Here is a 144,179-nt window from a genome sequence, read left to right on the forward strand (position 1 = left end):
AACTATGGTCATGAAAAAGGAGGGAACACATTAGGAACTCAAGTTAATTCATTTATTGAGTAAAGTTTAAAATATTGTAAGAGAATGTACAACATTAGACCATAAATTTTTAAGCCTACAAAAAAAGTATATACTTTTGAGAAAATGTGAATTTTCAAGTGTGTTCAAGAGGAAGTAGAACAACTGAATTAAACCTTTAACCCCCAAATAAACTGAAGTTGTATCAGTCCCAGGTTTTTCCTTAGATAATGAGTTCTGGTAAGACTTTACAAAGTAAACAACATCTCAACTTTCTGCAAAGTTTCCTAAAACAAAGAAAATAAGGTGAAGCTTCCTAAGTCGTTTTATTAACCTAATACACCAAACAGTTCCCCAACTGGGCAATGAAAGCAAACCCACACATGTCCCACAGTATGCCAATTATACTTCCAAAATAGACACAGAAAACATAAAAAGTATTAACCAGTAAAATTAGGCAGTGTATTTAAAAAAAATCATGACCAATAATGTTTCTCTAGGATAAAATACATTCCCACATTAGAATAGCTACTAATGTAACACTGTAAAATGCTGTTGCTCATTTCAATGGGCAATGATAAACATTAAATAGAAGCAAATATTCACTCATGATAAAAATATTTAACAAAACAAATCTAGACTAGAACCTCCTTAACTTAGTGAAGTTAAGTGATCATCATATCATAATGCTGAAACTTCAGAAATATTTCAAATTAGAATTGATGCCAAGATGAAGATTCTCTTTATTGTTGTTATTCTTCAACATCATATCAAAGGTACTAGCTAAGGGAATAGTGAAAATGAAAGTATATACATTGGAAAGGGAGAAACAACTCTATCAGTTATATATAATTCTAAATTCCAAGACAGTTCATTATTATTTTTACATGATTCTGAATTTCAAATCAATCAACAGACAAACATTTATAGCAGCTAAGAAATTAAACCAAGTTGAATGGTTGTATATATCATCAGTTTGCAAAAATCAATAGCTTTCTCACAAGCTAATAGTAAGCAATTAGAAAATATAATGCATATAGTTAATGCAATCCATAAAACAAAAAACTACAGTATTCCAAATACCAAACCTAAAAACAAATATGTATAAAATATATGCATGACCTAAACATAAAAATTAGGCAACTTAGGTTGCTGCTGCTGCTGCTGCTAAGTTGCTTTAGTCGTGGCCAACTCTGTGCAACCCCATAGACAGCAGCCCACCAGGCTCCCCCGTCCCTGGGATTCTCCAGGCAAGAACAGTGGAGCGGGTTGCCATTTCCTTCTCCAATGCAGGAAAGTGAAAAGTCAAAGTGAAGTTGCTCAGTTGTGTCCGACTCTTAGCGACCCCATGGACTGCAGCCCACCAGGCTCCTCCGTCCAAGGGATTTTCCAGGCAAGAGTACTGGAGTGGGGTGCCACTGCCTTCAGTGCAACTAAGGTTAATGAGATATAAAAAAAGATACACTATGTACGTTCAAGAATAACACTTAATATTGCAAAGGTATCTAAAAATACACTTGCTTCTCGGAAGAAAAGCTTTAACAAATCTAGATAGGATATTAAAAAGCAGTGACACTGATTTGCTGACAAAGGTCCATCTAGTCAAAGCCATGGTTTTTCCAGTAGTAATGTATGGATGTGAGAGTTGGCTATAAAGAAAGCTGAGCACCAAAGAATTGGTGCTTTTGAACTGTGGTGCTAGAGAAGACTCTTGAGAGTTCCTTGGACTGCAAGGAGGTCAAACCAGTCAATCCTAAAGGAGATCAGTCCTGAATAATTCATTGGAAGGACTGATGCTGAAGCTGAAGCTCCAATACTTTAGCCACCTGATGCGAAGAAATGACTCATTAAAAAAGATCCTGATGTTGGGAAAGATTGAAGGCAGAAGGAGAAGGAGACAACAGAGGATGAGATGGTTGGATGGCATCACTGACTTGATGGACATGAGCTTGAGCAAATTCCAGGAATCAGTGCTAGACAGGAAGGCCCGGCATGCTGCAGGCCCCAGAGTCACAGAGTGGGACATGACTGAGGGACTTAACTGACTGAATCCCTTAAACGGGTAAGATTATTCAGATATTTATTTGCTGAGATTTGAATACGCAATTGAGAAAAGATTCAAATAAATAATTCGCCATTTTAATTTAAATCTTACAGTATTTATTTACACAATATACTTATTAATTTAGAACCAGAACACATTTTAGCATAAAACCACATATTTTTAAAATATTAAAGTAACATAATGCAGATCATGAGTTATATAAATGAAAACACTTTTCGTACAGAATGATTCATAACTAGCAAACTTTCAGAAGAATTTGAAAATTTAGTATGTTAAGAGGATAAAATCATTTGTAACTGGAATGTGTTTCCTTTACTCCAACAGTTTTATCATAGTATGGTGGCCATTTTAATTGACTCTCAACACACTTATCCAAAGGCATTGTTTTTGTTTGTTTTTATTTTATTTCTTACTACGATATCTGACAAGATAAACACTTCTGGGTATTGGTATAATATAAGTATATATGATACTATGGTATAATACAGAAAAAGGATTTTACTATTTTAAAGCTGCTGCTGCTAAGTCACTTCAGTTGTGTCCGACTCTGTGCGACCCCATAGATGGCAGCCCACCAGGCTCCCCCATCCCTGGGATTTTCAAGGCAAGAACAGTGGAGGGGGTTGCCATTTCCTTCTCCCCTGCATGAAAGTGAAAAGTGAAAGTGAAGCCGCTCAGCGACCCCAAGGACTTCAGCCTTCCAGGCTCCTCCGGCCATGGGATTTTCCAGGCAAGAGTACTGGAGTGGGGTGCCATTGCCTTCTCCCACTTTAAAGCTGCACACATGCAAATCTAGTTAAGACTATTAAGATAATTCCATTTAACGCTACAGCTATTTCTGGAAGGGGAACTGGAGACCAACAAAGGATTTAGAAGGACAGAAAATAAAATTACGTTTTAGACTCAATTCCTGACCCTGATATCTTGGGACATCTCACAGAATTTTCTAGTCTGTTTATACTTGTCTCTTTCGTAAGCTATTTGTTTCTCAAGGTTTTCATACACTTGTTTGTTTTGAAAGATTTGATGAACTGGCCTAGAGGAAAGTGACTTATACTTTAATGAGACACAAATTAAAATGGAAGTCACGTAATGTTTTTAAAAAAGAAATTTAAACTCATTTTACCACAGCATAAAAATAATGACTGCAGGCACTTTGACAATTGAATGAATGTCACTCTCCGACTCGGTTTCCTTGTCCATAGATTGTGGATAAAACTTGCATTGGGTGTTGCGAGGGTTATATCAGGTATAAATCATTCAATCGTCAGACGCTGTGCAAAAGACAGCTAGTAACAATATTTCATTCCCATTTCGTATGTGTGAAAGGTGTGAAAACTGGGAATCTGGATATAACGCCAAACCTTAAATATTAGGTTTCAAGAATCACCTTTCCTAAACTAATCAGGCTGTTAAAAGCTTGCACCTGCAAACAACATTGCTTTCCTAGACAGTTCATCCTTCCCTCCAGGGTTGTCCCCCAAAGAGTTTGGATGGGGATGTGGTGAGAAAAGTTCAATAATCAAAAGAACGTATTTCTGTGTTTTATATTTAAAAACAAGTGGCCGTCCTTATTTTCAATTTCTAGAGTCAGTTTGCTAGGCGGGAGTGAAGGCTTGAGTATCCCATTAAACGTTGAGGAAAGGCCACATCGCCCGCGCATTTCCGTCGGGGGGCTCTAAGAGAGGATAGACAGAGAGCCTGGCCAATCGGAGCGCAGGTTAGAGCTGCTCCCGCCCCCTTCCGTCGAGCCCGCCTCTTCCCCGTGCCGCCCTCTGGGAGTCCGGCAGGCTCGCCCCGCCCCCTCCCCTGAGTGACAGGACCGTGGACAGCAACATTTCCAGCCGGACACGTAGTTGGTCGGCCCTTGCGCTGGCTGAACTGAGGTGTGTGTGGTGTGTGTGTGTGTCAGGCAGGGGCGGCGAGGGGATTGGGGAGGCCCTGCCCGTGAAGCTCGGGGTCTGGGGGCGAAAGCGGTTCCTCACTGGGCCCTCAGTGCATTTAGGGGACGCTCGGTCCACCCCTGCGAGCCGCACTTGGGCGTAATGGGCGGAGGTGGGCGGGCAGGGGTCTTTGGCAGTGGAGGACCCCAGAGCCCAGGAAACCCCGTAGGAACGGTCGTGGCGTGAGGAGCCTTCCGGGCGCGTGGGGCGCTCGCGGTGGGGGTGGGGCGGCGGGCGCGGGGCTCGCGGGTGGGCGTGGCTGCCGCGGTTGCTAAGGAACGGCGGGCCCCGCCCTGCCAGCGTGTCTGGCTCTGGCCGCCCGGCCCTGCGAAGCGGGGCTCGGCCCGCCTCCCCGCGGCCTTCCCCTTGGCTTGGAGCTGGCCCCCGTTGTGCCTTCAGTGAACTAGCGTCCCCTGATTTTGCTGTCCTGCTTTCCGGTGTAGTGGGTACAGAGCTCCCACTCAGGCCTCCCTCTCCCATGTTACTCCTCTGCACACTTCAGCTCCTCGCCTTCCAAAATGAACAGGGATCTGCAGACCAGAACACGTTCAGAGAAGGGTTTCAGGCAGCTTGAGGTGGCTTTATTTGCCGGGATGGTGGGACGGGAATGAGCCTTTTCCTGGGGTTTGGTGAATGCTTGAAGCCACAAGGTAATGGTGTCCCTGTGGATAAGTAGACAGGGGAGATAAGAGATGTGATTTCTTCCACCTGGAAGTCTTTTTGATTGCTGCTGCTGTTTGAGTTCAAGGAGCTTCTCAGGAAGTTGAGGCAAGTCATTATTGGACAGGTCCTAATAATGTATGATCTCCCTTTCAGACCCTCTTATGGAGAAGGGTGGTTGGTACTAAGTAACTGAAGCCCTCCTTGGCTTCAATGCCCCATTTAATGATTAACTGTGAGATAGAAACCATAGATAACCATTCAGATCTCTTTGCCCCCATCGTCTGACCCCAAATGATTCAGCAGAGCAAACAATCCACAGAGAAAACACAAAGAAACTAAAAGTCTGCTTTTACTTCCTTGTGCTAGGTTTACTGTATAAATCCCCAAGAAGGAAGCTTGTAGTGCCTGTTACCACTGGGAAGAAGATTGACCTAAAAATCAGGAATCTCGCTGTTAGGAAATATTTGCCATTGGGCAGTAACCTTCGTAACTTCTCTCATCTGGGAAGTGGAGATACCTATGTGCCCTTTGGTTATAAAACGTAAGGAGAGCTAATTGTAAACTGTTATTGATTACACTTTTAACCTTTTTTTTTTTTTTTTTGGTCTATATGATCTCTGTTGTTGATTCAGTATTAGCTCTTCTTACGTAGTACCTGAAATGTCCTGCATACATTTTTTCCCCATTGATATCACTAGATTTTTTCAAGTATATGCATAGCCTGAGAAAATTGGGACAGATTACTTTCTAATTCAATGATGAATGACCTTTTTGGTGGTATATACCATTTTGAGAAGCCAGGGGAAACTACTGACTCTCCTCTTAGAGAAAGACACAATTCGAAACATAAGTGGATGTTGGATAAGGAACATCTGTTTTCGATCAACTTCTTGAGTGTTAAGAAAATTACTCTCCTATCTTGCCTCATTTCAAAGAGTGACTTGAGTAATTTATATCCAAAAGTATTAGGAGGAGAGTTGGGTCTCTTCCATGTCTTCCAAAATGCATCTTACTGTAGTTTAGTTTATGGTCTTCAATGAATCCTTTTTCTTCTTCTTTAAAAAAAAATGTTTATTTTTTTAATATTTAACAAACATGAACTACCAATGATCAATAAATTATAGCTGACTCTTAAAACCATGTAAATTGAATTTTATTATAAATGCCATTTGACCATTCTTTCAAAGAATATTCTTATATTTAAGCAAATGAAAAGAGAAATTATTGTCAACTTGTTTGGGGAAATGTTAAATTGTATTTTTTAGACAAACATTAAATACACAAACTTTCTCTTCTATCAAAGTCCATTTTTGACAAATAAAAACATTACTTTTAGTATATGCTACTAGAATTCTTTAATTCAAATGAATGACCTTTATAATATAATTTCTCATGGCTAAAAAATACTGTATTTGACTCTGGTTTGGCTCTTTTGCTGATTTCTGTATTAAAATGGAAGGCAGTAAATAGAAATATTTTGTTTGCTAATATACCTTTAATCTAACTTTATTAATAAAAGTGGGCATCAGTAGTAGATACTATCATTAGATAGGGAAAATGATGAAAAAGGAAAATATGTGTGTTTTGTAATAAACATAAGAGTATTGTTCTTTATCACTTACAGTTTTATTCGCACTGTTTAGTATTTGACTATTTTGTTAACTCACGTCATTTATAGTAAAAAAACTAGTATGATGATAAATTGATTACAGAGACAGTTCTAATGGAATTAGAGTTTTATGGGCTTAGTAAATAATAGCTGTTGCATTTGTAAACAGACAGGTGGAGTTGGTAATATCCAGTTCATTACAACAGAGCTGACTGGATGCATTGCTTTCAATGGGAGACCAAAACTGAGTACTAGTACTTCCTTCCCCTTTCTAGCTCTACTCCCTGTCTCAAAACCTAGACTTTAGTCCAGTGAGAGAAAATTTCAGTTTAAAGAACAGATAGATACACTTAGAATTGCTGGTCTATATGATCTAGTGCAGAGAGGGGAGAAAAAGAAGATAAACCTCTAGTGTTTACAGGTTTGTAATAGGTTATCTCTACCCACTGACATAATATGGACCAATGGATTTCAGCTTTGAATCAAATAACTTCCCTGTTGAGAACCTGTGAATACAGAGTGGGATCTGAGGTCAGGGCGATTAATCTAGTCCTCTGGTTTTTCATCCTGGATAGTACCTCTGGGCCATTTGAAGTGTGTAGGAATGTTGTTAAATTGTTGTTCAGTCACTAAGTCGTGTCTAAAGCTTTGCAACCCTATGGATTGCATCAAGCCAGGCTCCCCTGTCCTTCATTATCTCCTGGAGTTTGTGCAAACTATTATCAGGATATCCTTAAAAGGTACTGACTTTTAGGACCTTGAAGTTTAAGGATGTTGAATATTGTATAATGTAGATGTCCACCAGCTCAGTAAAAAATTTCCTTCCTCTACTCCAATGCCAAAATCATCTCCAAACTATTCCAGTGGCGTTCCTCCATAAAGAAACATGAAACTAGAGCACATTTCCCCCTAGCCTTTGTTCCTGTGTACCATATTTTTTCTTTCTTTTTATTTGTTTTCTTTAAAATTTAAGTGTAATATTTTTATAGTATTGTATCAGTTTTAGAAGCTACTGGGCTTCCATGGTAGTTCAGCTGGTAAAGAATCTGCCCGCAATGCAGGAGACCCCGGCTCTATTCCTGGTTCAGGAAGATCCCCTGGAGAAGGGCTAGGCTACCCACTCTAGTATTCTTGGGCTTCTGTGACAGCTCAGGCAATAAAGAATCTACCTGCAATGCAGGAGACCTGGGTTTGATCCCTAGGTTGGGACAATTCCCTGGAGGAGGGCATGGCAACCCACTCCAGTATTCTTGCCTGGAGAATTCCATGGACAGAGGAGCCTGGTGGGCTACAGTCCATGGGGTCACAAAGAGTGACAACTAAGTGGCTAAGCACTCAGAGGAGCCTGGCAGGTCACAAGAGTGGGACATGGCTTAGCAACTAAATCACCATAGCTTACTTTTTAGTTTTGCAGTGTTAAAAAACAATGATAGAAAGATAAATCCTCTGTACTTAGTGGTTTAACAAGTGTTGTATGTGGCTAAGCACACATACAACATAGTGATTCAGAATTTTTGTAGATTATACCCCATTTAAATTTATTATAGAATATTAGGTATATTTCCTATGCTCTATGGTATATCCTTGTGGGATATTTATTTTATACATCGTAGTTTATGCCACTTAGTACCCTACCCCTGTCGTATCCCTGCTCTCTTCCAATCTCCCCACTGATAACCAGTAATTTGTTCGATGTGAGTCTGTTTCTGATTTGTTATTTTCATTCGTTTTATTTTTTAGATTCCACATATAAGTGATAATATACAGTATTTTATTTCACTGAGAATAATACCTTCTAGGCCCATTTGTATTATTGCAAATGGAAAGATTTTATTCTTTTTATGGCTAAATAGTATTCCGTTTTATATATATATATATGTGTGTATATATATATATATATATATATATATACTGGCACACCACATCTCTGCAGCCCCATGGGCTGTAGTCCCCCAGGCTGCTCTGTCCATGGAATTTCCCAGGCAAGGATACTGGAGCAGGTTGCCATTTCCTACTTCAGGGGATCTTTCGACCCAGGAGTCAGACCAAGACCTCTTGCATCTCCTGCATTGGCAGGCAGATTCTGTACCAAGTGCCACCTGGGAAGCTTTTATATTTACACACCACATCTTCTTTATCCATTCATCTGTTGAGTATGGACCATGTTTTTGATATCAATAGATTTGACTCTAAGTGTGAAGGTCTTAAAAATACTGCTTAGAATATGGTTATTTTTTGGTATTCTCTCAGAATGACTAAAATTATATTAGTGGAAAATAGTGATATATATTTAATTATATTTGATATTCTTAAGACTAAATATATCCTTATTGAACATAACAGAATCATAGACTCCTAAGAGCTAAGTTTTGGTCACACTTATTATGTACATTTAATCCTTTCTTATATGGTTCAAGTGTTAAGTATCTTTGCAACAATAGAGTGAGTAGGTATATATTTTCATGAAAAAGAAAAGATGATTTCTTAGCTTACTTTTTACTAATTCCCTTGTAGCTCAGTTGATAAAGAATCTGCCTGCATTGCAGGAGACCTGGGTTTGGTTCCTGGGTCGGGGAGATCCCCTGGAGAAGGAAATGGCAGCCCGCTCCAGTATTCTTGCCTGGAGAATCCCATGGACAAAGGAGCCTGGCAGGTCACAAGAGTGGGACATGACTTAGCAACTAAATCACCATAGCTTACTTTTTAGTTTTGCAGTGTTAAAAAACAAGATAGAAAGATAAATCCTCTGTACTTAGTGGTTTAACAAACTTTGTTGTGTTAAATCAGAAGGTGGAGACAGTTCCCTAAATGAGAGGATCTTATCAGTTTCATGGTTTTCAAGCCATTTAACATGGAGAATGAAGCAGGAATAAAGTAGCTTAGTTCTTCTGTAATGGTGTTATACAGAACAAAGTTGAAAAAGCAGCAGACCAGTTAGACTGAACACCTTAAAATTTTGGTGAAGACAAAGATAGTTTTAATCCCAAAGCATTTTTTACATACTTTGAATTTTAAAACATTCAAATATATATCTATATAAGAAATTATATGGATACCTGTGACAGATCCTAATTGTGGATTGCAGTTTATAACTTCTACCAGGTAGAAAGTGCACTGGATTGAAAGCTTCAGACCTGGCTTCTTGCAGTAGATATATCATTTGTTAGATTTTATAATGTTTTCAGGCATCAAGTTCCTTATTTGAGAATAGAAAGAGTTGAAGATTTTTATTGGTTTTCTACCATTTTTTTCTGAAGAATATGCTTGAGTATTATGAAAATTTTCATTATTCACAGTGATTCACTATAGCACTGAATCTTTCTGGGCAGGGATATATTAGATTTTTTTAAGGTATAATTTAAACAATAATCTCCCAGTTCCTGATTTCATTTTGTCTGTTCATAGAGGTTTATTCTCTTCTCCTTTCTTCAGTATTTCCCTCAACCTCCACACATGCACACATTTGGAAAACACTGGATTATGTAGAAATGATCTATATAGGCTCTTTCAATGCCAAATTTTTCTGGATAAATATAGCATTTGAAATGAATAAAGTGGAACAAAAAAAAAAATCCCACAAAGCCAAGAAAAAGGAAATTGGCAGAATACTCAGGCATACCTGTGAAAATCTGAGAAGAATTTTAAGGTAAGGAAGAACATTTGATAGAATTCTTTGATATCTAACACATAGAGAGGAGAACTCTATGTAAAAAGAGCCATGATTAAGTGATGGTGGAAAGAAGAAAAGGTAGAACAAAAAGAGGATGAAAAAACTGAAAAAAATGTGAGAATTGTATTAGTTTTATATTCCTGATGTAACAAACTACCACAAATTCAGGATGTTATAATTCTATACTTTAGAAGTCTGATATAGGTTTTATTGAACTACAATCTGTGTATGGGCAAGAATTTTTTCTTTTCAGGGGCCTCTGGGAGAGATGTTTCTTTGCCTTTTCCATCTTCTGGAGGCTGCACACATTCACTGATTTATGAAGATGGTTCCTCCATCTTCAGAGCCAGCAACATTGCATCTCTCTGACTAGTCTTCTGTAGTCAAATACACTTATGACCACAACTAAGATAACTTAAAACATTTAGAGACTCAGTTGGATAGTCCAGGAGGTTATTCATTGAATCACATCTGCAAAGTTCCTTTTGCAGTATAAGGTAACACATTCGCAAGTTCTAAAAATTAGAATTTGGGCATCTTTGAGGGGGAACATTACCCTGCCTACCACAGTAACATACTAAATAAGTCCATATTTGAGACAGTCAAGAGTAGAACTGATGTTACTGTAGAAAATTTAATGTGTGGAGAACAGACTTGAAAAGTTATCCTAGCTAAAATACTGAATGCATGAAAAGAAAACTGTGTTTGGAGAAAAAGGAATGAAGTCCATTATATGAACACTTGGAATGTCTGATAATTGTTTCTAAAGAAGAGGACAGAACAATTCAGAAAAATGTAATAAAGAGATTGTTGTTGTTGCTGTTTTTCAGTTGCTAAATCACGTCTGACTCTTTGCGACCCCTTGAACTGCAGCACGCCAGGTTTCCCTGTCCTCTGTCTCCTGGAGTTTGCGTAAACTCATGTCCACTTAGTCAGTAATGCCATCCAATCATCATCTGTTGCCCTCTTCTCCTCCTGCCTTCAATCTTTCCCAGCATCAGGGTCTTTTCCAATAAGTCAGCTCTTCGCATCAGGTGGCCAAAGTATTGGAACTTCAGCATCAGTCCTTCCGATGAAAATTCAGGGTTGATTTCCTTTTGGATTGACTAGTTTGATCTCCTTGCTGTCCAAGGGATTCACAAGAGGCGTCTCTAGCACCAAAGTTTGAAAACATTAATTCTTCAGTGCTCATCCTTGTTTATGGTCCAACTCTCACATCCATATGTGACTACTAGAAAAACCGTAGCTTTGACTATATGGACCTTTGTTAACAAAGTGATGTCTCTGCTTTTTAATAAATTCTCTAGGTTTGTCATAACTAGTCTTACAAGGAGCAAGTGTCTTTTAGTTTTGTGGCCGCAGTCACCATCCACATTGATTTTTGAGTCTAAGTAAATAAAACTTTTCACTATTTCTACTTTTTTCCCAATTATTTGCCATGAAGTGATAGGACTGGATGCTGTGATCTTTGTTTTTTGAATGTTGAGTTTTAAGCCAGCTTTTTCACTCTCCTCTTTGACTTTCATCTAGAAGCTCTTTAGTTTCTCTTTACTTTCTGCCACTGAAGTGGTGTTATCTGCATATCTGAGGTTGTTGATATTTCTCTCAGCAATCCTTAATTCCAGCTTGCGCTTCATTCGGTCCAGCATTTGCATGATGTACTCTGCATATAAGTTAAATAAGCAGGGTGACATTATGCAGCTTTGATGCACTCTTTCCCAGTTTGGAACCAGTTTTTCATTCCATGTCCAGTTCTAACTTTTGCTTGTCTTGCATACAGGTTTCTCTGGAGGCTGGTAAGGTGGTCTGGTATTCCCATCTCATTAAGAATATTCCACAGTTTGTTGTAATTCACACAGAAAGGTTTTAACATTGTCAATGAAACAGAAGTAGATGTTTTTCTGAAATTTCCTTGTTTTTTCTATGATCCGGCATATATTGGCAATTTGATCTCTGGTTCCTCTTCCTTTTCTAAATCCAGCTTGTACATCTGTAAGTTCTTGGTTCATGTATTGCTGAAGCCTAGCTTGAAGGATTTTGAGCATAATCTCAGTGGTGTGTGAAATGTGTGCAATTGTATAGTAATATGAACATTTTTGGCATTGCCTTTCTTGAGATTGGAATGAAAACTGACCTTTTCCAGTCCTGAGGCCCCTGCTGAGTTTTCCAAATTTACTGCCATAATGAGTGCAGCATGTTAACAGCATCATAAAGATTTGAAATAGCTCACCTGTAATTTCATCACCTCCATTAGCTTTGTTCATAGTAATACTTCTTAAGGTTCACTTGATTTCAGACTCCAAGATGTCTAGCTCTAGGTGAGTGACCACACCATCATGGTTATCTGGTCATTAGGAGCTTTTTCGTACAGTTCTGTGTATTCTTGCCACCTTTTGTTAATCTCTTCTATTTCTGTTAGGTCTTTGCCATTTTTGTCCCTTATTGTGCCCATCTTTGCATGAAATGTTCTCTTGGTATCTCCAATTTCCTTAAAGAGATCTCTAGTCTTTCCCATTCTATTGTTTTCCTCTGTTTCTCTGCATTGTTCACTTAAGAAGACTTTCTCATCTCTTTGCTGTTCTCTGGAACTCTCCATTCAGTTGGGTATATCTTTCCCTTTCTCTTTTGCCTTTTACTTCTCCTCTTAGCTACTTGTAAGTCCTCCTCAGAGAACCACTTTGCCTTCTTTCATTTCTTTTTCTTGGGGATGGTTTTAGTATCCCCTTCCTGTACAGTGTTACGAATCTCTGTCCATATTTCTTCAGGTACTCTGTCTACCAGATCTAGTCCCTTGAATCTATTCATAAGTGTTTTGGTATATTCATGAGTTTTGATTTAGGTCATACCTGAATGATCTACTTTCTTCATTTGGATCCTGAATTTTCAGTAAACAGAGTTAGCAGGAAATAAAATTTTCTGAGCTAAAAAAGATCAATAGACACAGAAAGGATATTTCTTACATAAGATATGATAATTCAGAGACACAATGTCAACAGTTTTTCAACTCATAATGATAAAGGAAAAAAATCCTTCCTATATATAGAAGGAGAGAGGAGAAGATAGGGCATTATTATCAGGAAACCAAACTTAATATGGTTGCAGACTTTTTTTTCTATAGTTTTAAATACTAGATGACAACAGAGAAATATTTTTAGAGTTAAAAACAAAATTCCATGCAATTTGTTTTGTTCACACACAGCAACAGAAAACCATTCTTAAGTATATAAAACCTCTAAACTACATACCTTTTACTTCTGGAGGAAAAAAGATAATAAGATGATACAATATAAATGCAAAAGCAATGGTATATTAAAAATCAAAACATATAGATTTCTGGGATATAGAGTGGCTTTAAATAATTAAGTCTAATTAAAAATTTAAATGAAAAAAACTGCATGAGAAGATATATAATGTAAAAATTTATTCAGCAACAGTAATCCAGATTTAAATAAAGCATGTGATCGTCTGATTTGTTTATGCCAGAGATGAAACCTGGTAATTCAAGAGTATGAATAAATTAAAAAATACATCTAGCAAATTGTGACCCAGGCCCACCCACATCTGGCTTGTTTTTATAGAACCCAGGAACCAAAAATATTTTTTGTGTTTTAAATGGTTGAGAAAAAATTGAGATAATATGTTTTATACGGTGAAAAGACTATGAATTTCTAATCTTATTGATTATAAATAAAGTTTTATTGAAACAGTTACACTCAGTTGTTTACATGTTGTCTATAGCTGCTTTTGCATTAAAACAGCAGTTTTGAGCAATTGCAACAGTGGTGTAAATGCAGTGCTCTCCTTGCTTTGCATTGCTCCTCAGAGCACTACAAATCACACTGACAAAACTGAGTTACAATTTGATTTTGCCTCTTCACCTGAAGAGCCTAAAGTATTTTTGGTCTGACCTTTTACAGAGGAACTCTGCAACTCCTAATCTAAACTATGTATATGAACTTTGGTGTATAAGACTGAGACTTTGATTTCAGTCCACAGTATCCAAATTTACTCAGCTATTGCCCTTCAATACACTACTTACTGTAGCATCTCTTTGGTCTTATATGGACTGAGGTTAAAACCAAGTATGTATTATTCTGTATATTTAATAATCTAGATTTTCTCTTTTTCATTCCATGCTTTAAATGAAACAAAATTCATGTAAAGATTTCAAATATCACTTCCAAAGACAAAAGTCAGTTAATACTGCTGTAAGAAGAAAAAATGAATGCTTTACTATGGTATGCCAAAATCGTACGTGCTTTTAGAGGTAAGCACATACCACATTTAATAAGTTGGTTGTGTGTCAGTCATTTAATCAGCCTATATTTGTGGCAAACATAGATGAATTATTTCAGAGGAAGTGGCATTGAAATGCAGTTTTGAAGGGTGCCTGCAAATTCAAGGTGAATGAGGTTGGCGCTAAGGTAACATGGAGAATAAGATGTATAAAGCCACTAGGCTGTCAGTAGGGTCGTGTGACTGACAGAAATTCTGTAGCTGGAACAGAATTTGGAGAAACAGTGGCTGGAGTTGAAACAATAAAGACCTGCTAGCGAGCCTGGTGGGCTGCCGTCTATGGGGTCGCACAGGGTCGGACACAACTGAAGCAACTTAGCAGCAGCAGCGCAGGCTAAGAAGCCTAGTATATGTCATGCAAAACAGTCTTCATCTTGTGGGCAACGAGGATCCATTTCAGATGTTTGAACTGTAGAGACACATGATCAGATTAGTATTAATAATATTTAGATATTGGTTCTTAAATTTTTCAAAGATAGCCCTCCCTAAAATTCTCCAATGTTATGACTTGTAATTTCATGTGGCATAAGTTGCCTTGAGATATAACCATTTATATTCTATTTATAACAGTTCTTCCTTGAGGGAGATATATAAACAATCCCCCAATGTCTTTTCTCCATTTTACAGATGTAAAATCTATATCTCAGATAAATGATCTGAACACAGCTCTTGCTTATAAAGGAAAGTGAGTGAGTTCTTTGATTAGATAGGTTTGAATTCAGTTTTCTATCTTTTCCCTGTTAACTGTGCATGCTTGAAAAACCCACTTAATAGTTAGAAAACCTAGTTTTCCCAGTTGGGTTTTATTGTATTTATCCCACAGGAATATAAGAATTTCTGATAATGTATGTGACATGCTTAACACAATAAATGGAAACTGCTGATATTTTTATTATTACTAATATTAATCATCATCATTATAAGGGTTCAACACCCATTATTCATATTTTCAAAATCCAAAGTTTTGAAAAATTATTTTTCCCAAGATTTTCACAAATTCATTTGATGGAAACCAGCCTTGAAGTGACAGGGGACGACTTATATAGTACTTATTTCTTTAGTCAGTGTCAATATTGATAAGATTTTGCTGTGAAGTATTGCTATGCTGCCCCCATACATGTTGTATAATTATAGCAGCTGTGAGACATAGTTACTTTCTGTAGTCTCCAAGACACATCTGGCCCAAGCATTTTAGATAAAGACTATAGATCTATATTATTATGACACCTTTAATAGCTTCATTGAGATATAATTCACAGTCATAAAATTTATGATTTTTAAGTGTACCATTCAGTGGTTTTAGCATATTCAGAGTGAGGTGTGTGATCATCACTATCTAATTTTAGAATATATTTATCACCTCAAAAAGTACCCTGTATTAGTCATTCCCTATTCTGCTCTCACCCTCAGCTATGAAAAATTAAGTCGCTCAGTCGTGTCCGACTCTTTGCGACCCTGTGGACTATAGCCCACCAGGCTCTTCCATCCATGGGATTCTCTAGGCAAGGATACTGGAGTGGGTTGCCATTTCCTTCTCCAGGGGATCTTCCTGACCCAGGGATCAAACCCAAATCTCCTGCGTTAGAGGCAGACGCTTTAACCTCTGAGTCACCAGGGAAGCCCTCAGCTATGAAAAGTGAAAGTGAAAGTCGCTCAGTCATGTTTGACTCTTTGTGACCCCATGGACTGTATAGTCTATGGAATTCTCCAGGCCAGACTACTGGAGTGGTTAGCTGTTCCCTTCTCCAGGGGATCTTCCCAACCCAGGGGTTGAACCCAGGTCTAACACATTGCAGGCAGATTCTTTACCAGCTGAGTCACCAGGGAAGCCCAAAAATACATGAGTGGGTAGCCTATCCCTTCTCCAGAGGATCTTCCCTATCCAGGAACTGAACTGGGGTCTTCTGCATTGCAGGCGGATTCTTTACCAGCTGAGCTGCCAGCCTAAGTAACCAATTATCAATCTATTTTCTGTCCCTATGCTGCTGCTGCTGCTGCTGCTAAGTCACTTCAGTCGTGTCCGACTCTGTGTGGCTCCATAGACGGCAGCCCACCAGGCTCCCCTGTCCCTGGGATTCTCCAGGCAAGAACAGTGGAGTGGGTTGCCATTTCCTTCTCCAATGCATGAAAGTGAACAGTGAAAGGGAAGTCGTTCAGTTGTGTCCGACCCCTTGTGACCCCATGGACTGCAGCCCACCAGGCTCCTCCATCCAAGGGATTTTCCAGGCAAGAGTCCTGGAGTGGGGTGCCATCACCTTCTCTGGTAGATTTTCTCATTCTGAATATTATATATAAAGAGAACAAACAGGAATGATGCATTAATTGGACTTTTTGTAAATGACTTCTTTCACTTAACAAAGTTTTCAAAGTTCATCCATGTTGTTCCATGTATCAATATTTCATTACTTCTTTTTATGTTGAATTAATATTGAATTGTATGGTTATACCACATTTTGTTTACCTATTCATCATGGATTGTTTTCACTTTCTGGCTATACGGATAATGCCTCTATTTACATTTGTGTACACATTTTTATGTGACCATATTTTCATTTCTGTCCCATGTATACCTGGAAATGGAGTTTCTAGGTCATTTGCCTCTCTGTTTAGACTATCAGGAGCTGCCAAACTGCTTTCCAAAATGGCTGCAGCATTCTGCTTTCCTACCAGCAATATGTGAAGGTTCTAGTTTGTCCACATCCACATCAATACTCCTTATTGTCTGTCTTTTGGTATAGCTATCCTTCTTGTTCAGTCTATAAGTTGTGTTTGACTCTTTGCAATTCTATGAACTGCAGCATGCCAGGCTTCCCTGTCCTTCACTCTCTCCCAGAGTTTGCTCAAATACAACTGTTGAGTCAGTGATGTCAATCCAACCATCTCATCCTCTGTCGCCCCCTTCTTCTCCTACCCTCAGTCTTTCACGGCATCAGAATCTTTTCCAATGAGTTAGTTCTTTGCATCAGGTGGCCAAAGTATTGGAGCTTGAGCTTCAGTGGCAGTCCTTCCAGTAAATAGTCTGGACTGATTTCCTTTAGGATTGACTGGTTTGATCTACTTGCTGTCCAAGGGACTCTCAAGAGTCTTCTCCAGCACAATACTGGAAAAACTATAGCCTTGACTACACATTACTTTGTCTAGGTTTGTCATTGCTTTTCTTCCAAGGAGCAAGTGTCTTTAAATTACATGGCTGCAGTTACTGTCCACAGTGAGTTTGGAGCCCAAGAAAATAAAATCTGTCACTATTTCTACTTTTTTCCCACCTATTTGCCATGAAGTCATGGGACCACATGCCATGATATTCATTTTTTGAATGTTGAGCTCTAAGCCAGCCTTTTCACTCTCCTCTTTCACCCTCATCAAGAGGCTTTTTTTCCTTCACTTTCTGCACTTAGAGTGGTATCATCTGCATATGTGAAGTTGTTGATATTTCTCCCAGCAATCTTAATTGCAACTTGTGAGTCATCCAGCATGACATTTTGCATGATGTACACTGCATATAAGTAAATAAGCAGGGTGACAATATATGGCCTTTACCTGCTCTTTCCCAATTTTAAACCAGTTCATTGTTCCATGTCTGGTTCTAACTGTTGCTTCCTGCCCTGCATATAGGTTTCTTAGCAGACAAGTAAGTTGGCTTAAAGCTCAACATTCAGAAAACGAAGATCATGGCATCCGGTCCCAGCACTTCATGGCAAATAGATGGGGAAACAGTGGAAACAGTGTCAGACTTTATTTTTTGGGCTCCAAAATCACTGCAGATGGTAATTGCAGCCATGAAATTAAAAGACGCTTGCTCCTTGGAAGAAAAGTTATGACCAACCTAGATAGCATATTCAAAAGCAGAGACATTACTTTGCCGACTAAGGTCCGTCTAGTCAAGGCTATGGTTTTTCCTGTGGTCATGTATGGATGTAAGAGTTGGACGGTAAAGAAGGCTGAGCGCCGAAGAATTGATGCTTTTGAACTGTGGTGTTGGAGAAGACTCTTGAGAGTCCCTTGGACTGCAAGGAGATCCAACCAGTCCATTCTGAAGAAGCTCAACCCTGGGATTTCTTTGGAAGGAATGATGCTAAAGCTGAAACTCCAATACTTTGGCCACCTAATGTGAAGAGTTGACTCATTGGAAAAGACTCTGATGCTGGGAGGGATTGGGGGTAGGAGGAGAAGAGGACGACAGATGATGAGATGGCTGGATGGTATCACCGACTCGTGGAGTTGGTGATGGACAGGGAGGACTGGCGTGCTGCGATTAATGGAGTCACAAAAAGTCAGACATGACTGAGCGACTGAACTGAACTGAATTGAAAGTGATCTGGAATTCCCATATCTTGGAGAATTTTCCATAGTTTGTTGTGATCCACATAGTCAAAGCCTTTAGCATAGTCAGTGAAGTAGAAGGAGATGTTCTTCTGGTATTCCTTTGCTTTTTCTGTGATGCAATGTCTTTTTGAATTAGTGTTTATTCTCTTCAGAAAAATACTAGGAAATAGAATTAATAGATTATATAGTAGTTCTATTTGTAATTTTTTTAGGAACCTCCATTCTGTTTTCTTAATGGCTATACCAACTTACATTCTCACCAACAGTTTCCTATGTTCCTTTTTCTCTACATTCTTGCCAACCCTTGTTAATTTTTGTCTTTTTGATCATAACCAGTCTGACAAGTGTGAAGTAATATCTCATTTCCCTGATGATTAGTGATTTTGAGCATCTTTTAATGTGGCTGTTGGCCATCTGTATGTCATTGGAAAAATGTCTATTCAAGTCTTCTGTGCATTTTGTATTTTTTTTTTCAAAGCTGAGGTTTATGCATCCTTATTATGTTTTGAATATTGACCCTATATCAGATCGGTCATTTGCAAATACCTCCTGTCATTCAGTGGGCAGCATTTTCATTTTGCCATGGTTTCTTCAGCTGTGCAGGAGCTGAAGAAATACATTCTTATTTAATGTAGTCCTATTTGTTTATTTTTGCTTCTATTTCCCATGCCGGGTAAGGCAGATCCAAAAAAATATTGCTGAGACTAACATTAAAGAGCATATTATGTGTTTTTCTAGGAGTTTTATGGTTTCATGGCTTACATTTAAGTCTTTAACCCATTAATTTTTTTTTTTTTGTATATTATGTGAAAAAGTAGTGCAATGTGAGTCGGTCACATGTAACTGTCCAGTTTACCCAACACCATTTATTGAAGAGGTTGTCTTTTCCCTATTTCACAGTCTTACTTCCTTTTTTGTAGATTAATTGATCAGGAAAGTGTATGTTTCTTTCTGGACTCAGTTCTAGTCCATTGATTTCTGTCTTTTTTTGTGTGCCAATATCCTACTGTTTTGATTACCATAGCTTTGTAGTGTAGTTTGAAGTAAGGGAGGGTGATGTCTCCATCTTTGCTCTTCTTTCTCAATATTGCTTTGACTCTTCAGGGTCTTTTTGTGTTTTCATACAAATTTTATAGCTATTTGTTCTGGTTTGGTAAATAATCCTTTGGGATTTGATAGGAATTGCAGAAGTCTGTTGATTTCCTTGAATAATAGGATCATTTTAACCATAATATTTCAGTCCATGAGCAAAGTATATTTTTCAGTTATTTGTATGGCTTCAGTTTCTTTCATCAGTGTCATAGTTTTCTGAATACAGGTCTTTTGCAACCTTCGTTAGATTTATTTCTAGTATTTTATTCTTTTTAATTATAGGTGGGATTATTTTCTTAATTTCTCTGATAGTTCATTGCTAGTGTACAGAAATAAAACAGTTTCTGTATATCAACATTTTGAATTCATTGAGGAGTCCTAACCGTGGAGTCCTAACAGTTTTGTGGTTATATCTTTAGAATTTTCTATATTTGTATATGTATATAAATTATATGGGTTTCCCTGGTAGCTCAGCTGATAAAGAATCCACCTGCAATGTAAGAGACTCCAGTTCAATTCCTGGTTCGGGAAGATCCTTTGGAGAAGGGATACCCAATCCGGTATTCTTTGGCTTTCTTGGTGGCTTGGATGTAAAGAATCCACGTGCAATGTGGGAGACCTGGGTTTGATCCCTTGGTTGGGAAGATCCACTGGAGAAGGACATGGCAATCCACTCCAGTATTCTTGCCTGGAGAATCCCCATTGTCAGAGGAGCCTAGAGGGCTACAGTCCATGGGGTTGCAAAGAGTTGGATATGACTGAGCAACTAAGCGCAGCACAGCATAAATTGTATAGGACATACATATTTTACATATATATGTGTATATATAGTATACACACACATATATATATTCATGTCATCTCTAAATAGTGAATTTTGTCTCTTCCTTTCCAATTTTGGATTTCTCATTTCTTTTTCTTGTTTGATTGCTGTGTCTATGACTTCTAATACTATGAAGCCATCTATGCCTAGACTTTGTTGAGAGTATTTTTTTAAAATATATTACTGATTAAATTTTATTACTGGTAATTTTTCCTCTTCATATTTTTTAATTCTTCCTGATTCAGTCTTGGGAAATTCTACATCTTTAGAAATTGATCCATTTCTTCTAGGTTTTCCATTTTGTTGGCACATAATGGCTTGTGGTGATCTCTTATGAGCCTTTTATTGGCACATAATAGCTTATAGTAATCTCTTATGGGCCAACTGTGGTATCAGGTGTAACGTCTGGGCTGACTGTGGTATCAGGTGTCGTGTCTCCTTTTTCATTTTGATTTAATGTTTTGAGCCCTCTCTGTCTTTCTTGATGATTCTGGCTAAAGAGTCATCCATTTTGTTTGTCTTTTCCAAAAAACCAACTCTTAGTTTTATTGAACTTTTCCCTCTCTCCCCCTCTCTCCTTTTTAGTCTCTGTTTATTTTTGTTCTGGTATTTTTTATTTCTTTCCTTCTATTAACTTTGGATTTTGTTAGTTCTTTATTTGCTAATCTTTTTGGTATAAGATCAGATTGTTTATTTCATATTTTTTTTTGTTTCCTGAAAAAAACAGGCTTTTATCACTGTAAATTTCCATCTTAGAACTAATTTTTCTGCATTTCAAAGATTTTGGGTTGTTGTGCTTTAATTTTCACTTGTCTTCAGGTATTTTTTTTTCCTTCATTTAATTTTTGTCTGTTTCTCATTGCTTGTTTAACTAGCATATTGTTTAGCTTCCACATGTTTGCATTTTCTGAAGTTCTTTTTTTTTTTTTTCCTTCTTGTATTTGATTTCTAGTCTCATAGCATTTTGGTAAGAAAAAACTGCTTGATATATTTTCAGTCTTCTTACATTTATTAAGGTGTATTTTGTGGCCTAGCATGTGATCTATCATTCAATGTCCCATGTGCACCTGAAAAAATTGTGTACTGTGATATTTTGAAATGGAATATCATGTGTATCTGCTAATTCCATCTGCTCTGATATGCCATTTAAGGCCAGTGTTTTTCTCATTAATTTTCTGTCTAGATGATTTGTCCATTGATGTAAGTATGGTGGTAAAATCCTTTACTACTATTGTATTACTGTAAGTTTCTCCTTTTATATTGGTTAATATTTGCTTTATTTAGGTACTCCCATACTGTATGCATTTATATTTACAATTATTATATCTTCTTGTTGGACTGATCCCATTATCATCATGTCATGACATTCTTTATCTCTTGTTACAGTTTTTGTTCTAAAAAAATTCATCTGTCAGTGCTGCTGCTGCTGCTACTAAGTCACTTCAGTGGTGTCCAACTCTGTGCAACCCCGTAGACGGCAGCCCACCAGGCTCCCCGGTCCCTGGGATTCTCCAGGCAAGAACACTGGAGGGGGTTGCAATTTCCTTCTCCAATGCATGAAAGTGAGAAGTGAAAGTGAAGTCGCTCAGTCATGTCCAACTCCTAGCGACCCCATGGACTGCAGCCTACCAGGCTCCTCCGTCCATGGGATTTGCCAGCCAAGAGTGCTGGAGTGGGGTGCCATTGCCTTCTCCAAGCAGCCTCTTCCATTTCTCACTGTTGTTGGCTTCCTCTCCATTTTGTGCCAGGCTTTTTTGTTTCAATTCACATGAATAGTTTTTTCATTTCCTCACTTTCAGTCTATATGTGTCTTTAGATATATAATGAATCTTTTGTAAAAAGGATATATATGGGTCTTAATTTCTTAATCCTTCAGTGAATGCCTTTTCATTGGAACATTAAGTCCATTTAAGCTTAAAGTAATTATTTGATAAGTATGTACTTATTGTCACTTGATTAATTGTTTTTGGGTTTTTTCTGTAGTTCTTTTTTCTTTCTTTGTTCTTTTTCTTCCATTTTGATTTGATGACTATTTTAATGTTGTTTAGATTCTCTTTTTTTGCAGTTTTGTGTGTATATCTATTTTAGGTTTTTGATTTGTGGTTACTGTGTGGTTCATAAAAAACAACCTATGTATACACATATGTGTATGTGTGTGTGTGATTATTTTATGATCTATTTAGTTTGAAGGCATTCTGACCATCTTATATTTTTATTCCCCCACTGCTACATTTGAGATTTGTATTTTTGCGTCTCTTAACTATTTAGACTTCCCTGGTGGCTCAGACCAGAAAGTGTCTGTCTACAATGCGGGAGACCAGGGTTCGATGCCTGGGTCAGGAAGATCTGCTGGAGAAGGAAATGACAATCCACTTCAGTACTGCTACATTTGACTTTTACATTTTTGTGTCTCTGAACTATTTATTGTGGATATAGGTGATTTTACTACTTTAGTCTTTTAGTAGTCCTCCTAGGTTTATAAGTAGGTGATTTATTACTTTTGCTGTATGTTTACCTTTACAGTGAGATTTTTTTCATTTCATAATTTTCATATTTCTAATATGGCCTTTTCTTCTTAGAGGAGTCCCTTTAATATATATTTTAGACTGAGTTTGATGGTGTTGAATTCAGCTTCTGCTTATCTGTAAAACTTCCAGTTTTGCTAAGAATTCTGAATAAAAGCCATGTCAGGTAAAGTATTTTTGGTTGTGGGGTTTTCCCTTTCATTGTTATATATATTATGCCACTACTTTCTCATCTGCAGAGTTTCTGCTAAAAATCAGCTGATATGGGAGTTTCCTCAAACTTAACTTGCTGCTTTTAATAGCCTTAGCAGAGTTCCGTTGTATAACTTGTTGCTTTTAATTTACTGTTTTTAATATCCTCTTGTTATCTTTAATTTTTGCCATTTTATTTATAAAGTGTGTTGGAATGAGCCTTTTTGTGTTCATCTTGTTTTGGAATCTCTGTGCTTCCTGGACTTGGATGTCTGCTTCCTTCCCCTGGTTAGGGACATTTTCAGCTATTATTTCTGCTCCTTCCTCTCTTTCTTCTGAGACTCCTATAATGTAGATGTTAGTTCCCTTGATATTGTCCAAGAGAACTGTTAAATTATCCTAATTTTTTTTTAATTCTTTTTTTTTTTTTCCAGTCAGCTCGGTTAATTTCCACTAGTCTATCTTCCAGATGGCTTATCTGTTCCTCTGTATCTAATCTACTATTGATTTCTGCTAGTAAATTTTTTATTGCAGTTATTATAATTTTTGCTCCATTTCGGTCTTCTTTATATTTTCTAGTACTTTGTTGAAATTCACACTGTGTTCATCCATTCTCCTGAATTTGGTGAGCATCTTTATGATTGTTACCTTGAACTCTTTATTGGATAGATTGCTTGTCTCACCTTTGTTTGGGTCTTTTTCTGAGATATGTTCCTTCATTTAAGACATATTTCTCTGTCACCCCATTTTGCCCAGTTCTCTGTGTTTGTCTTTGTTAGATAGATCCATTACATTTCTTATTCTTGAAGTGGCCTTATGTAATAGACATCCTGGGTGGCCCAACAGCATCCTCCACTCTGGTCACCAGAACTATATGTTCTGAGAGTGTTTCCTACGTGGACTGAATGTGCTGTCTGTTGTGGCGGGGCCAACTACCATGTTTGTGATGGTAGATGAGGCTGGCCCCAGCCTGGTTGACTGTGAAGTCATGTGTTGTATGTTAGCTGTAGGCCTGCTAGGGGTAGAATGAGCTTCCCATGCAGTTGGTTGTACAGCTTGGGGGAAACAGGACTTGCTTCTCACCTATTGTTGGGTGGGGCTGGGTCCTAACATGACTGTTTGCGTGGTCCGGGGGGATACTGGGCTGGTGCTTATTGCTAGAGAGAGGAGCCAAGTCTTTGGGTGGCTGTTTACACATTCCAGGGAGGTATGGGCCTTTTGCTGTCCCACTAATGGCTTGAGGCACGATTCCAAAATGAGAGTTGACAGTGCTGATTTTACTGCCATAGAATGAGCTCCCAGAAATCGTTGTTGCCAGATTCTCTATCCTCATGGGGAGCCCCAGTTGCTTCCTGCCTCTCTGGGAGGCTCTCTGAGTCAGCAAGTGGACTGTTGCCTCTGTGCTGGGAGGCAAAGCTTGTGAGGTTTGGGGCATGCCCTTTGAGAGCAGAGAGTCTATTCCTGTGGCTTTCTGGTTTTCCCAAACATAAGACTTACTGGTTTTCAAAGCCAAGTGTTCTGAGGGTTTGTCTTCCTGATGCAGGACCCCCAGGCTAGGGAGCTTAGTGTGGGGCTCAGACCCCTTAGTCCTTGGGGAGGAACTCTAAGATTTTGATATTACTTTCATTTGTGGTTGGACAACTTGAGGAAATGGGTTCTGACTATATAGCATCTCTCCCTCTCATATTCATCTCTGTGTTTTCCCTTCTTTATGTGTTTATTTGTAGAAGATTCTTTATGCTAGTCTTAATGTTGTTTTCATGGAGAATTGCTCTGTAAGTAGGTGTAATTTTAGTGTATCTGTTTGGGAAAAGGTGTGCTCATGGTCTTCCTACTCTATCATCTTGGCCACTTCTGCAAGATGTTTTTAATGATGTGATTATAATTAGTAAAAATTGTATTCTCAAATACTTAGAGTTACATTTTGAGTTGCTTAGTATTATCAGATAGCAGTTTGGAACCACTTAAATTTGATATTCTCATTTATGTGAAAGCAATTGGAACATAAAGCTAGAGATAAGTTCAGTTCCTGGATAATAAATATATATATATATTTTTTTAAATTTTAGTTTTTTATTTTTTAAATTTTAAAATCTTTAATTCTTACATGCATTCCCAAACATGAACCCCCCTCCCACCTCCCTCCCCATAACAACTTTCTGGGTCATCCCCATGCACCAGCCCCAAGCATGCTGCATCCTGCGTCAGACATAGACTGGCGATTCAATTCACATGATAGTATACATGTTAGAATGTCATTCTCCCAAATCATCCCACCCTCTCCCTCTCCCTCTGAGTCCAAAAGTCCGTTATACACATCTGTGTCTCTTTCCCTGTCTTGCATACAGGGTCGTCATTGCCATCTTCCTAAATTCCATATATATGTGTTAGTATACTGTATTGGTGTTTTTCTTTTTGGCTTACTTCACTCTGTATAATCGGCTCCAGTTTCATCCATCTCATCAGAACTGATTCAAATGAATTCTTTTTAACGGCTGAGTAATACTCCATTGTGTATATGTACCACAGCTTTCTTATCCATTCATCTGCTGATGGACATCTAGGTTGTTTCCATGTCCTGGCTATTATAAACAGTGCTGCGATGAACATTGGGGTACATGTGTCTCTTTCAATTCTGGTTTCCTCGGTGTGTATGCCCAGAAGTGGGATTGCTTTTAAACAAAATGAATAAACTGTATATTATTTTATTTTCTTATTACTTTTTAATGAAAATTTGGCTTAGAAAGTAACATGTACTTAACAAATTATGGTTGAATAAATATAATTATGTTTATAAATCAACTCTACAAATTGCACTAATGGAAAACAAATTCAAATCAGTCTCTATATTCATATTTAAGTCTAAAATGTAGAAGAAACACCTCTTACTGCTTTACAGATAATCACTATACAGTGAATCATTCTTAAAATATGATCTGCAGAAATAATGTTGCTGTTGATTATAGTGAAAGAAGGTCTTTACTTAAATAAGTTTGGGACACCTCGGTTCAAATAAATTTCAATAGGCTTTTCTATTACAGGATTTCTCAGAGCCTTTTAATGAAATTGTATCTTGTGTAAAGGGGGAATAGTATGCAATGTTTTTTCAAGTATATTTTGGCATAGAAACTTAATTTGAATGAACATATAATAGAGTTAGCAAACCATAAACCACAACTTGGAAAATGCTACTACAGTGATTTTATTTTGCATACACTAAAGAACTAGAGATCATCTATTTAATATTTCCATATACTCTATTTGAATTCCAGTAAGAAAAAGCAATCAGAGTATTATTATTGGTGGAATTGAATTTGCCAGGAATGCGAGCACAGCTTCCTCAGTAAAGATCTTGCCTTTGGAAACATCTTACCTCTTGGCAGCTCTCCAGAGTTCAGACTTGGCAGCCTCAAGGACAAAGCACAAGGTGTGTTTATTTGATTTAACATTTGGCAAAAGGTGTTTTGACTTGTTTGTTTTCTTTCACTTTGTTTTTCTTGTTTTTGTTTTTGGCAATGAACTTGAGTTTGGAATTTGTTCTTTCTTATGGGAGGCAGGATTACGATGGGGAAATGTTTTTACTTGAATTTATTTTGTGATTTTGGACAAATCCAAGAAAACAGAGTGAGATCCATAGAACCATAAACCTTTATCTGATTAATTTGTTAAATCATTTAGTATTATTGTCTATGAGAATTTGTTGCCAAAGTAAAATATTTGCTCTCTCTTGATATTTGGTACACTATGATATTTTGGTACATTACTGTATTTTGATAATTATACATTGGTTAAAATCGATGTACCTGCATATAAGCAATTAAGGTCATAGAACAAATTAAGATAATAAAATATCGATTATTCAACATTATTTTAAATCTTTCTTGATTAATTGATACATTGATGTCTAATAAGTTTCACGGAGAGAAGAAATCTGTCATAAAATGGAAGAAAATGGGCCCCTATTGTATATGTGACCTTATCCTCTACTCTCTTCTGGCACCCCTCATTCTAATCAGAACTCTTCAGTGGTTCCCCATATATTTATGGTGTGGACTCCAGGGCACAAAGGAAGTAGGACACTTTCTATACTTGAAGGAGATGGGACACGTCTTACACTGAGATCAAAGTACTGACACGATCAATGTTTGTGTCTGAGCACTCGTATGTGGATTTTTGTCTGTTTGGTGTATGTAAATGTGTGTTTTGGTGTGTGTGAGAGAGTGAGAGTGAACTTGCAAAGTCAGTTGACCTTACCTAAAGATCTATATTTTTATGATTTGGGAAACAAACTCATGTGCCCAGACTGAGATGTGTTTCAGGAGAAACACAACCTGGAGTTGCTACTGAATCAAACAGGAGATGAGATCAACTTGGGACTGAGAGGTTGCTGGACAGAGTTCTGTACTTGTACAAAATCAGGTTAAACATTTTACTGTAAAACTTGCTTTGGGAAGTTCAATTTTTTTTTCTTCAAATTGTTCAGAGTTCAGTAATAATTTGAAAATAAACATTTTAAGTGAATTTTGTGTATGCCATTTTCATTAAAAGGGCCCATGATATGTAATCTATTCCCTGCTTCCAAATTTTGGTTAAAATAATAAAGACCCAATAGTAGGGGAAATATTTCTAAAATTAGTGAGGTAGCTATCAAGTGCTTTTATAAAGTCATTTTTATGATGGACCTTGAAATAAATAGTATGTTATAGTGAAGTTAATTTTCAAAAATAAAATAGAGAAGTGATTTGAATATTATTATATTTTTCTTAGGGTTTTTTCCTGGAAAACATTGGAATGGACTGTAATATAAAGGATATCCTAAAATTATATTTCTTACTCAGCATTATATTTTAGAGTTAAGGTCATTTTTAACATTTGGAATGCTAAATTTGGTACTGCAAATTCAAGTTTTGAACATTAACGGAACCAGTTTTATCTAATGTCTGATTACCACTGCTCTAGTAAAAAGAACTATACTGACCTACCTAATGCAAGTGTGAATATATAAGAGAAATTGTGACATATAGACTTAGAAATAACATCAAGGATTTACAACTCCTGAACTCCTGAGGAAGAAATAACAGAGAAGTAGTGCAAGTGTTGAACAGAGAAGATTCTTTTCTTAGACTGGAGAATAATTTGAGATTTCTGACAAAGATTAAATTGTTATTTAAAAAAAATGGGGCCAGTGTTCAAGATTTTTGTTGTTGTTCAGAAGCCTTCCATTTTAGAAAGTATTTTAGAATGCTCCTTATGTACATAAACTTTAAGCATATAAGCGATAATCTATTCATCCAAAGTTTTCAACACGTTAAGAAGACCATATATGTAATTTGCTGTTTTAAGTTATCCAAAGATAGTTTTGCTGAAGCCACTTAGCTGATGCTAGAAGATGGTTAAGAGACCAAATGATAGCAGAAAGGGTACTATTTATATGTAATTAAGTTACACATAGATATGAGACCATCCTTTTCTTTTTTTCTTTATATATCTCAGTGACTTTTTACGTGAATGTGAGGTCTTCAAGTTCAGATTAGTTTTTTCCTCTTAAAAAGCTTATTTGAACTGTATGGTGACTCCACAGTGAGTAAGTGATTAAGTCAGTATGATGTAATGATGCTAACAACATTTATCCAGCACTTACTATGTGAGGAGCACCATGTTAAGTACTTTAAATGAGCTAGCGATTTAATTTAACACTTACAGCAGCCACATGAGATAGGAATTCTTACTGTACTGATTTGAAAAATGGTAAATGAGCTTAGCTTAGTAAACAACTAAAAAGGGATAGAACCAGAAAGGAAATAAGTTAAAGCAAGGAAGAGTTAACTCATAGTTTATCAGACTCATCTCCTTATAAAAGAGAACTTATAGTAATATTTTAAAATTCAAAGCTTTTAAAATCAAATTTATAATAATTAAGCATAAAATGTGGATGTTTTAAGTTAACATAATAGTTCTGGAAAATATCTGTTCAAAAAAGTACTGAGTATCCAGTGTTCTAATTTGTTTGAGATTTTTTAGTATACAAACAGTTGTACAAACCTTCTACTGAAGGGAAGCCAGAAAATAAAAAAGACTAAATTTAATATGAAAAGAGCTTTATAACCTTTTAAAAGTAACAATTGATAGGTCTAAGGTAAAATAACTTTCCTCTTGCAACACTTATCATCTAATTGTTTATATTTTGTCGTGCTTGTATCAAATCATGAAGAAATGAAATACTGATTGCTATAATATGGTTATTTATTTTAAATATTATTGACATGACTTTGAAGAAATCGCTTCTCTCCTCCCTTCTTATACACTGAAGATGCAGCATTCCAAGAAAGCAATTAAATGTCATTTGTAAAGGAACTTTTATTTTCTATAATTACAGACCTAGGTGGTCTGTGGCTTATACGGATTGACAGTGAGAAGTCTTGGACATATTTTTCCTATGAAGGACACATTTAAGTGCATTTTAGCATCAAAATAGCTACAAATGCTCATTATTAAAGATTCAATCTTCTTTTTGTTCGCAGTATATAGGGGTGTGTTTATGTGTATATAGAAAAAAAGAGGAAGGGAAAGAATAAACATGAAAATGAAAATGAATTATGCCAAGGCTCCCTAGGTGTTTTGTTTTAGTAGCTTTTCAGAATCCTACCACTGTAATTCAGGGGATTGACTAAACATTTACATTTATCATTAAAATACAAGATACCATTTTTTTCTGTTCTCTGTTTTCTCTGTTTTCTCTCAGGTGGTCTCATATTACTGTAGTGGATATTCTTTTATGTAGATATCTTTACTATACCACTCTGAATGTCTCTGCTTGGTAGATCATCTTACATCTATTCTTTCTTGTAAATGCTTTAAGGAGTTAAAAAACGGATATGGTTTATGAACTTCGTTATTAAAGATGTAATAATGTGGCACAGTGAAAAATTGAAGTGTTCAATCACAAGGTCATTAACAAAGAATGAAAAATCATTAAGGGCAAAAGATGAAAGGGGGTTTTAAGGTAAATTTGAAATTCAAGCATGAAAACACCACTGTGTTGAGAGAGGCATAGGAGAGATTTTTGCAGAGGATAGAACCTATATTGAAAGTCTGGTTCTGTAGTAACTAGACTTTTGTACTGAAAGAGATAACATGTAAGTCTTAGGAACAGGCTGTAAAAAAATTTTGGAAAAAGGTAGCAAAAGTGACAAATGTATTATAGTTAAAATTAAATAGTAAGGAAATATGATTCATCAAGGAGAAATTTGGACCAGAGATTGTGATTATGGTCAATAATGTAAAAAAGTTGAACAATTCTATTTTATTTTGGGCTTCCCTGGTAGCTCAGCTGGTAAAGAATCTGCCTGCAATATAGGAGATCCTGGTTCAATTCCTGGGTTGAACAGTTGAAAAATTATACTTTTTTCTTCATTAGTTGCTTCATACAGTTTATGAGTACACTCAGTTATTTACTTTCATAAAATCCCATTTTCTAAAATGAACAGAAAAGGGCAAGTTTAAAGACAGGGACCCAGAAGAGTTCACAGCCTTTTTATGACATTCATTTCTAAATGCCTTATTTGAAAGAGAATGTCCTGGTTTATGATTTTCTTTTCTTTTCTTTCTTTCTTTTTTTTTTTTTTTTTACTTTTAGAAAGAGGCAGATGGTATGAAAACTGGACTCCCTTATTTAAAGGGAATGTTGATATTTATAACCAAGCTTATCTCCAGCAAGATTTGTTTTTTGCAGCTGTTCCAGGTTGAAAAAAAAATATCTTAAAGTCCTGGCTTGTTTTTCTTTCCACATTTGGGGTGGGGGGAAGAATCTTCAGAATGTGAAAAAGTGATGTTTGATTTTAAACATGAATGCAATGTAAACTGTGATTTTTTTGCTTCTATATGTGAATTTTCTGTTTGTATGCTGTGATGATATTACTCTTTTTGTTTCACTGATCTATTTCCTAGATACATCACACTTGGGAAATAATTTACTCATCATTTTCGTATCATCAAAGTATTCTAGGAAATGTAGTATATGTTCACTGAGTTAGCCTTTATTATTAAACTATCTTCTGACTTAAAAAAATTTTTTTTTTAATTTTCTGACTTTTCATTTTGATATATTAGTCATTTTCTTTCTTCCCAGAGTGAGTATATTTTTCACTGGGAAATAAATGTTTTCTGTCCTTTTTTATAGTTATATTATTTTTTATAAGGTGTGATATTCTTTCTTATTCTATTCTTTGCTTCTATTTTCAGTTGTAAAAGCTGCTGTTTCTCTGAACATATATATCTTAGCAACTTCCTTTTATAATTTCATTGAACATTAATTGTATTTTATACTCTAAACTTAATACATGGAACTGTCTCTTTGGGAACACGACAACACTGGAATGAATATCTAAGTTCAGTTCAGTTCAGTTCAGTTCAGTCGCTCAGTCGTGTCTGACTCTTTGCGACCCCATGGACTGCAGCACGCCAGGCCTCCCTGTCCATCACCAACCCCCGGAGCTTACACAAACTCATGTCCATTGAGTTGGTGATGCCATCCAACCATCTCTTCCTCTGTCAGCCGCTTCTCCTCCTGCCTTCAGTCTTTCTCAGCATCAGGGTCTTTTCATGTGAGTCAGTTCTTTGTATCAGGCAGCCAAAGAACTGGAGTTTCAGCTTCAGCCTCAGGCCTTCCAGTGAACACCCAGGACTGATTTCCTTTAGGATGGACTGGTTGGATCCCCTTGCAGGCCAAGGAACTCTCAACACCACAGTTGAGAGTGGAGTCTTCTCCAACACCACAGTTCAAAAACATCAATTCTTTGGTGCTCAGCTTTCTTTATAGTCCAACTCTCACATCCATACGTGACTACTGAAAAACCATAGGTTTGACTAGATGGACCTTTGTTGGCAAAGTAATGTCTCTACTTTTTAATATGCTGTCTAGGTGAATATCTAAGCTTATACACAAACATAATATTTGTTCATATGTGTTATGATTATGTACCTACATATACAGTTTTCCATAATGAAGGATATTTTATCATGAGATATATAATTTATTGTGAATAAATGTGATTATTGATATAAGTGGAGATCAATTACATAGTTTGCTTGTCAAATTGGAGCAAGCCCCACTGTTTACATACAGATAACTTCCTGAGTATAAAACATTATGTAAATTATGATTATGTCAGGTAAATATTTTTCCTTTTCAATAATTAAAACTAAAATATTTATTTAAAAGTTTTTGTCTGTCGACACTTACAGTTAATCTATTTGATTGAGTATTGTGAAGACCAGCATATTGCTTAAATTTATAAAAGCCCAACCATTACTAGTGGGCTTCTCTGAAAGCTTAGTTGGTAAAGAATCCGCCTGTAATGCAGGAGACCCTGGTTCGGTTCTTGGGTCAGGATGATCCTTTGCAGGAGGAATAGGCCACCCATTCCAGTATTTTGGGGCTTCTCTCTTTTTTTTTTTTTTAAATTTATTTATTTTTTTAATTTTAAAATCTTTAATTCTTACATACGTTCCCAAACATGACCCCCCCTTCCACCTCCCTCCCCACAACATCTCTCTGGGTCATCCCCATGCACCCGCCCCAAGCATGCTGCATCCTGCGTCAGACATGGACTGGCGATTCAATTCTTACATGATAGTATACATGTTAGAATTCCCATTCTCCCAAATCATCCCACCCTCTCCCTCTCCCTCTGAGTCCAACAGTCCGTTATACACATCTGTGTCTTTTTTCCTGTCTTGCATACAGGGTCGTCATTGCCATCTTCCTAAATTCCATATATATGTGTTAGTATACTGTATTGGTGTTTTTCTTTCTGGCTTACTTCACTCTGTATAATTGGCTCCAGTTTCATCCATCTCATCAGAACTGATTCAAATGAATTCTTTTTAATGGCTGAGTAATACTCCATTGTGTATATGTACCACAGCTTTCTTATCCATTCATCTGCTGATGGACATCTAGGTTGTTTCCATGTCCTGGCTATTATAAACAGTGCTGCGATGAACATTGGGGTACATGTGTCTCTTTCAATTCTGGTTTCCTCAGTGTGTATGCCCAGCAGTGGGATTAATCAAAATATGCATAGAAACTAATGAAAATGAAAACACAACAACCCAAAACCTGTGGGACACTATAAAAGCAGTGCTAAGAGGAAAGTTCATAGCAATATGGGGCTTCTCTTGTGTCTTAGCTGGTAAGGAATCCGTCTGCAATGAGGGAGACCTGGGTTCAATTCCTGGGTTGGGAAGATACCCTGGAGAAGGGAAAGGCCACCCACTTCATATTCTGGCCTGGAGAATTCCATGGACTGTTTAGTCCATGGGGTCACAAAGATTTGGACACAACTGAGTGACTTTCACTTTCAACCATTACTGCTGCTGCTGCTGCTAAGTTGCTTTAGTCGTGTCCAACTCTGTGCGACCCCATAGACGAGAACCCACCAGGCTCCACCGTCCCTGGGATTCTCCAGGCAAGAACACTGAAGTGGGTTGCCATTTCCTTCTCCAATGCATGCATGAAAGTGAAAAGTGAAAGTGAAGTCGCTCAGTCGAGTCCGACTCTTTGCAACCCCTTGGACTGCAGCCTGCTAGGCTTCTCCATCCATGGGATTTTCCAGGCAAGAGTGATGGAGTGGGTTGCCACTGCCTTCTCCATCAACCACTACTAGTACCAAACTATTTATTTCCAGAGAGTCTCTGGCTGTTTTCTGAATAAACCCTTTAAATATCAATCTTTGATTCATAAAGTAATCACTCTCTCTCTTTAATCCCGTAGAACGTTTATCAGTTTAGGTTATTCCACACCTCCTTTTATTCTTTCTTTTTTACTTTGGATTGATTTTCTTTTCTTTTATTGGAGTATGGTTGCTTTATAATGTCTTAGTTTCTGCTGTACAAGGAAGTGAATCAGCTGTAGTATACATATATCCCCTCCCATGTGGACCTCCCTCCCACCCCAGCCCACATTTCACCCATCTAGGTTGTCATAGTCACTCAGCTGAGATTCTTGTGCTATGATAACCATAGTTAAATGTGCTAAGTGAAAAATACGTGAACTATTTGCGTATCACCTCTGCCTATCTTTTTGTAAGGATTCACTCTAGTTGTTCAGCCCCTCAGTCATGTCCGACTCTTTGTGACCCTGATGGGTTGCAGCATGCCAGGCTTCCCTGTCCTTTACTATTTCCCTGTGTGTGCTCAAACTCATGTCCATTGAGTCAGTGATGCCATCCAACCATGTCAGCTTCTGTTGCCCCCATCTCATTCTTCCCTTCGTCTTTCCCAGCATCAAGGTCTTTTCCAGTGAGTTGGCACTTTGCATCAGGTGGCCAAAGTAGTAGAGCTTCAGCATCAGTCCTTCCAATGAATATTCACGTGTTGGTTTCCTTAGAATTGACTGGTTTGATCTCCTTGCTGTCCAAGGGACTCTCAAGAGTCTTCTAGAGCACCACAGTTCAAAAGCATCAATTTTTTGGTGCTCAACCTTCTGTATGGTCCAACTCTCATATCCATACATGACTACTGGAAAAACTATAGCTTTGACTACATGGACCTTTGGAAAGTGATGTCTCTCCTTTTTTTTTTTTTTCTCCCTTTTTTTTGCCACTTTATTTTTTAATTCAAGGATAATTGCTTTATAGAATTTTATGGTTTTCTGTCGAACATCAACAAGAATTAGCCATAGGTACACACCCATGTTTGCTGCCTTCCATCTCCCTCCCCATCCCACCCTTCTAGATTGTCACAGAGCCCCTGTTTGAGTTCCCTGAGTCATACAGAGAATTCCGTTGGCTATCTATTTTACATATGGTATTGTAAGTTTAGTATGCTGCTCAGGTTTGTCATAGCTTTTCTTCCTCGTAGCGAGTGTCTTTCAATTCCATTGATGCAGTCATCATCCACAGTGATTTTAGAGCCCATAAAAATAAAAGTCTGTCACTATTTCCACCTTTTTCCATCTGTTTGCCATGAAGTGATGGGACTGGATGCCAGGATCTTAGTTTTTTGAGTGTTGAGTTTTAAGCAAGGTTTTTCACTCTCCTTTTTCACATTCATCAAGGGGCTTTGGTTCCTCTTTGCTTTCTGCCATTAAAATTGTATCATCCGCCTATCTGAGGTTGTTGATATTTCTCCTGGCAATCTTGGTTCCAACTTGTGATTCATCCAGCCCAGCTTTTTATATGATGTACTCTGCATAGAAGTTAAATAAGCAGAATGACAATATACAGACTTGATGTGTTCTTTCCCAATTTTGAATCCATCCATCGTTCCATTCACTCTAGTAAGTTAGTTCACTTTACAAATGCCATTCTTCCTTGCATGAGTGTTTGCTTAATGTGGGTTTAGTAAAAATTTAAATGGAATTCTCACAATAAACAAATTGACTTGAACCATTCAGTAAAACTTGCTAGTATTCTATTACTGTGTACTCTCACCATGTAATAAAGCAAGTGATTCTATAAGAAATGTGAAACTGTACAAACAAAAGTCTTGCACCTCACTGCTCCTGATTTTGTTGTTATTGCTCATGTTCCCAATGGATACCATGTGAGTGAGCACTTAAAGATCATTGACCAAGGTTGTCTGTATTCATCTCTGCTTCTTTAACCAGAAGATCCAAAGTGTATGTTTCTCAGATTCTCTGAAAACAATAAAAATAAGAAAGATGAAAGGATGTTTTTTCAATTAGTGCTATAGATATCTGAATAACATTTAGTTCAAATATCAATGGCTAAGGCAGAAATAAAGTACATTATTTTATTATATGTTATGGCTGAAGGAGATTTGTGCTTAGTTATATTAGAAGTAACAATGCATAAAGGAAAGTGATTTAAATATATATTTATAAACTATATTAAAATAATTGAATTTTTAATTCAGAAGCATTTATGTATTTCCCAGGCTTGCAGCATTTCATTTTGAACATCAGCAATCATAATTCTGTTAGTTCATGGGAAAAATAGCACACTGCCCATAATAATTACCCTCTTTTTTTATGAAATATTCTTCTAGAGGACCTGATTCTGAGATAAAATGTTAGCTTATATGAAGGAGGATTTAATTAACACTGTTGAAAATTGACCAGTGGGAAAGAGAGAAAACTTGCAAAGTAGTAATGCCAATTTATAAAGAATAAAAATTGATTATAAAATAGAAACCTTTAAAGGATATGTTAGTAGAGTATAATGGCAATTGAATTTCCCAATAAGAATGTAGCTTAGAGAGCATCTAAGAAACTTTACACATTTCTTTTTTTGTCTTTAAAAATAATTAGTGAGAATTCCCTGGTAATGGTTAGGAGTCAGTGCTTTCATTGTGGGAACCAGATCCAGTTCCTGGTTGGGGAATTAAGAACTTGCAAGCAGTGTGGTGCTGCCATCAAAACAAAAACAAAAACAAAATAAATAATTACTAATGATAACCAATGGCTATGTTTAACTGATTGAATAAACTAGATACTCAGTTCAGTTCAGTTCACTCAGTCGTGTCCCACTCTTTGCGACCCCATGAATCGCAGCACGCCAGGCCTCCCGGTCCATCACCAACTCCCAGAGTTCACTCAGACTCACGTCAATCGAGTCAGTGATGCCATCCAGCCATCTCATCCTCTGTTGTCCCCTTCTCCTGCTCCCAATCCCCCCTAGCATCAGAGTCTTTTCCAATGCGTCAACTCTTCGCATGAGGTGGCCAAAGTATTAGCTAATTCATTTCTAGATATGTATTAGTTTTCTATAAGTGCATAATTTGTTACCATAAACTTAGTGGCTTACAACAACAATCACTTATTAGCTCACAATTTTGTGGGTCAGGAGTCCAACGTGGTCTGAATAGGTTTTCTGCTTGGGATCTTGCAAACCTGAAATGCCAGCCAGACGGTTCAAAGCTTTGTGAAAAAATCTACTTCTAAGTTCTTATAGGTTGTGGGCATAATTTAATTTCCTGTGGTTGTAGGACTAAAGACCTCCTTTCCTTCTTGGTTGACTGATGTTCTCCATGTCAACCTTATTTCTTGCTACATGGACCCTTCCATCAATGGAGAATTTCTCATTCATAAAATTCCTTTGAATTTCTCTGACTTGTCTTACTTTGACCTCTAGACTGTGATTGTTAATGTAATATAATCTTAGGAGTTATATTTTGTCATATTTACAGATTCTACCCACACTCTAGATGAGGAAGAGATTCACAAAGAACAGCATATTGGAGGCAATCTTAGAATTCTATCAATCATATTTGATATAGTCATTGCTTATCAGTATAATGTATGGGTAATTTTTAATTTACTGGGTGCTCCAGGGTTGCCTCCAGAGAAGGCAGTGGCACCCCACTCCAGTACTCTTGCCTGGAAAATCCCATGGATGGAGGAGCCTGGAAGGCTGCTGAGGGTCAGACACGACTGAGTGACTTCACTTTCACTTTTCACTTTCATGCATTGGAGAAGGAAATGGCAACCCACTTCAGTGTTCTTGCCTGGAGAATCCCAGGGACGGTGGAGCCTGGTGGGCTGCCATCTATGGGGTGGCACAGAGTCGGACACGACTGAAGCGACTTAGCAGCAGCAGCAGCAGCCAGGGTTGCCTCATTATTTTTGTAGTTAATACCAGCTCTTTCTTTCTCTACTTACTTACCATTTTTGTATTTGTATCTAACATCCTACTTTCTACATGTCTGTTGCTATTATTATAACTTTCTTCTTATCTGTGTTTAGAACCAATGAGACTTAGGAACCAACACACTGAGATTCCTACTTTTAAAAAGCATCTGATGAATTCCTATGGAGAGTTATTCTTGGCCTCTCTTGGTCATTCAAAACTGTTTTGAGAAAACACAGTTAATTGTAAAAAGCTGTATTGTCTTTAGAAATTGATAGGGCAGAAGTCGAGTAATGAATTATATATTTTACCACAGGCTCCCCAGACAACAGATTCTGAGGCACAGCTTAAACTTGGATGCAGTACAAGGGAGACAAGAGTGAGTGAAAAATAGAAGGAAAAAAACTAGATAAGGAGGAAAAACAAATATAAGGTGGTTACTGAACTGGCCACAGTGTAAGAGAAAATATAGGCTTTTATTTAGTCATGTGGGACATCTCCAGGCTGGCTGTATAGAGCCAATTAGTTGGATTGAGGAAGAGAAGGAAATTTATCTGCTAACATCTTCCTGTCACTTATTTTTTATTGGTCAAAGCTCTATCCTTGTACTTTTCAGATTGTTTTGGGGCTATGGGGCTTGGGATTTGGAAGTGGTAGGGGAAGCCAAGCTTCCTATTGATCTAGGTGTAGGTATTGCTGTAGCTGTGGAGGTGGTGTTGGAAGTTATACCTTCACCCACCCCCCAGAGGAACCATGTCAGCTAGCACTAGTAGATTAGTTGTGGGTAATTGCTGGTGCTATTCATTGGGCAAGTGGCTGAGCATCCAGGAAACAGTGAATATGGGAAAATACATCAGTTCAATTCAGTCACTCAGTCATGTCTGACTCTGCGACCCATGAATCGCAGCACGCCAGGCCTTGCTGTCCATCAGCAACTCCGGGGTTCACTCAGACTCATGTCCATTGAGTCAGTGATGCCATCCAGCCATCTCATTCTCGGTCGTCCCCTTCTCCTCCTCCCCCCCAAGACTCCCAGCATCAGAGTCTTTTCCAATGAGTCAAGTCTTCTCATTAGGTGGCCAAAGTACTGGAGTTTCAGCTTTAGCATCATTCCTTCCAAAGAAATCCCAGGGTTGATCTCCTTCAGAATGGACTGGTTGGATCTCCTTGCAGTCCAAGGGACTCTCAAGAGTCTTCTCCAACACCACAGTTCAAAAGCATCAATTCTTCAGCACTCAGCCTTCTTCACAGTCCAACTCTCACATCCATACATGACCACTGGAAAAACCATAGCCTTGACTAGACAGACCTTAGTTGGCAAAGTAATGTCTCTACTTTTGAATATGCTATCTAGGTTGGTCATAACTTTTCTTCCAAGGAGTAAGTGTCTTTTAATTTCATGGCTGCAATCACCATGTGCAGTGATTTTGGAGCCCCCCAAAATAAAGTCTGACACTGTTTCCACTGTTTCCCCATCTAATTCCCATGAAGTGATGGGACTGGATGCCATGATCTTCCTTTTCTGAATGTTAAGCTTTAAGCCAACTTTTTCACTCTCCACTTTCACCTTCATCAAGAGGCTTTTTAGTTCCTCTTCACTTTCTGCCATAAGGGTGATGTCATCCACATATCTGAGCTTATTGATATTTCTCCTGGCAATCATGATTCCAGCTTGTGTTTCTTCCAGTCCAGTGTTTCTCATGATGTACTGTGCATAAAAGTTAAATAAGCAGGGTGACAATATACAGCCTTGACGCACTCCTTTTCCTATTTGGAACCAGTGTGTTGTTACCATGTCCAGTTCTAGCTGTTGCTTCCTGACCTGCATACAGATTTCTCAAGAGGCAGGTTAGGTGGTCTGGTATTCCCATCTCTTTCAGAATTTTCCGCAGTATATTGTGATCCACACAGTCAAAGGCTTTGGCATAGTCAATAAAGCAGAAATAGATGTTTTTCTCGAATTCTCTTGCTTTTTCCATGATCCAGGGGATGTTGGCAATTTGATCTCTGGTTCCTCTGCCTTTTCTAAAACCAGCTTGAACATCAGGAGGTTCACGATTCACGTATTGCTGAAGCCTGGCTTGGAGAATTTTGAGCATTACTTTACTAGCGTGTGAGATGAGTGTGATTGTGCAGTAGTTTGAGCATTCTTTGGCATTGCCTTTCTTTGGGATTGGAATGAAAACGGACCTTTTCCAGTCCTGTGGCCACTGCTGAGTTTTCCAAATGTGCTGGCATATTGAGTGTAGCACTTTCACAGCATCATCTTTCAGGATTTGAAATAGCTCAATTGGAATTCCATCACCTCCGCTAGCTTTGTTCATAGTGATGCTTTCTAGGGCCCACTTGACTTCACATTCCAGGATGTCTGGCTCTAAATGAGTGATCACATCATCATGATTATCTGGGTCGTGAAGATCAGGACTTCCCTGGTGGCTCAGACGGTTAAGCGTCTGTCTACAATGTGGGAGACCAGGGTTCAATCCCTGGGTTGGGAAGGTCCCTGGAGAAGGAAATGGCAATCCATTCCAGTACTATTGCCTGGAAAATCCCATGGACAGAGGAGCCTGGTAGGCTACAGTCCATGGGGTCGCAAAGTGTCGGACATGACTGAGTGATCTTTTTCAATGGCACCCTCCAAGAGGACTTATGCCAAGATGCATCTTTAAATATTTAAGTATCTTTAAATAATCTTTCAGGATTATTTGTAATATGTATGTATGCCTTTGCTAGGACGCAGGTCAAAGTTATAACTCCTTAAATGTTTAATTTGTATATAAAATATCCTCCTTTGTTCTCAGATGTGAAGTGCAATGAAAGTCATTCAGTCATGTCCAACTCTTTGCTACCCATGGACTATACAGTCCACAGAATTCTCCAGGCCAGAATACTGGAGTAGGTAGCAGTTCCCTTCTCCAGGGGAATCTTCCCAACCCAGGGATCAAACCCAGGTCTCCCTCATTGCATGTGGATTCTTTACCAGCTGAGATTCTCAGATAGTCCTTTCAAAATTTAGATAGCTTTTTTTTTAAAAGATGGGGAAATTAACCAAGCATAATTAATGTGATATATCATTCCTTTGGACATCCTTTGTTAGTTGAGTCCTAGAGTTTTACTGAAAGGCATCAATTTTGTGAATGTGTTGCTTTTCAAATATGAGCATTCCTAGGTCAATATTCTTTACCAGTGGAGACAAAAGCCAGTTGTCTATTTTCACATGATTACTGTAATAGCAGAATCTGAGATCAGTATTTACATGATCCTTCTTAGACAAAGATTTTGTTATTATTTATTTTTTGCTATTGTTAGTAGGATCAGTGTAGGGTTGAACTCAGGTTCTCCAGTAAGGCTTGTTGGACTTTCTAAGCTAAAAAGGTTAAGAACAAATGGATGTATTTAATCTCTGATGTTTCTTCTGATTCTGTGATTCTGTTCTACTAAATCAACTGATATGCTGGCTAGTTATTCTCAGCTCCTACCTTTAAAATATTTAAGGTAGGTTCCATGACTTCAACACTGACATTCTTATTCGCAAGTTTGGGTATATTCATATGTCTTTTCAATGGTGAGGCTGGGGATCCCTGAGCCTTTTGAGGTTCCTGGGTGGCGGATCAGCCCCAGGGCAGCCAGTGGCAGCAGAGAGGCCGGGAGCCCTCCACTCCTGGGCATCCTCAGCATTCGTCAGCTCCAGTCAAAAAATCCAGCAGATCCTTTTCTCAGGCCCTGGGGCGGCACATTGACCAATACCCAGTAGCCAGTAAAGGTTTGGTGGTTGTTGTTCAGTTGCTCATTCATGTCCGACGTTCTGCAGCCCTATAGACTGCAGCATACCAGGCTTCCCCAGTCTTTCACCAACTCCCTGACTCTGCTAAAAGTCATGTCCTTTGAGTCAGTGATGCCATCCAACCATCTCATCCTCTGTCGACCCCTTCTTCTCCTGCCTTCAATCTTTCCAAGCATCAGGGTCTTTTCAAATGAGTCAGCTCTTCACTTCAGGTGGCCAAAGTGTTGGAGCTTCAGCTTCAGCATCAGTCCTTCCAATGAATATTCAGGGTTGATTTCCTTTAGATTGACTGGTTTGATATCCTTGCAATGCAGGGGACTCTCAAGAGTTTTCTCCAATACCACAGTTCTAAAGCATCAATTCTTCGGCCCTCAGCCTTCTTTCTGGTCCAACTCTCACATCCATACATGACTACTAGAAAAACTGTAGCTTTGATTATATGGTATTTTGTTGGCAAAGGTCTCTGCTTTTTAATACACCACCTAGGTTTGTCATAGCGTTTCTTCCAAGGAGTAAGCATCTTTTAATTTCATGGCTGCAGGCACCACCCACATTTTAGAGCCCAAGAAAATAAGGTCTGTCACTGTTTCCATTGTTTCCCCGTCTGTTTGCCATGAAATGATGGGACCAGATGCCGTGATCTTCGTTTTTGGAATGTTGCATTTTAAGCCAGCTTGTTCTCTTTCCTCATTCACCTTCATCAAGAGGCTCTTTAGTTCTTCTTTGCTTTCTGCCATAAGGATGGTGTCATCTGCATATCTGAGGTTATTAATATTTCTCCCAGCAATCTTGATTCCAGCTTGTGCTTCATCCAGCCTGCAATTTCTCATGGTGTACTCTACATGCAAGTTAAATAAGCAGGTTGACAATATATAGACTTGATATACTCCTTTCCCTGTTTTGAACAAGTCCATTGTTCCATGTCCAATTCTGACTGTTCCTTCTTGACCTGCATACAGGTTTCTCAGGAGGCAGGTAAGATGGTCTGGTGTTCCCATCTCTTTGAGAATGTTCCATAGTTTGTTGTGATCCACACAGTCAACGAATTTAGTATAGTCAATGAGGCAAAAGTAGATGTTTTTCTGGAATTTTCTTGCTTCTATGATCCAACAGATGTTGGCAATTTAATCTCTGTTTCCTCTGCTGTTTCAAAATCTAGCTGGCACATTTGGAAGTTCTTGGTTCACATACTATTGAAATCTAGCTTGAAGGATTTTGAGTATTACCTTGTTAGCGTGTGAAATACCTGCAATAGTCTGGTAGTTTGAACATTTTTTGGCATTGTCCTTCTCTTGGATTGGAATGAAAACACATATTTTCCAGTCCTGTATTCACTGATTTTTTTCAAATTTGCTGCCATATTGAGTGTAGCACTTTAACAGCATCATCTTTTAGGATTTTGAATAGCTCAGCTGGAATTCCATCAACTCCACTGGCTTTGTTTGTAGTGATGATTCCTAAGACCCACTTAACTTCGTACTCCAGGATGTCTGGCTCTAGGTGACTGATCACACGATTGTGGTTAGCTGAATCATTAAGATGTTTTCTATATAGTTTGTCTGTGTATTCCTGCCACCTCTTCTTAACATCTTCTGCTTCTGTTAGGTCCATACCATTTCTGTCCTTTATCATGCCCATCTTTGCATGAAATGTTCCCTTGGTATCTCTAATTTCCTTGAAGAGATCTCTGGTCTTTCCGAAATTATTGTTTTCCTCTATTTCTTTGCAATGTTCACTTAGGAAGGCTTTCTTACCTCTTCTTGGTATTCTGCATTCAGATGGGTATCTCTTTTCTTTCCTAGATCAGTGAAAGTTTACACACTCAAGAGGATCAACAGTGGGGCAGCCGGTACCTGGGCATGTCCTATAGCTATGTGGAATAGCTGAAGGGCGTGTCCCTGCTTGTCTGGGCCTGAGAAAACATTGTCCACTGGAGAAGGGAATGGAAAGTCACTGTCTTGCCTTGAGAACCCTATGAAAAGTATGAAATATGACACCAAAAGATGAGCATTCCAGATTGGTAGGTTTCCAGTATGCTACTGGAGAAGAGCGGAGAAATAGCTCCAGAAAGAATGAGGAGGCTAAGCCAAAGAAGAAATGACACTCAGTTGTGCATGTCTGGTGATGAAAGTAAAGTCTGATGCTCTAAAGAACAATATTGCATAGGAACCTGGAATATTAGGTCCATGAATCAAGGTAAACTGGACGTAGTCAAATAGGAGATGGAAAGGGTGAGCATTGACATTTTAGGAAGCAGTCAACTAAAATGGAGGGGAATGGGGCAAATTTAATTCAGATGACCATTATATCTACTACTGTGGGCAAGAATTTCTTAGAAGAAATGGAGTAGCCCTCTCGTGGTCAAAAAAAGAGTCCAAAATGCAGTTCTTGGGTGCAGTCTCAAAAATCAACATAATGATCTCGGTTCAGTACCAAGGAAAACCATTCAATATCACAGTAATACAAGTCTATGCCCCAACCACTAATACCAAAGAAGCTGAAGTTGAACAACTCTCTGAAGTGCTCTAGGTGAGTGACCACACCATCATGGTTATCTGAGTCATTAAAACCATTTTTTAATAGTTCTTCTGTGTATTCTTATCACCTGTTATTTTCTTCTGCTTCTGTTAGGTCCTTACTGTTTCTGTCCTTTACTGTGCCCATCCTTGCATGAAATGTTCCCTTGATATCACCAGTTTTCTTGAGGAGATCTCTAGTCTTTCCCATTCTACTGTTTTCCTCTGTGTCTTTGCATTGATCCCTTAGGTCAGGGCCAGGGATATAGGTCCTTGAGATATATAAGTACATCTGTGAAGGAGTGGGGCACCCAAGGAGAGCACATGTGGACTGGTTGTGCTATGCTGTGCTTAGTCACTCAGTCACGTCCGACTCTGCAACCTCATGGACTGTAGCCCACCAGGCTCCTGTGTCCATGGGGGTTCTCAAGGCAAGAATACTGGAGTGGGTTGCCATCTCCTCCTCCAGGGGATCTTCCCAGCCTAGGGATAAAACCCAGGTCTCCTGCATTGCAGGCAGATTCTTTACCATCTGAGCCACCAGCGAAGCCCAGTTGTACTGTGGGTGGCACCAAAATTTAACAAGCAGACAGGAAAAAATGCTTATGATGGTTGTAAGCAAGAAATCAAGTTGATGGAGGTGGAAAATCAGGTGAGTACTGACTTGAAAACTAATGCCTAACAGTTTCAATACTAAGTACAGTTGGCCTTCCATATCCCTGGGTTCTGCATCCACTGATTCAACCAACAATGGATCAAAATGGTTCAAAACAAGAAAAAAATTCTAGAAATTTTCAAAAAGCAAAACTTGAACTTGCCACATACTGGCAACTAGTTTCATAGCATTTACATTGTATTAGGTATTATAAATAGTCTAGACATGATTTAAAGTATGTGGCTGGATGTATTAGGTTATATTGGAGAAGGAAATGGCAATGCACTCCAGTATTCTTGCCTGGAGAATTCCATGGACAGAGGAGCCTGGTGGGCTGCAGTTCATGGGGTCACAAAGAGTCGGACACGACTGAGTGACTAACACCACTGCTATATAGGTTATATGCAAATATTGTATTATCTTATATAAGGGGCTTGAACGTGAAAGATCCTGGCATCCTTGGGGACTCTAGAATTAATCTCTTTATGGATACTGAGGGACAGCTGTACTCAGTACTGCCACATATCACCAAGAGAGAGGTTTCATAAATAAGAACTGTTTGTCCTGTGGGACAGCCTGATCTTGTGGTATTCTCATATCTGCAGCATATATTGTCTAAAATAGTCATCTGTTTCCTGAAATGGAAATATTCCAGAAGAAGATTTGCCATTCTAACCTTCACCCTCCAACACCTTGTAAAAGACAAACCAGTTGAGCTACAGTGTGTTGTGAATTGCCTTTGTGTGCTTCATAGTGGGGGTTAGAGTAATACTGATGGGCCCTGGTTTATAGTTGTTCACCTGGTGTCACAGGGCCTCATTGACATGAGACCTCAAAAGTGCCCTGATTTGGGATGGTAAATTGTATAGTCCCCCTATTTTAGGTTCCTGTTGACAGAATATTTCTTTCACATCTGAAGCTGGGGAGCTGGTTGATGAGCATGTCTCTTAACCAGTTCTTGATAACTTTTATTCATTAACCAGATGCTTATTCCCTTCCGTTATAATCCTAAATCAGCTTTCTGATAATCCCTTTATTTCACCAAACTTTACATAAAACAGAAGTTTTATAGGGTGATAATATGCAAGATTTGAAAAGTTGGACAAGTAACATTGGAAACGTGGCATTTTCAAATTTTCTCTTAGAGACTGACAAGGCACAAGTGGAGGCTTGGTAAAGCTTTTCAGTAAAGCCAAACTAATAATAGTATATTGTCCTAAAACATTTTGGGAACTTGACTCATGTTTACTTCAATGTAAAATAAATGTAAATTAAGAAAAATATTTTTAACTTTGAAATAAGCCAAACTTGGTTATGAATAGTGATTTTGATAGATTTAGAGTGAATCAGAACATTTGATCTATACAGATATATTATTTAGAAATTCCCAGTCAAATGTGTAACATTGGGCTAAACATAACAAGTTGTACATTTTGCTCATAAAACCTGAGTCTCAGGTAACTTATTAAAAGCTCTGAGAAGAATTTGCTAATATTACTTCACAGCCAAGAAAAGGGAATTCATATTGAAGAATTATCATAAAACAAACATATATCTGTTTACTTAGGAATTTCAGAGACAAGAATAGATGCCATCTGAGATGTTTGCATCTAGAGCTTATTGTTTTCTCTCATCATTTAGCTACCAGTTTTTGGTACCATCTGGATAGAATACAGTTTTTTGTTGTTGGTATAATTGAAACAATGTTAGGTTTCATAAAATTCTCTTAAAATAATCAAATTTTAAAGGGATTATAAGTATTGAAAAATCAGTTTGTGACCTTTATAACTAGAATCCTATTTCTAATTACTCGTTTTCTCATCAGGAAAAACAATCTGAAAGTGTTTTGGTCAAAGATACGAAACTGCCTTTTCTCTACTTCGAGTCACTGAAGCCAAAGACAGCCTTGGTATCTCTTATTCTGAGCTACTGTTAGTAGCTTGTAGCATGCATTGTACACACTGCCTAACTTACTGATTTATATTAGAATTGTGGATGTCTTTGCTCTTTTTTTGCATGGTTGAGTACGTTTCTCTTCTTATATCAGCTTATATATAACTTTGTATTAGTAAAAGCAGGGTCTGCAGTATTATTTGGTACCATATTATGGTAACCTATAAACTTTTTACAAGTACAGTTTCTACTCAAAATAATCTTTATTTGAAGTGTTAGTTGCTCAGTCACGTCTGACTCTTTGCAACTCCTGGACGGTAGCCCAGGGTAGGCTCCTCTGTCCATGGGATTTCCAGGCAAGAATACTGGAGTGAGTTGCCATTTCCTTCTCCAGGTGATCTTTCCAACCAAGGGATCGAACCCTGGACTCCTGAATTGCAGGCAGATTCTTTATCATCTGAGCCACCTGGGAAGCCCCCTTTATTTGAAAGACAGTATAATTAATGTATGTCATTAATGATTGTTTTATTAACTATTAAAAGTTATATGATATACCAGTCTAGCTTAATTAACACCTTTTTTTGTAAATATAGTTTAGTACAGGAAATTAAAAAACATTTCCGATTTTGCTGATTTTAAACCTTGTAAATCATCATGATCGTTTCTCTGCTTAGGAACACGGTCCAGATAGAAATCCTTCCCAGATTTGAAGTGCCTATTTCTTTGATATTTATGCAATTCAGAATTTAAAAAAATAATGTAACTAATCTCCCTGCCCCTAAATGATGAACGTTGTTGATGGTGCATGCAAGGCAGCTTTTGTGTCTATTCTGGGCAGTATGACTTTAATGTGTTGTTTTCAAGTATGTCATGTGTCCAGATGCCACAACAATCTGTGCATCAGAAAGGCATGGAAATAAAAGTAACATAGTTGTTGATATTTTTTAATGAAGACCAGTGAATTTGTGGTGCATTATGTTTGGATTAACTAATTCTATTAGGTTTCAGGAAAAAAGGACATTGTTTCCTTATAGCCATTTGAAACATTTTATAATATGAATTTATAATAATATTCTGCCCTCACCGCCTACCCCATACCTACTTCTCCCACTACATTACCTATTTCTGTTGATGATGGTATCATATCTCTAACCCAGTATTTTGCCAAGTATGGTCCACATAACAAATTAGTTTGAAAACTCTGACATGGAGTTGGTGCTTATTTAAAATGCAGCTTCCTTGACCCCTCTCCAATATTACTGACCAGGTATCTCTGAAGAGTGTGACCTGGGACTTTGTTTTTTAATTATGACTCTACTTTTAAAGCACAGTTGGCTTCCCCATTTCCTCTGCCTCATGCACCCATCCAGGATGTCCCCATAGTCTAAAAGTCAAATACCAAACTGTCACCTCCTACCCACTTGCTGCATCCCTCCCCTTAGTGGGTTGCCTTTGAATATAATTTGGCTTTTTAAAAGCTTATTAACTATGTTCAAACCATCTAGTCTTTCTAATATCATTAAAAAGTATCTGATTTACTCACCATGTTGCACAATACCCTTTTATAACTTTCTGTTGAATTCAGAAAAAGCCTGAGGTTTCAGCTGGTCCTGAAAAGCTTCCACAAGGCAGACTGTCCACTCAGCCTCTACTGAAGAGGCCAAAAAGTTCTCATGGTCCCAGTGCAGGCTTCACATCTACTTCTAGCAGTGTTCCTCAAATGCTCCCACAGAGGAGAATTAGCCAACAGCTGGTTAAAAAGAAAACTAGTGTCTTTCAAATGTAATAGCCTAAACAAACAGAAAAACCCCTGGAGATTTCTGGACCTTAGCCCTTGGGATTCCTGGGGCCCAGGAATCTACATTTTTGCCGGTGATGGAACACATTTTGGGAAATACTGGCCTAGGGCCTCTAGTCGCTCCTGGTGAATTTGTGTGCCTAGTTAGACTCTTGAGTCCTGAGCCTTTTCTCTGGAGCTGAGATCCTCAGGTCTGGGCAGCAGATTCTTCCCACTGGTACTGGGATCTCCCATGTTTACCCAGGTCTTAGCTGACTACTGGGAGGCCTGAGTACTCCGTGCAATTTTGAGATGAGTTGGTTCAATATACTCCAGATTCCTGGTATCTTCGTTCACCATTTGGTGTTTTCAGTTGCTAAGTTGTGTCTGACTGGCAAGCCCATGGACTGTAGCCTGCCAGGCTCCTCAGTCCATGGGATTCTCCAGGCAAGAACACTGGAGTGGGTTGCTGTTTCCTCCAGGGGATTTTCCCAACCCAGGTATTGAACCTGGGTCTCTTGCATTGCAGGCAGATTCTTTACCAACTGAGCTATGAGGGAAGCCCTCATTCACTGTTTAAGATGACCTATTTGACCATTTGTCCTCCCTTTAACGCATATGCATCCCATTATTTTGTGGCTTATTTGGTTTTGTTTTTCTTTTTTTTTCAGACCAGTCTTTTGCTATTTCCTTGTCCCTCTATAATTTTCTTTATGTCCCTCTTGAACCCCATACTCTCAAGCAGTTATTACTTTTACCTCTTGATGTTAATTGAAACCTTATTCTTGTCATAGACACCATTTCCCTGAAGCTTTTTAAAGCAGCGGCTATTCTTTCTTTAACCCTCCATATACCCATGGATTAAGAGTCAGTTGTTACCTTTTTATTTCTTTATTATCGCTTCTAGACTGTTTCCTTTTCCATGCATATGGAGTGACAAGTGGCTCCTTTGTGGTTCATCCCGTTAGATGTGGTGCTGTTTACCGCTCTTCTTTGCTGTTATCTGTGGACATTCAGCTTCCCTGGCGGCTCAGAGGTTAAAGCATCTGCCTCTAACGCGGGAGAGAGTTTCCCTGTCTTAGCTTTTCCTTCCATCCGAGCTCCAACTGTACCACCCTGCTGGTGCCTTCATTATTCATATGTATCAAAGTATGTATTATTCTGGTCTCACCTTTCCTTATCAGCCATAATGTTTTTCTGTCATTTTAGTCACCCTCTATCATAACCTACTCCATCTCAATGATAACATAAATCACCTCACATGTTCTATTAATAACCTTTAGTTCTTCTCGAGTGACATAAGACTTTGGTAATTTGGCTTCATCCAAATCTTTTAAGTCCAAAAATCAATCTGCTTTCTTCTTAACTCTTAAATTGCTGCTATCTCCACTTCTTTTTTTTTTTTTTTGGATAGTGTTTATTTTAATTAATTTTTTAAAAAAATTTTGTATTAAGTATAGCCAATTAACAATATTGTGATAATTTCAAGTGGACAGCAAAGGGGACTCAGCCATACATATACATATGCATCTGTTCTCTGAAAACTCCCCTCCCTTCTAGGCTGCCACATAACACTGAGCAGAGTTTCGTGTGCTATGCAGTAGGAGTTATTGGTTATTCATTTTTAAATATAGCAGTGTTTACATGTCAGTCACAAACTCCCTAAATATCCCTTCCCCCTTTACTTCTCCCGCAGCAACCAAAAGTTCATTCTGTAAGTCTGTTGAGTCTATTTTCATTCCTTTTTGTATTCTGCATATGAGAGATGTCATATGATATTTCTCCTTCTCTGACTTACTTAACTGAGTATGACAATCCCTAGGTCCACCCATGCTGCTGAAAATAGCATTATTTTGTTCATTTTATGACTGAGTAATATCCAGCTGTATGTGTGTACCATGTCTTCTATATCCATTCCTCTGTCAATGGGCATTTAGGTTGTTCTATGTCTTGGCTATTGTAAACAGTGCTGTGACAAATATTGGGGTGCATGTATCCTATGTTTTTTCTCTGGGTATATGCACAACAGTGGGAATGCAGGGTCATATGGTACCTCTGTTTTTAGTTTTTAAAGTACCACCAAATTCTGCATTGGAGGTACCAAGTTATATTCCCACTAACAGTGTAGGAGGGTTCCCTTCTCTCCACACCCTCTCCAGCATGTGTTATTTAATAGATTTTTTTGAGATAGCTACTTTAACTGGTATGAGGTGATAGCTCATTATAATTTTGATTTTGCAGTTCTTTAGTGATTGTAGCCATGAAATTAAAAGATGCTTACTCCTTGGAAGGAAAGTTATGACCAACCTAGATAGCATATTCAAAAGCAGAGACATTACTTTGCTGACTAAGGTCCGTCTAGTGAAGGCTATGGTTTTTCCAGTAGTCATGTATGGATGTGAGAGTTGGACCGTGAAGAAGGCTGAGTGCCGAAGAATTGATGCTTTTGAACTGTGGTGTTGGAGAAGACTCTTGAGAGTCCCTTGGACTGCAAGGAGATCCAACCAGTCCATCCTAAAGGAGACCAGTCCTGAGATTTCTTTGGAAGGAATGATGCTAAAGCTGAAACTCCAATACTTGGGCCACCTCATGTGAAGAGTTGACTCATTGGAAAAGACTGATGCTGGGAGGGATTGGGGGCAGGAGGAGAAGGGGACAACAGAGGATGGGATGGCTGGATGGCATCACCGACTCGATGGATGTGAGTTTGAGTAAACTCTGGGAGTTTGTGATGGACAGGGAGACCTGGCGTGCTGCAATTCATGGGGTCACAGAGTCAGACACGACTGAGTGACTGAACTGAACTGAACTGAACTGAATAATTACCAGTGCTGAACATCTTTTCATGTGCCTCTTGGCCATCTTTGTATATTTTTTGGAGAAATGTCTATTTATGTCTTGCCCATTTTTTGATTGGGTTGATTGTTATGATGATAGTTAAGCCTCATGAGCTGTTTGTAGATTTTGAAAACTAATCCCTTCTCAGTCACATCATTTACAAATATTTTATCCCAATCTGTGGGTTGTCTTTTCACATAGTTTAATGTTTCTTTTCTGTGAAAAACTTTGAGTTTAAGTTGGTCCAATTTGTTTATTTTTGTTTTAATTTCCATTATTCTGGGGGATGGATTGAAAAAATATTGCTGCAATTTATGTCAGAGAGTGTTCTACCTGCTCTCCTCTAGAAGTTTTATAGTCTCTGATCTCATATTTAGGTCATTAGTCCATTTCAAGCTTATTTTTATGTATGGTGTTAAAGAATGATCTAATGATATATATATTTTTTCATATGGCTGTTTTCCCAGCACCAGCTGTTGAACAGACTATCATTTCAACATTGTGTAATCTTGCCTTCTTTGCTGTATGTTAATTGTGTGGGGTTATTTTTAGGCTTTCTTTCGTGTTCCATTGATCTATATTTGTATTCTTGTGCCAATACCATGCTATTTTGATGACTATGGTTTTGTCATATAGTCTGAAGTCAGGGAGCTTATTCCTCCAGCCTGCTTTTCTTTCTCAGGATTACTTTGTCTATTAGGGATCTTTTGTGTCTCCATGTAAATTTTAAGAATTATTTTTTCTTTGTTCTAGTTCTGTGAATAATGCCATTGGTAATTTGATAGGGATTGCATTGAATCTGTAGATTGCCTTGGGCAGTATAGCTGTTTTGACAATACAGATTCTTTCAGTCCATGAACATGGTATGTCTTTCCATTTGTTTGTTTCTTCTTTGATTTCTTTCATTAGCATCTTACAGTTTTTCAGAGTACAAGTCTTTTGTTTCTCCTAGCTAAGTTTATTCCTAGGTATTTCATTATCTTTGATATAGTAATAAATGGAGTTGTTTCTTGAAATTTTCTTTCTGATCTTTTGTTGTTAGTGTCTATAAATGCAACAGATTTCTGTGTATTAATTTTATAAACTACACCTTTGCCAAATTCATTGATGAGCTCTATAGGTTTGTGGTAGCACATTTAGTATCTTCTATGTACAGTACCATGTCACTTGCAAACACTGGCAATTTAACTTCTTTTCCAGTTTGTATTTCCTTTATTTCTTTTTATTCTCTGATTGCTGTAGCTAGGATTTCCAAAACTGTGTTGAATAGAAGTGGCAAGAGTGAACATCCGTGTCTTGTTTCTGTTCTTAGAGGAAATGATTTCAGCTTTTCACCACTGAGTATGATGGTAGCTGTAGGTTTTTTGTATGGCCTTTATAATGTTGAGGTCTGTTCCTTCTGTGCCCACTTTCTGGAGAGTTTTTATCATAAATTGGTGCTGAATTTTGTTAAAAGCTTTTTCTACACCTATTGAGATGATTATATGGCTTTTATTCTTCAGTTTGTTGATGTAGTTTATCATAATCATTTTGTAAATATTGAAAAATTATTGCACTCCTGGGATAAATCACACTTGATTATGATGTATGATCTCTTTAATGTGTTGTTGAATTTAGATTGCTCATATTTTGTTGGGGATTTTTGCATCTATGTTCGTCAGTAATATTGGTATGTAACTTTCTTTTTGTGTGGTATCTTTGTCTGGTTTTGGTGTCAGGGGGATGGTGGTCTTAGAGAATGAGTTTTGGAGTTTTCTTTTCTCTGTAGTGTTTTGGAATGGTTTAGGAATAGGTGTTAGTTGTTCCCTAAATGTTTGATGGAAGTCTCTTGTGAAGCCTCAAGTCCTGGAATTTTGTTTGTTGGGATTTTTAAAATCATAGTTTCAATTTCAATGCTTGTGATTAATCCTTTTATATTTTGTATTCCTGATTCAGTAGTGGGGGACAGTATCTCTCTTAAGAATTTTTTCACTTCTCCCAGGTTGTCCACTTCATTGGCATCAAGTTGTTTGTAGTGATCTCTTATAATCCTATGTATTTCTCTGGGGTCAGTTGTAACTTCTCCTTTTTCATTTCTTATGTTATTGATCTGAATTTTCTCCCCTTTTCTCTTGAAGAATCTGGCTAAAAGTTTATCAATTTTTTTTATCTTTTCAAAAAACAAACTTTTGCTTTCATTGATCTTTGTTGTTTTCTTTGTCTCTGTTTCATTTATTTTTGCTCTAATCTTTATGCTTTCTTTCCTTCTACTAACTTTGATTTTATTTGTTCTTTCTCTAGTTTTTTTTTAGGTGTAAGGTTAGGTTGTTTATTTGAGACGTTTCTTGTTTCTTGGACATTGTATTGCTATAAACTTTCCTCTTAGGTCTGCTTTTTCTCCATACCGTAGGTTTTGAATCATGTGCTTTCATTTTAGTTTTTCTCACACTGTATTTTTATTTCCTCTTTGATATCTTTAGTGATTCATTGACTAGTAGATATTTTTATAGTCTTTTTCTTGTAGTTTATTTCTAATCTCATAGTGTTGTGACCAGAAAAGACACTTGATGTGATTTAAGTTTTTTTAAATTTACCAAGGCTCACCTTGTGACCTAGTATGTGATCAATCCTGGAGAATATTCTGTGTGCATATGAGAAGTAGTCTACTGCTTTTGGATGGAATGCTCTGTAAATATCAATTAACTTCATCTGGTCCAATGTGTCGTTTAAGGCCTTTGTTTCCTTTTTAATTTTCTCTCTGGATGATCTGTCCATTGATGAAAGCAGGATGCTAAAGATACCCACCATTATTGTGTTACTGTCAGTTTCTCCATTTGTGGTTGTCAGTATTTGCCTTACATTTTGAGATGATCCTATATTGGGTGCAAATATATTTACAGTATTATATCTTCTTGAACTGACTTCTTGATTATATAATGTCCTTTTTGTTTTAACAGTCTTTGTTTTAAAGTCTATTTTGTTTGATATGAGTATTTCTACTCCAGCTTTGATATCTGTTTGTGTAGAATACCTTCTTCCATCTCCTAACTTTCAGTCTGTATGTGTCCCTAGGTTTGAGGTCCATCTCTTGTAGACAGCATATATAGACAGCATACTTGTAGGCACATCTTGTTTTTGTATCCACTTATCTAGTGTATGTCTTTCGGTTGCATTAAATGATACATTTAATCTATTTACATTTAAGGTAATTTTCAGTATGTATGTTTCTGCCCATTTTCTTGTTTTGGATTTGCTTTGTAGGTGTTTTTCTTATTTCATATTTCCTGCTTAGAAAAGTTCCTTCAGAGTTTGTTGTAATGTCAGTTGAGTGGTGCTGAAATCTCCTAACTTTTGCTTGTCTGTAAACCTTTTGATTTCTCTGTCAATTCTGAATGAGAGCCTCACTAGTTAGCATGTTCTTTGTTGTAAGTTCTTTGCTTTCATCACTTTAAATATATCATGCCATTCCCTTCTGGCTTGCAGAATTTCTGCTGAGGAACCAGTTGTTAAGCTGGTGGAAATTCCCTATGTTATTTGTCATTTTTCCACTATTGTTTTTAATATTTTATCTTTGTTTTCTCCTTCTGGGACCCCCGTAATGTGAATGTTGGTGCATTTAATATTGTCCCAGCAATCTCTTAGACTTTCTTCATGTCATTTCATTCTTTTTTCTTTGTTCTGAGGCAGCAATTTCCACCATTCTCTCTTCTAGGTCACTGATCCATTCTTCTGCCTCAGTTATTCTGCTATTGATTCCTTCTAGTGTATTTTTCATTTCAGTTATTGTATTGATCATCTCTGTTCTTTAGTTTTTCTAGATCTTTGTTAAACGTTTCTTGTATCTTCTCTCTCTTTGCTCCCATTCATTTTCTGAGATGGTGGATCATCTTCACTTTCATTATTCTGAATTCTTTTCCTAGAACATTGACTACCTTTGCTTCATTTAGTTGTTTTTCTGGGATTTTATCTTGTTCCTTCATTTTGGACGTAATCCTCTGAATTTTCTTTTCTTTTGTTTTTAACTTTCTGTGATTGTGGTTTTAGCTTGAAGGCTGCAGGATTGTAGTTCTTGCTTCTGCTGTTTGCCTTCTGGTAGATGAGGCTAAGAGGCTTGTGCAAGCTTCCTGATGGGAAGGACTGGCAGTGGATAGAACTAGGTTTTGTTCTGGTGGGCAGGGCCATGCTCAGTAAAACTTTAATCTGCTTGTCTGCTGATAGGTGTGGCCATTCTCCAGCCCTATTAGTTGTTTGACCAGAGGCTACCCAGCCCTGGAGTCTGAAGGCTCTGTGGTAGGGTGACTTCCAGGAGGGCTCCTGCCAACAAGTACTTCCTAGGATTTCTGTGGCTGGTGCCCTTGTCCCTGTGGTGAGCCACTGCTGCCCCATGCCTCTGAAGGAGACCCTCCAGATAGATATTCAGTTTTCTGTGGGATTACCACTCCTTTGCCTTGGGTCTTGGTTTGCACAAGATTTTGTGTGTGCTCTGCAAGAGTAGAGTTTCTATTTCCTCCAGTCCTGTGGAAGACCTGCAGTCAAATCCCACTGGCCTTCAAAGTCAGAGTCCCTGGGGTTTCCTAGTCCCTTTGCAGGACCCCTTGCTGGGAAGCCTGACATGGAGCTCAGAATCTTCACAACAGGAGGACTTCTGTGATCTGTTCTCTAGTTCTAGGATGCACCCGGTGGGTATGGGATTTAATTTTATCATGATTGTGCCCCTCCTCCCATCTCATTCCAGTTTCTCCTTTGTCTTTGGACATAGGGTATCATTTGGTGGGTTCCAATATCTGCCTGTCAATGGTTGTTCAGTAGTTAATTGTGATTTTGACGTTCTTGCAGGAGGAGAGTGCACATCCTTCTACTCTGCTACTCTGAACCAATCTTCACCTCTTTTTCTATCTTTAAACTCCTTGATACATTATTTCCCCTATTTTATATAGTAGCCTAGTCTTTTTTGCTCTACTGCCCTTCTGTTATGCCTGTCAGAGAAGATTGAAACTTTGCTTGATCCAGCTGTCTACCCCTCCCCTAAACCAGCAATGCACAACTGAGCACTCAGAAATACATTATTTCCAATCATGTAGTTTGCTGCTACCATGGATTCATGGTTACCAAATTAATGCAGTCTCATAATGTTACTGATTTATCCTATTTTCCACTTCTCCACAACAGAAATTTCAGCCTTTGCATTCTTAAATCTCCAAACTTCTCACCTCCCATTTAACTTTTAGGAGATAACCTTGCCTCCTAATTCATATGAAAGGAGAACTACCACTTAGAGCTCCCTCTACTTTAATCTGCCAAACCTCAAAACTTACATATAATTTTACTCATTGTTTTTCCTCTTTCCTGCTGAAGTGAAGTAAGTAAGTAAGTATCTGCTATGATTAGTACTTCAGTGTACATTGAATTCTGTCCCTTCCTATCCACTTGGCAACCTCCATGATTCTCTAGTGTTTTTCCCCTGTATCTTCACCTCCTTACTTTGTACTAGCTCCTTCTAATTACTGTTTAGACCAACTCAAATTTCCATGTGTTCTCCAAAACAAACATCTCAGACTTTCATGGTGGTTTAGTGGTAAAGAATCCACCTGCCAATGCAAGGAGCATAGGTCTGATCCTTGGTCTGGGAAGATTCCAGATGCTGTAGGGACACTAAGCCTATGCACCATAATTACTGAGGCGACATGCTGCAACTACTGAAACCCATATACCCTAGAGGCTGTGCTTTGCAATAAGTGAAGCCACTGCAATGAGAGGCCCATGCATCACAACTAGAGAGTAGCGTCCACTCACAACAACTAAAGAAAGCCTGTGTGCAGCAAAGACGACCCAGGATAGCCAAAAATAAGTTTGTAAGCAAGTATAAAAAATCAAAAAGCAAACCTAAAGGAAAAACAAACATGCTCTGAAATGTAATGAAACAAGACATAACAGAAAATCTCCCTCAACCTTAGTGCCTCTCTACTCACTATCCTATCTCTCTCCTTCCTTTTACTTATTTTGTAATAGATTTGTCTAGACTTTTTTTGATTTGTGCTTTCTCACTTTGTACATATTTCTTAGCCCACAGAAATTAGACTTAAGTGTATGTGTCAGAGAAGGAGCGGGGATTACAATTGTTAAATCATGTTATAAGGCCACTTATAATGAAATGGTAAATGCCTATTCAATTTAGGTCCAAAAGAGCCATAGCTTCTTTTGCTCAGCATACTATTTTTGAGATTAATTTCCATTGTTGCATATTATTATCAGTAGTTTTTTTCTGGGTAGTATTTCTTTACACGAATAAACCACAGTTGACCAGTTTTTATATTTATCAACATTGGGGTTGTTTCCATTTTTTGGCTATTATGAATAATAATGCTATGAATATCCTTTCATGAAGCTTTTCTTGTGAGCATATATATTTATTTCTCTTAGATAAATGCATAAGAGAAGAATTATTAGTAGTTAATTTTATGAGAAATTTCTTAACAATTTTCCAAAGTGGCTGTATGATTTTACAACTTACACATATGAGAGTTTCAGTTGCTCCACATTCTCCCATTGTTCTGTAGAGCAAATCTTTATGTGAATTATTCCAGTGGGTGTATAGTGATATCTCAATTCTAATTTTAATTTACATTTTGCTGATTACTACCGGTGTTGAGAAATTTTTTGTGTGCTTATTTGTCATATGCATATCTTCTTTGGTGAAGTTTCTTTTACCCATTTTTTGTTGGTTTGTGTGTCTTACATTATTGAGAGTTCTTTATACAATCTAGATACAAGTTCTGTTTGTCATATGTAGGTATTATGAATATTTACTTCCTATTCATAACTCAGCTATTTATTTTCTTACTTGATTAAGTCCAGTACGTCTTTTTTTTTTCCTTTGATGCTACATACTATCTGTGTTCTCTCTAAAGTGTTATTTGCCTACCCCAAAGTCATGAAAATAATCTTCATTTTTTTTCCCTAGCAGCTTTGTTGTTTTATTATTTATATCTTTTTTGAGTTTTGTGTGTGATAAGATGGGGTCCTGGGTTGTTTTCTTTTTTTTTTCCTGTAAGGATAAACAGTTGTCCCAGCACTATTTGCTGATACTGTAATCACTTTAGTTCTAAGTGTAGTGGAAGGATAGTCCCAACCACTAAGATTTCTTTCTTAGAATGTAACTTTTTGGAGACATATGGAGTACTGTCCTATAGTTACTTTTCTTGTTAATTTTTATGTCAATGTTGGCAAGTGATCACCATTTTAAAAATCACCTTTTCACACATTCAAGTTTTTACATGCTCTTTCTGTACCTACAAAGGAAAGTAATTTGGCAAATGACAAAAATGGTCACTTTGATCCCTGAAAACATGAGGAAGACCACTGTTAAGCTCTCCAACTTTATACAGTAGGAATGTGTTCCATAACAGACCTGTCTCACTATTACACTTATGTCAAAGTGTAAACTGTCTACTTGAATGCTGTGTCACACTTTGATAGTCTTTGTTGTTGTTGTTCAGTCTCTAAGTCATGTCTTACTGTTTGTGACCCCCATGGATTATAAGATTCCAGGCTCCTCAGTCCTCTACTATTTCCCAGATTTTGCTGAATTTCAAGTCCATTGAGTCAGTGATAATATCTAACCATCTTATCCTCTGTTGCCCCCTTCTCCCTTTGCCTTCAGTCTTCCCCAGTATCAGGATTTTTTTCCCAATGAGTCAGCTTTTTTAATCAGGTGGCCAAAGTATTGGAGCTTCAGCTTTAGCATCAGTCCTTCCAGTGAATATGCAGTGTTGATTTTCTTTAAGATTGACTGGTTTGATCTCCTTGTTGTCCAGGGGACTCTCAAGATTCTTCTCCAGCATCAAAATTTGAAAGCATCAGTTCTTCAGCATGCAGCCTACTTTATGGTCCAACTCTCACATCTGTACATGATTATTGGAAAAACCATAGTTTTGATAGTCTTTTAATTAGCTAATTTTCATTTCCTTAGCATGGCCTTGCCCATCAGAACAAGACCCAGTTTCCCCTTCAGTCAGTCTCTCCCATCAACAAGTGTTCATAAGCTTCTTATCCTTCTCCATCAGAGGGCAGACAGACTGAAAACCACAATCATGGAAAACTAACCAGTCTGATCACATGGACCACAGTCTTGTCTAACTCAGTGAAACTATGAGCCATGCTGTGTAGGGCCACCCAAGACAGATGGGTCATGGTGGAGAGTTCTGACAAAACGTGGTCCATTGGAGAAGGGAATGTCAAACCACTTCAGTATTCTTGCTTTGAGAACCCAATTTACAGTATGGAAAGGCAAAAAGATAGGACACTGAAAGATGAACTCCTTAGGGTCAGTAGGTGCCCAATATGCTATTGGAGATCAGTGAAGAAATAACTCCAGAAAGAATTAAGAGATGAAGCCAAAGCAAAAACAACACCCAGTTGTGGGTGGGACTGGTGATGGAAGTAAAGTCCGATGTTGTAAAGAGCATTATTGCATAACTGGAATGTTAGGTCCATGAATCAAGGCAAATTGAAAGTGGTCAAACATGAGATGGCAGGAGTGAATGTTGACATTTTAGGAATCAGCAAGCTAAAATGGACTAGAATGGGTGAATTTAACTCACATGACCATTATATCTACCACTGTAGGCAAGAATCCCTTAGAAGAAATGGAGTAGCCATCATAGTCAATACTGGGATGCAGTCACAAAAAAGACAGAATGATCCCTGTTCATTACCAGGGATCACCATTCAATATCACGGTAATCCAAGTCTATACCCTGACCATTAATGGTGAAGAAGCTGAAGGTGAATAGTTCTATGAAGACCTACAAGATCTAGGACTAACACGCAAAAAATGATGTCCTTTTCATGATAGGGGACTGGAATGCAAAAGGAGGAAGTCAGGAAACACCTGGAGTAACAGGCAAATTTGGCCTTGGAGAATGAAGCAGGGCAAAGGCTAATAGGGTTTCGCCAAGAGAAGGCATTGGTCATAGCAAACACCCTGTTCCAACAACAAAGAGAAGCCTCTGCACATGGACATCACCAGATGGCCAACACTGAAATCAGATTGATTATATTCTTTGCAGCCAAAGAGGGAGAAGCTCTATACAGTCAGCAAACACAACACTGAGAGCTGACTGTGGCTCAGATCATGAAATTCTTATTGCCAAATTCAGACTTAAATTGAAGAAAGTAGGGAAAACCACTAGACCATTCTGGTATGACCTAAATCAAATCCCTTATGATTATACAGTGGAAATGAGAAATAGATTTAAGGGACTAGATCTGATAGAGTGCCTGATGAACTATGGACGGAAGTTCATGACATTGTACAGGAGAGAGGGATCAAGACCATCCCCAAGAAAAAAATGCAAAAAAGCAAAATGGCTGTCTGAGGAGGCCTAACAAATAGCTATGAAAAGAAGAGAAGTGAAAAGCAAAGGAGAAAAGGAAAGATATACCCAATTGAATGGAGTTCCAAAGAATAGCAAGGAGAGATAAGAAAGCCTTCCTCAGTGATCAGTGCAAAGAAATAGAGGAAAACAACAGAATGGGAAAGACTAGAGATCTCTTCAAGAAAATTAGAGATACCAAGGGAACATTTCATGCAAAGATGGGCTCAATAAAGGAAAGAAATGGTATGGATCTGACAAGCAGAAGATGTTAAGAAGAGGTGGCAAGAAGACACAGAAGAACTATTAAAAAAAATCTTCATGACCCAGATAATAACAATGGTGTGATCACTCACCTAGAGCCAGACATCCTGGAATGTGAAGTCAAGTGGGCCTTAGGAAGCATCACTACAAACAAAGCTAGTGGAGGTGATGGAATTCCAGTTGAGCTATTTCAAATCCTCAAAGATGATGCTGTGAAAGTGCTGCACTCAATATGTCAGCAAATTTGGAAACTCTTCAGTGGCCACAAGACTGGAAATGTCAGTTTTCATTCCAGTCCCAAAGAAAGGCAATGCCAAAGAATGATCAAACTACCGCACAATTGCACTCATCTCACACACTAGTATAGTAATGTTTAAAATTCTCTAAGCCAGGCTTCAACAGTACATGAACCGTGAACTTCCAGATATTCAAGCTGGAATTATAAAAGGCAGAGGAACCAGAGATCAAATTGCCAACATCCGCTGGATCATGGAAAAAGCAAGAGAGTTCCAGAAAAACATCTATTTCTGCTTTATTGACTATGCCAAAGCCTTTGACTGTGTGAATCACCACACACTGTGGAAAATTCTGAAAGAGATGGGGATACCAGACCACCTGACCTGCCTGTTGAGAAATCTGTATGCATGTCAGGAAGCAACAGTTAGAACTGGACATGGAACAACTGACTGGTTCCAAATAGGAAAAGGAGTATGTCAAAGCTGTATATTGTCACCCTGCTTATTTAGCTTTTATGCAGAGTGCATCATAAGAAACGCTGGGCTGGATGAAGCACAAGCTGGAATTAAGATTGCTTGGGGAAATATCAATAACCTCAGATATGCAGATGACACCACCCTTACGGCAGAAACCGAAGAACTAAAGAGACTCTTGATGAAAGTAAAAGAGGGGAATGAAAAAGTTGGCTTAAAGCTCAACATTCAGAAAACTAGGATTATGGCATCTGGTCCCAGCACTTCATGGCAAATAGATGGGAAACAGTGGAAACAGTGACAGACTTTATTTTCTTGGGCTCCAAAATCACTGCAGATGGTGACTGCAGCCATGAAATTAAAAGACGCTTACTCCTTGGAAGGAAAGTTATGACCAACCTGGATAGCATATTAAAAAGCAGAGACAATACTTTGCCAACAAAGATCTGTCTAGTGAAGGCTATGGTTTTTCCAGTAGTCATGTATGGATGTGAGAGTTGGACTATAAAGAAAGCTGAGCACCAAAGAATTGATGCTTTTGAACTGTGGTGTTGGAGAAGACTCTCTAGAGTCCCTTGGACTGCAGGGAGATCCAACCAGTCCATCCTAAAGGATATCAAACCTGAATATTCATTGGAAGGACTGATGCTGAGCTGAAACTCAAATACTTTGGCCACCTGATATGAAGAACTCACTCATTGGAAAAGACCCTGGTCCTGAGAAAAATTGAAGGCAGAGGATGTGATGGTTGGATGGCATCACCGACTCAATGGACATGAGTTTGAGTAAACTCCGGGAGTTTGTGATGGACAGGGAGGCCTGGCGTGCTGCAGTCCATGGGTTCACAGAGTCAGACACACCTAAGTGACTGAACTGAACTGAACTTCATTTCCTTAAGTGTGGAGAATTATCTCCAGAGTTCTGAATCATGTACACTTGTTTGAAATATTAAAATATAGTTTGCATGAATTTGGAGATATGGAACTGACATTTAAAGTAAATTGTAGAGTGAAGGACCTTGTCAAAATCATGGGCCTAGAAGCTGAATTTGATAGTGCACAGTAACATGAGTGGGGAACAAATGATAAACCTGAATCATTAATAGCTCTTTATAGTAAGGAGTTTTGCTTAATATAGGGAAAAGGGCCATCACTTGGATGACTTAAGCATGTTAATTACATGATCAACTTTGAATTTTTAGAATATTACTCTGGAATGTTAGATCAGAGATGTTTATCTTTCTTCATTTCAGCAGCCAGCATAATATTGTATTTTCATAAGTGGCTCTCAGTTCTGATCAAGTCATAGCCAAACATTTTTGGTTTCTTTATAACTTCATACTTAAATAAGAGGCTTTTTTTTTTTAAAGTTCTATCTTACAGCCTTAATAACTGAGCTGGTTATTTTTTTGTGGTCATGGGTTGAGTATTTTTAATAACCTATGTTTTAATCTGTATTTAAATGTCACGGTCTGGATTAAATTCTTTTTCTGGAAGCAGAGACATATGTGAAGGCTTCATGTTTCTTGTTTATTTACATGTACTTTCTAGATTTCATAAGAGAGGTATAAATGAGCAATAAAATAAGTTCATTGGAATATGATTGAATATAACACTGTCTTTGTTTTAAAGGTCACATGTTATGCTTAAAAATACAGGTAGCAAATTGCAGTGCAAAATTCAGGTTAAGAAAAGATATTAAAAACTAAGTATTCTTTTTAATTTTAAAAGTCTTAAAGGACATACAGTTTTAATCAAGTAAAGTTAATTATGAATTGTTTTAATATGCAATTTAGGCATTAAATAAAATTAGCATTTTTTTCTTCCTTAAAAATGTGTTATCAAGTTTCAAGAATGTTAAAAACTTCTCTGATGATTTAATCTGAAATCATTCCTACAGCAAAATTCATAAATAATAAATATTATCTTATTAATCCATATTTTAGTTTAGCTGGATCTCAGAGCAAGTTAATTCCTCAGGGAATGTAGTATTCTTTATGAAAGAAGGTGATGAGATGTAATCTCTAAGGAATTAAATTGTGAAAACAATCTTGGTATTGTACATGCTAATATAAATCTGTTATTCCCTTTCCGCATCTATCACAACACATTTTAAACTGTGGCTGATCTGATATGCAAATAGCTGTCTTATTAGAAATTGTGGCTGTATGTGCTAATGTCTCCCTGGATTTCTTGGGAGTTTGCTATCTAACCATCAAAGCAATAGAAATGAATGATGATTACTGCAAGGCTTTGAAGAACAAAGAAAGTCAGAGCATTTTAGAGGTTCTAGATGTGTGAGGCATTGACAGTTTGTACCAAAGACATGCATGGGTTTCTCTATAGGTTTTTTAAAATAGCTCAATATGTTTATTAGGAAAGTAAAATATTTCCCATCTTCTTGCATTTTTGCAACCAATATTGATAAAAATCTGAGCCATTTGTACATATGTGTGTCCTCTAGGCATTTTTTGTTTGTTTCAACATTTGTTAAAATGTAACCTTGCTTTAAAAATAGAAGATAATTTGAAATACAAGAATAAAGTTTAAATTTTTGAAATTTTACATAGGAATTACCAATCACCTAAATAGAAAAACGAGTTCCTCTTTAATGTCTCTCCTAGGTTGAAATTCTCTTAAAGTTTTTATATTCACAGGTTATTATATACCTAAAATGTAGCATAGAGTATAGGCCCTTATAGTGATAAAACTTTAGGTTATTTAGCTTTTTAATTTTTGCTATAGTTTTTTATATTTAAAGTATATTTTAAAGTAAATAAAGTTCAATTTACTTCGGTGAAAAGATAGTCTCTGTGAGTTCCTGACATTTTTTAAATTTACTCCAGGTAATGAATAAAATACTGGTCTCTAAAGTGTTATCTTTATTTGACTCTTTTTGACCCCCATGGATTGTAGCCCACCAGTCTCCTCTATCCATGAATTCTCCAGGTAAGAATACTGGAGTGGGTGGCCATTTCCTTTTCCAGGGCATCTCCCCAACTCAGGGATGGTACCTGGGTCCCCTGCATTGCATGTGCTTTATCGTATGAGCTACTAGGGAAGCCCAGAGTGTTCTGTTTGTTTAGATGTTTGTTTAAATGACCAGGAAAGAATTGAGGGAAACATAGTAAGTGACTGTGTTGGTAAGTAGCCTTAATAACTTGCTTTTTAAACATTTAAGCTATTCCATGAGGGTGAACAACAACAAAAAGAATAAATTAAAGAGGGAATAATATATGGTGCCTCTATTCATTTAAACTAACTTCCTTCCTAAAATGTATTGATATCTTGTCTAGTCTCACGCAATCAAGATCAAAATAACTTGAGTCCTATCTACAATTAACAAATGCAAAACACTTGCAAATGGAATTGCTATATGAATAAATTATAATAAAATTATTGACATTTATGGGTTTTGTATTATTATAATTATTTTTAATGTTCTGAATTATAACAAGTGAGAATGTAGGATTAGGTGATGTCTTGGTTTCAATTCTGAAATTTAAGGATGTGTTATCTTATATGTGATAACTACATGGTTTATGAGATATGAAGACAATTTATTTGACTTTTTGTTTAACTTTGTACATTCCTCAGAGTCGGACATGACTGAAGCAACTTAGCAGCAGAAGCAGCAATTACATTAAATATTAAATATTAAATCAGAATATTAAATCAGAAGATTATTATGAATATAAAAGTAATTTAAGGTGAATTTATAATTTTCTTACATATTGGTAGAAATGATTACTTTGGAGATGTCTTTTACTGTATAACATGTGATCATTGTTATTATTGCTCTGTGTGACCATGTGTTAGTCACTCAGTCATGTCCAACTCTGCAACCTCATGGACTGTAGCCTGCCAGACTCTTCTGTCCATGGAATTTTCTAGCCAAGAATACTGGCATGAGTAGCCATTCCCTTCTCCAGGAAATTAATTTATTTATATTCCATTAACTGAAATTCAGTCACAGGCCTACAGGAAGCTGAAATATGTAATTGAGTGTGACCGGGAAAGAAAAAAAGGAGAACATGCAATTTAGTAAATAGCTTTCCCTAAATTTCACATTTCTGATCATGAGTTAGCCATGTGCATCCTTTTTCTTGCCTGCCCAGTAGGGAAATCCTAAAGTTCTCCATCTCCAAAGTCATGGTTCTCAAGCCAGTACACAGTCAGTGGTTCCTTGAGGTTTACAGATAATGAAACTTACCTACTATTCCCAGCTTCACCTGGCTTCTAATAAATAATAGTGAAGCAAAGGATAACTGCTTCATATCTCCGATAATTGTTTCCATTTAGAAAGGCAAGATGAGAAACACAGTGGGATCATTGATCCATGTTGTACAGGATACCACTGAGAAGGCCCATTATAGGGCCAGTAGGAGTTTCTTGCTTAGCCTCTAATTATGGTCTTTTTGGAGAAATTCCCTTCTCTGCCTTCTGGATGACTCCTCTTCATGGTCACATATGAAGAACGTTACATATCCACAGTTTGCCTTCTTGGTGGCCACACTCTGTTGGTTTAAGTTTAGAGGGCCAAGGATTGGTTTTCATTCACAGACGCTTTTAAACAAAGTTTCTGGTTTCCCTGTAAATACAATTCCCTCAGATTTTAGTACCATTCTTACCATTTCCAGGTAGTTCCATGTGCCGGTAATCACACTGCAATTTCTTTCCTAGACACGGTTCTCAAGTCTGCTTTCTTTATCAGCATCAGACCTCCTATGTCTGTCTGTAGTGGCTGCCTCCAGGTGATCTGGAACAATAGGTTTGGTGAGAAAGGAACATTCTTGATCTGCTCTGGGTCCCCTCTTCCATTTTAAAACTGAGAAGTCTTAATGAGCACTTTTTTCTTCAAGATCTCATTAATTTTTTATTTTCTGTTATTTGGTATTTAGAAGTCGCCTTTTCCACACTTGTTCCCAAATTACTGGGCCCTCTAATCCCTCGTGGTTTTGCTTGTTAACTGGCTAGGTCTTGCCTGACTTCATCTTTATCCTGTAGCTCCTTCCTGGAAGCAGGGGGGAACAACTTCCAGGCCCCACTCTGGGGAACGCTAATGTCTATAATAGGCCCCACCAATGTACATGATTCAGTTACAGTAGAATTTCATTTCTTTTTCAGTAGAGTACAATGAGGGTGAGGACTAAAACGTTGCCTGCCATGTCAGTGAACAAAGGATATTGCAGCCATCAGGTCATTACGTTGCAGCTGCTGGATGGTGAGCCCTGAGGGAACTCAGGATGGAGGCAAATGGGCTGCCTACTGCCAAGCCCACCTAGCAGGCAGCCACGGCAGCCACCCCTGATGGTGTACCCGAGGAAGCTGGGGACGAGAAGGCACAGGGTGCTGGCCCCAGATGGCTGAAGTGCATAACAAAGGAGTGATTTCAGTGAACCCGGGCTCCTGCATCTTCCCCTACATAGAAAAGTGCTAAATTTCTTAACCTTGACATATCTGGTTTTCTTTTATTAACAATCATCATGTTATGTTCCAATTTGGTCTTTTGTTGTCACACACACACACACACACACAAACTCCTCTTTATCCTGGATTCCCACTTTGTCTTTTTAGAGCAGTCTTTTAGAGTTATTAGGTATGCTTTACTCTCAATTTGTAGATTATGCATTTTTTCAGTCGACAGTAGTAGTACGTAAGTGAGAGAATATCCTCCTCCATCCCAAGCAGATCAGGATTCTGTGTCCTTACAAATATATCCTTAGGGTTTGTCAGGGGATTGTTTCCCTTCTAGCCAACTGGAAGGGGAAAAACCCAGGGAGATTTTTTAGTGTGCAGGTCTGGAGTGGCACACATCACTTCCGTTCATATTCTGCTGACAATAATTCAGTGAGATGTTTGACTTGAAGCTAGGAAATATAGTGCCAGGAAGAAAAGGAGAATATGGATTTTGGTTGGTAGGTTGCAGTCTCTGCTACAATATTTAAATTCAATAACAAGAATAGGATTTGAAAGATATGTTATGGATTAAATCAAACAGTGCATATAATGTAGTGTACAAGAGGAAGAAATTGTCTTCTACCCTTACAGGTTCTTCTTGCTGGTCTAAGAATTAATATAAGACAGACGGACAGGAGACAATCAAACAAAAGTTTATAGCATGCGTACATGGGAGAGACCCAGGAAAACAGAGTAGCTCATCAAAATGGCTGAAGCTCTCAACTTAAATACCATATTCAGCTCTGTAACAGCGTGGCTTAATTGAGCATTGATAGTTTTTGATAAAATGAATGTTGCCAAGAACAAACATTTGGGAAATTTAATTACCAGCAATTGTATTTGAAATAATTTTGTAATTTTTGATAATTTATTTGAAGTAATTTTATGTTTTTTTCCCAATATCTAATGGGAATAACATACTTCCCTGTTGGCTCAGATGGGGAAGAATCTGCCTGCAATATGGGAGACCTGTATTTGATCCCTGGGCTGAGAAGATCCCCTAGAGAAGGGAATGGTTACCCACTCCAGTGTTCTGGCCTGGCAAATTCCATGGACAGAGGAGCCTAGCTGGCTACAGTCCATGGGGCTGCAAAGAGTTGGACATAACTGAGCGACTTTCACTCACTCAATGGGAATAATTTTGGGAACAGTTACAGACTTTATTTTCTTGGGCTCCAAAGTCACTGCAGATGGTGACTGCAGCCATGAAATTAAAAGATGCTTGCTTCTTGGAAGCAAAGCTATGACAAGCCTAGACAGTATATTAAAACGCAGAGACATCACTTTACTGATAAAGGTCTGTCTAGTCAAAGCTATGGTTTTTCCAGTAGTCATATATGGATGTGAGTGAGATTGGATCATAAAGAAGGCTGAGTGCTGAAGAACTGATGCTTTCAAACTGTAGTATTGGAGAAGACTGCTGAGAATCCCCTGGACTGCAGGGAGATAAAACCAGTCAATCCTAAAGGAAATCAATCCTAAATATTCATTGGAAGGACTGATGCTGAAGCTGAAGCTCCTGTACTTTGGCCATCTGATGAGAAGAGGTGACTTGTTGGAAAAGACCCTGATGCTGCTGGGAAAGATTGAAGGCAGGAGGAGAAGGGGACGACAGAAGATGAGATGGTTGGATGACATCACCAACTCAATGGACATGAGTTTGAACAAGTTACAGGAGATAGTGAAGGACAGGGAGGCCTGGTGTGCTGCAGTCCATGGGGTTGCAAAGATTCAGACACAACTGAGCGACTGAACTGAACTGAATGGGAATGAGTCAAATGAACTTTTACCCATTGCTTTAAAAGCAAATTTTATGAAATGAATTATTCCCAAAGTTTTTAAACAGTCCTTTTGATTTTTTTTAGGACTTCATCATAATTCTTTTTTTTCTTTGCAGCAGGCATCTTGGAGATCAAAGATGGGCAGAAAAGATGCCTCCACTATAAAACTTCCTGTTGATCAGTACAGAAAGCAAATTGGTAAGCAACGAATCCCCTTTGATACATTCTTGTGAACTGAGATGAAGAAAAAAGCAATTGTTTGTGTGATATTAACAAAACAACTTTTCCCTCATACATATGATGCACAGAATATGAATAACAAGGGAACGCACAGAGGTTTTAAGGAACAAAAATAAGCGCAGCCTTATTTATCTATAAAGAAATACATTTTTGTACTTAGGATTTTTCAAAGCTCTTACAATTCTTATTGATTTGATAAAAGCAAAAAGACTTCTATTTTTATTCTTAAGACTGTGTGCTTGTATATAGTCAATAATTTTAATATTATCATGTTTATTTCTTGTTATCCTTATGAAATCTTTCAGTTCTGTTGACTCTTAGTGGCAATAATGTGATAGCCTCAAAATTCTCCATTAAAATTTAACCTTAGTAAAATGGTGAACTAGAGAGAAGTCCAGTCATCAGCATAGAAAGATAAAAGGAATCTTCTCTGATTTAGACTGTGCTCTAAGTGCATGATTTCCTACCCAATATTTTCAATAATGCCTGGAGTATTTACAAAAAATTACCTACATACTAGGTCACAACCAAGTCTCCTCAATTTTATAGAAGCAATATCCTACAACTACAACTTTGAAGAGTGTAGTAAATTAGAAATCAGTTAAAAGTCAAAAAGTTAACTTCTATGCCCACCATCACCCTCTCTTCTTACATGTTCCTTCCTGTTCTCACCTGTTCCCATCCCTTTGGAAATTAGAAAGTAATTATAATAATAATTAGTTAAAAAACTCTTCTAAATAACTAACAGATAAAGAAGTTGCAAATCAAAAGATGAGTAGAAGTGATTGGTACCAAAAGACTATATACCTGTTTTATAAATATGATACATAAAGTATACTCCTAAAGGAGAAGATATTTCTACAAAACAAAGAAGATGCAGACAAAGGGAAAATATTTAAAATTTATAACCAGTTAAAAATTTATATGTTGAAAGATTAAACCCTGCATGCATGTACGCTAAGTTGCTTCAGTTGTGTCCAACTCTTTGCAACCCTGTGGACCATAGCCTGCCAAGCTTCATGAGATTCTCCAGACAAGAACACTAGAGTGGGTTGTCTTGCCCTTCTCCAGAGGATCTTCCTGACTCAGGGAGTGAACCCACCTGTCTCATGTTTCCTGCATTGGCATTCGGGTTCTTTACCACTAACACCACCTGGGGAGCACTAAATAAAGTCCTACTGTAAATAAATAAAATAATCTGGAAACCCAATAGTAAAATGGGCAGAAAATATGAGGAGCCAATTCATATAAGTGGAAATCTAAATACACAAATAAAAACAAACAATATACATTAAAAGGGCTTCGGGTGGCAGTAGTGGTAAAGACCCCACTTGTCAATTCAGAAGATGTAAGAGATGAAGGTTTGATCCCTGGGTCAGGAAGATCCCCTGGAAGAGGGCATGGCAACCCACTCCAGTATTCTTGCCTAGAGAAACCCATGGACAGAGGAGCCTAGTGGGCTACAACCCATAGGGTTGTATAAAGTCGGACATGACTGAAGTGACTTACTGTTTTGGAGATGCCTTTTACTGTATAATATGTGATCATTGTTATTTATTGCTGTGTGTGACCATGGGTTAGTCACTAAGTCATGTCCAAATCTGCAGCCCCATGGACTGTAGCCTGCCAGGTTCCTCTGTCCATGGAATTTTATTGCATATATTAAAATAAAACATAAAATCAAAAGTTTTATGAAAAGATCTCATTCATCTAATGGGTAACTGGAAAATAAAAAACTTCTGGCTATATTATTTCTTGAGAGAAGTTTTATGATATTTGATTTTTTATATCCTCCCTTCACTTATGGAATGCTGTGTCAATAATAGTATAGATTGTCATATTATTTATATATTTAAAGAGAAGGACTGACTTACCAGGTTGGAGTTTGATCAAATGGGATGTGCAAAACCACATGAATAAAGAATAAACATATTCGGGAACAATTTGCACCCAACTCGTAAGCAGTTTTTAGAATTTTGACAGGTGTATATATCCGTGTAACCATATATGCCAATCAAAATGCAGAACATTTCTATCCTCTCAAATAGTTCCAATGTCTCTATCCCACCCTCCCATATGCAACTACTGTTCTGATTTCTCTCATCATTGATAATAGAAAAAATAAAGCATCTGCTAGGATTTTTATTGAAATTGATTATATCTAATAATCCATTTTTAAAAGTAAACATGCTAAGTATCTCTAAAGTATTCTGTTCTATAATCATTGTATATTTTCCTTTGATTTAGTTATATTCATACATATAAGAGCAAAGAAAAAATAAGAGAAAGTAACATAATTGTAAAGTCACATTCCTCTTCTTATACTAAATTGTTCTAAGGATTCTGTTACACATTATTGTTATTCTGTCGCTCGGTCCTGTCCGACTCTTTGTGACCCCATGGACTGCAGCATGCCAGGTTTCCCTGTCCTTCACCATCTCCCAGAGTTGGCTCACACTCATGTCCATTGAGTTGGTGATGCCATCCAACCATCTCATCCTCTGTCAGCCCCTTCTCCTGTCTTCAGTCTTACTGAGAATCAGGTCTTCTCTAATGAGTCAGCTCTTTGCATCAGGTGGCCAAAGTATTGGAGCTTCAGCTTCAGCATCAGTTCTTCCAATGAATATTCAGGACTGATTTCCTTTAGGATTGACTGGTTGGATCTCCTTGCAGTCCAAGGGACTCTCAAGAGACTTTTCCAACATGACAGTTCAATACATCAATTCTTTGGCACTCAGCTTTCTTTATAGTCCAATTCTCACATCCATACATGACCCCTGGAAAAACGATAGCCTTGACTAGACGGACCTTTGTCAGCAAAGTGATATCTCTGCTTTTGAATATTCTATCTAGGTTTGTCAAGCTTTTCTTCCAGGGAGCAAAGCATCTTTCAATTTCATGGCTTCAGGCACCATTTACAGTGATTTTGGAGCCCAAGAAAATAAAGTCTGTCACTGTTTCTATTGTTTCCCCATCTGTTTGCCAGGAAGTGGTGGGACCAGATGCCATGATCTTACTCTTTTGAATGATGAGTTTTAAGCCAGCTTGTTCACTCTCCTCTTTCACTTTCATCAAGAGGCTCTTTAGTTCCTCTTTGCTTTCTGCCATAAGAGTGATGTCATTTGCATATCTGAGGTTATTGATATTTCTCCCAGCAATCTTGATTCTTGCTTGTGCTTCATCTACCTCAGCATAGAAGTTAAATAAGCAGGGTGACGATATACAGCCTTGACATACTCCTTTCCCAATTTTGAAACAGTCTATTGTTCCATGTCTGGTTCTAACTGTTGCTTCTTGACCTTCATACAAGTTTCTCAGGAGGTAGTAAGATGGTCTGGTATTCCCATCACTTTATGAATTTTCCAGTTTGTTATGATCCACACAGTCAGAGGCTTTAGCATAGTCAATGAGTCAGAAGTAGATGTTTTTCTGAAATTCCCTTGCTTTATATTTGATTCAGTGGATGTTGGCAGTTTGCTCTCTGGTTCCTCTGCCTTTTCCAAATCCAACATGAACATCTTAAAATTCTTATTTCACATACTGTTGAAGCCTAGCTTGAAGGATTTTAAGCATTACCTTACTAGCATTTGAGATGAGTGCTATTGTGTGGTACTTTGAACATTCTTTTGCATTGCTCTTCTTTGGGATTGTAATGAAAACTGAGGAGCCGTGGCTGAACAGGCACAGGGGGGCTAGAGGAGCTATAATACGTTGAAGGTCAGGAACGGCGGCGGTAAGGAGATACCCCTCATCCAAGGTAAGGAGCAGCGGCTGTGCTTTGCTGGAGCAGCCGTGAAGAGATACCCCACGCCCAAGGTAAGAGAAACTGAAGTAAGATGGTAGATGTTTCAAGAGGGCATCAGAGGGCAGAAACACTGAAACCATACTTACAGAAAATTAGTCAATCTAATCACGCTAGGACCACAGCATGTCTAACTCAATGAAACCAAGCCATGCCTGTGGGGCAACTCAAGACGGGTGGATCATGGTGGAGCGATCTGGCAGAATGTGGTCCATTAGAGAAGAGAATGGCAAGCCACTTCAGTATTCTTGCCTTGAAAACCCCATAAACAGTATGAAAACGCAAAATGATAGGATACCGAAAGGAGAACTCCCCAGGTCATTAGGTGCCCAATATGCTACTGGAGATCAGTGGAGAAATAACTCCAGAAAGAATGAAGGGATGGAGCCAAAGCAAAAACAACACCAGTTGTGGATGTGACTGGTGATAGAAGAAAGCTCCATGCTGTAAAGAGCAATATTGCATAGGAACCTGGAATGTCAGGTCCATGAATCAAGGCATATTGGAAGTGGTCAAACAAGAGATGGCAAGAGTGAACGTCGACATTCTAGGAATCAGCGAACTAAAATGGACTGGAATGGGTGAATTTAACTCAGATGACCATTATATCTACTACTGCAGGCAGGAATCCCTCAGAAGAAATGGAGTAGCCATCATGGTCAACAAAAGAGTTCGAAATGCAGTACTTGGATGCAATCTCAAAAACGACAGAATGATCTCTGTTCGTTTCCAAGGCAAACCATTCAATATCACAGTTATCCAAGTCTATGCCCCAAGCAGTAATGCTGAAGAAGCTGAAGTTGAACGTTCCTATGAAGATCTACAAGAGCTTTTAGAACTAACACCCAAAAAAGATATCCTTTTCATTATCGGGGACTGGAATGCAAAAGGAGGAAGTCAAGAAACACCTGCAGTAACAGGCAAATTTGGCCTTGGAATGCAGAATGAATCAGGGCAAAGACTAATAGAGTTTTGCTGAGAAAATGCACTGGTCATAGCAAACACCCTCTTCCAACAACACAAGAGAAGTCTCTACACATGGACATCACTAGGTGGTCAACATCGAAATCAGATTGATTATATTCTTTGCAGCCAAAGATGGAGAAGCTCTATATTGTCAACAAAAAACAAGACCAGGAGCTGACTGTGGCTCAGATCATGAACTCCTTATTACCAAATTCAGACTTAAATTGAAGAAAGAGGGAAAACCACTAGACCATTCTCTTATGACCTAAATCAAATCCCTTATGATTATACAGTGGAAGTGAGAAATAGATTTAAGGGACTAGATCTGATAGACAGAGTGCCTGATGACCTATGGACTGAAGTTTGTGACATTGTACAGGAGACAGGGATCAAGACCATCCTCATGGAAAAGAAATGGGAAAGAGCAAAATGGCTGTCTGAGGAGGCCTTACAAATAGCTGTGAAAAGAAGAGAAGCGAAAAGCAAAGGAGAAAAGGAAAGATATAAGCATCTGAATGCAAAGTTCCAAAGAATAGCAAGAAGAGATAAGAAAGCCTTCTTCAGCGATCAATGCAAAGAAATAGAGGAAAACAACACAATGGGAAAGACTAGAGATCTCTTCAAAATTTAGAGATACCAAGGAAACATTTCATGCAAAGATGGGCTCGATGAAGGACAGAAATGGTATGACCTAACAGAAGCAGAAGATATTAAGAAGAGGTGGCAAGAATACACAGAAGAACTGTACAAAAAAGATCTTCACGACCCAGATAATCATGATGGTGTGATCACTCACCTAGAGCCAGACATCCTGGAATGTGAAGCCAAGTGGGCCTTAGAAAGCAGCACTACAAACAAAGCTAGTAGAGGTGATGGAATTCCAGTTGAGCTATTTCAAATCCTGAAAGATGATGCTGTGAAAGTGCTGCACTCAATATGCCAGCAAATGTGGGAAACTCAGCAGTGGCCACAGGACTGGAAAAGGTCAGTTTTCATTCCAATCCCAAAGAAAGGCAATGCCAAAGAATGCTCCAACTACTGCACAATTGCACTCATCTCACATGCTAGTAACGTAATGCTCAAAATTCTCCAAGCCAGGCTTCAGCAATATGTGAACTGTGAACTTCCAGATGTTCAAGCTGGTTTTTGAAAAGGCAGAGGAACCAGAGATCAAATTGCCAACATCCACTGGATCATGAAAAAAGCAATAGAGTTCCAGAAAAACATCTATTTCTGTTTTATTGACTATGCCAAAGCCTTTGACTGTGTGGATCACAATATACTGTGGAAAATTCCGAGAGAGATGGGAATACCAGACAACCTGACCTACCTCTTGAGAAACCTATATGCAGGTCAGGAAGAAACAGAACTGGACATGAAACAACAGACTGGTTCCAAATAGGAAAAGGAATACGTCAAGGCTGTGTATTGTCACCCTGCTTATTTAACTTTTATGCACAGTACATCATGAGAAGTGCTGGGCTGGAAGAAACACAAGCTGGAATCAAGATTGCTGAGAGAAATATCAATAAGCTCAGATAAGCAGATGATACCACCCTGATGGCAGAATGTGAAGAGGAACTAAAAAGCCCCTTGATGAAAGTGAAAGAGGAGAGTGGAAAAGTTGGCTTAAAGCTCAATTAAGAAAACGAAGATCATGGCATCTGGTCCCATCACTTCATGGGAAATAGATGGGGAAACAGTGGAAGCAGTGTCAGACTTAATTTTTTGGGCTCCAAAATCACTGCAGATGGTGACTGCAGCCATGAAATTAAAAGATGCTTACTCCTTGGAAGAAAAGTTATGATCAACCTAGATAGCATATTCAATAGCAGAGACATTACTTTGCCGACTAAGGTCCGCCTAGTCAGGGCTATGGTTTTTCCAGTGGTCATGTATGGATGTGAGAGTTGGACTGTGAAGAAAGCTGAGTGCCAAAGAATTGATGCTTTTGAACTGTGGTGTTGGAGAAGACTCTTGAGAGTCCCTTGGACTGCAAGGAGATCCAACCAGTCCATTCTGAAGGAGATCAGCCCTGGGATTTCTTTGGAAGGAATGATGCTAAAGCTGAAGCTCCAGTACTTTGGCCACCTCATGCAAAGAGTTTGTTCATTGGAAAAGACTTTGATGCTGGGAGGTATTGGGGGCAGGAGGAGAAGGGGACGACAGAGGATGAGATGGCTGGATGGCATCACTAACTCAATGGACGTGAGTCTGAGTGAACTCCGGGAGTTGGTGATGGACAGGAAGGCCTGGGTTGCTGCGATTCGTGGAGTCACAAAGAGTCGGACACGACTGAGTGACTGAACTAAACAGAACTGATGAAGAACCTACAAGATCTACTAGAACTAACACCAAAAAAGATGTGCTTTTCAACATAGGGAACTGGAATGAAAAGTAGGAAGTCAAGAGATACCTGGAGCAACAGGCAAGTTTGGCCTTGTAGTACAAAATGAATCAGGACAAAGGCTAACCAAGTTTAGCCAAGAGAATGCACTGATCATAGCAAACACCCTCTTCCAACAACATGAGAGACAACTCTACAGATGGTCAATACCAAAATCAGATTGATAATGGAGCTTTTCCACCTTCGGGTGCAGGGCTTCCCTTTTGGCTCAGCTGGTAAAGAATCCAACTACAGTGTGGGAGACCTGGGTTCATCCCTAGTTTGGGAAGATCCCGTGGAGAAGGGAAAGGTTACCCTCTCCAGTACTCTGTCCTGTAGAATTCCATGGACTGTATAGTCCAGGGGGTCACAAGGAGTTGGACACAACTGAGAAACTTTCATTTTCACCTTCAGGTCCAATGAATATAGTCAGCAAATATAAGACCAGAAGCTGACTGTGGCTCAGATCATGAACTCCTTATTGCAAAATTCAGACTTAAAATGAAGAAAGTAGGGAAAACCACTCAGAGAAGGTGATGGCACCCTACTCCAGTACTCTTGCCTGGAGAATCCCATGGACAGAGGAGCCTGGTGGCTACAGTCCATGGGGTTGCAGAGAGTCAAACATGACTGAAGGACTTCACTTTGTTTTTTTTTTTAATTAATTAATTAATTAATGATTTTAAATTTTATTTTATTTATTTATTTTTAAATTTTTTATTTTTTAAATTTTAAAATCTTAAATTCTTACATGTGTTCCCAAACATGAACCCCCCTCCCACCTCCCTCCCCATAACATCTCTCTGGGTCATCCCCATGCACCAGCCCCAAGCATACTGTATCCTGCGTCAGACATAGACTGGCGATTCAATTCTTACGTGATAGTATACATGTTAGAATGCCATTCTCCCAAATCATCCCACCCTCTCCCTCTCCCTCTGAGTCCAAAAGTCTGTTATACACATCTGTGTCTTTTTTGCTGTCTTGCATACAGGGTCGTCATTGCCATCTTTCTAAATTCCATATATATGTGTTAGTATACTGTATTGGTGTTTTTCTTTCCGGCTTACTTCACTCTGTATAATCGGCTCCAGTTTCATCCATCTCATCAGAACTAATTCAAATGAATTCTTTTTAACGGCTGAGTAATACTCCTTGTGTATATGTACCACAGCTTTCTTATCCATTCATCTGCTGATGGACATCTAGGTTGTTTCCATGTCCTGGCTATTATAAACAGTGCTGCGATGAACATTGGGGTACATGTGTCTCTTTCAATTCTGGTTTCCTCGGTGTGTATGCCCAGAGGTGGGATTGCTGGGTCATAAGATAGTTCTATTTGCAATTTTTTAAGGAATCTCCACACTGTTCTCCATAGTGGCTGTACTAGTTTGCATTCCCACCAACAGTGTAGGAGGGTTCCCTTTTCTCCACACCCTCTCCAGCATTTATTGCTTGCAGATTTTTGGATCGCAGCCATTCTGACTGGTGTGAAGTGGTACCTCATTGTGGTTTTGATTTGCGTTTCTCTAATAATGAGTGATGATGAGCATCTTTTCATGTGTTTGTTAGCCATCCGTATGTCTTCTTTGGAGAAATGTCTATTTAGTTCTTTGGCCCATTTTTTGATTGGGTCATTTATTTTTCTGGAATTGAGCTGCATAAGTTGCTTGTATATTTTTGAGATTAGTTGTTTGTCAGTTGCTTCATATGCTATTATTTTCTCCCATTCAGAAGGCTGTCTTTTCACCTTGCTTATATTTTCCTTTGTTGTGCAGAAGCTTTTAATTTTAATTAGATCCCATTTGTTTATTTTTGCTTTTATTTCCAGAATTCTGGGAGGTGGATCACAGAGGATCCTGCTGTGATTTATATCAGAGAGTGTTTTGCCTATGTTCTCCTCTAGGAGTTTTATAGTTTCTGATCTTACATTTAGATCTTTAATCCATTTTGAGTTTATTTTTGTGTGCGGTGTTAGAAAGTGATCTAGTTTCATTCTTTTACAAGTGGTTAACCAGTTTTCCCAGCACCACTTGTTAAAGAGATTGTCTTTACTCCATTGTATATTCTTGCCTCCTTTGTCAAAGATAGGACTTCACTTTGACTTTTCACTTTCATGCACTGGAGAAGGAAATGGCAACCCACTCCAGTATTCTTGCCTGGAGAATCCCAGGGACAGAGGAGCCTGGTGGGCTGTCATCTATGGGGTTGCACACAGTCGGTCACAGCTGAAGTGACTTAGCAGCAGCAGCAGCAGCAGCAGCAGGAAAAACCATTAAGCCATTCAGGTATGACCTAAATAAAATCCCATACAGTGGAAGTGACAAATAGATTCAAGGGATTATATCGATAGAGTGCGTGAATAACTATGGATTGAGGTTCATAATATTGTACATGAGATAGATTAACAGGACAAATATCAAACAAAAGTTTAATAACACATTTACATGGGAGAGACCTGGGAAAAATTAACTCACCCACATGCCTGAAACCCTCACCTTGAATACCATCTTCAGCTAAAAATAAAGAAGGACTTGGGGATGGTGGTTTGGTATTTCAAAGGAGAGGAAGGCAATTCACATGAAGGTGGAAAGCAGATGTTTGTTAAACAAATGTTTTCTGGGTCCTGCAGAGATAATGTGGGCTTCCCTGTCTCAGAAGGCAGAGTCTGCCTGAGATTCAGAAGACCTGGGTTTGATCCCTGGGTCAGGAAGATCTACTGCAGAAGGGAATGGCAACCCACTCCAGTATTCTTTCCTGGAGAATCCTATGGACAGTGGAACCTGGTGGGCTACAGTCCATGGGGTCGCAAAGAGTTGTACACAACTGAGCGACTAAGCAGGCAGACAGGCAGAGATGATGGAACACAAGAGTTCACTCTGATCTCTAGGCACTACTGAGTTTCTTCCACCACACTGCCCCATATATTTTGCAGATATCTCTAGTAATAGCTCTATTCTTAGAGCACACCTTCTATCTAAATTTTTTAAGTGGGAGAAGGTACAGGTTTCTTCCTGAGTGTTTCTGGGCCTTGGTTGTTTTCAGCTCAAATGATCTGCATTCCAAAAAGACATTTGGGGTGGTAAATTTTGCTCCCCTACACATACATACATAAATTGTTGCTTGGTTAGTATTTTTAATGCATTTTCTGAGAAGTTTATTTATATAAGCAACTTACTGCATTATCTTTGTAGAGTCCAAAGTAAAGCGCTTGTTTTTTAGTACTAATGCCATTAAATAATGGTATGTCCTTCGCAACGTAGAATTAATGTCCAGTTATGTTGTCTAAAATTTGAAAAATCATCATTGTTTGAGTTACCTCTGTAATATAATTTCAAAAGTTTTCCTGAGATTTTTGTTTCTGAGGATGAACTCACTAGTTTTCTCTGTATAGCCCAAGTATCCTTAAATAATTTTAAGAAAAATACTTTTTTCAAATATTATTTTTATAGATAATACCTCTTTCTTTTTCTTTAGGTAAGTATGTGGCATCATTTTGTAAGACTAGCTGAGTATAAAGGTATCCAGTGATCATGAAACTCTATTAGATCTGTATTTTATTGTGTTTCTGGTTTTTGTAATAATTTTCTTTTATCAACTTGACTGATTAAAACTATAATGTTATTTTGCTTGTGATCATGTAATTTGTGAGTTTATTAATCTTACAGCTATCAAAATGCAGATGTTTTGTTTACTGGCCTAGCTATTGGAACTTGCTATAGACTCTTGACCCTTGCTTTTGCAAAGAATTTTCTACAGTTATTTGTAATTTATAATATAATAACTAAAAGTTGTGTTCATTATAGTAGTTGGAAAATGACTCTATGTCAAATTGTAGTGTTCTTCTATGTATAATTTTGATAATATGAAAAAAATAATGTTCCAAATAGCTTTTTGCTTTTTTAAGGAAGGGAGAAGGGATTTGAAGTAGTGATGAGAAATTATTTTAAAATGTTGAAAGAAATATAAAAGTCTTTATTGTTGATTAGCAAATTTTATTATTTGTCAGTAATTTTGGCATGCTGTAAATAACTCGTCTTCTAATAATTCATTTGAGTAATTAAATTTAGATTGCAAATTTTTCTTTTCAAATATTTTGACTCTTATCTCTTCGCTTTTCTATTGTATCTTAATTGGTGTGGTCTATATAAATGGACAATAAATTATATATCTTTGTTATAGAGATCAGACAGTGAATAGAACTTGGTATTCATCCCAGACAGAATTATGATTGAATGTATTTGCAAGATTAAAGCACTGAATTTACTTTTTTCTAATTAAAGGCAATTAAAGATTTCCAGACACAAATAAAAGACAATGAATTGAGGAATAAGTGTAGGAGCAAGTCCATTTGCAGGTGAAAAGATGTGCCTTTGAAGCAGAACCAGCTGTATTTTCATTGAAAGAATAACAGTTTAGGAAGCTTTTCTGCATGTGCTTGCTTGATAGCATAATGTACTCATAAGCAGCTTATGCAGTATTCAGAAAATAACAGTGCATTAATTTTTAAAGCAGCAAAGGCAGGAGAAGAGCAGTACTGCCACATGATGATAATGAGTGGGGCTAGTGTAAAGTCTACTGTTCTAAGAAAGGAAAAAATCAGTGAGCTTCTGAAAAATGAACAGTTATAAAACAATAACTGGATATTCAAATGATAATGAGCTTAGACAGCAGTATCAACAAAGGGCAAAGATGCAGTCTTGTTTCTAGGCAAAACGAAGGAATCAAAAAGCAAAAAGCGGTTAATCTATTCTTTTATTAAACTGAGGAGACTGTAAAACTGCGGCATAGTTAACACTGACTATTGCTTTAAGTGTAAAATAATTCGCAGCATAAATGTAACTTTTTATGTTGAATTAAATAGAACATACTGATTACTTTGTTCTTTCCTAAATTAATGTAATATGAGGAACAGTAAATGATAATATTGAGGTACCAAAATATTTATGATCTTTATTAAATATATGCTCTTATGAGTCTTTACAGAAACAGTGCTTATGCTAAAGTTAAATATATTTTAATTACATGGAATAAGAAAGGAAATTTTACCATACATAGCACCTACTGATTAGAGATTATAAATGAAAATGACTTTTTAAAGTATTCTGTTTAAACAAACAGATATTACACAGGTTATTGGCAAAGTACACATAAATAAAAATTATGAGAATGTATAGCATCATATTTGCTATCAAAACATTCAGGCATACATAATTCAAATATCTTTGGTATAAATGTTTTCTTTTTTAGTTATTATTTTGCTTTTAGTTGATACTTGTGATCCCTATTTAAGACTTGAAGCAGAATATTCTGGTGATTATATACGATGAGTTTTCAAGTATAAGTTTTCAGTATATTTAACAGCAGAAATCAGAGACAGAGTAGTTTGCTTTGTTAAAGTTGCTTGAATTGGAAACTGTACACATATTGAATGAATCTTAGTTTTCCACCATTGGAAGTAACTTGTGAGAGAACCTTTTGGAGCATACAAATTATTAAAATGATCCCAAGGAAAAGTATCCTTTCCACTTTGCTCTTAGTTTTGTGAGAATGTGAGTCAGGGCTGGAGATAGCCATGACTCCAGACTGAAGCAAGAAAGAAACTCTTCTTCTTCTCTTATCTCCTGGAAACAACAGTAATCAATTATCCTCTCTCTCTCTCCTCTGTTTCTTTCTCTCTCTCATTTTCATGTTATTTCAATTTGACTTTCTGTTCCTTATCATGAAATAATCCTAAGAATATCTAAGAAGATTCTCAAAAGCTACCCAGATATTTTCCAACCAAACCAGGGGCTATTGCTTTCCAAGTCTAGGATCTTGAGTTATATTTAGACTTTTATCTTTCTTGTGAGAAAGAAATATTTAAATGTTTATAATGCTGTTTGTCCCTAGAAATTGGTTGTGTAGAGAGGATAGGCATTACACTTTAGGAGAGGAATAAGTAAGGGATTATAGGTTCAGGTTATTATTGTCAGTCTTGTAGCTGGTCATTGTGGTTTTAATTTATGATCTCCATTCTCAAATGTTCATTCTAGATCTTCCTATTTTAGCAAGCTTCTTAGTTTGATGAGCCCTTTGCCTTTAGTGAGAAACATAAATCTTCATTCCTGAAGGTTCTAAGTGATTTTTCTTGTTATAAAGACAGATAGTTGGCCTTGCTATCCATGGGAGATTGGTTCTAGAACCCCCATGGATACTCAAGTCCCTTATATAAATAAAATGGCAAAATACAGTTGACCCTTGGACATCATGTGTTTGAACTGCTCAGGCCCACTTATATGAATTTTTTTCCTCCAATAAATATATAGTAGAGTACTACAGGATCCTGAGTTGGGTGAATGCATGGATGTGGGACCAGAGATCCAGAAGGCTGACTGCTGACAATAAAGTTGTACTATATTTTTGACTGTGCAGAAAGTCAGAGCCCCAACCCCTGCGTTGTTCAAGGGTTGGCTGTATTTGTGAATAACCTATGCACATCCTCCTGTATGCTTTAAATCGTCTCTAGCTTACAGTTGTGCAGGAACAAAAACCTGAAACTGAAGTCGCTCAGTCATATCCAACTCAGTGCGGCCCCATGGACTGTAGCCTGCCAGGCTCCTCCATCCATGGGATTTCCCAGGCAAGAATACTGGAGTGAGTTGCCATTTCTTTCTCCAGGGTATCTTCCCAACCCAGGGATCGACCCCCCCGGGTCTCCTGCACTGCAGGCAGATGCTTTACCGTCTGAGCCATCAGGGTAGCCCTGGTGTTGATGTGCGGCAACACCAGTACAATATTGTAAAGTAATTAGCCTCCAATTAAAATAAATAAATTTAAATTTAAAAGAAAAAGGGAAAAAAATGCAGGCTAAGTTGCTTCAGTTGTGTTCGACCCTTTGCGACCCTGTGGACTGTAGCCCACCAGGCTCCTCTCTCCATGGGATTCTCCAGGCAAGAATACTGGGGTGGTTGCCATGCCCTCCTTCAGGGGATCTTCCCAACCCAGGGATCGATCCTGTGTCTCTTAAGTCTCCTGCTTTGGCCGGTGGGTTCTTTAAAACTAGTGACACCTGAAAAGCCCAAGATTACAGTTGACTGTATAGTTATTTCATTACAGTCTACCATTGGTCATAGCAATACATGGAATTAACCCAGGAGTTCCTTCACAGCTTTCCATATTTCTTTTAGCACTCACTGTGTATTAACAAATAATTTTTTCCTTGATAACAAACATTATTATAATAATTAATGTTACCCCACCCAACACAGTGAATCCCCATTTTACTGTTTACTCATAGGCATGAAGAATCCAAACTGATTAGACAGAAGGCTCAGTTTCCAATTCAGGAAAAAATAATACATATTATCTTAGGTTACCTGTCTTTCTAGGTAAACTATACAACAAAATGTATTACTTAAACTTTGGCCGCTGGGAGGATTTCCCTTATGGATAGTGTTTTAGGGCCACCTCCAAAATAGCAGTTTACTTCCATTGTGCAGCATATTTTAAAGAACCATCCACATACATTTTATAAACTACTAAAATGGTACACAACTTTATGAATTTTTGTTGAATTAGATGAGTCCCAGTTCATGACTGGTAGCTCAGGCCAGATGGTCCCTGAGTGTCATAATTAGATAGTCGGTCTTCATCAGAGCTTGGTAGCAATCCAGGTGTTGTTTCATAGCAGTTGTTTCCTGTTGAAGGGTGTATGGAATTGTTTCAAAACCCTAGAGGCTGCCACTTCTTGCTTTATTGGGACCTGCTAAGGGCTTATTTCTATGTTTCAGTTAGTTAGATGCACTTAAGGCTGCGCTGACTCTGCCCTGTCATAAGCTCTAAGAGGTAGAAGCACTTGCACAGCGATCTGCCAGAGAACTTTCATTGTCCCATGTCTTAGCACCTTTCCACGTTCTCTCCATGCATAAAATATGCATACAGATTAAAAAGCTTGACAGCTACATAAGCAGCCATGTATCCATTATCTAGGTTAAATACAAGATACATACTTCTTTATGCGCTTTCCCAGTTGCAACACCCTCTATGCCACTGTATTTGTGAGAGAGAACCACTGTCTTGAGTTCGTGTTAATTTCATTTATGAAATTTTCACCTAGGTACATTGTAAACAATGTATTTTTTGTTTGCGAACTTATATAAATGAAATCATGCTGTATATATTGTCATAAAACTTGCTCTTATTGAACATCATATTTTTGAGTTTTATTCTTATTGATAAATGGTGATATGGTCCATTCATTTTCTATGCCTTATAATAATCCATTATCTGCCTATACCAATATTTTCCAGCCTATTCTCTTGGTTTTGACAATTGCATGGTTCTCAGGTTTTCCTCTATGAATGATATTATAAGGTTTCTGTAAATAATTTCAGACATGTCTGCTCTTTGGTTCACAGGCACAAGAATTTCTCTGCAATATATACACAGCAGAAAAACATTGCATCAGAGGTATAGATATTTGACATTATCAAGTAATGCCAGTTTTACAAGCAGTTGTGCCTATGTTTCATTCTTAATGATAGATATGGCACAAGTGCAGCAAGTTGACTTTATTTTTTGCAGATAATCCTGCTGTGCTCTAAATCAATGCAATTTCATGTATCAAATGTAGTTGACAAGCCTCTGTGTTTTTAACAGAATGCTCTGTGTTCTCTCTCATATATATGATATATATATGATATATATCAATGCATGCGTGCATGCTAAGGTACTTCAGTCATGTCCAACTCTTTGTGACACTGTGGACTCTAGCCCACCAGGCTCCTCTGTCCATGGTATTCTCCAGGCAAGAATACTGGAGTGGGTTGCCGTGCTTCCTCCAGGGAATCTTCCCAACTCAGGGATCCAACCCATTTCTCTTATGTTTCCTGCATTGGCCTGTGGCTTCTTTACCACTAGTAAAGAAGCCGATATATGAATTATATATATATATATATATATATATATGTGATATATATAAAAATGAATGATATATATCTGAATGAGGTATCTCACGAAGTTTTCATATCTTCTTCAAGGCTTATTTCGTACCAGTGCTGTGATGTGCTCCAGGTTGGTGAGGCAGTTACTCTCAGAATTAGACTATAGCAGTAAGTGAAGAGTTGATTTAGTATACAAACAGTATACTACTGTTCCTTCCAGTAAAGGTGTATAGTCTCTTATGGCATCTGTCATCAGAATTTAGAAAAACTCATTGGGTAGATTAATTAACTAGTTGTAACCATGTGGAAAGGACATTTATATCCTGCTAGAATAAGAAGGCAAAGTGGTTTTCTGAGGAGGCTTTACAAATAGCTGAAGAAGGAAGAGAAGCAAAAGGAAAGGGGAAAAGGTGAACACAGAATTCCAGAGACTAGCAAGGAGAGATAAGGACTTCTTAAATGAATAATGCAGAGAAACAGAGGAAAGCAATATAATGCAAAAGACTAGAGATCTCTTCAAGAGAATCTGAGATATCAAGGGGACATTTCATGCAAGAATGGGCACATTAAAGGACAGAAAGAGTAAGAACCTAACAGAAGCAGGGGAGAGTAAGAAGAGGTAGCAAGAATACACAGAAGAACTACAGAAAAGATCTTAAAGACCCAGAAAAACCGTGATGGTATGGTCACTCACCTAGAGCCAGACATCCTGCAATGTGAAGTCAGGTGGGCCTTAGGAAACGTTACTACAAACAAAGCTAGTGGAGGTGATGGAATTCTAGTGAGTTATTTCAAATCCTAAAAGATGATGCTGTGAAAGTGCTGCACTCAGTATGTCAGCAAACATGGAAAACTCAGCATTGGCCGCAGGACTGGAAAAGGTCAGTTTTTATTCCAGACTGCAAGAAGGACAGTGTTAAAAAATGTACAAACTACCATACAGTTGTACTCATTTCACATGCTAGCAAGGTAATGCTTGAAATCCTTCAAGCTAGACTTCAGCAGTATGGGAACCGAGAACTTCCAGATGTACATGCTGGGTTTAAAGAGTCAGAGGAAACAGAACAAATTGCCAACATTCATTGGATCATAGCGAAAGCAAGGGAGTTCAAGGAGAACATCTATTGCTTCATTGACTATGCTAAAGCCTTTGTGTGAATCACAAAGACTGTAGACAATTCTTATACAGAAGAAGTACCAAACCATCTTACTTATCTCTTGAGAAACCTGTATGCGAGTCAGGAATCCACAGTTAGAACTGGTCATGCAACAACTGACTGGTTCCGAATTTGGGAAAGGATCATGACAAGGCTGTATATTTTCACCCTGTGTATTTAACTTATATGCAGAGTACATCATGCAAAATGCCTGGCTAAATGAATCACAAGCTGGAATCAAGATTGTCAGGAGAAATATCAACAACCTCAGATATGCAGATGATACCACTCTAATGGCAAAAGACGAAGAGGAACTAAAGAGCCTCTTGATGAGGATGAAAGAGGAAAGTGGAAAAGCTGGCTTAAAATTCAGCATTTAAAAAACTAAGTATGACATCCGGTTCCATCACTTCATGGCAAATAGAAGAGGAAAAAGTGGAAGCAGTGACAGATTTTATTTTCTCGGGCTCCAAAATCACTGCAGACGGTGACTGCAGGCATGAAATTAAAAGATGCTTGCTCCTTGGAAGGAAAGCTATAATTAACCTAGACAGTGTATCTAGGTTAAAAAGCAGAGACATTCCTTTGCCAACAAAAGTCCATATAGTTAAAGCTATGGTTTTTCCAATAGTTTGTATGGCTGTGAGAGTTGGACCATAAAGAAAGCTGACCACTGAAGAATTGATGCTTTTCAACTGGGGTGCTGGTGAAGATTCTTGAGAGTTCCTTCGACTGCAAGGATATCAAACTAGTCAATCCTAAAGGAAATCAAGCTTGAATATTCATTTGAAGGACTGATGCTAAAGCTGAAGCTCCAGTACTTTGGCCACCTAATGCAAAGAGCCAACTCACTGGAAAAGTCCCTGTTGCTGGGAAATATTTAAGGCAAAAGCAGAAGGGAGTGGCAGAGGACAAGATGGTTAGATTGTTAGTTATGTTCATCACTGACTCAATGAACATGAATTTGAGTAAACTCTGGGAGATAATAGGGGACAGAGGAACCTGGTGTGCTATAGTCCATGGCATCGCACAACTTAGCGACTGAACAACAGGTGCATTAAAAAAAAAATTCTACCATAGTAGATTTAATATTACTCAGTTAGTCTCTAAGACCAACTAGACAGTGAGGAAATAAATAGCTTTGTGAAAATAATCAATGTAAGCACATATTTAGTTTTTCATAATATAATCAGTTTCTGAAACTTCTCCAGGAATATGCATTCCCTTTGATTTACCACTTTAGTAAGAAAGGGGAATAATATTTTTACTTCACTCTTGCTTTCCAAAGCTCTCACATCACATGTCAGGAAACCAAGCTGGAGATTTTGCCTATTTCCAAGGATATTATTTGAGCCAATATACTCAGATATTGACACTTGGTTTCTGAGCGATGAGCCTGACATCAGACACTGAACTTTTAAATTTTATTACCTATTAAGCTCTCTTTCTGACTTGAGAAACTTCAGTGACGTTTTGACCTCCTCCAAAAGTTAGTGTTTTCTGAGTCTTTACAGCTCTATATGCCAGTATTTGGAATCACTTCCAGTAGGTATCCACATGACTTCCTAAATTCGTTCAAGTATCTGATAAGTGACATCAACTGATAATGCCAAGTGCTGTTACCAAGAAGGGCTTTCCTGACCACTCTACTTGAAACAGTACGTCTTTTGCTGTTACTTTCTGCCCCTTGCCAACTGTGTTTTTCTCTTTAGTGCTTTCCATTACCTGGCAAATTGAACTGTTCTTTTTATGTGCTTATTATCCATCTTTTTATAATGTTCAAGATAACAGGCATTTGGTCTATTTTGCCAAAATTTTATTTTCAGTTCTTTGAACTCTGTTTCTATCTAGTATAAGTGCTCAATAAATAATTTTTAATGAATGAATGAAAGCATGATTTAAGAAAATAGGAGTTCTTGTGACCAATTGTGAATATTGTCAGGTATTCTTTGACATAAGATTAACTAAAAAAATTGTGATATGTTCTGATGTTACAGTGTTTACAGCACTGTTCTCAGAGAATCTAGCAACTCTGTCTGCTAACCATAAAAATAATGTTTCATGTAATTAAGAGCTTGAATACAGGTGAAAAAATTTTAAAAAATATTATGATATATAGACATACAGATATAACTTTTGTATTTCCTTATAGATAATAATATTTTGTTACTTGCTAGCCAAAGTAAGCTATTTAATAATATGTGTACAGTCACAGTGATTTGATAATCAGTTGCTAATATTTGTTCAAAGAGAAATTTTATAATACAGATTTCCTGTGTGAAGATGAAAATTTTAATGTTACTCATTCAAAATGTCCATTTTTCAGCATTAAATGCAGATTGTTGTTTAGTCACTAAATTGTGTCCGACTCTTTGCAACCCCATGGACTGCAACAGACCAAGCTTCCCTGCCCTTCACCATCTCTTGGAGTTTGCTCAAACTCATGTCCATTGTTTCAGTAATGCCTCTAACCATCTCATCCTCTGTCATCCCTTTCTCCTCCTGCCTTCAATCTTTCCCAGCATCAGGGTCTTTTCTAATGTATCCGCTCTTCTAATCAGGTGGCCAAAGTATTGGAGCTTCAGCTTCAGCATCAGTCCTTCCAATGAATTATTCAGGACTGATCTTCTTTAGGATTGACTGGTTTGACCTCCTTGCAGTCCAAGGAACTCTCAAGAGTCTTCTCCAGCACTGCAGTTCAAAAGCATCAATTCTTCAGCACTCAGCCTTCTTTATGGTCCAGCTCTCACATCTGTACATGATTGCTGGAAAAGCCATAGCTTTTACTATATGGACCTTTGTTGGCAAAGTGCTGTCTCTGCTTTTTAATACACTGTCAAGTTTAGTCATAGCTTTTCTTCCAAGGAACAAAATCTTTTAATTTCATTTGTACAGTCACTGCCCACAGTGATTTTGGAGCCCAAGAAAATAAAACCTGCCATTATTTCCATTGTTTCCCTGTCTATTTGCCATGAAGTGATGGAGCCAGATGCCATGATCTTAGTTTTGTGGATTTTGAGGGTTTTTAAAAAAATAATTATTTATTTTTAATTGATGATGATTGCTTTACAATATTGGTTTCTGTCATACATCAATGTGAATTAACAATGGGTGTATATATGTCCCGTCCCTCTTCAATCTCCCTCCCACCTCCCACATATTCCCACCCCTCTAGGTTATTACAGAGCCGCAGTTTGAGTTCCCCGAGTCATAGAGCAAATTCCCATTGGCTCTCTGCTTACATATGTCAGTGTGTACTGTTCCGTGCTACTCTGCATTCATCTCACCCTCTCCCTCTCCTCCTCCACACTTGTCCGTAAGTCTGTTCTCCATGTCTGCATCTCCTTGGCTGGTCTGAGAACAGGTTCAGCGGTACCATCCTTCTAGATCTTATATATATCTATATAGATATACACACATTAATATATGATATTTGTTTGTTGGGTTTTAAGCCAGCTTTGCACTCTCTTTCACCTTCAAGAGGCTCTTCAGTTCCTCTTTGCTTTCTGCCATTAGGGTGATATCATTTGTATATCTGAGGTTGTTGATATTTCTCCTGGCAATCTGGATTCCATCTTATGCTTCATACAGCCTGGCATTATGCATGATGTACTCTACATATAACTTAAATAAGCGGGGTGATAATATACAACCTTGCCATACTCCTTTCCCAATTTTGAGCCAGTCTGTTGTTCCATGTTGGGTTCTAACTATTACTTCTTGACCTGCATACAGGTTTCTAGGGAAGCAGGTAAGGTGGTCTGGTATTCCCAGATTAATTTTTAAAATGCAGATTATTTTGAATTTTGAAGAAAGCTGCTAAATTCTATTATGTAACACAAATAGCAAAATTTACATATTCTAAGTGTTTTTTCCCTTATATAGTTACTATAAGTCCACTGATTAACATGAAATATAATGTTTTATTGCTCCAAGTACATTGCTTATTATTAGCATATTTGGGAAAGGCTTTTTAAATTTTTTCCTAATAATTATCTTAGATTCTACATACAAAAGGAGAACCTTTCTAATGAGATATTGACAGAAACACTCTATTTCACATAGTACCAAAGGAATTTTAACTTTCAATGTCAGGATTTCAGAGAAATTTTCTTTTTTTATTGGCAATATTAATAATATAATCATCTAAAGATATATTAATATTTATTTTTAAGAATTATACATAATGGATAATAGAATCTATATTCTTACTAAGGCATAAAAACTGTTTTCCATGTCACAGAATTTTTATTAGAATATTGATTTTGCAACTTTATTTTAAACATACAAAGATGACATTTCATTAGTATACATAAATCTCATAAGTTTAAGTTTTAATATGTAGTTATTTTAGAGAAAATCAGAGAGAGTGTTATGGCTGTTTTGATGAAGGTGATTGAGATTGAGGTTTAAGAGTGGTATTTGTCATCATTTATCAACCTGAACATTGCATTTATTCCTGCCATTTGTTTGTTTTATTATATCAAGGAAATCTTTTAATACAAATAAATAGTTAACATAATAATGTAACTTTAAAAAACACATGTTTAGTTTTAATTGGAGGATAATTGCTTTACATATTGTGTCAGTTTCCGCCAACAATCAACATGAATCAGCCATAGGTAAACATACGTCGCCTCCCTCTTGAACCTCCCTCCCTAGGAGGGAACCACCCAATCCCACCCCTCAAGGTCGTCACAGAGAAAAATTTAACTTTTTAATAGTACAGATCTACATAAAGCTATTCTTCAACTAAACTGAGTACAACACTTGACAGAGGAGTAGTTAGAAATTTTACTCCAGAATGAAACTACAAGTATTATCTAAGGACAACTTGGAGTTTTTATCACGAATATAAAATTTCAGTAACCAAGTATAATAGTCCTTCTAACTATGCATGTGCCTTTCACTTTTTACTGCAAAACAGTTAAGCTATAATAAGCACATGCATCAAACAGGGATACCAGTCTCTTGCCTAGCATTTTTAAGGAAAATACATCTGTTCTACAATAGTATATTCACTTGTATGACTCTTTGCAGACATTTAAAGGCTTGAATTATTAAAAGTCATTTACATATAATTGAAACAACTTTCCTAACCTATGACATATGTCCAAGACAATAAAATATAGGCCCAGGAAAGTCCAAAGTGGGGACAACTAATAAATCTCGCACTACAAAGCAGTGTGTTGCTTGTTGACATTTTATTACAATGTAGAATGTATTGCATTGCATGTTAAAATTTTTTAATGATATAGAATATGTTTAAAATATGAAATTGTATAAAATATTGATTTGAATTAGACTCCTAAAAGTTAAGTGTATATTTTATAATCTCTAAGGAGGGTATTGCAACATTATTTTAAGAGATATATCAAAATACAAAACATATGATTTGAATGTAATATTGAAAAATATTCAAATAATTCAAAAAAAGGTATGAGCAGTCCAACAGAAGGAAATCAAAGGGAAAAAAAAAAAAAGAAAACAAAAATAAAATGGTAGGCCTAAATAAAAATGCGTCAATAGTTTCATTAAATGCTCACCCTCATGCTCAGTCGCTTCAGTCATGCCCAACTCTTCGCAATCCCATGGCCTGCCCTGTGGCTACTCTGCCCTTGGGATTTTTCAGGCAAGAATACTGGAGTGGGTTGTCATTCCCTCCTCCAGGGGATCTTCCTGCCCAGGGATGGAATATGTATCTCCCGTGTCTCCCGCATTGCAGGCAGATTCTTTACTGCCAAGCCGCTGGGGAAGCCCTCCATTAACTATGAATAGTCTAAACATACCAATGAAAGGACAGGGGGTTTTCAGATTGAAATTTTGTAAACTGACCTAAATATAGGCTGGAGATAAGAAACTCACTTCAAATATAATGATATTAAAGGTAAAAGGATGGAAGAGAAGTACTTCTTGGATGGCAAGTAAGGACCTCAAAAGTGTGTTTTTCTAGACAAACGGATGGCTGATAAACACATAAAAAGATACTGAATATCACTAATTATTAGACAAATGCATATCAAAACTATAATGAGGTATCACCTCAGACTGGTTAGAGTGGCCATCATCAAAAAATCTACAGACAATAAATCCTGGAGAGGATGTGGAGAAAAGGGAACCCGCCTTTTCTCCTTTTCCAATGATTTGTCCACAGTTGGTGGAATTTTAAACTGATACATTTAGTATCCTACAGTTGAAAGAAATGTAAACTGATAGTTATTATGGAGAACAGTATGGAGATCCCTTGAAAACTGGGAATAAATCTACCATATGACCCAGCAACCCCACTACTGGGCATATACCGTGAGGAAACAGTAATCGAAAAAGACACATGTACCCCAGTGTTCATGGCAGCAGCATTTACAATAGCTAGGACATGAAAGCAACCTAGATGTCCACTGGCAAACGAATGGGTGAAGAAGTTGTGCCTATATACAATGAAATATTGCTCAGTCATAAAAAAAAAAGAATACATTTGAGTCAGTTTTAGTGAAGTAGATGAACCAAGAGCCTGTTATACAAAGTGAAGTAAGAGAGAAAAAAATATAGTGTGTGTGTGTATATATATATGAACTCATCTCACATGCTAGTAAAGTAATGCTCAAAATACTCCAAGCCAGGCTTGGAGTGAAATTCCTGATGTTCAAGCTGGCTTTAGAAAAGGCAGAGGAACCAGAGATCAAATTGCCCATATCCGCTGGATCATGGAAAAAGCAAGAGAGTTCCAGAAAAACATCTATTTCTGCTTTATTGACTATGCCAAAGCCTTTGACTGTGTGGATCACAATAAACTGTGGAAAATTCTGGGAGAGATGGGAATACCAGACCACCTGACCGGCCTCTTGAGAAACCTATATGCAGGTCAGGAAGCAACAGTTAGAACTGGACATGGAACAACAGACTGGTTCCAAATAGGAAAAGGAGTACATCAAGGCTGTATATTGTCACCCTGCTTATTTAACTTCTATGCAGAATACATCATGAGAAATGCTGGGCTGGAAGAAGCACAAGCTGGAATCAAGATTGCCGGGAGAAATATCAATAACCTCATATATGCAGATGACACCACCCTTATGGCAGAAAGTGAAGAGGAACTAAAAAGCCTCTTGATGAAAGTGAAAGAGGAGAGTGAAAAAGTTGGCTTAAAGGTCAACATTCAGAAAAGTAAGATCATGGCATCTGGTCCCATCACTTCATGGGAAACAGATGGGGAAACAGTGGAAACAGTGTCAGACTTTATTTTGGGGGGCTCCAAAATCAGCCATGAAATTAAAAGACGCTTACTACTTGGAAGAAAAATTATGACCAACCTAGACAGCAGAGACATTACTTTGCCAACAAAGTCCTGTCTAGTCAAGGCTTTTTTTTTTTTTTTTCCCAGTAGTGATGTATGGATGTGAGAGTTGGATTATAAAGAAAGCTGAGCACTGATGAATTGATGTTTTTGAACTATGATGTTGAGAAAACTCTTGAGAGTCCCTTGGACTGCAAGGAGATCCAACCAGTCCATCCTAAAGGAAATCAGTCCTGAATGTTCATTGGAAGGACTGATGTTGAAGCTGAAACTCCAATTGTTTGGCCACCTGATGCAAAGAGCTGACTCATTTGAAAAGACCCTGATGCTGGGAAAGATTGAAGGTGGGAGGAGAAGGGGATGACAGAGGATGAGATGGTTCGATGGTGTCACCAACTCAATGGACTTGAGTTTGAGTAAACTCCGGGAGTTGGTGGACAAGGAGGCCCGGCATGCTGTAGTCCATGGGGTTGCAAAGAGTCGGACATGACTGAGCGACTGAACTGAACTGCAGAAACCAACAAAACATCATAAAAATGTTTAAAAATTAAATTAAAAAGTCTACTCTTCTATAAAAGCAAGAACAATGGCAAAAAAAAACCTGTCAATTAACTTTTTGAAAAATGTATAAATTAATGCAAATTTTAAAACAGTGCAAGTATATTTATTTGAGAAATACAGCTAACTCTGAGTAAAAACATCAAGCTTTGTTTTGTTCGTCTCACCTTAGTCCCTCCTTCCTCTCCTGAACCTTACAATGATAACAGTCATGAATGACAGCAGCCTGCAGTCACTGGAGAAGGTGGTTACCCTTTAGAGGTAACCACGGGCTACCCCAAATCCCATCCTCTGAGAAATGTCACTATTTGACCCATCCAGCAACTCACTGAATATCCCCATTCTCAGAACTTGTCTTTATTTGACCTGCCTTATAGCTCATTCTGTGTGAAGGGTTCTTTCCTGATGGCGTGTGGCAAATACAATCCATGGCAAGCATTTAATATCACAACCCCCTGAGGCAGCATTACTAGCATGAGGCTGACCTAAAAAAACTTTTTTTCTTTTTCAACTGGGCAATGAGATGTTCATAGTGCCTTTGAAAATCCCTGATATAGTTTCTTGGGGATCTAGAAAGTCATGAGCCTGTGGAGGGCTATGTCATGTCCGGTAAAGACCTGGGAAAGCTATAAATTCTCACTTCTTGCTGATCTTGAGGAAGCTAGCAGGAAGTTAAGGCTAAGGCAGAAGTATAAACTCCTGTTAAAGCATGAAACATCTCTTCAGCAAACTGGTTCAAGACATTTAAGATAATACCTATCCAGTTTCTAGATGAACATTAAGGTAAGTGACTCCATATGACAAAGAATACAGACTCTATAGAATTAGCCCATTAAAGTCACTAAACAAACAGACAGGCAAACACTAACACCAACAAAAGAAGAACAAAGACCAGTAACAATGAATTCTAGGGGAGATCTGTTTTGCAGAGTTGCTGTTTTACATTATTTAACTGTTGCCACATAACATTATTTTGTAGAAAACTGTTTTCCACAAAAAGTATGAAAAAAAATTAGCAAATTATGGTCCATGCACAGAAAAAGGATAGAAACTGTCCCTAAAGCTCAAACTTTGGACTTACTAGACAAAGACTTTAAATCAGTCATTTTAAATATGTTCAAAAAACTAAAGAAAACCATGTCTAAAGATATATGAGACTGATGTCTCAACAAATAAAGAGAATAATATTCAGTTCAGTTCAGTTCAGTCGCTCAGTCATGTCTGACTCTTTGCAACCCCATGAATCGCAGCACGCCAGGCCTCCCTGTCCATCACCAACTCCCAGAGTTCACTCAGACTCACATCCATCGAGTTGGTGATGCCATCCAGCCATCTTATCCTGGGTCGTCCCCTTCTCCTCCTGCCCCCAGCCCCTCCCAGCATCAGAGTCTTTTCCAATGAGTTAACTCTTCGCATGAGGTGGCCAAAGTACTGGAGTTTCAGCTTTAGCATCATTCCTTCCAAAGAAATCCCAGGGCTGATCTCCTTCAGAATGGACTGGTTGGATCTCCTTGCAGTCCAAGGGACTCCCAAGAGTCTTCTCCAACACCACAGTTCAAAAGCATCAATTCTTCGGTGCTCAACTTTCTTGACAGTCCAACTCTCACATCCATACAGGACCACTGGAAAAACCATAGCCTTGACTAGACAGACCTTTGTTGGCAAAGTAATATTATAGTAATGTAAATTGTGTATAGAAGGAAATAGAAATTCTAAAGTTGAAAAAATATAATAATATTTCACTTAAAGAGCTTCACAGTAAGTTTAACCTTATAGGGGAAACAGGGAACATGAAGAGAGGTTATTGAGATTATCCAGTCTGAAAAAACATTACATAAAAATAATGAATAAGATGTAGTTAAATAGGAACAGAGCCATACATACCTGCAGGACTCTATCTAGCCTACAAGTCTATGCATAATAATAGTTCTAGAATAAGAGGAAGAAGAGAGAGGGTCAAAAATAATATTTGAAAAAATAATGTACAAAACCTTCTCTGATATGAAAAACTTTTAATTTGTATATTCAAGAACCTCACAAAATTTTAAGTAAGATAAACTGAAAGAGATCCACACCTGACCACATGATAATAAAATTGTTGAGAGTCAGACATAAAGAGTGAATTGATGTGATGAAAGCAAAGGAGTGCCAATCAAGAATTCTGTACCAAGCAAAGCTATCCTTTAAAAAAGGGAGAAATTAATGTGTTCTTGGATAAACAAACCCAGAAAATCCATCAGTAGCACACTTGCCCTACGAGAAACACTCAAGGATATTCTGTAGGCTGAAGTCAAAATACATAAGACTAATTAGAATCCGCAAAGAAAAAATAAGCTAACATCGATAAAAGTGACTGCATAGGTAAATATATCTACAAGTGTTTTTGTATATAATATTTTCTTCTCCTTTCTGACTTATGAGATGCTGATAAAGCAGTCTTTAGATGTAAATTTATACCTGTTAATGACTTTATTAATAAAAAAGATTTAAAATAATAACCTTTATCTCTATCTACAAAAATAGAAAAAGAAGAGCAAACTGAACTCAAAGCAATGTGAAGGAAGGAAGTAAGATTAGAGTGGAAATATAATATGAAAAGGAAAATCAGTAGAAAGAAATCAATAAAACCCAAATCTTGTTATTTAGAAAGACAGATGAAATTTAAAAATCTTTAGTTAGACTATATAAGGGAGGAAAAAAGAAAAATAGTACTAATACCAGTGATAAACCAGTATACTATCAATCTTACAAATATATCATGGATTATAAGCGAATATGGGCTTCCCTGATAGTTCAGTTGGTAAAGAACCCACCTGCAAATGCAGGAGACCACAGTTCAATTCAGAGAAGGTGATGGCACCCCACTCCAGTACTCTTGCCTGGAAAATCCCATGGACGGAGGAGCCTGGTAGGCTGCAGTCCATGGGCTCACTAAGAGTCAGACATGACTGAGCGACTTCTCTTTCACTTTTCACTTTCATGCACTGGAGAAGGAAATGGCAACCAACTCCAGTGTTCTTGCCTGGAGAATCCCAGGGCTGGTGGAGCCTGGTGGGCTGCCGTCTATGGGATTGCACAGAGTCAGACACAACTGAAGTGACTTAGCAGCAGCACAGTTCAGTTCTTGGGTTGGGAAGCTCCCCAACAAGCTTGGAGACCTGAAGAAGGGAAAGGCTACCCATTCCTGTATTCTAGCTTGGAAAATACCATGGTCTATATAGTCCATGGAGTCGCAGAGTCAGACACGACTGATTGACTTTCACTTTAATAAGGGAATACTATGGACAATTATGGAGAAGGCAATGGCCATTCACTCCAGTACTCTTGCCTGGAAACTCCCATGGATGGAGGAGCCTGGTAGGCTATAGTCCATGGGGTCGCGAAGAGTCAGACATGACTGAGTGACTTCACTTTCACTTTCATACACTGGAGAAGGAAATGGCAACCTACTCCAGTGTTATTGCCTGGAGAATCCCAGGGACCGGGGAGCCTGGTGAGCTGCTGTCTATGGGGTCTCACAGAGTCAGACACGACTGATGCAACTTAGCAGCAGCAGCAGCATGGATAACTATACACTGAAAAATTAGATAACCTAAATAAAATAATACCAAGGGCTAGTGGTAATGAAAAACTATCAGAACTCTAATTTGTTGCTGGTGCAAATGCAACCACACTGGAAGATGATTTGGCAATTTTTTCAAAAGGTAAATATGATCACTCACCTAGAGCCAGACATCCTGGAATGTGAAGTCAAGTGGGCCTTAGGAAGCATCTCTACAAACAAAGCTAGTGGAGGTGATGGAATTCCAGTTGAGCTATTTCAAATCCTAAAAGATGATGCTTTGAAAGTGCTGTGCTCAATATGCCAGCAAATTTGGAAAACTCAGGACTGGAAAAGGTCAGTTTTCATTCCAATCCCAAAAAAAGGCAATGCCAAAGAATGTTCAAACTACTGCACAATTGCACTCATCTCACATGCTAGCAAAATAATGCTCAAAATTCTCCAAGCCAGGCTTCAGCAGTACGAGAACCGTGAAGTTCCAGATGTTCAGGGTGGTTTTAGAAAAGCAGAGGATCCAGAGATCAGATTGGCAACATCCACTGGATCATTGAAAAAGCAATAGAGTTCCAGAAAAACATCTATTTCTTCTTTATTGACTATGCCAAAGCCTTTGACTATGTGCATCACAATAAACTGTGGAAAATTCTTCAAGAGATGGGAATACCAGACCACCTGACCTGCCTCTTGAGAAATCTGTATGCAGGTCAGGAAGCAACAGTTAGAACTGGACATGAAACAACAGACTGGTTCCAAATCAGGGAAAGAAGTATGTCAAGACTGTATATTGTCACCCTGCTTATTTAACTTTTATGCAGAGTACATCATGAGAAACTCTGGGCCGGAAGAAGCACAAGCTGGAATCAAGACTGCTGGGAGAAATATCAATAACCTCAGATATGCAGATGACACCACCCTTAAGGCAGATAGTGAAGAAGAACTAAAGAGCCTTTTGATGAAAGTGAAAGAGGAGAGTGAAAAAGCTGGCTTAAAGCTCAACATTCAGAAAAGGAAGATCATAGCATCTGGTCCCATCACGTCATGGGAAATAGATGGGGAAACAATGGAAACAGTGAAAAACTTTATTTTCTTTGACTCCAGAATCACTGCAAGCCATGAAATTAAAAGACGGTTACTCCTTGGAAGAAAAGCTGTGACCAACCTAGACAGCATATTAAAAAGCAGAGGCTTGACTTTGCCAGCAAAGATCTGTCTGGTCAAAGCCATAGCTTTTCCACTAGTCTTGCATGAATGTGCAAGTTGGACCATAAAGAATGCTGAGCGCTTAAGAATTCATGCTTTTGAACTCTGGTTTTCAGAAGACTCTTGAGAGTACCTTGGACTGCAAGGAGATAAAACCTGTCAATTTTAAAGGAAATCAGTCCTGAATATTCATTGGAAGGACTGATGCCAAATCTGAAACTCCAATACTTTGGCCACCTGATGAGAAGAATGACTCATTAGGAAGACTGTAATGCTGGGAAGGGTGAAGGCAGGAGGAGAAGAGGGTGACAGAGGATGAGATGGTTGGATGGCATCACTAACTAGGTGGACATGACTTTGAGTAAGCTCCAGGAGTAAGTGATGGACAGGGGAGCCTGGCATGCTGCAGTCCATGGGGTTGCAGAGAATCAGACATGACTGAGGAACTGAACTGAACTTATGCTGAAAAAAAGCCCCTGTCACATTATTGCCACATTATTGAAAAGACAAGGCTAGAGAAATAGACGATAGATCAGTGGTTACAAGGAATTACGGGTCAGAGGGAGGTTGAGTGTAGAAGGATAGTGCCGAGATTCTGTAAGATGTTATAGAAAAATACAAATGAAGGTTTTGGCCAACCCAATATAAACTTTCTATATCCAGACTGTAGTAGTAATTACATGAATCTGTATATAAGCATTAAAACTGATATAACTGTACACCAAAAGAAAAAAATGTTGACTTTATGAGAATTTAAAAATAAAATGAAATAATAGGCTTGTATTGGAGAAAGGCATAAATCAGTCCATCAGAAATTAAGGAGATGCTTTTGTTGGGGGAGAAAACTTTTGCTACTTAAACTATATCATGGGAAATTCAAATACGGAAATGTGATGAATAGTGAAAATGAGGGGGAAAAATTGAGATGATTGAGTCCCTGTATTAGCTTCATGGGCTCGAATTTCTCCCATATAAAATATAATGAGCAATTGCTAAATTGTTACTGTGATTATTGTGTTACTGATAGAATCAGATCCAACTGGATTTCAGAATTGCCTACATATAAAATCTAGATTATATAGGAGTGTTTTTTCCTAGGTATAAGTAAGTAAAGTCAAGAGCTTCTTTTTTATATTTTTATCATGTGGGCATAGGTATTTTTTGAAACCATAAAAAATTAAAATGTTAAAATTCTCATTGGGTATAAAGGAAAGATCTGGTTTTAGTTACAAAGAACTTAGCAGATGTCCCTGTAAATGTTTTCCCTCAGTAGAATGAAACCACATTTTGCAGTATATACTTTTGGATATCATAGTCGGCAAAGAGAATGCTATATTAATGACAAACGCACTTTTTGAGGTATGAGGTATGCAGTAATTTTTAAAACTATTATTAATATAGCTTCAAATGTTTGTATCAACATTAATATAAATCTATAAATATTATTCTTTAAGAGATTATAGGAGTTGAATTGAAATAGAATGCATTATTTAGCCAATGGCAAGTGAAGTAGAATGATAAAATCTCACTTTAACATTGACTTTTTTAGGCATTTTTGTATCTGTTTTATGACAGACACATCATCCAAAATACTGTATGTCTATGAAAGGCAAATGGTTAAGGTAATTCTTCTTTGTTTATTTATTTTGTCCCTCTGGCACCCAGAGTTTATTATAGGGCATATATAAGATAATATAAGAAATGACTCCTTGGCTTCATATACATAATAATGAAATTTCTCTTTAGATTCTCATTAGAAATTTGCGTTGTAACCGTGAGTGGAGACATTTGGTGTGTCACCAGTTTCATTGTTCTGACCTGTTTATATCTCAGCAGGAATAATGACATGAATAGTTTGACCATTGAGAATGCAAAATCAGAGTGAACACTTGTCAAGGTTTTTTTTTTCAGCAAAATTAAATGTTGCTAATTTAAAATGGGTCAGAGTAATATTTTTCTGTATTTTATTCATTGTGTAATTTAAATTTAGATCATTTGATATATATTCTTACAGTTGGCTCATTTCTGGATCATTAAGCTCTACCATCAAATAATACTTATTAGACTTCTGCATGCTTATAGATCCAGAATGAGTGCAGTTAAGGAAATAGCATGCATTCTTCTTTAATAAAAACATAATTCTTCAGTCAAACAAATACTTTGATGTGTCTAACAAACACAAATACGGCATTTCTTCATTATTCCAATCTATTTGTCTCACTTCTCCCTGCCATTTCTAATTCTAAAAATCTAATAGAATTCTAAAGATACTCTTGAATCATTAGCAAACACGTTAAGAAGACCCAGAGAGATGTTATGGGGAGGGAGGTGGGAGGGGGGTTCATGTTTGGGAACGCATGTAAGAATTAAAGAAAAATTAAAAAAAAAAAGAAAAGTAGAAAAAAAAAGAAATATATTGTACATTACACTTTGATGATATACTTTAGATAAACTGCTTTCAGGTTTACTTCAGTGTGGCCAAATAAGAGAATATAAAATACTCAAAGAGATTATTTGGTCACATGTTACTTCCCACTCAGAATGACATATGCTTATATTTGACACTCATTTGACTCAATTATTGGCTAAGAGTTTGGTTAACAAAAAAGTGTACATTATTCTAGTCAGTGTTTTTGTTGTTGTTATTGTTGTTAAATCTATTTTCCTCACAGGCTGTGAAATAGCTCTTTTGTTACTCATTAGTGGGGTCACCAGATGGTACGCAGAAAAAAGCAAATTTTGTGACTCTAACTCAATTTTGTTCATTTCTGGTTGTTAAATTTGGAAAAGAAGATTGAAATTAATATTTCAATATAGCTGCTGCTGCTAAGTTGCTTCAGTCGTGTCAGACTCTGTGCGACCCCATAGACGGCAGCCCACCAGGCTCCCCTGTCCCTGGGATTCTCTAGGCAAGAACACTGGAGTGGGTTGCCATTTCCTTCTCCAATGCATGAAAGTGAAAAGTGAAAGTGAAGTCGCTCAGTCATGTCTGACTCTTTGGGACCCCATGGACTGCAGCCTCCAGGCTCTTCTGTCCTTGGGCATTCTCCAGGCAAGAATTCTGGAGTGGGTTGCCATGCTCCTCTCCAGGATGAAGACAGTTAACCTTACCTATTTAATGGGATCTTATGTATATTCATTTATTTCCAAATTTGTCTCCAAATGCTCCAGATGCTCTTTGCTTTAAACATCTTATTCTCTAAAGGAATTTTTTTTCTTTTAAATCTTTTTTGATGTTCACTTCACAGGAAACTGAATATGTCTGTCAAGTCTTCTTCCTGAAAAAGTAGGAGAAAGAAAAGTAGACCTTTTAGGGTGACCAGTTTATGGTGTCTGTAACTGGGAGTTACTTTGCAACTTTGTGTTCCAGATTTACTCTATTTAAAAGTTCTTTGGCATTTCAGATGGCTATTACACTTGAATTATAGCTCATTGTCTGAAATTATTTCTTTTTAGGTAAACAGGATTATAAAAAAACCAAACCTATTTTACGAGCAACTAAATTAAAAGCAGAAGCAAAGAAAACAGCAATTGGCATAAAGGTACCTGTATTTGCTAACTTTAAAATTTGATATATTGCCTGCCACTTCATTTTCTAAAATGGATTGCATAAATGTTGAATTCTAGATGTTTTTTGACGTTTCAAAATCTAAGTCAAATGCCAGAATTAGAGGCTTTTGAAAAGAATTTACTTAATGAGAAACATCCTTCCCATTCTAAGATTTTATCAGGTCTTAGATTAAGACCCAATATCACTTAAGAGAACCAGTTACACTTAAAGTTGCAACTTTAAGTTCTGTCGCTTCTGTTTCAGTTCAGTGATATATGTGGCCTGCATCAAAAACTTTTCTCATTTGCAAAAAATTTCACTTTATGGTTGTTTATATTTTAATTATAATTGTATATACTCAGATCACTTCATGTATTAGTTTAGTTGTCAGTACTCTCGATGATGAAATTCTAATGACGTTCCCAGACGATGTTCTTTTAAAAAACCAGTGTTTTTACTGCTTAAGAAGGATAAAAGCTATTGAGAATGATGTTAACAGATAATCCAATGTGCTATCACAATGAAGTTCAACAAAATTACATTTACATTATTACTCATGTCGACTCTGCCAAATATTTAGAGTAAAATTAAACTATAAATAGAAAAATTATTTTGGTGGCTCCAGTGTCAAATGTGTAAAGTTAAAGTGGCTAGTGCATATATTTTATTTAAGTATTAAAATGTTAAAAGGAGATTTTGGTTTTTATCTGGCAGATGAAAAATCAATTTTTCTAAGTTATAGCTTATAGCAAATGCCAAGGTATTACTACCAAGCTGCAACAGCTGTTGAACTGCCAGATGATATATTTGGTTGTCTTCCAGAATTTGCTATTATGATCACAAAACACTGCCTTCTTTTTACTCCTGATTGCTGATTTTGATCAAGCATTGCCGTGTGCTGTGGTATGTTTTCACAATAGCCTCCTCAGTTAGTTCTGTGTGTCAGTTTTTAATGAAGAAAAAAGAAATAGTGAATTACCTTTTTGTTTAAAAGAGAAATGATTAATCCTTTGAAGTTTTCTTCTGATTTCACATGAAATTTCATTCATCTTTAAAATTATTTGTATGACGTGAACTTTCTAAAACCAGTGCTTATTTCCTTATTTTGCAGTTAGTTACCCGATGACTGTCTTTTGTAGTGAGAGCATTGTCTTGTCATCTTCCAGGAAAGCAATGTGTCATTTACTTTTATCTTTCACAATATAGTACTTTGCTTTTGTTTTGTCAGAAAAATATTGGGGTAGTACACTCTACTTGCGGCACAATATAATGAGAAACTATAAGTTAGAATTTGAAAACCAGTGCCGCCGCGCGTTTATTGATGTATACCACTTTCCCATACACTTCCTTTTTCATTTGGTCTTATAAGTTTTGCTGTGGTTTTACTTGGAGGAAATAACCATGTTTCTAGTATAAGTCTACTTTACAGTGCAGTCATGTAATGTATTTTTTCAAAACAATGTAAAATTTATCTCTTACGAGAAAAAAAATTGTTCTTAGATTTCATTTATGATTTAAAGCACGTACAGAAAAATTTTTGACCTCAAAAACGTAGCTCCTTTTTAATAAACTAGCATACCATTTTGATTTGTAAACCTGTGAAAAACAAAAACCTTAGCCTTAAACATCATTTACTTTGTTTGAAAATTTATGTGAAATGCCCATTAAAATGATAGGAAACTTTTTCGAATCAGAACCATGGAGGTGTTTTACATTTCAAATCTAGCGTACTAATTAGCTTGCCCTGTCAAACTTTGATTGCCTTGTCATTTTTAGCATAGTATTTTAAATAACGAAGTTTCTTTCAGGATTGCCATTTAATGCTATTTAATTTCCCTGGTGAGTGATTTTATCCATACCGATAATGTCAGAGAAGCAACTAAGAACTAACGAACATCAGACATGTTTGACTCTTACCTAGTTAATACAGGATGACCGTAATGTTATCTTTTATCACTTGACTACTTAGTTTTTAGAGGGAATCATAGTCACGCTCTTCAAATAATGTAAATATATAGAAAATGTGAACAACTGCATGGAATAGAAAAATAACAGCAATGATAAAATTGAACACAAAATAAAGAGGCCTAGAATCACTTGCTTCTTTCCTCTAATGTTATAATGATGCAGAATCTAAGATAGCACATTTGTAAAATGGATTTTATGCCATTTACCTCACAGAATAGTTGGGAGAGTTAAATAATACAATGATACAATTAAAACACTTAACATGAATATGTGCTTGAACTAGCTGTTACTGGTTTGCATAAATAAGACTTTCCTTGGATGCTTGTCATTGGCCTAAAGATCCCCTACTTCAACTAAGTCTGCCTTGTGTGACTATACTACGTATTACAAAACGTTCTTAGTTTTGTTGTGAAGATAGTATTGTGGATGTTATTGTGGTAAAGTTTTCAAAGCAGTCTATAATTTTAATATATACCTTACTTATGAATTATATAAATCTGACTCAATCCTTCATTATCTATTTAGAAATTGTATTACCGTATTGTAGAACCTGTGAAAGGAAAGAAAAGACATAATTATTTTGGAGAAATTTTTATAAGAAACCACTTCCAGATTTCAGTAGCATCTACAATCAATTGATTGAGGAATCATGGATATGAGATATAAAAATTGCACAGTAGGGTACCTTACCCTCAGGGCCTTCCAGTGCATTTTAATAAATGAATGTTTAGCAACAGAAAAATTCAAGGAACAGTAATGATTCAGAATAAGACACGAATATGGCTGCTTCAAAATGTGAATTAATTTCTATTGTGAAGCTATTTTTGGTTCCTGTGTCTTACCAATGTAAACAAAATAATTTATGACCCAGTAAAGTGTACCACCTACAAAATATTTGCATGACTAATATTTGCTCTTTGGTTGCTGTTCAATTTGAAAGCTTTTTTCAAGAATTGCAAATTAGTAAAAAAATAATTTTAGAATGTAAATACCTGTTTCCTAGTATTTACAAGGAAAAAATAATCTTTATTTATTAAGTAGTTTATTAAGTTTATTTAAGAAAATAATAAAATAATAAGGATCAAAATTTGATTTATCTGTTATATAAATGACATATTCAAATATCAACCACATCTTGCTAACATGAGTCACCTGGAATTATTATTTTTGTTCTTTTTTGTTATTTCTGATCTAAAGCTAAAAATGGCCAAGGGCAAAGAGTGTCATCTTAGGGATATAAGTTATGATTTGCATAACCAGCATTCTGAAGGCAGTGTTTTCCAATTTTACCAGTTTTAACCTTCCAAACATGCAGTCCCCACAGTAATAATCTCTTTAACAGAAAAGGGACATTTTGACAAAAATGATTTGCTGTACTTCCTCATCTAATACTTCTTAAGCCTCACCAGCATAACGTAGTATAGTGAATAGACTTAATTGAATTAATAGATCCTCTGAAGTTGTATTCTATGAATGTTCTCCACTTTTACCCTTAAACCTCTTTTTTATGCCTCTGGATATTCTAAAAATGTACAATGAAGGTGAAACAATGTTGCTTGAAAGGATAAGAAGGAGTTGAAAAGCAGCAATTAGAGGTGATTATTAGTGAGAATGAGAATCATGGCCTCCAATCAAGAATAAAAACTTTCTTCTTGTGTTAAGCTAATGTGAACGGTGACTGCTGGTGAACAGTTTTGTTGTCCACTATGCAGAACAGATGGAGTTTGCAGTTGTGTGTCACTTGTTTATTACATCCTCTTAAAATTAGTAGCTGGGTAACCAGATGGGTCTGGGAGCACAGCTGTGGATACAAGAAAATAAATGAAACCTGTCTGATGCTGCCGTGCCCTTTTGAGATGCCAAAGTATTCCAACTGCAACAGAGAAAAATTCACTTTAATTTGACATTATATTGATAGAGTAATTTTTGTTTTGTTTTGATTTCATGAAAGTAGATTTAGAAATCGAATCTTACAAAAATAGTTGACACTAAATCTTTCAACCCCATGATTTTCATTAATATTAATTTTTATAGTTTTCAGATCCAAAAATGTAATTTTTTGGAAAGCTAAAAATCTGTATAAAATATCCACTTGTAATTTCAAAATTCAGGTAAAAATGACATGTTTATTATAAACCAAATTGATTTTATTGTCTTTAAAGTTTATTAAGTGGCATATGAAAAGCTATATTTGTTTTAAGTGCAAATAAATAGTTTCTCCATAAAATAGTATCAGGAGGGGGTGTGATATGAAAGTGAAAATTAGAAGGGAATATTTAAGCCCTTTAAGATACTGTACTAGAACTATTTGTTCTTTTTACTGTTTAGCCAAGTGATATGCTAACATTGAGAAAATTCCTTCATGGTATGTCTCTATATCAATACAAAAAGTTTATAGATTTTCTAAAAAATAATATGATTTTGCTGTTGTGTATGTGGTAAACTTCCTGGCGATTATTTCAACATAATCAATATAATCTGCATCAGATCACTAAGTGAAGTACCCAGGACCATCCTTCATAGTTGTGATAATTCTATCATATCATATCATGCTTCATGATCCAAGAGTATTGAGTTTGGTTCTAAACATTGTAAACTATAGAATTTAGAGTTAAAAATAAGAGTTTTAACAAAATAATATTTAATAAGAATGTTTATGGGCTTCCCAGGTGGCGCTAGTGCAGGGACATAATCTAGAAACTTGTTATAGTTGTTTCTTCCCTTTAGAAAAGGAATGATCATTTTAGAATCTGTGTCCAATTGCTATAATTAATAATTAATGTGTTGAAGCAAGAAATACAGAGAAAGATAAACTGTGTAGGCAGAAACTACACTGCTTGCATCCAACAGTTTGATATCTAAGCTATGAAAATATATTAAAATTATAAATGTTAATGTTACTATTAGAAAGATACAAGCTAAATAAAAGTAATAACAGGTATAAATATACTTCTGTTATTATACCCACTGATGTTGTTGTTTAGTCACTAAGTCATATCTGACTCTTTTGCGACCCCATGGCCTGTAGCCCACCAGGCTCCTCTGTCCGTGGGATTTTTCAGGCCACCAGGGAAGCCCACGCACTGTTGTACTTGCCATTATAATAGGTGTCCTCAACCACGAAATAAGTTTCTTTGCTTAATGACAGAAAGTGTTAAAAACAATGTGATTATTGTAGACTTTTTGTAAATGTCATGAAACTATAAACATTAACCAATCGCATTTCATGAATTTCAAATCTACTTTTTTTTTTCCTTCCTCAGGAAGTTGGCCTTGTGCTTGCAGCTATACTGGCCCTCCTGCTGGCTTTCTATGCTTTCTTTTATCTCAGACTGTCCACAGATGTTGACCCTGATCTGGAACCAGATGAAGATTAGTTGAGCAGCAATCAATGCATGAAAAGGAAATAATTTTATAAAAGCACCTCTAGGGACCAATACTTTCTGAAATACTGAGACAGCAAGATCTTGAATTTTTTTCTGCTGGTATTTTCAGTTTGCAGAAATCTCTTTTTAAGTAGTTGCATAGGATATCAAGAAAAGAACCTTACCTAGCAATGTAGTATAATATGTGTGCTACCAGATACTTTTATAAATCTTTCTACTTTGACAGGCAACCTATTCATGGTGCATTTTGATAAAATGGGAACCAGATCCTAAATTCTTCGGATGTCTTAGGCAATTTATGTGTATAACTCCATCACTTGCAGATTACCAAATCTGTTTTGTTCGTGTACATCATGAGTGGAAGTATATATCCTCATTTCCAGAAGCATTCTCTAGTCACATTGAGCGCCTAAGAAGGAATGAAAAGTCATGGGAAATTTTTCATTTTACAAAGAAGCCCTGCTTTCTTTCCAGACATATTTTATATCATTAGACTATCTGCACATACATCTACAGTAATCTTTTTCCTTCTTTGCCAACTGTTCAGTGCACATGTGCTCCATCAGAAATGGCACCTGGATGACAGAAGCTCAAAGAGTCACATATGTCTCTAAAATAGAGTTCCTTTCCTCTTGGGCTGTCTGAACTGGTGTAAACAGAAAGTTCAGTTGATCTTGATTTTAATTAACTTATTACTTACTAATATAAACTTGGAATCCTTTTTAAATTATGTTGTTCTGGCTGCTTGCTGTATCAGTTTGCCCCTCTTGTTAAAGAGTAACAATCTGTCATCTAACTGTGCAGTCTTTTTCATACAACAGTAATAGCAGAAGTCCTACCTACTCAGAGGCAGTTTCTTGGGTTGTCTCATATCTGAACAATACAGACTTGTTTTACAAAATTGTACTTTGCCTCTAGGGAATTAAATCAATTCAGACTCTCTTGTGAAAAGCAAGTAATAGAAGGAAATATGTGTCTTATATTACCTGCATATGGAGTTTTTTGTTTATATGATTTTTCAAGGTATTTTACATTTGTTGGGTTATAATGACTGATGTATTCAATATTTTTTACTGGTAGTGGATTTTTAAAACATTTTTACAGCACACAAATACATTAAGCTTAGAAAATGGAAAAATATGTGTCCACAGCAGAGTCGTTAGTTACTACCTTATATAAGTATGTGTAGAAAATGAATAGTTTGCAACATGTTCTTAAGGCGTTTTATAGTGTATTTATAAAGACTGAATAAAATGTTAAGATTGTTTCCATACTCACATACTCACCAAGAGAACAAAGTTTTGATAAATATCTTTGTGACTTTTGCAGATAGTTGAATATGGCTGTATAGCATTTTGTTCTATAGAATTTTTTCAAGTAGTTTAATTTACTTAATTAGCATGCAAACAGCCAAAAGATCCAGTATCCTCATAGATACTTTTTGTCAAACAGCTGAGGGCAGAATTTAGCCAATGCTATTTACTGGATTCTTCGCCTTGAAATCACAAACTTAAGAGACAGACCAAGAGTTCCTATACACTCACCATAGTGGACCAATCCAAGTGGCATTTTTAGGAAAGGTTGCAGCATTTAATGCCATGTGGTATGTCTGTTTGTGAAGTGGGTGGCAAGGGAATATCCAAGCTGGCATTTTGGATATGATGGGTCTTTTACTTTCCTGAGTGACATGCCACATGTCAAGAAATACTGTTTTCCCTTACTCCTATCACATTTACGTGAACAATTTTCATTTAGTTATTTTCCCTCCCATCTGGTGCTAAATGCAGTCGTATTAAATAAAGATTATATCTAATTTCAGTGGTAATTTAAATGCAAGGATATGTAATACTTGTTTATTAGATACCTATCCAAGTGAGATATAACAGAATCTATGGTATTTAAAATACATGATTATACTCTTAGAAATGTTTGAAAATTCATTATTACTCTGAAAAAATAATTTATTATCCTGTTCTACCTTTGAGGTGTTCTTTGAGAGAAAATGTTGTTTTTGATAATAATGAATATTAGGCTAAACACAGTATGATTATAGGCAAGTTTCATTACATAGTTTTACCAATACTCTGAATCTATGGCTGGTCTGTTTGTATGACTGACTGACTTATGGTAAGTTCTAAGAGCTAAATTCTGATTTTAATAAATAGCAGGTAAAGTGAGACAGTGTATGTTTACAATACACTATTTTGTGAAGTCCACATTTTCCAAACTTGCCTTAGTTATAAAGCAGCAGTTTTTTTATAAAGAAATCCCAAGTTGAAGTCTAGTTTGAATCTTTGAGGTCAGAGAGGTGTTATCCAGCCTGTGGTTTCAGGGCACTACACTTCTGAATAGTGAGGGGTATTTGGTGTAAGTCTGAGACTGGCACCAGACAAATTTTAGGAGTCAGTTTTTCCCCTGCAATAATTCATCGCTCAGAGTAATTCAGAAGACAAAAACAGAAAAATTTAATTACTTTTCAGAATGTTAGAATCTGTTAACATGCTGTTTCTGCGGGAAAAATTAATTTCAACTAATGCAGCTGGACTTAATGTACAACCTAGGAAATGTTGTGAATGAAGTGAAAATGGTTATTGCATCTTACTTGCATGCAAAATAAAGAAAATGTAAATTCATCTGAGAGGAGATGTAAAAATATTACCTCAACTAGAATTTCTTTTGAAACAAATGTACTAAAAGCCTATTTTAGTACAGAGTCGGACACGACTGAGCGACTGAACTGAACTGAACTGATGAGGTTTGTTGTTTTAAGGTGACAAAATACTTGAAGATTTTCTAATCTTTTTCAATTTTTCATAAAATAGAAATATTTCCATTTCAACTGATGATTACAAAGTCCTGAGAATATATTCTTATTTTTCTGTAATTTCGGTAGTGTAGTGATCTGCATATATTTAATAAATGCATGTTAAAATTAATCTCTTTTAGTCTTCTCAGAGCCTGGCACAATTTTTGCATGTGATATATGGTCAAAATTATTTGCATTTAATAAATAAAACTTAAAATCACAATATTTTTCAACTCAGCACTTAGCATTTATGATCTTTGCTTGTGTTGGGGCACATATACATTTAATCCTGGTTTTCTTGATGATCAAGACAACTAGCATTAGATCTATTATAAAATAGAAATATTGCTCTTTTTTAGGAAGTCAAATACATTATTCTGATCTTAATCATCATTCAAAATCATACTCATTGTTTTAAATTTAACTTAGTCCAAATCTTCACTCTTACTGAAAATAAAACTAAATTTTCATTATAATGCTTATATTTATGTGAAAATGAAGATGCTTTATTTTTCCAGATTCTGAAATTATATAGTCATGATAATTGAGTAGAACAAGTTATACTTTAGATAGCTTCAGAAATAAACTTCTGGAAATTAAACAGATTTTAAATGTTAATGTATTTCCTCCATAAATAAGGTTGTTGAGCCAGAGGCTAATCTAAGATAAGCTTTTATTTCCTTGTTACCAACAATTAGGCTTCTTTACACTTACCTGAGGCTTCTCTGGGGAGATTCGCACCACTTCTCCCTTAGCAGCACTGCCTTCTTTTATTAGAATTGCTCCAGTGCAGTCTGGTTAGGATGTTTGCTAGATTTTGTTCCACTGACACCATATCTAAAATCAGTACAACCTACAGAAAATATCGTAGCAGATGAATCCAGTGCCTACAGAGACACTTTGCTATTTTGTATAGGTTGTAGCTATACAGGTAAATATAGAGGGAACTGGGAGAGTTGCTTAAAGAATTATACCAGTGTGGAAATATCTATAGTGGGTCAGCAAATGTATTTAAAACAATTGAACTGCTGTCATATTCAGCACTGTGCCTCCTTGTTAAACAAAATTTTTTTATCCCTAGCAACAGACATGAGATCCGTATTTCAAGAAAAATAAGATACTTCACTTGCCAGAAGATTTTTTGATGACAGTACCCCCTCCTATTCTTCATTTTTTAAAACAACAACCAAATTGGTGGGGAGGCAGCCAAAATTTGAGGTACCAATGCCTCTCGAACAGATGTCGCACCATTATTTTTTAGCTCGTTTAGATGAATAAACATGTTAAACTGTGAAGTATTACATTTTAGATTTTTTCATTAAAAAAAGAGACAATCTGTTTACTGTCCTAATTGAGACAACAATCCTTGTGGTTGCCAGTTTTGGCAGTCATAACAATGAACTATAAATATTTGGACCCACCAAGTAAATGGTGGCTATAAAGGCTATAGCGTGTGTAAAGTTCTGTTTTCATGGGCACCCATCTTAGTATGGCATTTTTTTCCTGACTTCTTCAAATACAATTGTTTGTGTAAATGTGAAGTTTCATGGTAAGCCTAAAAGAAATTGATTTCAATATCTAATTTTGTTCTAGTTTATCATCCTTTTCAGTGTTCAGCTATCCATCTGCTTGTAACAAATTGCTTCTGCAGTTGCTCTGTTGAATGTGACAAGGCAGGTCTTCATTGGCTTGTCTTCTCTGTACATCCTAGGATAACACAAAGTTCAGAGGTCTTTTTTTTCCCCCTATTTTCATATTTATAAAGTGAAGGTAAAGGCATTTTTAAAACTCTCTTAAATTGTAGCAGTTTTTAAAAAGAAAGTTTTATAAATAAAACATGACCAAATATAACTCTTGGTATAATGACCTATGATGGAGGTCATAGTGTTAGCCCATATTGGTATGCTGTACATAAAACAACAGGTGTGAGAAGTTGGTGGACCAAAGAGAAATAACCCAGACATTAAAAACTTACTTATTGCACTAGCGCCTACACATCCGTGATCAAGATAGTGCCCTTCTCAGCATCTTACTTGAGTTCTCTTGTTCACTTACTCTTTACCATCTCCCCTATCTGCCTCAGTTCTAAATTCTCGGCAACCTTGAACATTCCTTTTCTGTTTGTATGAACCTCACATGTACTTTGTCATACTTAACTGGTGCATACTTTATTAACTACCTCTACATATCTACCATTTTACTTAGAAATATCACTGATCCTTCACTTTTTTTTTCGATTGTCTTTCTTCTTACCTGCTTTCTTTATCTATCACTAAATACAGGTATTACACAAAGCTAGAGAGAAGAGTACAGTGAACCTCAAGCCACCCATCACCTAGTTTCAACAACTACCAATGTTTTGCCACTCTTTTTATATACTCCACCCATTTTCTTCTGTAACCTGAGGTATTTTAAAGCAAATTTCAAATATGCTGACATTTTTATCTGCAAATATCTCAGTGTGCATTCCTGAAAGTACTTTGGTATTTTGCTTTTGTTTTCTGTTAGGTATTTTTTTTTCTTTAGTTACTAAGCTAATCAAATTAAATAATTAGTTCCTCATATGACTTAATACCAAGGCAAGAGTCAAATGTCCTTAATTGTCTCTAAGATATCTATTTAAGATTGGTTTTGAATCAAGATCTGTACTACCTTTGTTTGTATGTCTCTTAAATTCTTTTAAAGCTGACCCTTGAACAATATGGGGACTAATCTGCCTCTAACTTATAGTCAGCCCTCCATATTCCTGGTTCCTCCATCCACATCTGAAGATTCAGCCAACCATAGATCGTGTAGTAGTATTTAGTATGGAAAAATATCCACATGTAAGTGGGCGCCTGCAGTTCAAACCCACGTTGTTCAGGAGTCAACTGTATTCAGCAACAAACCTCTCTTTCTTTCATGCCATTGGTTGTTGAAAAAAACAAGTTATTTGTCTTTTTGAGTGTTCAACTTTCTAGATTTGGCCTTTTTCATTTTATCATTCATTTTTTCCCTTTATTTTTCCTATTTTCTGAAAAATAGAAGTTAAGTTTTAAGTTAGATTAGATCCAGACAATTTTGTTGTTGTCATTTGTTTTTAAAGCAAGGGTACTTCATAATTCCTAATGAGACACATGATATCTGCTTGTCTCACAGCAATGCCAAAATTTGTCACTGGATTCATGTGTTAGTAACCTGATTCCCTCCAAAATAAGGTTTCACATCAAGGTTTTACCTAAACCTTTTTAATCCATTCATAATTGTTTCCTAGGTTATTAATCTCATTAGGCATTTCAAACTGGTGATTTTCCATCATTCCTTTAGCATATGTTAAGTGAAATTACAAACAATTTCTACCAATTATTTGGTTAGCTTAAACAGCTTAAAGAAATCCAAATGTAAGAGTAATGACTTAGTACTCTTAACTGTGGCCAATGAAGATGTACCATTGTTGTTCCAGTTGTTTTTCTTTTTTCTTTTTTTTTATTTTTTTATTTTTTATTTTTTTAGTTTTTTATTTTTTAAATTTTAAAATCTTTAATTCTTACATGCATTCCCAAACATGAACCCCCCTCCCACCTCCCTCCCCATAACATCTTTCTGGGTCATCCCCATGCACCAGCCCCAAGCATGCTGCATCCTGCGTCAGACATAGACTGGCGATTCAATTCACATGATAGTATACACGTCAGAATGTCATTCTCCCAAATCATCCCACCCTCTCCCTCTCCCTCTGAGTCCAAAAGTCCGTTGTATACATCTGTGTCTCTTTCCCTGTCTTGCATACAGGGTCGTCATTGCCATCTTCCTAAATTCCATATATATGTGTTAGTATACTGTATTGGTGTTTTTCTTTCTGGCTTACTTCACTCTGTATAATCGGCTCCAGTTTCATCCATCTCATCAGAACTGATTCAAATGAATTCTTTTTAATGGCTGAGTAATACTCCATTGTGTATATGTACCACAGCTTTCTTATCCATTCATCTGCTGATGGACATCTAGGTTGTTTCCATGTCCTGGCTATTATAAACAGTGCTGCGATGAACATTGGGGTACATGTGTCTCTTTCAATTCTGGTTTCCTCGGTGTGTATGCCCAGCAGTGGGATTGCTGGGTCATAAGGTAGTTCTATTTGCAATTTTTTAAGGAATCTCCACACTGTTCTCCATAGTGGCTGTACTAGTTTGCATTCCCACCAACAGTGTAGGAGGGTTCCCTTTTCTCCACACCCTCTCCAGCATTTATTGCTTGCAGATTTTTGGATCGCAGCCATTCTGACTGGTGTGAAGTGGTACCTCATTGTGGTTTTGATTTGCATTTCTCTAATAATGAGTGATGTTGAGCATCTTTTCATGTGTTTGTTAGCCATCCGTATTCCCCTAAAGTCAGGAACAAGACAAGGGTGTCCACTTTCACCGCTACTATTCAACACAGCTCTGAAAGTTTTGGCCACAGCAATCAGAGCAGAAAAAGAAATAAAAGGAATACAAATTGGAAAAGAAGAAGTAAAACTCTCACTGTTTGCAGATGACATGATCCTCTACATGGAAAACCCTAAAGACTCCACCAGGAAATTACTAGAGCTCATCAATGAATATAGTAAAGTTGCAGGATATAAAATCAACACACAGAAATCCCTTGCATTCCTATACACGAATAATGAGAAAGTAGAAAAAGAAATTAAGGAACAATTCCATTCACCATTGCAACGAAAAGAATAAAATACTTAGGAATATATCTACCTAAAGAAACTAAAGACCTTTATATAGAAAACTATAAAACACTGATGAAAGAAATCAAAGAGGACACTAATAGATGGAGAAATATACCATGTTCATGGATCGGAAGAATCAATATAGTGAAAATGAGTATACTACCCAAAGCAATTTACAAATTCAATGCAATCCCTATCAAGCTACCAGCCACATTTTTCACAGAACTAGAACAAATAATTTCAAGATTTGTATGGAAATACAAAAAACCTCGAATAGCCAAAGCAATCTTGAGAAAGAAGAATGGAACTGGAGGAATCAACTTGCCTGACTTCAGGCTCTACTACAAAGCCACAGTCATCAAGACAGTATGGTACTGGCACAAAGACAGACATATAGATCAATGGAACAAAATAGAAAGCCCAGAGATAAATCCACACACATATGGACACCTTATCTTTGACAAAGGAGGCAAGAATATACAATGGAGTAAAGACAATCTCTTTAACAAGTGGTGCTGGGAAAACTGGTCAACCACTTGTAAAAGAATGAAACTAGATCACTTTCTTACACCGCACACAAAAATAAACTCAAAATGGATTAAAGATCTAAATGTAAGATCAGAAACTATAAAACTCCTAGAGGAGAACATAGGCAAAACACTCTCAGACATAAATCACAGCAGGATCCTCTATGATCCACCTCCCAGAATTCTGGAAATAAAAGCAAAAATAAACAAATGGGATCTAATTAAAATTAACAGCTTCTGCACAACAAAGGAAACTATAAGCAAGGTGAAAAGACAGCCTTCTGAATGGGAGAAAATAATAGCAAATGAAGCAACTGACAAACAACTAATCTCAAAAATATACAAGCAACTTATGCAGCTCAATTCCAGAAAAATAAACGACCCAATCAAAAAATGGGCCAGTTGTTTTTTATTATCATTATAAAGGCATAGATTTTACATATGTGATATGATTCAATCCATTGCAATCTTTGTTCTTTTCAGTACTGAAATGAGAATTATGTTATCATGCTTCATATTATTAAAATCATGAAAGCTTTATGTTTTTACACTATTTTAAGTTATTCTGAAAGTGACAGCCAGTTAGTCAGATTTTTAAAACAGCAGGAATAAGTAGTAAATGTGGGGAAAAGTATTATATTTGCATACTATATGATTGACTAGAAAACTGAGAAAATATTAAGATTTATGTAGCGTGCTCTTTTAGAAAAATATTTGTGAAATCAATAGCTTTATCTATCTATACAATAATTAGCTAAATATAATAGCATGAAAATATCTTTTACAATTGCAATCAAAACTATAGAATTATCTAGAAGAAAATCAGCAAAAGTATGAAGAGAATTCATTGGATAAAACAATGTAACAGTGACATAATGAAACTTTAAAAAAATAATAAAAATAGTCTTCTGCTCTGGAAATAGAAAAGAGAACCTTAACCCATCAGATATGAAAGTGTATTATAAAGTTATAATACATAAAATAATATCATTGTCAAGGAAAAGTAGACAAACCAATAGAAAAAGTGCAATGTCCAGAAATAGATCAAAATATGAATATTCATTTAATGTTTTCTATAAGTCAGGAGGATATAAATGTTATTTATTAAATATACTAACTGAATATCCATCTGGAAATTAAAAGATGCCTAAACCATGACTTAAAATTAATTTCTGATTTAATTTGATTTCTGTATGAAAATGAAATGATAAAAAGTATTAGAAGAAATTATAGATATTTTTAGAAGCTCTTAGTAGGGAAATTATTTCTGGGCATTGATTCATGAGTCAGAAGCCATAAAGGAAATACTGCTGGTTTATAACACATTAAATTAAAATCTAACACACAAGCCGGTACCCAGTGTTAATTAAAGATGTGAAGAAACAGTCTCTTTCATACACTGCTTCGGGGAATAGTAATCTCACACACTTTCTGGAAGGGACTTCTGCAGTGTACTTTAAAACTTCTTAAATTTGATGTATACTTTAAGCATTCTTCATAATGTTAAAAAACAAACAATTAAAGCTATGTAAATGTCCAATACAGGAGTCTTTTTAAATGTCTTTTTACTTCTATAAAATAAAATGTGATGGATTCACTGAAATAGCATGTATTTATATTTAACCGACATGGAGGGAGGTCAGAAAAGTTATAAAGGATTACAAGTAATTGTGATACAGTTCTTTTTTAAATGTATATATGTCTTGAGCTTCCCTGGTGGATCAGTAGTAAAGAATCTGCCTGCAATGTGGGAGACACAGGAGACGCGGGTTGGATCCCTGGGTTGGAAAATCCCCTGGCAGAGCCTGGGGGACTGTGGTTCAAGAGCCTGAGAGACTGGAGTTGCAAAGAGTTGGACGCGACCGAAGCAACTGAGCACGGAACACGTCTCTGTGTTGTAAATGTGTTTGTGTGTTGGAAGAATATTTAGCAAGAATTAAAGAGTATTTCAGAAAAGAACTGATATTGTAATAGGGAAGAACCTTTTGTATCCTATTACCAGTTAATAACTAGAGATATTGCCTATAAGGTTAAGTTATACATAATGACTCATCTCTGGGAATCCTGCCTCCCAGGTACTGAGTGTTAAGCTAAATTAACCTTTGTTTAGCTCATGGCTTCCTTGGTGGCTGAGATGGAAAAGAGTCTGCCTGCAATGCGGGAGATACAAGAGAGGCAGGTTCAATCCCTGGGTTGGGAATATCCCCTGGAGAAGGAAATGGCAACCCACTCCAGTATTCTTGCCTGGAGAACTCTGTGGACAGAAGAGCCTGGTGGGCTACAGTCCATGGGGTTACAAAGAGTCAGACAGGACTGAGTGGAAAGATTTTAGCTCAACAAGAAACATCCTGACCAGACCCAACCTGTGAATGACTAGACAGAAGAAGAAATTAACACATCTCTTCTGGAGGCTGATGAAAAAATCAGGAAATACTGCATTTTACTCCTTCCCATTTTGGTATAAAAGAAGCCTAAATTCTAACTCAGGCAATGTGGTTCTTTGAGGCATGAGCCCACCATCTTGGTTTGCTGGCTTTCCAGATAAAGTTGTTATTCGTTGCCCCAACAGCTTGAATTTCCATTATTGGCCTGTCACGTGGCAAGCGGTATGAGCTTAGACTTGGTAACGATTTGGGGTTTATTCACTTGTTCATTTGAAAAAAATGAACGTTTGCTACATGCCAGAACTTTCAACATATCCATAAACATTAAAGAGCAAAAAGGAACAAACAAAAGCAATACTCTTGCTTTCGTGACATGATCTTGAGAGATGGAGATGGCGATGGTTTCATCAAACAGAAAGTGTGAAGTGTATTCTAAAGCGAGAGAAAACCAATGAAGGAGGATAAAGACATACTAGCGCTTGGCCTGCTGCAGCCAAGAGTGGCTGGAACACAGAGGGCATGAGGTAGATGGAGTGAGAAGGTCATTTGTTAATGTCCCTTTGTACTCACTGTCACCTTTCTTTCCTCTGCCTAAAACTATTTCCTTATATTTAATCTTGGAAAATGCCTACCTATCTATCCTTGAAGACCTCTCTGTTTCCTGATTTTCCTGGCCTTTCCCCTTCCAGTCCCCATCCCTTCCAACTCAAGGCTAGGTGAGGTGATGATCCTTTGTCTTTCAGAGAATTTATTCCATGACAATTATTCATTTATATAATTCTCCAACTGGACTCTGAGGTTGTTCAGTGTGGATTCTGAGTTTTATTGCTGTAACTCAAATGCCAAGAATGCCTCTAGACCCATGGTTTTTGCCACAGTAAATATTTTTGAATAAATAAATACTACACCCCGTTCTCTAAAACAGGGTTTCTCAGTGTTGGCGCTGTTGACATTTTGGGCCAGATAATTCTGTTGTGGGGCCCTGTCCTGTGCATTGGAGGATGCTTAGCCCTATTCTCTACCCTGTATGCAAGTCTATGCCAGTAGGACCTCCTCCTGCCATTGTTTTATTGGAAGAGGTCATCAAGAAGGTGTGACCACTCATTGATCCATCAATTAGACTAGGGCAACTTTGTATTTTCTGTTGTTTTTGCTTTTTGAGCACGGTTGCTCTGTTATCTGGAGAAGGCAATGGCAACCCACTCCAGTACTCTTGCCTGGAAAATCCCATGGATGGAGGAGCCTGGTGGGCTGCAGTCCACGGGGTCGCTAAGAGTTAGGCACAACTGAGCGACTTCCCTTTCACTTTTCACTTTCATGCATTGGAAAAGGAAATGGCAACCCACTCCTATGTTCTTGCCTGGAGAATCCCAGGGGTGGGGGAGCCTGATGGGCTGCCGTCTACGGGGTCACACAGACTTGGACATGACTGAAGTGACTTAGCAGCAGCTCTGTTATCTGGTGTCTTGTTATTTGGTGTATTGATATTCAAAGTTATTAAATCTTGATTATGAGTTTTGGCTTTTAGCATTGTAGGATGTCTTTGATGCTTTTATATCTGAGTTCTGTGGGTTTTTTTTTTTTTTTTAGTAAAAATGTCACAATTCTTGCAAACTTAGTTTTTTTGATATATTCTTTCTATAGCTGTAATGTCAACCTTCTGAATCACTGTATGTCAGGTGTGCCCTTTACATAGAATTAACAATAGCAGAGTTCAGATTTGTTTTATGAGCTGATTTGAAACTTTTTTGGAAATAGCTAAGTGAAACCCATCCACATTTTTCAATATTATTATCAATTCTGCAAATAATTTTATAATTTTATTTTACAGTCATCAAATGTATTGACACCTATATGTTTCTGTATTTGATGTGTCTTTGCTTCTAAACATTTTGGTATTTTTGAACATTGGTATTTTTATTTAGAGATTTCACTTATATTCATATGTTTTTAATACACTTAATATACATTTTCACAAATAATCTGTTATTCAGTGGATTGTCAAGCTTACATGATACCCTGACCTTCGTCTGTTACCTATAAAGCAGTCAATAATCTTAGACTGCTTTCTCCTTTGTCTTTCGCTTCATCCATCTCTAGTTGTTTTCTCTCTACTTTTCTAGAGCATATTCTTCTACCCTTTTTGGTATTTTACTCTGAAATTTAACTCTAGAATTAAAAATATATGAAATGCTTATCATCAGTTATTTTGCCAAAATTTTCCAGGTTATTTCCTAGTTGAATGAAGCTCAGCCAGCTAAGGAAGGGCTCATCTATAAAGTATTCCCTGGATCCATGAACCTTTTAAGTATTTTTTTTTCTATTGTCTTTATACTTGAGGCAATATGGTTATTATAAAATACTTGCAATTTTTTCCTTCAATTCAAAATGTTGCCCCAACATTGCTTTGTTTTTGTTGTTGCTGCCCTTGAAAAGCTTAATGCTAGTCTTTCCCAATTCCCCCTCTATAAGCTTACTTGCGGAAAAGGCAATGGCACTCCACTCCAGTACTCTTGCCTGGAAAATCCCATGGGTGGAGAAGCCCGGAAGGCTGCAGTCCATGGGGCGCTGAGGTTCGGACACGACTGAGCGACTTCACTTTCACTTTTCACTTTCATGCATTGGAGAAGGAAATGGCACCCCACTCCAATGTTCTTGCCTGGAGAATCCCAGGGACGGTGGAGCCTGGTGTGCTGCCATCTATGGGGTCACACAGAGTCGGACATGACTGAAGCAACTTAGCAGCACCCCGAATTCTAATTGTTTTTCTAGGCTATGTCCCTCTCTCTCTCTCTCTTTTTTTAGTTTCCTAGGCACACAGTGGGCCCTTTAAATATGTAAAAATAATATTTTCTTTGTTCTGAAAAGTTTTCTTCAATTATACTTTCATGTCAGTTATAGAATGTTTTGTTTTTCTTCTTCAGAGACTTCAACTATATATATTTTGAATTCTCTTTTCACGTCTTCCATTTCAACAGATTTTCCTTGACCCTTTTACTACTTTATTTCACTTTTATCTTCTTGGTTTTCCTGTTTTTCTTGAGTCTCAGTAAATTTTGCTACAATCTATTATATACCTTGGGTACCTTTCAGTATATTCTCTGTGAGTTGGGCTTTTTTTTTCCAGTTTCTTTTTGCTGAGATCAATCAGCTCCTATGCATTATTCCACATTTTGTCACTGTGATCTTAAGCTTTAAATTTTCTATTTCTAGTTTATATCTGTAACTACATTTACATCTGCATCTCTATCTACATATCTGCATCTAATTTCCAAATGTTTATTTGAGGATTTTTAGTTCAGTTAAAAATTTGTGTTTTTTGTTGTTATTGTTGTTTTTTGCTATGAAAATTCTTTAGCTGAAGTGTTTTGATTTGAATTTTCTGTTTTATTCTTCCATTAGCTTTGTATGTAGTTGGCTTGATTTTTTTTCTCTATTTCTAGTCATTTTAGGAATTGAGTCTGTAGTCCAGGATTATCTTTTTACAACAACCTGCTGAAGACAGTTTCTTTAATGAATGCTCTCAGTGGTAGGGGAGACAGGCAGGATTGGCATGCCTTATTTCTTTTTCATTTCTGAAAGATCCTCAGTTTTTCTTTTACCTTCTTTCTCATTTCTGCTACTTCCTCAAAAGCATAATCTTTTCTCTACTTTTATGATTCTTTATAGGAAGCTATGCTCTTTTCATGCTGCTAGCTGGTACTGTGAAGTGCCAAATACCAGACCTCAAATGTTGGCACTTAGTATTATTTCCCTTCTCTGGGGTCCATGACTTATTGATGTGCTCCACTTTTTAATGGTGTGTCTTAAGCAATCCTCAAGGAAATCAGTCCTGAATATTCATTGGGAGGACTGATACTGAAGCTGAAACTCCACTACTTTGGCCACCTGATGGGAAGGACTGACTCATTGGAAAAGATCCTGATGCTGGGAAAGATTGAAAACAGGAGAAAGGAACGACAGAGGATGAGATGGTTGGATGGCATCACTGACTCAATGGACTTGAGTCTGAGCAAGCTCCAGGAGTTGGTGATGGACAGGGAGGCCTGAAGTGCTGCAGTCCATGGGGTTTCAGAGTCAGACATGACCAAGTGACTGAACTGAAGCTTCCTAATTTTGGAACCCACAGGTTTACATTAGTCTTTTTAAAAATATTTATTTATTCGACTGCATTGGGTCTTACTTGTAGCATGTGAGATCTTTCATTGTGGTACACAGACTCTAGTTGTAACGTGCAGGCTCAGTAATTTAGTAGAGATTTAGTTACTCCGCAATATGTGAAATCTTAGTTCCCTGACCAGGGATCAACCTTCATCCCCTGTATTGCAAGGCAGATTCTTAACCACTGTATCACTAGGGCAATCTCTTACAGTAGTCGTAAGATGCCTGTTGAAATGTGGTATTTATGTTTCTGTTTACAGGTAACTTTGATTTTGGTATTTTCTCCTTCCTAGTAAGGCTCAATACTTGAGCCATTTATGATTGTATTTGCACTCATATTTTGATATCATCGGGTGGAAAACTTGAGAGATTTCACTTCAAGGGGATATCATTATCTCAATTCCCATGGTTTTTAAATAAATCTTGAAATTGCTCATTTTCTAGGTTAAATGTACAAAGCCACCTTTGATTTGGTTTCTATAGACCTTATTATATTTTGATTTTTAAAATATTTTTGTGTCTTCTAACTGTATACCCCTAAATGGACTCTATACTTTAAGGGGGGAGATCTTGTAATTTTGATATTCATCCTAGTACCTGCTATACTTTTCATACACACAATAGTTTCTCTATTAACTGTTTAGTTGTTGCAACTCTCATTTATCAATATAAGAAAACTTTTTTTATATAAGAAATTCTTAGCAAAATATTTGGGTTCCCTATACATGTTTTCAAAAAGATGTCTTAGGTAAACCTGAGAAATATCTTCTAAAAGCTATTTCTTAAAGTATCTTGAGAATTTCTCTAAAAGAAGCCATGTTTTAAAAGAAACACAAATATGTGAACATATTCTCATGAAAAAGATGGAAATAATACAGACTAAGTAGTTTCTCCAATTCATTTTTTTCAGTAATTTCTCTGTAAAAAATAAGTGGAAACCTATAAATTTTGTTCATTTTAACATGTATAAAAATTAAAGCAGCAAGCAATAAGAAAATATAACACATTTTTGTAATCTCTGCTATTTATTAATTCATTTAATTTAAATGCAAATTATATGTTTTAATAATCATAAATTGCTTGGCATCAGGTTGTTCCTAGTAATGAGCAGTGCAAGAGATGGCACTTTTTTGAAATTCTAATAAAGCATTCCACGGAGCCCTTTTCCTTTGTGAGCATGGTTGCCCCCTTGAAACATCCTGCAATACAGAGCTGGAATGATTTAAAACCTCAGAAGAAGGTTTTTAAGGTTGGAATATGAAGCCACTCTTGGCTTCATGGCCAGATCTGAACCACTGAAGTTAAGAAGTAATTTCAAATCAATCTGTAGAAAGATTTTACCTCTGATCATGAGCAAACAGAAGCCTTCTCTCCAGTAGGTGTCAGGAGTCATGTGATGGACACTAATGATGTCTGCTGCCTTTTATCATCTGTCAGGAACGACACACATTTATTTCCACACAGGCAGTGAGAACATTTAATGAAACAAAACAGCATTATCGAGCTCCAGGTTTTCCAATTCTCTTTGGTGCTAGAAATGAAGCTCTAGGTTCATTAAATTGTGGCTTGTGGAGGTATACTACAATTATAATCCACCGAACCAAAAATTATAAGATCCCAAAGTGAGGCTTTAATATATACAGACCTCCTCTCTCTATTTCAAAAGTTCAAGTTAATTCAGCAAATATCACAGGCTTAGAATATATATATATATATATAAAATAATTATAGGAAAAATACAGAAATAAATTTAAAAATAACCAGAATCATATTGTCCGTAAATATACCCTAATAATATCTATACATTAATTAGTTTGCTTTTAGCCTTCTAGACTTTATACTTTCATATTATAAAATATGCAATATATTTGTTCACAGATCTCAATAGCCTGTGACTACAGTAATACCCAAATTTTTGCTGTCTTTAATGAAAAGATACACAAATGTAGACATATACAGGCCTCTCATATTGCTTTATTCTTATTTATTCATTCTTTCAACAAATATTTACTACATTTCTGCTAGAAGTAAGGCATTTTTTAACAACTGGAAATATAGCAGCCAAAAATAATAAAATCTAGGTCCACATAGAGCTCATATTCTGGAGGAGTAAGTGAGCAGAAATAGGCAATGAACAAATTAAAAAATATGTACAAATATATAAACATAATATGCCAGGTGATAAGAAGTGCTGTGGAGAAGAGGAAAGTCAGGGGCTTGGAAAGGGGTGTCTCTTCACTCAACTTGCTCTACCAGAGCCACGATTCAGGCTCTTCCTGATTTGGCCAAACGCACTTCCACCAGAGGGCCTTTGCACTGACTTACGTCTATTTGACTTCTTCCTTCATCTCTAATCTTTGCTCAAGTGACACCTTCTGAATGAGGCAAACCCTAACTAGTCTACTTAAAATTGCAACCTGATGCCATATCCTCTCCCCAGCGCTTCTAAACTGTTACTGTATTTGGCCACTCCCTCGCCTACTTTTTCACTTCTCCTGATTCTTTGCAGCCTCCCTTTTCTCTCTCTGCCCTTAACTTGCCAGTGTTCCTCAGAGGTCCATTTGTGATCCTCTCAGCACAACTCTGTCTTTAATCTGAGTCCCTGGTTCCAGTCTAATTAAATTGAATGAAATTCATTCATTCCCCAATGCTCACCTATGTTTTTCCTCTCTTTGGCCACACTGTCCTTACTTTCTGGATTCTTTTTCTGCTTTCACCATCAACCCACTATCAGATCTGTAGTACTAGTCCTTTCAGAGTCAACTGGAATAGCCTGTCCCTTCCTCCCCAGAGCATCTCAGCTTCAGTAAGGGGCTGACCACAGCCCAGCAAGCATTAGCATTCATCATATGCTCTATTATCCCCCTGTAGGCTGGCCCCATGTCTGATTCGTCTTTTCCTGCACTGGCCTTAGATAGCTGAGATTCGGTAAATGGGCTATTATAATGGCACAATAATAATCACTAGGAAAATGCCACTTAGCAATTTCCTGAATACCTAGCAGACTCTGAAATTAAGAAGTGAGCACACTAATTCCTGTCCTGTTGAAAACACTGTGCTTGATGAAACCACTCAGTGAGTGATGGGTACGGCACAGCATCACTGAGAAGCAGGTATCTTTTTCATATTCTGAATAACCAGACATGAAAATATAGGAACATATATATATATATATATATATATATATATATATATATATATATATAAAATATATAAAACATTTACAAATATGCAAGTTACAGTAGTTATCTTTTCTTCAATTACTTTCAATGAACTATTTATATGTACAATACTGTTATTTCACATGTTTTTATAATGTTTCACACATCTATTATGTATGACTTCACAGTTCTCTGAGTACCTTAGAAGAGCTCACTCTGAAATAAAATTAACATTAATGATGACTAATAACAATTTAATGAGGCATTATATTAACGTGAGAAGATTAGGACTTATTACTAATATTCCTCATATGATAATTTCTTTGACGGTTTTAAAATTTGTCATGTTATTGTATTGGCCCCTTTTCCTTAAGCATTGCTTTGTCTTACAACTACCAAGACTACAACATTGTATTAGCTAGTTACAATAGTAACAATAAAAGCTACCATTTACTGAGCGCTGTGCCAGTGAAGTCTACTGGTAGGCACTTCGTGTGTATCATTTTCTTTGATCCTTACAGAACCCCAGGAAGTGAACCATATTGTTATCCCCATCTTGCATTGAAACTGAGGCTTAGAAAAGTGAAGTGATTTTTCAAGGTCGTGATCTGGAAGCAATGAATCTAAGTTTTCAAAATAAAAATGTCTGATTTTAGAGCCAGTCTTTAAACCATGCTTTTCAGCTTCTAAATATCTTTGCTGTCAGTAAGACATATTTGTATAAACAATGCCACTCCCATTGAGTCTGCCAGTTTTGTATTTAACATCTGTAAGGTCATGCTGTACTTTGCTCTAGGAGAAAAACAAGTGTTCCCAGATAAGGAACTTATTAAACACATTATGGTTTGAGATATGATTACTGCATTTCCATAATATTTTATAAATGAAAATAAACCAGATATACGTTCTTATCGTACAATGTTGCCTTCACTTTAAGTGCTCACAAAATACATTTTTAATCAGCACATCCTAGACTCTTGACTGGATTCAGGTTCTCTGACCTGCTTTGCAAGAGCAGAGCTAAGTTTGTCCACCTCAAGTCTCTCAAAATTTCACATCTTCATGATTCCGTGTGTGTGTGTATGGTCAGTTGCTCAGTCGTGTCCAGCTCTTTGTGACCCCCATGAACTGTAGCCTGCCAGTCTCCTTTATTAATGGAATTGTCCAAGCAAGAACACTGGAGAAGATTGCCATTTCCTACTTCAAGGGATCTTCCCCACCCAGGGATGGAACCTGAGTCTCTTGTGTCTCCTGCATAGGCAAGTGGATTCCTTCCCACTGTGCCACCTGGGAAGTCTTCATGAGTCCATTGTGTGTGTGTGTATGTTAGCCACTCAGTAATGTCCAGCTCTTTATGACCTCATGGACTACAGCCCACCAGCCTCCTCTGTCGATGGAATTCTCCAGGCAAGAATACTAGAGTGGGTAGCTATTCCCTTCCCTGGGGAATTTTTCCAGACCCAGGGATTGAACCCAGGTCTCCTACACTGAAGGTGGATTATTTACCATCTGAGCCACCAGAGAAGCCCCATGATTCCATAAGGATATCCAAACTAGACTGATGAATTCACACTACATTTCCTTAAAGTTCTAAATAAGTGGTACATGAAAGCAGACATGTAGAGACAAAAATTCTTCATATGGATTGAAGGCTTTGATTTCCTCTTACAAGCATTTGTCCCAGCTTTCCTATCTGAAGATCATCTTCCTTCTACAACCAGGGCAGAAAGAAATGGTCAGCCTTTACCAGGTCTGTTCTCTACTTGTTATCTGTCAGTACTGATACAGTAGGACCCGAGCAGCAGGCAATGTGGAACATCCTTGCTCATATTTGGAATATAAGTGAAACTTTTTTTGTATTTGTCTTTATCAATTTACTCTCACTTCAATTCATTTAGGAACTTAGAAACTTAAACTTCTTGCTGGCATTCTTTAAAGTCTCTGCTACTTTTTTGGTATCTGTTCTTTATTTGTGGTAGCAAATTTTCTCTTTAAATTTTTTGTTGTATTTTTGTTTGCTTTGCTTTTATTGTCAAAACCTGTTTATATTTACAGTGTTTTAAGAAGAAAGATGATGGCAGCATTTTTTCAAGTGAAGATGGTTAAACTGTTTGATGCTGCTAAGTCACTTCAGTCGTGTCTGACTCTGTGTGACCCCATAGACGGCAGCCCATCAGGCTCCCCCGGCCCTGGGATTCTCCAGGCAAGAACACTGGAGTGGGTTGCCATTTCCTTCTCCAATGCATGAAAGTGAAAAGTGAAAGGGAAGTCGCTCAGTCGTGTCCGACCCTCAGCGACCCCGTGGACTGCAGCCCACCAGGCTCCTCTGTCCATGGGATTTTCCAGGCAAGAGTACTGGAGTGGGGTGCCATTGCCTTCTCCGGTTAAACTGTTTAGTAAACATCAAAAGAAAAAACCTACGGCTTAACAAATCCAACCAGTGAATGATATAAAATATCTTTAGTTTCTCTGGCAATAATATTTCATACTGACAATATTCACTTTAGACAGCCTTCTGGCACATCCATGGGGTCGCTAAGGGTCGGACAGGACTGAGTGGCTTCACTTTCACTTTCACTTTCTGGCACATCAAAGAGTAAGGTTGGTCCTATTTGAAGGGCAGCAATGGAGATGCAGACCTAGAGAAAGACTTGTGGACACTTTGGTATAAAAGAGGGTGGGAAGGACAGAGAAAGTAGCATTGAAGCTTGATCATTCAACTGGTCTAGAACCATCACTTTAGAAGTTACATATGCCTCTAAAGAGAGCTTTCAAGATGTATTAAAGAAGAACAAATATTATTCTAAATTTGTTCTTCTTTAATACACCTTTTTACATTGAAATCCACCAGAAAGCATCCATTAGAGGTATATGTAACCTCTAAAGTGATGGTTCTAGACCAGTTGAATGAACAAGCTTTGGGGACATGATGAAAGCTCAAGGCACCCACCCTCCTTGAGTAATGCACCTACAGATTCAAATCTGTAAAGACTTTCTCATTTTTATGTTTATTAGGATTATCGTAATTACATTGAGGCAATGAAAATTTAATATAAATAATTTAACTTTTTCACTTTTTTCCTGCTAATTAACATACAGCACTGTGTAAGTTTGTGTACAGCATAATAATTTAACTTACATACATCATGAAATAATTATCACAGTAAGTTTAAATACCCATCATCTTATACAAATAAGAAATTAAGGAAAAAGGTTTTTCTAGTGATGAAAAGTCAAGATTTTCTCTCTAAACTACTTTTACATTTAAAACATATAGCAGTGTTAATTATATCAACTACATTGTATATACCTCTTAGTATGTATTTATCTTATAACTGGAAGCTTGTTCTTTTTGACCTTCAACACTATGTTAATTCCTGTTATATAAATAGTGACTCAATATTTCTATTCTATGCATTATAAATGATAACAATGCTAAGTCTAGTTACCATGCAAAATGTTAAATTATTTTGGTTATGTTCCCCATATCATGTATTTCATACTCCTGACTTATTTATTTCGTAACTGGAAGTTTGTCTCTCTTAATCTACCTAACCTATTTCATCTCCTTCAGTCCCTTCCCCTCTGGCAACCACCTGTTTTATTCTCTGTATTGATGAGTGTTTCCGTTTTGTTATGTTTTCTCATTTATTTTTCAGATAACATATACCAGTGAAATCATTCAGTATCCATTTTCCTCTGTCTGACTTACATTATTTAGCATAATACACTCTAGATCCATGCATGTTGTCACAAATGGCAAATTTCATTATTTTTTATGTCTGAACAATACTACATTGTATCTACATATATATATATCATATCTTCTTTATCCATTTATCTATTGATGGGCACTTTGGAGAAGGATATGGCAACCCACTCCAGTCTTCTTGCCTGGAGAATTCCATTGACAGAGGAGCCTGGTAGGCTACAGTCCATGGGACCACAGAGTCAGACACGACTACGTGACTAACACTTGGTTGTTTCCATATCTTGGCTATTGTAAATAGTGCTGCCATGAATATAGGTGTGCATATATCTTTTTGAGTTAGTGTTTTTGTTTTCCTCAGATAAATGCATAGGAGTAGAATTGCCACATTATATGGTAGTTCTGTTTTTATTTTTTTTAGGAGCCTCTGTATTGTTTTCCATAGTGGCTGCACCAAATTTGTATGCCCATCAAACAGCGCAGTAGTGACACCTTTGGTTTACATCCTCACTAACACTTGCTTTTTGATGATAGCCATTTTGATAGGTGTGAGTTGATGTCTCATGGTGGCTTTGATTTGCATTTCCCTGATGATTGTGATATTGAGGATCTTTTCATGTACCTGTTGGCCATCTGTATGTCTTCACTGAGGAAAAAAAAAAAAAGTCTATTCAGTTCCTTTACCCATTTTTTAATCAGTTTGTCTGTTTGATTTTGACTTGTACACATTCTTTGTACAATTGGATTTTAACCCTGTATCAGATATATTATTTACATATATCTTTTCCCATTCAGTAGATGACCTTTGGGCTTCCCTGGTGGCTCAGCTGATCAATAATCCACCTGCAATGCAGGAGACCTGGGTTCGATCCCTGGGTTGGGAAGATCCCCTGGAGGAGGGCTTGGCAACCCACTCCAGTATTCTTGCCTGGAGAATCCACATGTACAGAGGAGCGTGGTGGTCTGCAGCCCATGGGGTCACAAAGAGTTGGACATGACTGACCAACTAAGCACAGATGGCCTTTGTGGTTTGCTGTTATTTTCCTTTGCTGTTCAAAAGATTTTTTGTTTGATGTAGTCCTATTTATTTTTGTTTTTGTTTCCCTTGCCTGAGGAGACAGAGCGAAAAAGCAAATATTGCTAAGGCCAATGTCAAACAGCATGCTGCTTGTGTTTTTTTCCTAGGAGTTTTAAGATTTCATGTTTTATGTTTGAGTCTTTAATCCATTTTAGTTTATTTTTTTATGTAGTGTGAGAAAGTAGTCTAGTTAGATTTTGACAGCATGTAGCTGTCCAGTTTTCCCCAAACCATTTGTTGGGGAGACTATCTTTCCCTCATTGTGTATATTTGCCTCCTTTCTTGTAGGTTAATTGGCCACATAATTTTGGATTTAGCTCTGGGCCCTCTATTCTGTTCCACTGATTATTGTGTCTGCTTTTGTCCTCGTGCCATATTGTTTAGATTATTGTAGCTTGGTAGTATAATTTGAAGTCAGTGTGCATGATACATCCAGCTTTATCCTTCTTACTCAAGATCGTTTTGGCAGCTGAGGGGCTTTTGTGCTTCCATACAAATTTTACAGTTATTTGTTCAAGTTGTGTGAAAAATGCCATTTGTGTTTTGATAGAGATTTCTTGAACCTGCAAATGGCCTTGGAGAGTATGATCATAATAATCTTAATTTTTTCCCAATCACAAGCAGGACGTATCTTCCTATTATTTGTGTCATCTTCAGTTCCTTACATCAGTGTCTCATAGTTTTCCAAGTACAAGTTTCTTCCTCCTCAGATTTATTCCTCTGTATTTTGTTCTTTTTGATGTAGCTATCAGTAGAATTATTTTCTTAATTTCTCTTTCTTATAGTTTCACCATTTGTGTATAGAAATGCAACAGATTTACAGATGTAAATTTTGTATTCTACAACTTTTTCTGTATTCTTTGATGAGTTCTAATAGTCTTGTTGCCTCATTAAGATTTTCTATATAATGTACCATGTCATCTGCAAGCAGTGATAGTTTTTCTTCCTTTTCAATTTGGAATTCTTTTGTCAACTAAAAAAACACACAATGTGTTAGTCGTGAGTCAAGTTTTATTTGGGACAAAATCGGGACTATAGCCTAAGAGATAGCATTTCAGATAGCTCTTAGAAACTGCTCCAAAAAGGTAAGGAGGTAGGTCAGTGCACATGTGATTTTGGTAAAGGGGAAATATATGAAATTAAGCACATATATTTTTGCAGAAGTCTGCTGCTTGTCTTATGACAGTTCCTGCTAATCTCAAGAAATAGACATCACCATTGAAGATTTTAGTACTTTTCTAGATATGAGGAGATGTAAGAATTGGGCTCATGAAATCTCCTCCTGAAAACATCTGTCTGAATTCTCTTCTGTAAGCTTTTTCCAAGGCACAGTGATCCCCACCCTCTCCTCCTCTCAGCCTTTGTTGAATCAGGTCAGCAGTCACAGAAGCTTATGACTTGATCCTTGTAGAGGTAAATGGCAAGTGCCAATTTGTAGTTGATATTTTTATTTCTTTCTCTATTTTTTGTCTGATTGTTGTTGCTAGGACAACATCAATGTATTATTAGATAACATATTAAATAAAAGTGGCAAGAGTGGGCATCCTTGACTTGTTTCTGTTTTCACCATTAAATACAATGTTAACTGTGGGTCTGTCATATATGACTGTTGTTATGTTGAGGTATATTCCCTGTATATCCATTTAGCTGACACTTTAAAAAAAATTCACAAATAGATGAATTTTGTCAAAAGCTTTTTCCAAATCTATTAAGACAATCATATAATTTTTATTCTTCAATTTTTAATGTGATATATCACATTGATTGATTTGCAGATATTGAAACATTCTTTCATCCCTGGGATAAATACCACTTGGTTATGGTGGATGATCCTTTTAATGTATTGTTGAAGTTGGTTTTCTAATGTTTTCTTAGGAATTCTTGAATCTATGTTCATCAGTGGTATTGGACTATAATTTTTTTCAAGTATTTTTTTCTGGATTGGGTATCTGAGTGATGCTGGCCTTGTAGAATGAATTAGGAAATCTTCCTTCCTCTGCAATGGTTTAGTATAGTTTGAGAAGGATAGGTATTATCTCTACTCTAAATATTTGGTAGAATTCACCTGTGAGACTGCCTTTCCTAGACTTGCTTGTTGGAAGTTTTTAGAGATACTGATTCAGTTTCATTACTGGTCTGTTCATGTTTTCTATTTCTTCCTGATTAAGTCATAGGGAATCGTATATTTCTAGGATCTGGTGAGTTTTTCCAGGTTGTTCATTTTTTTAGTATATAGTTGTTTGTATTGGTCTTTGTCTTTCTGTGGTGTCAGTTGTAAGTTTTCTGTTTTAAATAATTTGATTTTAAAAATACTTATTTTAGGGTCTGACATCACCAGTTTATAGATGTCTTTACTCTGAATATTTTGAAGACTGTTCTCATAAGATTTGTTTACCACCTTAATTTTCTCCCAGAGCTATTTTTTTTATTTATTCAACTAAGGCAATGTATGTGATAGAAAAATACAAGGCTTTGATATGTAACATTAATCAAGGTATTTCATATCTCTAAGCTACAGTATTTCCATGTGCTAAACGCGATTAGCATCTCCTTCATTGATTGTTTGCTTTTTGTTGGGTGAGAAATAGATGAGAATGTCAGCTCCTCAACAGAAAAAGTGTCACTGATTTTGTTAATTGTGGTTCCTCAGCACTGGTTCAAACACTACCTGGCACATAATACTTGCTTAATGAATATTTACTTAAAGACTCAATAAGGTATGCGATATTGGACTTACGTTGTAATGATGTCATTCTGAAATTTAAAAATAAGTACTAAGGACATACCATCTGCTAAGAATATGAGAACACGAAAGTGAAGGAAAAGAGAAACAAGAATAAGAAATTAATGAGAGAGACAGAAGCTACAAAAGAGACTATGGGAGAGAATAAAAAGGCATCCAGAAATAAGAGAAAGGGGTGTGTATATAAAGTTAGTCACTCAGTTGTGCCCGACTCTCTGACCCCATGGACTGTAGCCCACCAGGCTCCTCTGTCCATGGAACTGTCCAGGCAAGAATACTGGAGTAGGTTGCCATTCCCTTCTCCAGGAGATCTTCCCAACCCAAGGATCAAACCAAGGTCTCCTGCATTGCAGGCAGACTCTTTACTGACTGAGCCACAGGGAAGCCAGTGTGTACATAAAGGCTAGTTAACTGAAAAGACCAATCTCTATACTATTTTACAAGCAGATGAATTTTAAAAAATTACTCTCCTTTGGCAGCAGGAAGCTTCCTGCAGAAGCAGTACATTCGAAGCAAATTTTTATACCTGCTGCTTAGCATTGACTGGATATATAATACAGGTTTATTCAATTTCTTAGAGTATTTTGGAGTCCCTAAGTATGTCTTCAATTATTTATTGATAGAATTTAACCAACAAGCTAGTATCCTAGAGCTTCCGTAGCATTTTCTTTGGTTGTTCTCAGCATCTATTTGCATGACATCATTATACATTCCCTGTGAAGAATGCCAAGGAATGGCCACAGGTGTCTGGCACATTCTGACTATGTCCAGGAGACCCATATCATTAGGATAATGACCACGAGTCATCCTGCCTGGATATGTGTTGGAAATCAAAACAAGAGGCAAAATCAACATAAGTGCAGTTAATTTAAGGTACTTTCTCTCTCTTTATTAAAGCTAATTTCAAGTCTGTTTCACATACAACGATTGCCCAAGGGACTAAAATGCCCACATCATATAACAGAGTTGCTCTCACACTGCCCCTGGCTTTAATACTTCCAGGAACGGATTTCACTGCTTGTGACGTTATTGCTGGAAAGAGTCCTACTGTAAAATAAGTTTCAATGATGTCTTGGCAATACCAAAGCAATTTATGATTTTTATGACCATCTATACTGGTGTCTAGTATTAAAGCAATACAGCTGGAGGCTAATTAATGGGTACAGGTAGGATGCTCCATCCTGTAAGAGGGAGGCCGCCTGTTCCCTCACCGGCTGCTGGCTGCAGCTCTCACACTGATAGCATGTTGTTGCCAGTGTTGCCACCTCATTAGAAAATTAGCTTTTAATTAACTTTGGAAGCTGTTGCATGGGTTTCAATAGGAGGCATACATTTGTACACATCTTGTTGCAGAATTAAACCGCCCCTCCATGCTTCTAATGGGCCTCTCCTGCCTCGCAGAAAACCAGCAGTCTAGCCGCTTGCAGGCAGCAGCTCTGTGGGTCGCAGTGACCACGCAGCTCCAGCTTGCTCCCAATTACAAAGAGATGTCCCTTAGTGCCCTCGTGAGCAGCCCGTTACACCAAGGCCACTTGAGACATTAAGCGGCAACAGAGAGGACTGAGATCCCAGATGCTCCCCTTTCATGCTTCTGACCCCCAACCTGGCTTTAATGGCACATAGTCTGGCAAAAATGTGCCTTACCTCATTTTTATATTTAAGCATCTCTGCCTGAGCACAGTGGTGATAAACCTACAGACAAGATAAATAGCTAGATGATCACTCTTCTCCCCAGGGGAAAGTCATGCTGTCAATTAGGCTAATGGGGGTTCCAGGTTCAGCTTTGGCATGCCCTAACACTAGGGAAGGCTATTTGCCCTGCATCGCTGCAAAGCCCAAAGATGGATTTGAAACGTAGCTACAACCCTAGGGTGGCCAGTCAGCAAAGAGAGAAGTCAAGAATCTGATGATTAATCATCTGCTGCAACAATAGCAGAGCAGAGAGGATGAGGCCCACGAGACCAGATCTTTTGAGCTCTATTATAATTATACATCGCCTCTTTCAATTCTGTTTGGTAGCTTAAAAGGAGATATGGGTGTTTTCTCTTGAAGAAGTGAGGCTCCATCCTTTACGAAAAATAAGTGTTCTTTTGTCATACTTTTTCAAAGCACTTACTCTGACATCTCACTTGATCTTATTACCAATCTTGGAAGGACTTAGGGCAAGTGGCATTTTTCTCATTTTCCAGCTGATGGAACTGTGCAACACAGCAGAGTTTAGTGATTTCCCTGTAATCACACAGCCAGCCGGTGATGGCGTCAGGATGACAACCCAAATAATCTAGCTCTCCTAAATTTTTATAGTGGTTCTCCACTGCATCATACCTCATTCTCCAGTCACAGAAATTAAATTATGAACTGCTGACAAATGATTTTTTCAATTGTATCTGTTACGTTATTTGTCATGCATTGAAGTATAACCTAAAACGTAGCACCTCTTGGCAAATACAGTCTGCTAAACAAAGAAATAATTTATTTAATCCAGAATTAGAAAGCATAGGGTTAGCACTGATTTATTTAACAATTGGGGGAAATTGAGATCATATTTTTTTTTTTAGATACTAGCAGAAAATGACAGACTGTACAATATTGGGATTTTCCATTCCAAAGACTGCCTTTTTGCAGTATTAATGTTAAATTATAAGCAGGGCGGCCATGTAGTTTCCTGATTTACCTGGGCAGATCCCAGTTTTCGGCTGATATCTAGGCATTCAATTGGTTTTAGAATTTGTCCTGGAAAAAAAAATTGACAACTTGATAGCAAATTCTGTGGCACCCCAATTTGAAGTCGAAGATTTATCTTGTAGTTATATTGTCCCAGTGAGGAACTGATGCTTCCACAGCTTAGCTGCTGGAAATTTTTTAGGAAATGCTTTTTCAGTGTATACTGCCTGTGCTTTCCTGGGAGCAGATAATAGTTGTGAAGATGGAAAACCACTCACTGGTCACTTTCTCTAGGCGAGGTGTTATGCTTTACCTACATCATTACTGCCTTTAGTCATCCCCAAGTGCCTCTGGGCTTCCCAGGTGGCACTAGTGGTAAAGAACCCGCCTGCCAGTTCAGGAGACATAAGAGACTCAGGTTTGATCCCTGGGTTGGGAAGATTCCCTGGAGGAGGGCATGGAAACCCATTCCAGTATTCTCACCTGGAGAATCCCATGGACAGAGGAACTACAGTCCACAGTGTTGCACAGAGTTGAACACGACTGAAGCGACTGAGCATGCTTGGCACGCAAGCCCTCTGAAATAGTTAACATTATTACACATAGTTCACGTAGGAAGACACTGAGGCTCACAGTAACCAAGTGACCAGCTCCAGATCCAACAGTAAGTAAGGGGCAAAGCCAGGACTTGAGTTCAAGTCTTCCTGGCTTCAAAGCCCAGACTTGAAACAGCAATGATCTTTCAGAGTAGGCAAAGTCTCAGTCCAGGTCTGTCCACCAGTGTGTTTGACTCCTAGAAAGGGGAAAGCCCACAGCACTGTCTTGTGTTTCCCAAGTCCTTTACATTAATTTAACCTAAATATTTTCTTCTTATGCTTTAACAGGAACAAGAATCACATGAGGTGCTTTGTTGAGATGTTGGTCCTTGTTTCAGAGATTGACTTGGCAGACTATAGGAATTTCCCTTTTTATTAAACTGCGGGTAATTCTGATGCTCAGTGACTTTTTCAACTACACTTTGGGTAACATTGATCTATATATTTTTAATTCTTGGAAAGTTTGGATATGAAGAGGGATCACCAAATATGCTGGGAGAAGCAAAGGTAGACCATCTATTTCACTGAAAATCCCTGAAAAGGAGAACAACTATAATGGTGAATATTAGCTACTGGCTCTGCATCAGACACTTTGACATTTTATTGCATTTAACCTTTATGACAATCTGGTTGTGTGTGCAAACATTGTTTACCAATAATAAAATTAAGATGGCTAAAGGTGAAATGTCTATTACTAAATTATGCATCTTGGTGATGGTAGTGTCAGTATACAAACTTGAATGGTTAATACAACTCTAATACTTTACATTTTTTATATGGACTGAAATACATCAAAATTTTAAAAAATGTAATATTATCTACTGTATTTACATTCTGACAGTTTTTGTCTTTTTTTTTTTTTGGTAGCTTATATTTTCTAAGTTACTTTCAGTAGGCAAGTGTGATTTTTATAATCAGTAAAAAAAATAAAACAGTAGCAAAATAAAAATATTCTTATTTTTCACTGGCTGGCTTTCCCACCAGTACACTTTAAAACAAGGATTTGAACACAAGTAGTTTATTTAAGAAGTGACCACAAGAAACATTAGCAGGGAGTGCAGAAAGGAGGCAGGAAAGATACTGATACCCACACAGGGTATGCATGGATAGATAACCATGTGTGCAACTGGGACTCAGTCCTCCTGGGGACAGCTGGAAAACTGCACAGAGTATTACTCAGGGTTATCCCACCAGGGGGTTGAGAAAGTGAGGCCTTTCATCTTCCAACTGCTGTCCATCATCATTACTCAGCATTTCCAATCTGCCCTGTCCGTGGTATGAGAATGCTCCTGTGGTCAGGGAAACTGCTGGGCAAGGAGCTGCAAGTGTTTCCACTAAAAGGTCATTGGGCTCAGGGAAACTGACTGAGGAGGCTACATTATGGAAGCAAAGCAGATGAAGCTCCAGTACACAAACAAACAAGTAGTCTGTCTCCAGAAAGAATTATAGTTTGACTTATTCAGGGTGTTTCAGAAGTATACAGCCCTCCTGATCATTCACTTTTCCTATTTAAAAATGCATAGATAACATAAGCTTTGACTTTTATCTAGATTATAGCCTACGCATAGGTTTATTTTTCTGTTAGTAAGATTTTTATTTTCACTATCTTGTTAAAAAGATATGCCATCATTTCAAGAAAGGAATCAGCTTCTATTCATTGTATCAGCTTTCTGCACTGCACAGGATGTTTGAATTCCCAGATTTCTGAGGACCATGAACAAATGAAGCAAGGGAGACCTGGAATGTTGCATGTGATATTTCTTCCTCATAGAACAGGATGGAAGGTCTATGCCACACCCACTGTTTTGGACACCCCAAAGGAGAGCTCAATATTATTGATCCAAGGAACTGACAGTTAGAACCTGACAATCCCCATCCTTCATAACCTAAATCAGCTGAAATGCTGCCACTGCTCTTTGGGGAACAGTAGTCCAGCAGAGAAAATCACCTTTGCTAATTGAGCCTCTTCTGGGGGAATTGCCAAGTTTGTGCTAAAAGCAGCTGTCCCTGTTCTTCACTCCAGAAAAGGACAAAGGAGATGGATCAAAAGGACAATACATATTGGGTTACCATCATGTCCCTGTATGTTTCTATTGCCTGCACAAATTCACATCAAAGTAAACTCTGGGCTGTATAATAAGAAATAAAACTCCATCTCTTCATTCTTCTGTTTCTAGCTATAGAAATTCAAAGACAAGAAAATGTTAAAAACTAGCACACACTAACAATATTTTTGAAAATTTGTCTAATTTGGAGAAATGAAAGTAGGACCAAGAGAATGTGAGGTAGTTTGCTATTATTTTCAGCTGTGCAACAGGAAACGTCTACTTCTCTTCCTTCACTTTCTATTCTGGTCAAAGGCATTGCTATAAAAGAATACTCCTCTTTGCTCCTGTCCAACATATCCATCGCTCGAGATCTCTGAGACTGTTAACTAAAACATTTTCTTCTTCAGATTCATTCTCTTTTTCTAAATTTCTCAGATGATCTGCTATAAGGAGGAGGTGTGGGTCCTAAATACCAGATCCTTAAGGCAACATACATACAACTGGTCCTAGATAGAAGATTACATATAAATGCTTAAAGAATAATAATTAAGTGTAAGGGGAAAGTCCAAAGACAAAAGAATATGGAGATGGAGATCAACACTTCACATTTGTCCAAGTTTCTCAGTTGTTTTTTCTGGGCTGGGCTCCTCAACAGCATCACTACTGCTCTTGGTTGGGAGGACCAGAGGTTTTTCAGAGAGAAGCTTCCTCTGTTGGCCCTATATTTAATTCTCCCCATGTGGATTTTTGTCGCTGTTTTGTTGTTGTTGCTTTAATTTTTCTGGAGTATAGTTGATTAACAATATGTCTGATTCACTTTGTGTACACCTGAAATTTCAATTCAGTCACTCAGTGGTGTCCGACTTTTTGCGACCCCACGAACCGCAGCAGGCCAGGCCTCCCTGTCCATCAGCAACGCCCGGAGTCCACCCAAACTCATGTGCATTGAGTCGGTGATGCCATCCAGCCATCTCATCCTTTGTTGTCCCCTTCTCCTCGTGCCCCCAATCCCTCCCAGCATCAGGGTCTTTTCCAATGAGTCAACTCTTCTCATGAGGTAGCCAAAGTATTGGAGCTTCAGCTTCAGCATCATTCCTTCCAATGAACGCCCAGGACTGATCTTTAGAATGGACTGGTTAGATCTCCCTGCAGTCCAAGGGACTCTCAAGAGTCTTCTGCAACACCACAGTTCAAAAGCATAAATTCTTTAATGCTCAGCTTTCTTCACAGTCCAACTCTCACATCCATACATGACCACTGGAAAAACCATAGCCTTGACTAGATGGACCTTTGTTGGCAAAGTAATATCTCTGCGTTTTAATAGGCTGTCTAAGTTGATCATAGCTTTTCTTCCAAGGAATAAATGTCTTTTAATTTAGTGGCTGAAATCACCATCTGCAGTGATTTTGGAGCCCGAAAAAATAGTCTCTCATTGTTTCCACCGTTTCCCCATCTATTTGCCAAGAAGTGATGAGACTGGATGCCATGATCTTCGTTTTCTGAATGCTGAGTTTTAAGCCAACTTTTTCCACTCTTGTCTTTCACTTTCATCAAGAGGCTCTTTAGTTCTTCAGTTTCTGCCATTAGGGTGGTGTCAATCTGCATATCTGAGGTTATTGATATTTCTCCTGGAAATCTTGATTCCTGCTTGTGCTTCATCCAGCCTGGCATTTTGCATGATGTACTCTGCATATAATAAGCAGGATGACAACATGCAGCCTTGATATACTCCTTTTTCTATTTGGAACCAGCCTGTTGTTCCATGTCCAGTTCTTTCGAATAATTACGTAAGTGAATACATCTAGAGCTTCACATCTGATAAGTCGGTAAGTTGAGTGATTCTGTCTCTTCAGTGCCTCTAGTGCGTGTTTCACAAACTTTCATCCTTATTGCTTCTTCCTGTCATCAGACTCTCTTCCCCTCTCATCAGCTTCTTAACTCCTTGCCCTCAAGTACAGCCCTGGTCCATCACTTATTCTTCACATAGTTATGGAGTTATCTTTCCAAAGCATAAAAGTAAACATTATATTATCTTGCTTCAGAAACCTTGCCAAAAATGAAAGCATAGGAGCATATGAGTAAAAGGCAAAAAAGACATTATGCAACTTCCGTGAACATAACTAAGGGGTCATGGAGCCTGAGGCATGATTATACCAAGGGAAGGTGGCAGATTGGGATGAATAGAACAATAGAAGTTCACAGTTGAACTCAAGACTTTATGTCCAAACACGTGTAAGGAGTCATGATCCAGACACGAATCAGCTATGGGGTTTTCAGAGGAAGTGGTGGAGCCCATTCAACTAAATGGAGGTGAGTAAATAATTGGGCTTCACAGGTGGCTCAGTGGTAAAGAATCTGCCTGCCAAACAGAAGACATGGTTCAATCCCTGGGTTAACAAGATCCCTTGGAGGAGAAAGTGGCAACCCACCCCAGTATTCTTGCCTGGACGATCCCATGGAAAGAGGAACCTGCTGGTTCCATGGGGTCAGAAAGAGTCAGACATGCCTGAGCACACATGCAGTAACATAACTAACTAGCAGTTCTGTCCAGCTACCAGTTTACTACTAGCTAGTGTCATTGGCTTCCCTGGTGGCTCAGACAGTAAATCATCTGCCTATAATGCAGGAGACCTGGGTTTGATCCCTGGGTCAGGAAGATGCCCTGGAGAATGGACAGGCTACCCACTCCATTATTCTTGCTTAGAGAATCTCATAGACAGAGGAGCCTGGCAGGGTTTAGTCCATGGTGTCACAAAGTGTTGGATGCCACTGAAGCAACTTAGCATACATTCAGGTAATATCAATAAACATCGTTGTAAATAGAAATTTTAAGAGATATTCAAAGATATGAGCTCTAAAATGTCAGAGATAATTAAATGCTCTTAAACACAGTATACATGGAAAGATGGAATAAAAATGTACAAAAGATAAAATAAGTATTATATTTCCTCCAAATTTGTAATAATAGGGCAAACTAACAAAGACTATAAAAGATGACTTTTTAAACTTTAACTACACACAAAAAGTAATTTAAATAATGAGAAAATTTTCATTTAACAGACAAATTTATTCAATAAAACACAAACCACAAATAATAAAATAAGTGCTAGGTATATCATACTTTTGCTTTTCACTTTTCTTCTTTTCACAGCTATTTGTAAGGCCTCCTCAGACAGCCATTTTGCTTTTTTGCATTTCTTTTCCATGGGGGTGGTCTTGATCCCTGTCTCCTGTACAATGTCACGAACCTCCGTCCATAGTTCATCAGGCATTCTGTCTATCAGATCTAGTCCCTTAAATCTATTTCTCACTTCCACTGTATAATCATAAGGGATTTGATTTAGGTCATACCTGGTCTAGTGGTTTTCCCTACTTTCTTCAATTTAAGTCTGAATTTGGCAATAAGGAGTTCATGATCTGAGCCACAGTCAGCTCCCGATCTTGTTTTTGCTGACTGTATAGAGCTTCTCCATCTTTGGCTGCAAAGAATATAATCAATCTGATTTTGGTGATGTCCATGTGTAGAGTCTTCTCTTGTGTTGTTGGAAGAGGGTGTTTGCTATGACCAGTGCTTTCTCTTGGCAAAACTCTATTAGCCTTTGCCCTGCTTCATTCCATACTCCAAGGCCAAATTTGCCTGTTGCTCCAGGTGTTTCTTGACTTCCTACTTTTGCATTCCAATCCCCTGTAATGAAAAGGACATCTTTTGGGGTTGTTAATTCTAGAAGGTCTTGGAGGTCTTCATAGAACCATTCAACTTCAACTTCTTCAGTGTTACTGGTTGGGGCATAGGCTTGGATTACTGTGATATTGAATAGTTTGCCTTGGAAACAAACACAGATCATTCTGTTGTTTTTGAGATTGCATCCAAGTACTGCATTTCAGACTCTTTTGTTGACCATGATGGCTACTCCATTTCTTCTAAGGCATTCCTGCCAACAGTAATAGATATAATGGTCATCTGAGTTAAATTCACACATTCCAGTCCATTTTAGTTTGCTCATTCCTAGAATGTTGACAATCATTCTTGCCATCTCTTGTTTGACCACTTCCAATTTGCCTTGATTCATGGACCTAACCCAGGTTCTTATGCAATATTGCTCTTTACAGCATCAGACCCTTGCTTCTATCACCAGTCACATCCACAGCTGGATATTGTTTTTGCTTTGGTTCCATCCCTTCATTCTTTCTGGAGTTATTTCTCCACTGATCTCCAGTAGCATATTGGGCACCTACTGACCTGGGGAGTACCTCTTTCAGTATCCTATCATTTTGCCTTTCATACTGTTCATGGGCTTCTCAAGGCAAGAATACTGAAGTGGTATGCCATTTCCTTCTCCAGTGTACCACATTCTGTCAAATCTCTCTACCATGACTGTCTGTCTTGGTTGGCCCCACATGGCATGGCTTGGTTTCATTGAGTTGGACAAGGCTGTGGCCCATGTGATCAGATTGGCTAGTTTTTTGTGATTATGGTTTCAGTGTGTCTGCCCTTTGATGCCCTCTCACAAAATCTACAGTCTTACTTGGGTTTCTCTTACCTTGGATGTGTGAAAAGAAGAGAAGCGAAAAGCAGAGGAGCAAAGGAAAGATATAAGCATCTGAATGCAGAGTTCCAAAGAATAGCAAGAAGAGATAAGAAAGTCTTCCTCAGCAATCAATGCAAGGAAATAGAGGAAAACAACACAATGGGAAAGACTAGAGATCTCTTCAAGACAATTTGAGATATCAAGGGAACATTTCATGCAAAGATGGGCTCAATAAAGGACAGAAATGGTATGGACCTAACAGAAGCAGAAGATATTAAGAAGAGGTGGCAAGAATACACAGAAGAACTGTTCAAAAAAGATCTTCATGACCCAGAAAATCACGATGATGTGATCACTCACCTAGAGCCAGACATCCTGGAATGTGAAGTCAAGTAGGCCTTAGAAAGCATCACTATGAACAAAGCTAGTGGAGGTGATGGAATTCCAGTTGAGCTGTTTGAAATCCTGAAGGATGATGCTGTGAAAGGGCTGCACTCAATATGCCAGCAAATTTGGAAAGCTCAGTAGTTGCGCCAGGAGTGGAAAAGTCAGTTTTCATTCCAATCCCAAAAAAGGCAATGCCAAACAATGTTCAAACTACCACACAATTGCATTCATCTCATATGCTAGTAAAGTAATGCTCAAAATTCTCCAAGCCAGGCTTCAGCAGTACATAAACTGTGAACTTCCAGACGTTCAAGCTGGAATTATTAAAGGCAGAAGAACCAGAGATCAAATTGCCAACATCTGCTGGATCATGGAAAAAGCAAGAGAGTTCCAGAAAAACATCTATTTCTGCTTTATTGACTATGCCAAAGCCTTTGACTGTGTGGATCACAATCAACTGTGGAAAATTCTGAAAGAGATGGGAATACTAGACCACCTGACCTGCCCTTTGAGAAACCTATATGCAGGTCAGGAAGCAACAGTTAGAACTGGACATGGAACAACTGACTGGTTCCAAATAGGAAAAGGAGTACGTCAAGGCTATATATTGTCACCCAGCTTATTTAACTTCTATGCAGAGTACATCATGAGAAACGCTGGACTGGAAGAAGCACAAGCTGGAATCAAGATTGCTGGGAGAAATATCAATAACCTCAGATATGCAGATGACACCACCCTTATGGCAGAAAGTGAAGAGGAACTAAAAAGCCTCTTGATGAAAGTGAAAGAGGAGAGTGAAAAAGTTGGCTTAAAGGTCAACATTCAGAAAAGTAAGATCATGGCATCTGGTCCCA

At 37.4% G+C, this 144,179-nt stretch overlaps 1 protein-coding gene across 3 annotated transcripts; it reads left to right on the forward strand.

Annotated features, from left to right (window-relative positions):
- The first annotated feature begins 3,839 nt into the window (after positions 1-3,839).
- Positions 3,840-110,876, forward strand: TRIQK (triple QxxK/R motif containing). 3 transcript variants are annotated; one of them, XM_069601203.1, is made up of 5 exons: positions 3,840-3,969; positions 26,492-26,646; positions 68,957-69,038; positions 102,386-102,471; positions 107,711-110,876. In XM_069601203.1, exons 3-5 carry the CDS (start codon positions 68,978-68,980, stop codon positions 107,822-107,824), a joined length of 261 nt encoding a protein of 86 aa, XP_069457304.1. In that variant the 5' UTR covers positions 3,840-3,969; positions 26,492-26,646; positions 68,957-68,977; the 3' UTR covers positions 107,825-110,876. The 3 variants fall into 3 exon arrangements, with proteins under 3 accessions (XP_069457304.1, XP_069457306.1, XP_069457305.1); XM_069601204.1 differs by having other exon boundaries at positions 3,883-3,969; positions 68,960-69,038; XM_069601205.1 differs by lacking the exon at positions 26,492-26,646 and having other exon boundaries at positions 3,862-3,969.
- Positions 110,877-144,179: the final 33,303 nt, after the last annotated feature.

This window comes from Ovis canadensis, chromosome 9, assembly GCF_042477335.2.
Source record: "Ovis canadensis isolate MfBH-ARS-UI-01 breed Bighorn chromosome 9, ARS-UI_OviCan_v2, whole genome shotgun sequence".
Lineage (NCBI taxonomy): Eukaryota > Metazoa > Chordata > Mammalia > Artiodactyla > Bovidae > Ovis > Ovis canadensis.

What these genes read in the sequence shown, in the direction of transcription:
- TRIQK (XM_069601203.1), top strand. Translation starts at nt 68,978, where the DNA reads ATGGGCAGAAAAGATGCCTCCACTATAAAACTTCCTGTTGATCAGTAC. An exon ending in TCAGTACAGAAAGCAAATTG is followed by an intron (nt 69,039 to 102,385) that starts GTAAGCAACGAA and finishes ATTTCTTTTTAG; the next exon opens with GTAAACAGGATTATAAAAAA. An exon ending in AAACAGCAATTGGCATAAAG is followed by an intron (nt 102,472 to 107,710) that starts GTACCTGTATTT and finishes TTCCTTCCTCAG; the next exon opens with GAAGTTGGCCTTGTGCTTGC.